The following is a 144,179-nucleotide window of genomic DNA, read 5'->3' as shown; positions in this document are numbered from 1 at the left end:
CTGGCACAATAACATCACCAGTGATGGGAAAACCAAGATCCCATTTGCTATGCAGCGTAGTCAGCAACTTCTTGGTGAAGTATTGTGCCTACATCAATTTTTCTGCCCTTGACGATAGAATGTATCAGACACATTTTGTCAAGTGTGAATATGGTGGCTTGAGCCTACAGTAAACAAAATGAAACCAAATTTTGCCTTGTAGCGTCAAGAAGTGACGGTGCATCGTATAGTTCTTTTAATGGGAACGCATCCAGACTGCTCCCTCGACACACAAGTTTTTTCACCAATAGGTCTCACTTTTCATCTGCGATGTCCTCGATAAACTCTAAGTGTCTTGGTGTTGTACAGCTCATTGATTTTTTCAGCTTCCCATGGTATTAAACCTTCTCAAAAAAAATAAACTCTAGCTCATGATCATAAAGGTTAGCATAAAACTCGCATACCACTAAAAGAGAGTAGCTTCCAGGATCATTGCAAAAAGTTTCCCACTTTAACTTCAAGATGGTTTTGTAGACTTACTAACCTAAGTCTTGTTGTGGTGAAAAGGACATACCCTGTTCAGGATGGAAGTTTTCAACAGATTCTCATCAAATCATACATTTGCTGCTTTATTCAAAAAGATTACTAGCTCCTTTGTCTGCACCGGCCTGGGGGATTTTGATTCACAAACTACGGTAGCAGAGGACGCATGTTCTTCAGCAGATTTGGTGGCTCTCTTGACCGAGCCTCTTGTTTTTGCCATCTTTTGTGGAGGGAAAACAGTTTAAAGTTAAAAAGATATGATCTTGAGAAGAGAAAAGAAATAAAAATGGTTGCTTGAATGTATTACAATCAGTACAGTAGGTGAGAATTTATAGTGAGTGAAAGAGGAAGATGGAGAGGCTTGTTGTTTTGAAGAGAGATATAAGGCTGGTTGGAAGAGCTGTGTCCAATAGAAATTGTGCCCACTCTAAAGGATCAAACGGCTAAGTGATTTTTGATCCAATGGTGGAATCTAAATTTCCCTGAATTCTAATGAGTTATAAATGGTAGTATAGACTTATAGAATGTGTTGAAAGCAAAATTTCAATGCGTCGACAATGGTACCTAATTATTCTACAAAAAGGAAGGAAAACAAACTTTACCAAAACATAAATAAAATAAACTAAAATCAATAAGTACCAATTAAAAATTAAAACTTTTCGACCAATTTAATGGTCTCTACCTGCTTTTGATCAATGTTGCCAAAATAGTGTTTCAGCCTCTGTCTATTTATTTTGAACTGGTGCCCATCACGTAAATCTTGAATTGTGACTACATCGTGAGGAAATAAGTTGACAACTTCAAAAGTTCCAAACCAATGTGAAAGCAATTTACCTGGGTACAATTTGAGTTGAGAATTGAATAATAAAACCTGTTGACCCACGATAAATTGTCGTAGTAAAATAATCTTGTCATGCCATCCTTTGGTCTTTTCCTTATAAATTGTAGTGTTTTCATAAGCATTTCTCCTAATCTCCTCTAGTTCAGTGATATCCAACAGTCTTTTCTTTCTAGTCACTTCAAATTCCATGTTCACTTACTTAATTGCCTACATTGCTTTGTGTTCCAGTTCAATTAGCAAGTGGCATGGTTTCCCAAAAACCAATTGATATGGTGACATCTCTATTGGAGTTTTGTATGTTGTCTACAATGCCCATAAAGCATCATCCAATCGAAAAGACCAATCTTTCCTCAAAGGGTTCAACCTTCTCAAGAATGTTCTTAATTTGTCTATTTGATACTTCGACTTGTTCATTGGTTTGCAGATGATAAGTAGTATCCATTCTATGATTAACTCCAAATCTCTTCAGTACAGTTGCCACTTGGTTGCAATGAAAGTGTATATCAATCCTTTTGGTCTGCCAAAGTGGGTGAGTATATGCTTGTGAAAAAAATTTAGCACTGTCTTTGCATCATCTTTTAGGACTGCAACAGCTTCAACCCACTTCGAGACATAATTAGCAACTACTAATATATAAAGATTTCCAAATGAACTCGGAAATGGTCCCATGAATCCATACCCCAAACATCGAATAATTCAACCTCCATAATTGGCTGCTGCAACATTTCATTGCATTGGGATATAGAACTAGTGCGCTAACACCTATCGCATTGATTCACAAAATTTTGGGCATCTTTCAATAATGTCAGCCACTAGAATCCTAATTGGAGAACTATAGTGGCAGTTCTCATACCACCGAAATGACTTCCATAAAGAGCATCATGACAATGCTTCAGGATTGAAAGCATCTCCTCTTCCAGAACACAACGTCGAATGATGTTGTCATTACATACCTTGAATAAATACGGCTCACTCCACTGATACTTCACTACATCACGAAGATGTAACACCCCCGGCCTGGATGTTATGGCTGAATCTGGCGATGTCACATTGAAGTATTTTTCGTAAAGCAAGATATCATTTGCAAAGCCCAATCTAGATTATGCCCCTTTGTGTGATCTAAAGGGTAATTTAAAACTGGCGTCACCATCAAAAGTATTTACTTTAAAACGTTATTAATTTTCAAAATCTTTTTTGTAGCGGAAGCTTTTTAAAACGATTACGTTCTAGTGTTTACTTGTAAAACATTGTTTTCTTGCTGTAGCTCTTAAAAACGTTTACGTAATAGTGGTATTTTTGAAAATCATTTATCTTTTTGAAAACTCACGTGTTTTTCCTATTGCTAGCAGTATTAAAGCAAAACAAATATAAATCCCCAAATTAAATTAAAATCCGGAGAGGCCTTATTACATAAAAATACCAAATTAAACTACTTATAATTTAAAAGATAAATACAGAAGCGTAAGTTGTTGTGTGGCCACCTTCAAGGCCCTCGCAGCACCGATCCGCTTAAAGATTACCTGCGTAGATAAATAGAAGGGTGAGTTTACGAAAACTCAGTGTGTAATCCATTATTAACAACAGTCAAACATACAGTGAGCGAATACATTCTGGGCCTAAGCCCATATCAGTAACAGAGACAATATCAGTTAGGGCCTTAGCCCTTTACAGTAACAGTAGCAGTCTGGGCCTGAGCCCATTTCAGTAACAATACCAGTGGGGCCTAAGCCCATTACAGAATCAGTACAGTATGCAATCAAAAAATCCTACCCAATCCAGCCTCTACACACCATCTCCGTACCAACCTTACACACCATGTGGAGATAAAATCAACCCACCCATCCCCATACACCAAGTAGCATCGGTTGCAGCACTAAAACAGTATTTGCAACAAAGCTGCTAGTAATGGGCTTATAGCCTTTCAGTACACTTCCTCCAAGATCATATATCTCTCCCCATGCAATGCAACATAATATAAATGTATATAAAGTAAAAATGGCATGCTCAAACAGTCACACATCACATAGGGGTATAACAGTCATTTACCTCATAAGGGTATAACGGTCATTTCAACAAATTTAAGGTCTAGTTATACTTACCGACCCGTCAGTAGGTCCACAGTCGTCTCAAGCGACCCTGCAACCTTAACAATCAAACAGTGAAAAAGGGTCCAAAGCCCATAGTATGGCCTATATGGGCCCACACGCTTGTATGGCCCACATAGCCCAGAAATGGCCTTAGCCGTGTGAATTACACATCCTGGCCCAATAATCTCCATGTGTGGTTTTTACCTGTGTGGGGCCCATGAGCTCGTGGGGCCCATATGGCCTATTTCGGCCTAAAAACGGCCTAAGCCCATGAAATCGCTCATGGTAGTCTTTACGGTCGAACACCCATGTTTTGGTGCATTCGGTTCACCACACGAGGAAGCGTACGCTCATGTGGTGACACTAGCCATATTTTTCGACTTTTTCTGAATTACGATTAAGGTAGTGTGACTACACACCTGATAGGATTCTAAGTTCGCAACCCCTCTTGAGATGAACTGCACCTACAACCAATTATCATTCATATCCAATGTTAGTTATGTTCGGCACCAATCCCATAAACAATCGACTTACATTCATTGATTACCTCACTGCTCCCAACTACAAGATGTAACCTACAGCTCCAAAGAAAGTCCCCAAACGTTATGATTAGTAACTGCCTGTAACACCCCAAACCCAGCCTAGACGTTATGGTCGAATCTAGCGTGTCATATCGAAGTGTTTTTTGAAAATTGATCTTTTAGGTAAAAATCTGTTACTAAATTTAAACCCTTTTATTATTTTTTAACAAAAGTTCTCGCCAAAATGTTCACCTTATTAACCATCAGTGTTATATTAAATTGATTTAAAGACGTGGAAGCTTTTCAAGTCGATGAAGTTTAGAACGCATGTTTTAGAAAACAATAATTGTTTTAAAAACTCGTCTTTACCTAGACTAGCAGTTTAAGAATATATATAAACCAAATCCCAATTAAAAATTAAAACCTACAAATGGCCTTATTACAAAATTAAAAACCCAAAAGTGAAATTTAAATTAAATAAATTCAAATGCAAGGCACAGCAGTCATGTGGCCACCTCCAAGTCCCTCGCAGCACCAAATCATCTAAGGCTGGGGATTACCTGTATAGTTAAAAAGAAAGGGTGAGTTTACGAAAACTCAGGGTGAAGCCCCCTATCAGTCAAACAGTAAACAGTGCATACAGTAACAGTCTGGGCCTGAGCCCTATTCAGTATCAGTACAGTCTGGGCCTTAGCCCTATACAGTAACAGTGTGGCCTTAAGCCCAATACAGTATCAGTAAGTGTAATGTAATTATGCATCCCACCCAAATCCGGCCAGCATACCACCCGTACCAACCTACACACCACGTGGAGATATAAATCGACCCACCCAGCCTGCACAGCAATATCGCAGCAAAACTGCCAGTAAAAATAATGCAGTATAGTTGCTAGAAATAGTAAATATGGCAAAGCCACCAGTAACAGTGAATGTGACATAGTCACCAGTACAGTACTTCTTCTATATCAAAATCCCAACCCCATGCAGTATGTCATGTCATAAATATTACATGTATGCAAAGTCATACTCAGTACAATCATATATGTAAATCATAAGCACATCAGTCATACGGAACATAAGGGCATAATCATCATTTTACCATATAGGGGTATTACGATCATTTTACCCTATAGGGGCATTACGGTCATTTTACCCCATAGGGGTTTCAGCTCAGATAATGACCTCTCCAAAGTTCCACAGTCGCCTCGAGCGACACTGATAACCTAAATGATCATAACGGAGTAAATGGGCCCAAGGCCCATTACTCAGCCCAAGTGGGCCCACACGCTCGTGTGGCCCATTTAGCCCAAATTCAGTTACGGCTATGTGACCTACATAGCCCAGTCCAATATTTATCACTTACTGTGGATTTAATCTATGTAGGGCCCACGAGTTCATTGGGCCCACATGGCCCATTTTGGCCCAATAGGCCCAAACGACCCAAGTCCACGGAAACGCTCGTGGTGGCCTTTATCGTCTATCGCCCATGATTTGTAGGCTCTATTTACCCCACGAGCGATCGTATGCTCGTAAGGCCTCAAATGCCGAAGTTTCGGCACTTTGACTTTTCGGTTCCTATAGATTTACAGTCCAATCAGTTTGGAATACACACCTGTTTGCGCAAGCTGGGCTAAGATCCACAAGCTTCGAACCCTGATTCAGTTAAGATAACCATAAGTCTCCTAACAACAAAATTTTAACACTCCCTCTCTATCCCACTTAACGAAGAGGTTTTAATCACCTACCTTGGTTGATCGCCTGCAAATCTCACACTTAATCCTTTACAAGAGATAGTCTACAGACCCCCTTTAGAGATATCCTGCAATACAACTGAGACTTTAACAACCGAATCCATTTACTGACCAATCAAAGGTTTGCACCAACTGTATAACACTTATCGAAATGTTGACCAAAAGTGAAGAGATACCACTAACCGGCCTACCAGAGTATGCCCTAACACCAAAGCACAAAAAGGAACACCCACCCCTGATATGGAAGATTCGACTACTCCCAAAAGTGAAAAGAGAAAAGAAACCTAAAAAGAAAGAGAGTTAGGGAAATAATATTCACCCTAGATACTTAAAGAAAGAGATGATAATAGAAAGAATAGAAATTAAACAACTTACCAATTGACCAAAGATCAATTGTAAAAATCGAAAGCAGAAGTATGGAGAGAGCAATGCGGTAACGGCTCGAATATTAATGGTGAAAGGATGACAAAAAGAGAGGAGATGATAAAGGTTATTCGACAAGAGATAAAAATAAAAGAGAAGTAGTTTGAGGCCTAACAGAGAGGTGAAGTATGGGTAATCAAAAACTAAAAGCAAAAATGGAGAAAAAGAAAGACAAAAAAAGGAGAAAATGGCATAATCAGCTAGAGGGAGAACAACCGAAAATGTTGATGGTAACAAAGAAACCAAAAAGTAGTGAAAAGAGCACAAAACAAAAAAAATACCCAAAATCAACACTACATTTTGCTTCAGAACAAAGAGTAGCCAAAAACCCGAAATAAAGAGTCACACTCCCACTACTAAGTCGAATTCTTGAGTGGTTGATGTCCACCAACGTCCACAACTCTTCCCCTCATCAAAAATCCCTTAATTTTCCCCCCTATCCCTCCTAAAAATTCTCCTTAATCTTCTCCTTGATTTACTCCACCATCTACTCTTTGACCAATTCAAATTCCACCTTGTAGAGTTCCAGTCCACTTCTCCTTCTCATATGGCAAGAGTAGCAAAATAAGTACTCTTTTTACCTTGCCAAGACTTGAACCTTAGACCTCAAGCAACTACCACACGCCACTTACCACAGGATCACAAGCTTATTTGAGACAATTTTTAACCACAATTAAATATAAGGCTCACCTGCTAACACCAGAATTCATTTAAGAGGAAAACTAAAAATTTTGCTAAAAACTAGATGTGAAACCAAGACTTCTAAAACACTCCCAACTACTCCTAAATTACTTAACCAATAGAGCAAACATTTTATTTGTGCTATTTCTTGCACACATAAACTTTTATGTGTAGTCTCTTAGCAGCTCCCATGCACAAGGCCCAACACTTCTAGGCCCAAAAATTCGGGGAGTTACACTGCCAATCCATCATTTGATAGAACTAAATGTTAGAAACTTAGAAATTTAATAGACAACAGTACTTCAAACGTTTGAGGCAAAAACAAACTCCACTCTTACCAAAAGCTTACCACCTTGAAGCAATTCGCGTTGGGCAGAACCAACAGCTTGAGAAAAGAAAATCAGTAGGTGAGGACAGATTGATCTGAAGTAGTAAACAGGGGTAACAATAAGGAATATGAGAAGAGAGGAGATGGTGCCCAAAAGGTGAAAACCGAAGGGAGAAAAAAGTATGAGATATTTGGCTTGGGAAGAAATTGAGAGATAAAAGGAGGAAGAATAAAAAGAAGGGAAGGGGAGAGTATCCAGTCAAAGAACCTCAACCAAATGGGGGAGGGAGAAGATGAGGTAGACGGTCAAGAAAGGTCACCACACGAACAAGAAAACCGAGAGAGCACTTGTCTAAACCAAAAAAGTTAAAAATAAAAGGGAGTGAGAGTTTGGCCAACAATAAGATGCAAAAGAGAAAGCTTGATGGTCTCAAAAGGAATGAGAGGTGGAGAAGGAAAACATTCAGCTTGAGAGGAGTGCAAAACCGACATCAACAAAAGAAAATAAAGGTATTACCTACCTCCCTTCACACTATTCAGCCTCTAGAGAACAAAAAGAAAAGAACCCCAAAATGCCCACCAAAACTGAAATAGAGTCTTCCAACTCACAAAAGCCGAATTTCCAAAGTGCCCAATGTTCCCAGTCGGCACACTCCTCCCTCTCACCACACTTTCCTTGATTTTCTCCTAAAATCTCTCCTCATATCTCTCCTCAACTCCCTCCTACAATCCCTCAATGACCAATTCAAACTCCACTCCACTCAACAGTGTTTCAGTCATCCTCTACTACCCATACGGCCAGTACAGCAAAATAAAACACTCCACTGCTCAAACTAGGATTCGAACCTCAGACCTCAAGTAACCATAGCATGCCACTTATCCCTTAGACCAGCAGGCCCTTTCTATCATGCTTTACCCATTTCTATTTAAAAGTCTACTGCCTAGAGATAGTGCTTATTTCTTAAAAATAATACTTTTTGCACTTGCTCAGGCTTGAACCCAAGACTTCTCAAACACTTCCTAAGGCACTTAACCACTGAAGCAGACAAATTTTTGTGTCACTTTCTTGTACAACCAAACATTTATGTGCAGTCTCCTAACTATTCCCATGCTTAAAATTTAATACTTCTAGGCCCAAAATTCGGGGCGTTACAGAAGAAATCTTTCTTTTTTATGGCTTGTGACACCCAATGGGAGTTTTCCACACACTAAATAGTTAACAAAATCTGTATATCAAGGAGTTGTATCTACAACAAATAACATCTCATCTGGGAATGAATCAACAGTTTGAAGTATGTTCTGTCTTCGCTGCTATCTTTCAATCGAGACATATGGTCTGCAACTTGATTCTCTAAACCCTTACAGTCTTTTATCTTCATGTCAAATTCTTGAAGGAGCAATATCCAGTGTATCAATCTTGGTTTGGCATCCTTTTTTGCAAAAAGATATCTCAACACTGAGTGATCAGTGAACACAGAAACCTTTGCACTGACAAGATAGGAACGAAACTTGTCGAAAGCAAAGACTACATCCAGTAATTCTTTCTCTATGATGGTATAATTGAATTGAGCTTCTGTAAGAGTTTTTCTAGCATAATAAATGGTGTGAAATATTTTTCCCTTTCTTTGTCCTAGAATCGCACCCACAACAAAGTTGTTTGCATCGCACATAACTTCAAATGGTTGAGACCAACGAGTGCAATGACAATGGGTGGATTCACTAGCTTCTTTTTTGACTGAATAAAGGCATCAAAACATGCATCATCAAAGAAGAATTTTTTATTATGTTCCAGCAATAAAAATAAGGCCTTCACAATTTTAAAAAAATCTCTAATAAACCTTCAGTAAAACCCCGTATGTCTAAGAAAATTGCAGATACCTTTCACGTTTGTTGGTGGAGGTAATTTCTCAATGATTTCCACCTTAGATTTGTCTACTTAAATGCCTTGAATAGAGATGCGATATCTTAACACAATGCCTTAAGTTGCCATGAAATGACATTTTTCCCAATTTAGGACCAGATGTGTGTCCTCACATCACTTCAGTACTTTATCCAAATTGTCAGCGCAATAATCAAAATCATTCCCATAGACTGAGAAATCATTCATAAACACCCCTAAAGATTTTTCGATCATATCTAAAAATGGCCAGTGCATTGGAAAGGCTGAAAGGCATACGGTGAAAAATAAAAGTACCAAAGGGGCAGGTTATTTGTTCCTGATCCTCTAGTGCAATAGCAATTTGATTGTACCCAGAATAGCCATCTAAAAAGAAATAATAGGCCTTTCCAGCAAGCCGATCTAGCATTTGGTCAATGAAAGGAAGCGGGAAGTGATCCTTCTTTATGGTCGTATTCAATTTGCGATAATCCATACAAACTCACCATCCCGTGGGAATGCATGTATGAATTAATTTGTCCTTATCGTTACGAAAACCAGTGGTGCTACTCTTTTTAGGCACATATTGCACTGGACTTACCCAATTGCTATCAAAAATCGAGTAAATAATTCTAGCATCAAGCCTTTTTATGATTTCCTTCTTGACAACTTCCTTCATCTTCTCGTTTAATCTTCTTTTCTATTCAATCAATTGCTTGCCTTCATTTTCCAACTTGATCTTGTGTATGCAAAAAGAAGGACTAATACATTGACTATCAGTAGTACTCCAAGCAATAGCTCGTTTATGTTGCTTGAGAATATGGACCAATTTCTCTTCTTGAGTTACATCCAGTGTTGCTGGAACGACGAAAATGTGCAAGTGTACACAATCGCAACAAGTAATAAAGTGACAAGTAAATGTCGAGTTATCGTACCCACAGGGACTATGAAAAGAATTATTTATGAATGCTATTTAAAACACTTCGGTGAAGAAAAATATTTTGTTTGAAGAGGGTGATTAAGAAATAAGATTTTAAACAAAGTAAACTAAATAAATAAATCTCAAATGCACGATTTCAAAATATGATTTTAATTAAGATGATATAATTGTGTTAGATTAATTACATTTCGTTAACTTAGAATTTTTAAACTCATGTTTATATTGTTACGAATAAATTCATGGCAACTCAATAATTTGCTAACTTATGAACATACTCACCTACCAAAATCCATTCATCTCTTGGACATATCTCTATGTCAATTCAATCGATTAAACAAATCTAAATAGGCAAATATGTTATAGCATATACAAACTTATAAAGTGAAATAATCTCTTAAACATATTCCTATGTCAATTCAAACAATTAACTCGATTTAATAAGCACATAAAAGACTATGTAAGGTAACAAAATATCCTTACCTTGAAATAGTTTAATCACAATAATCTTGCAAGTTATTCAAGGCAATTGTATCGTCAGATACTGTTGCTAATTTAACCCTCAACTACCTTAGATGATTAAACATGCACTGACTAAGTACTGTGTCCATTAATTACAATTCCAATCCATTTAAACTAATTAATTCATTAGTTCCCTCACAATTATAATGCAAGAATAACTTAGGCATGATTTTACTTAATCAAGCATTTTACCGAGGCCTATAACAACATAAACATAATTTTAACAATTTAAGTGGACGAAATGCAATCAGCCCAACACGAATTAAATTCAAGCTAAGATGATTAAATTAACCATTCCAACAACATAAATATTCATAGATATGTTCATCATAAAAACAACAAAAATTAAGGAGATAGGGAACAAGAATCAAATCTGATGTTTTTTCATGGCTTGACTAGGTTGCTCTGTTCTTTCTTTTTTGTTGTCCTCGCTGATCAAAGATGCTATGAACACTCAATTGGTGCTCCAAAATGGCTGAAGAAAATCCCTTTCTGAAGAGGAGAAATCGGCAAAAGAGCAAGGAACTTTGAATGGGAAAATGAGAGAAAAAGTGAAAAGGAGAAAAGAATTGTGAGAGAAGAGATGTGTTGAATGATCAGCCAAGGGAGGTTTTATAGTTGAATGTGGCAGCTAAAATTTCCTAAAAATAGCAGCCAAAGAGCCACCCTTGGCCGACCTCCCATGTGGCAAAGTTGATGGCTTCAACTTTGCTAAAAATGGCTTGGGGCAAATCTACAAAGCCACCAATTGTGGAAGGTTTTAATTGCAATTTGAACAATTCTTCAAGGGCATCTTTGCAAGCTTAAACATTCAACTAATGAGCTGAATTGGGTCAGCACTTGGACGATTTTGGGTTGTCCTTTCTTTGCCGGTTTGATTCACTCGGTTCGATTCAATCAGACCACTTTTTCATAATTAATTAATAATAATTTATTAACCCAAATTAACTTGGATATAAATTAAAATTAATTATATTATGAATTGATACACATAATTTTGGACCATCTTAAGCTGGAAATTAATTTGCCTTGGTACTTTAAATTGCTTCTCGGTTTTTTGCTTCTAGTAGTGTCTGTCGAGCCATTTTTTGCCCTTTGTGCAATTTTGTCAAAAATAACCAAAATTAATCAAAATTAATTATAAAAATAATTACAATTCAACATGTTTATAATTTAAGCACAATTTAATTGTTTTATAATAATTAATTATTATTCGACAAGAATTTAACTGGATTCGTATATATTTAAGTTAAAAAGTGTATGAAAAAGTGTGTAAATTTTTGTGTTTCCGATTGCAAAGACAATAACTAGGAGAGTATTATGATCACCTAGAAAGACATATTTAAGATGGGGAGGTAGTGGTTTCAATTCTAGGGTAGAAGCTTCTTCAATAGATGGTTTGAAAATTTGGGTTATTCTGTTGGCTAGCTCTAAGGATTCAATCTGTCATCCATGCTTGAGTTCAAGATTATTAGCTTCAACCATGCTGTCACAATTAGATGCCACTACAAACTCTTCAGAAAGTACTGTGCTTTGGTCATTGAATTCTTCCTCAATTAGACCATCTAGCACATCGACGGTATGGCATTCTTCTTTGTCCTTGTATTGAATAGATTCAAAAACACTGAAGGTGACTTGTTCATCATTAAGTATGATGGTTGTCCTAAGTTACAAGAACCTCTTTGTTTACCTTGCAGTCAAGTATGATAAAATCTGCGGAAAAAAAATTTATCCACACAAACTAAGACATCTTTAATTTGGCCTTCAGGTTGAGCCAAGGATCGATCAGCTAGTTGTAATGTCACTACAGTGGATTTCATGTGACCAACTCCCAACTTTCTAAAAGTAGATGTGGCATTAGGTTAACGCTAGCTCCCAAATCGCATAAAGCTTTGCCTAAATAATGATTGCCAATTGAACATGGGATAGTAAAGCTCCCAGGATTTTTCAATTTAGGGGGCAACTTGTTTGTCAAAACAGCACTACAACCTTCTGTGAATGCAATAGTTTCAAAAATGGCATCAAAAAGCCTTGTGGAAGAGTGGCTAAGTGATGCCACTTAGAGTGTAGGGAGGTGGCATCAGTGGCTAGCAATGAGTTCCAAGGTTTGAATCCTAGTGTAGCATTTTTAGAAGTTTAATTTTGGCCAGAATGATGGAAGTGGCTTGAAGATAGACTCCAAGGGGAGTGATCAGAAGAGAAATTTGAGGAAAGGATCAAGGGGTTATAAGAGAGAAAAATGAGGGGATGAGAAGTGAGGAGCAAGTGGAGTCGAAATGGGAACTTGGGTTTGAGGAGTTCGGCCATAAGGGCTGTAAATAGGTGCCGAATGCAAGGGTATGAGGCTAATGCCAAAATCTTTTTCTCACCTTGTTGCCAGAAACCATCTTCTCTAAAAGTCGAAAACTCTTTTGTTTTCTTCCTTTTCTTTCTGTCGATTTCTCCAGAAGTCGAAAACCCTTGTTCTCCTTTTTATTTTCCTCGTGCCAACTTTTTTTTCACTTTTGGGTTTAGCCGATTCTTCTTTCTCTCTCTCTTGGTGCCAAATAAGCAATTGTTGCCATTCAAATCTCTAGGGCCGAATACTCTTTGACCGAATCTAGTGTAAGTGTTACTCTTCCAATCGATTTTCTTTGCTAATATCGAATATTGTCCCTTACTCTTTCTAATCAACTGTGGTAGGGAATTAGTATCGGATCTCGGATCTTAGCTCATTACCGAATTGCTCCTTAGGTGTTGCGGTATTGGTAAGTATACCTCTCCTATTGGCTAGGGTGGTCGAATGTTCATAGTTAAGGTAAGGGGACTTGTGTTGGATACGAGTCATCTATTATTTTGGTTTTAATAAGTAAGATCAATGCAGATCTAGGGAGTACGTGATCAAGGAAAGCTATTAAGGATTGGTGTTCAAGGTAAGATTAAAGTGAGGTTTTGATTTTTGGGTAGAATATGGATTAAACATACGATTAATGGAAGGGTGATATCATTGTAGGTTGGTTAGTAAGGGAATCGCGGCATGCTTGCTTACCAGGTGTGTACATACACTACACACAAAAAAAATCGGCAGAGGCCGAAATGCCGAAAAGCAAAAAAGCTAAAATGTCGAAAAGCTGAAAGTTGGGCTACGGTGGTCTTGTGAGTGCGCGAACACTCATGAGGAGAAAACTGATAGGATGCCTGAGGCCCACGGGTGATTTCGTGGACTTAGGTTGCGAATTGGCCAAATGGGCCAGAATGAGCTAAATAGGCCCGATGGGCTATTGGGCCCAAAATAGGCAAAAGGTGAAAATTGATGCTATGCGATAGAGAATTTTATGTGAGCATGAATATGCATGTGATTTGGGCCTAATGGGCCATATGAATATGAATTGGGCCTGATGGGCCATATAAATGAGATTGGGCCAAGTGGGCCATATGCATATATGTAGGGGTTTTGGGCCTAGTATAGGATAACGACATAAAACTTAATTAATATATTGTGATCGTGGACAAGTCATAGGGTTAGGGTGTGGCAACGGGTATACACATCTCTAGGATTGGATTTAGGGAGAGCTTGGTACTTAAGCAGTCTTAATGACTCACCTCCTCTTCGCTGGAATCCTACCTGGTGCATAGTATTCGTTCATCTTAGCTCACGGTATTTGTTAACGGGCCGAGGTAAGTGAAAACTGTCTTAAAGGGAAAAATTATTGAAATTCCCCTAAGGGTGGAAATGACCAAAATACCCCTAGGTGTTATATATAAGTTTTATGGATGTGACATGCATACATATGATATTCTGCTTAGGTTTCATATGGGTTGGGAATTATGGAATGGAGGAAGTACATGAGGATCTCATGGTCGCTTGACAATCGTGGATCCGCCGACGGCTTTTAAAGCCCAATGTGTAAATAAAGGTAGTTCTGCAATCGGGCTACCATTGATGTATCGGTTGGCTGGGTCGATATTTGTATTCCCACATGGTGTGACAACGGACAGAGCTGGTGTGTAGCGGATGGATTATTGGGATGGGATTGCATTGCATGTTTGTTGTATGATGATTTTTCGAATGCTTGTTTTTCGACGAGGGTTGTATACACTAAGTTTACGAAAACTCACCCCCTCTTTTATTTTATTTTTCAGGTGATGCTCAGTAGAAGGTTCGATGTTCAGAGGGACTTTGGGTGGCCAGCTAGCAAGATAATTTGGACTTGTTTTTTTTTAAAAAAACATATAAGTTTCTATTTTATTAAGTACTATTTAAATCAGGTTGTAATAGGGCTTCCATTTTGTTATTATTTGGATTATTACTTCTATGTGATGTAATTATAAGAAGTTAAACATGGTTTCTTAAACTATAGTATGTCTTTTTCTACGTTTCTGCAACTAAATTTTTAAGGGACATGTTTTCATCAAATCCTATGCTTCAAACAAGTGATTGAAAGGAGTTTATTTTTAATATGTTCTTTTATTTTAGGAAGGGTTTTCAATGAAAACATGATTTTTACTAAAACACTTCAATATGAAACGCCAAGTTCGACCATAACGTCTGGGCCAGGTTTGGGGTGTTACATTTAGTGGTATCAGAACCCAGGTTTCAAAACGCGGGCTGTGAAGTGGGCCTTATTACTTGATTTCTTTTTGTGTTTAAAAAAATTAGAAAAGGGGTAGTCTTACTGAGTGGCGCACCGAGCCTCCGACATCGAACCAAGTAAGTACTTTTATTCTTAAATTCGTTTAAATTGTTATACAGTAGATAGTTAGAGGGCTGCTTTAGATGATTTTATTAGAGTGGAACTGAAGCCCGTAGGATCCTGAAACTGTAGAGGATTTTCGAAAACAATATTCTCTCTAAATACTTTCATAAAACATCAGGTTAAATATTGAAACTAACTAAAACTTCATAAAATTTTTAATCCAGATAATACGTGAATCAAAAATGAGTGCTAGAAGAGGTGCGAGAGGTCGTGGCCGAGGTCGCGGAAGTGTTAGGGCTGAGTCATCAGTGTGAGGCCATGTGCCCAATGTTGGAGTAAAAGAGGCTCCGGCCTCACCCGTGGTTGAGAATGGACAGTACGATCAGGCCACGGGGGCTGATGCATTGTCGCAGGTAATGCTAAGGATTTTGGAGAGGGTCGTTGGGCCCAACAATGGCATTAGAAATTGGGGGTCTATTCCGGAGCGACTTCAATCGAACGCGGCTGAGATCTTTAAGGGCGTAGCTGGTGTGGCTCCTAACGTGGCAGAATATTAGTTGGAGGCCACTGAAATGATAATGGAGGACTTGGACTGCTCACCTAAACAAAAGTTGAAAGGGGCAGTGTCACTGCTTAGGGAAGAAGCCTATCAGTGGTGGTTGACAGTGAAAGAGGGCACCCAATCGGAGCGGGTCACTTGGGAGTTTTTCAAAGCTACATTCCAAGGAAAGTATGTAGGTCTGAGCTACGTGGATGCTAGAAGGAAGGAGTTTCTGAACTTGACCCAAGGAAACAAATCGGTGGCGGAGTATGAGGCAGAGTTTCTATGCCTTAGTAGGTATGCAAGAGTAATGGTGGCAACGGACTATGAACATTACGTTAGGTTTGAGGATGGACTTAGAGATAGCCTCAGGGTGTTGATAGCTCCACAAAGGGAACGAATTTTCTCAGAATTGGTGGAGAAAGTAAAGATAGTGGAGGAGGTAAAGCGCACTGAGCTTCTAAACAGGGAGAAAGAAAGGGGTAAGAATAAGAGGGAGGCTGAGACTCCTGGTGTGGGACAAAGGCCTAGGGCTAGGGCTAGAAATAATGGGCCAGTTAGAGCAAGGCCCCCTACTGCTAATCCAAGGGTGCCACCTTGCTGATTGCGGGAGAAGACATGGAGGCTAGTGTTAGAAGAGAATGGGAGCTTGTTTCGCTTGTGGGTCTATAGATCATAGGATCAAGAATTGCCCCCGAATGCTAGGACGAGAGCCAGTAGTGGGCCAAGGGGGTGCTCAGCCACCAAGGGGTGGTCAGTTGCTGCCAAGGGGTCGTGGGTAGGCCAGGGGCGGTAACGGCAATGGACGTGGACGTGGAGAACCAAGTGAAAATGCAAGTTATGCTGAGGCGAGGCAGCCAGCTCTGGTTTATGCTGTTCATCACCGAGAAGACGGGGATGCCCAAGATGTGATAACGGGTATGTTCTTTATATATGAGTTACCTTACACAGCACTGATTGATATTGGATCAACACATTCATATGTTGTATACAATAAGACTGAGTCTTTGGGTGATATATTTGAGATTATTGCGAATGAAATGACTGTGGTAAGTCTATTAGGGCAATCTGTAGGAGTAAATAAGATGTTTAGGGAGGTACCCATAGTAGTCCAAGGGGTTACCTTTTTAGCAGATTTGATGAAGCTGCCGTTTAGTGAGTTTTACTTAATCTTGGGTATCGATTGGCTGGTGAAAGCCACCTGGATTGTGTTGCAAAGTGAATGGTGTTAAGAACGGCGGAGGATAAGGAAGTAGTGGTGATTGGTGAACACAGGAACTATCTGTCGAACGTGATTTCAGTGTTAAGGGCTGAGAAGTTAGTACGAAAGGGATGCAAAGCCTTTTTGGCTTATATTAGTGATACTAAGGCTAAGAGTCCTACTGTTAAGGAGTTGAGAACAGTTAGGGAATTTTCGGATATTTTTCCCGAGGAGCTGCATTGGTTGCCACCCAACAGAGAAGTAGAATTTGGAATCAAGTTGTTACCTGGAACGGCTCCAGTGTCTATCGCCCCTTATCGGATGGCACCGAAGGAGTTGGTGGAACTGAAGGCACAGATTCAGGAATTGTTGGATCAAGGATTCATCCGACCAAGTGTGTCTCCGTGAGGAGCACCAGCGTTATTCGTAAAGAAAAATGATAGGACGTTGCAAATGTGCATCAACTACCGGCAGTTAAACAAGTTAACTGTTAAAAACAAGTACCCTCTACTAAGAATCGATGATATTTTCGATCAGTTTAGGGGAGCGTCCATTTTCTCAAAGATTGACTTGCATTCGGGGTATCACCAATTGAGGGTTAAGGAGACGGATATTCATAAGACAGCTTTTAGAACTTGTTATGGGCACTACGAGTTCCTGGTGATGCCATTCGGGCAGACAAACGCACCTACCGCTTTCATGGATCTCATGAATCGGGTCTTCCAACCCTACTTGGATCGGTTCGTGGTAGTCTTTATAGATGACATTTTGGTGTACTCAAAAGATGAGGATGAGCATGATGCACACTTAAGGATTGTGTTGCAAACTTTGAGGGAGAAACAGCTGTATGCCAAATTCAGTAAGTGTGAATTTTGGCTAAAGGAGGTTACTTTTCTAGGACATGTGGTGTCAGCCGAGGGGATTAAGGTGGATCCCCGGAAAATTGAAGCGGTGTTAGACTGGAAAACACCCAAGTCAGTTTTGAAAATTCAAAGTTTTTTGGGCTTGGTAGGATACTATAGGCGGTTTGTTAAGGGCTTTTCATTAATTGCTACACCCTTAACTAAGTTGTTGAGGAAGGGGGTACCGTTTGTTTGGATGGACAAGCAGCAGGAGAGTTTTGGAAAACTTAAGAAAGTTTTAACTGAGGCCCTTGTGTTGGTTCAGCCAGTGCTTGGGAAGGAATTTACGGTTTATAGTGACGTGTCGCATGTGGGCTTAGGATGTGTCTTGATGCAAGAAGGAAAGGTGGTTACATATGCGACATGGCCACTTAAGACTCACGAGGTGAATTACCCAACCCATGATTTGGAGCTAGCTGCGGTGGTTTTTACACTAAAGATATGGAGGCATTACTTATACGGGGAGAAGTGTATAATTTATTTGGACTAGAAGAACTTGAAGTACCTCCTTTTCCAAAAATAGCTCAACCTTAGGCAGCGTAGGTGGGTGGAATTATTGAAGGATTATGATTGCACGATTGAATACCACCCTGGCAATGCAAATGTGGTAGCTGACGCATTGAGTCGTAGAGTTAAGTTAGACTTGAGGCCTATGCTCTCCCATTTAAGTTTGTTGGATGATGGTAGCTTGTTAGCTGAGCTTCAAGTAAAGCCGGTGTGGGTCGAGTAGATAAGGAGTAAGCAATTAGTGGGTGAGACTTTGAGTGCTCATTTTAAAAAAGTGGAGAGTGAGGAGACATCAGACTTTGGGATGACCAGTGAGGGAGTGTTATTTTTCCGTGGGAGAATGTGTATACCTAAGGACAATGATCTAAGACAGTTTATTCTGCGAGAAGCACATAGCGGCCTCTATGCTATGCATCCTAACGGGAACAAGATGTATCAGAATTTGCGGAAGCTTTATTGGTGGCCTGGACTTAAGCGCGAAGTTATGGAATTCGTAAGTAAGTGCTTAGTTTGTCAAAAGGTGAAGACGGAGCATCAGTTGCCTTCAGGATTGCTTCAGCTAGTAAAGATTCCACTTTGGAAGTGGGAAGGGATCACTATGGACTTTGTTAGTGGGCTACCCTTGACGCCTACTAAGAAAGATTCGGTATGGGTTATAGTGGATCGGTTAACCAAGTCTACCCATTTTGTACCAGTTCGCACCGACTAATCATTACAAAAGCTGGCTAGGTTGTATGTGGCAGAGATTGTAAGGTTGCATGGAGTGCTAGTGTCCATAATATCTGATAGGGACCCACGTTTCACTTTGCAATTTTGGAAGAAGCTGCATGAGGTGTTAGGTACTAGGTTGAACTTCAGTACGGCATACCACCCTCAAACTGATGGACAGTCGGAAAGGGTGATCCAAGTATTGTAAGATATGTTGAGGGGATGTGTGATTGAGTTACGAGGTAGTTAGGAGGACTATTTACCGTTAGTCGAATTCGCATACAATAATAGTTACCAAGCAAGCATTGGGATGGCTCCATACGAAGCACTGTATGGGCGAAGGTGTCGAACTCCAACATGTTGGACGGAGTTGGGCAAACGAAGAGTTTTGGGCCCTGAGTTACTAGCAAATACCGAGGATAAGGTGAAGTTGATTCGAGATCAGTTGAAGGAGGCCTCAGATAGGCAGAAATCGTATGTTGACCTTAAGCATCGTGAGATAGAGTATGCAGTGGGGGACTTAGTTTCCCTTAAGGTCTCTCTGTGGAAGAAGGTATTAAGGTTTGGACGAAAGGGGAAGCTAAACCCAAGGTTCATTGGGCCATATCGGGTTGTAAGGGGATTGGGCCAGTTGCTTACCAGCTGGAGTTACCTTCTGAACTAAGCCAGATCCACGACGTGTTTCATGTTTCCATGCTAAGGCGATATCGCTCGGATCCTTCACATGTCGTGGCGGCTAAAGAAATTGAGGTCAGGCCAGACCTAACTTTCAAGGAAGAGTCCATACAAATAATTGATCAAGATGTCAAAGAGCTGAGAAGGAAGTCCATTCCATTAGTCAAAGTGCTTTGGAGGAATCACAAGGCTGAGGAGGCTACTTGGGAACCTAAGAAAGTGATGCGACATCAATATCCTCAACAATTTGAATCAGGTAAAATTTCGAGGACGAAATTTCTTTTAGGGGGTAGAGTTGTAACGCCCCAAAAATCCTGAAACCCAAAAAGATCTCGGAATCCCAAACTTTCTTTGTTTTCAGTTTTGATAAAACTTTTGTTTTATATTCCTAGTAGAGTGATAATTATAGTATGTCTTAATTAAGGTTTGAGTTCGAACCTAGGGGTAAATGAAATTATAGTTTAATTATTAAAAGGACCTTGTTGGCAAGTAGTTAGGCTTTTAAATAAACATAGGGAAAAAATAGCATCAAAAAGCTTTGTGGAAGAGTGGCTAAGTGACGCCACTTAGAGTGTAGGGAGGTGCTGTTAGTGGCTAGCAATGAGATCCAAGGTTCGAATCCTAGTGTAGTATTTTTACAAGTTTACTTTTGGCCTTCTAGAAGGATGGAAGTGGTGTGAAGATGGGCTCTAAGGGGAGTGATCAGAAGAGAAATTTGAGGAAAGGATCAAGGGGTTATCAGGGAGAAAAACGATGGGGATTAGAAGTGAGGAGCAAGAGGATCCGAAATGGGAACTTGGGCTTGAGGAGTTCGGCCATAAGGGTTATAAATAGGTGCCGAATGCAAGGGTATGAGGCTAATGCTGAAATCTTTTTCTCACCTTGTTGCCAGAAACCCTCTTCCCTAAAAGCCAAAAACCCTTTTGTTTTCTTCCTTTTCTTTCTGCCGATTTCTCCAAAAGCCGAAAACCCTTGTTCTCCTTTTTATTTTCCTTGTGCTAATTTTTTTGTTTCACTTTTGGGTTTAGCCGATTCTTCTTTCTCTCTCCCTTGGTGCCGAATAAGCAATTGTTGCCATTCAAATCTCTAGAGCCGAATACTCTTTGACCGAATCTAGTGTAAGTGTTACTCTTCCAATCGATTTTCTTTGCTAAGTATCGAATATTATCCCTTACTCTTTCTAATCAATTGTGGTAGGGAATTAGTATCGGATCTCGGATCTTAGCTCATTGTCAAATTGCTCCTTAGGTGTTGCGGTATTGGTAAGTATTCCTCTCCCATTGGCTAGGGTGGTCAAATGTTCATAGTTAAGGTAAGAGGACTTGTGCTGATACAAGTCATCTATTATTTTGGTTTTAATGAGTAAGATTAATGCAGATCTAGGGAGTATGTTATCAAGGAAAGTTATTAAGGATTGGTGTTCAAGGTAAGGTTAAGGTGAGGTTTCAGTTTTTGAGTAGAATGTGGATTAAACATACGATTAATGGAAGGGTGATATCATTGTAGGTTGGTGACTAAGGGAATCGCGGCATGCTTGCTTACCAGGTGTGTACATACATTACACACACACAAAGAATCGGAAAAAGCTAAAATGCCGAAAAGCCGAAATGCTGAAAAGGCAAAAGTTGGGCTACGGTGGTCTTGCGAGTTCGCGAACACTCATGAGGAGGGAACCGATAGGATGCCTGAGGCCCACAGGCAAGTTCGTGGACTTGGGTTGCGAATTGGTCAAAAGGGCCAGAATGGGCTAAATAGGCCTAATGGGCTATTGGGCCCATAATAGGCAAAAGGTGAAAATTGATGCTATGTGATAGAGAATTTTATGTGAGCATGAATATGCATCTGATTTGGGCCTAATGGGCCATATGAATATGAATTGGGCCTGATGGGCCATATGAATGTGAATTGGGCCTGATGCGCCTTATAAATGAGATTGGGCCAAGTGGGTCATATGCATGTATGTAGGAGTTTTGGGCCTAGTATAGGATAACTACATAAAACTTAATTAATATATTGCGACGGTGGACAAGACATAGGGTTAAGGTGTGGCAACGGGTATACGCATGTCTAGGATTGGATCTAGTGAGAGCTTGGTACTTAAGCGGTCTTAATGACTCACCTCCTCTTCTCTGGAATCCTACCTGGTGTGTAGTATTCGTTCATCTTAGCTCACAGTATCTGTTAACAGGCCGAGGTAAGTGAAAATCGTATTAAAGGGAAAAATTACCGAAATGCCCCTAAGGGCGAAAATGACCAAAATACCCTTAGGTGTTAAATGTAAGTTTTATGGATGTGACATGCATATATATGATATTCTATTTAGGTTTCATATGGGTCGGGAATCATGGAATGGAGGAAGTACATGAGGATCGCATGGTCGCTTGAAAATCGTGGATCCGCCAACGGCTTTTAAAGCCCAATGTGTAAATGAAGGTTGTTCCGCAACCGGGCTACCATTGATGTGTCGGTTGGGTGGGTTGATATTTATATCCCCACATGGTGTAACAGGGGACAAAGTTGGTGTGTAGCAGATGGATTATTGGGATGGGATTGCATTGCATGTTTGTTGTATGATGATTTTTCGAATGCTTGTTTTTCGACGAGGGTTGTATACACTGAGTTTGCGAAAACTCACCCCCTCTTTTGTTTTATTTTTCATGTGATGCTCAGTAGAAGGTTCGATGTTCGGAGGGACTCTGGATGGCCAACTAGCAAGATAATTTGGACTTGTTTTTTTTTAAAAAAAACATATAAGTTTCTATTTTATTAAGTACTATTCAAATCAGGTTGTAATAGGGCTTCTATTTTGTTATCAGGGTTGTATACACTGATTTCTTCAGATTATTCTCTCTGGACATGTGACTGCTACAATAGGTTTACCCCTACTACTAGTCATACACTAACCTAGAAAGAAAAGATTAGTAGTAATAATTAAAATAAAATTGTATCTATAACTTAAAATTTTCCTAATTATTATTTTACGTGTAAAAATTAAAAAATAAACTAGTGACGTTGCCTCCCCGATAATGGCACCAACAACTTGACCGCCTCTGAACGTACTAAGGTCCACAGTGTGGATACTGCAATAATATATAGAAATATGAGGTAGTATCTACAAGTCTATGGGTTGAGTTGTAATATAGTTTTTACAACAAAGTAGGTGAGTACTCCGAGGAACATCCCCAAGGAGGCGAGTGCTAGGTCAATTCTAATCTAAATGCTAAAAGAATCTAATTAGTACTTTAAATTAGTTATAGTACGAAAACATAAAACAAAGGATTTTTAGGGTTTTTATAATAATAAAATAAAATATCATAAAAGAAATAAACTTCAAGAGATAGAAAAGGAGAATAACTCAAATATTCATTATGGGTGATTAGTTCGCTTTGGTAATCCCCATCATCTGTCGTTTCAAGTTCCTTGCCAATCAACTAGTCACTACCTTAACAGAATCTTTTGATCTTCCACTAACATAACGAGTCAGCAATGACTACTTATCTGCTGACCTCATAGTCCAGACTGGCTTGGGGTGAAGGTGTTCACGAATAGGTTATACCAATTTTGGGTTAATTCCTACCTTGATGACTTCACGGGGTTGTCAGGCTTAGAGTTTGTTTCACGTTCTTCCTTTCCCAAATAGTTGATCTATTTAGTAACCCTACAAAATAGTTAATACGTCATACCTCCACTCGTTAATCCCCCATAGAGGGATTAGTTCCTCATGGTTTTCATAGACAATATAGAATCAATATAAAGAGAAAGCATGCTAATTAAACTGATAGTATAGATCATATGAAAGAGCCTAATTGTATTGAGATTAATCACGAATCCAAAAAGTTTGAATGCTTTCCACAATTCAGATCTCTTGAGAACAATGAAGAAAAATTGAAATAAATTCTAAAACCTAAAAACGAAAGAAAAACTAAACTAAACTTACTAAAGAAAATCTAGGCTAAGTGAAAAGTGTCCATCACATGTGCTAAAGGAGCCTATTTATAGAATCTTAGTGGTCGTCATCCTTAACCCTAGGTTAGCTAACGTTCTCGAGCTTTAAGTTTGATTGTGTAGACCAACACGACTCTACTTCATGTTTAATTTCCATCATAGAGTTAATGTCGCGACACACCAGCACCTGTGTCGCGACATGGTATTCAGTATACTCTTCTTGGGCTATCTTCAGGGGTATGTTGTGACACCCTCAATATGTGTCGCGACATCGAAGGCAGTCTTGAGCTTTCTCTATTCTTCTCCCTATGTTGCGACATCAAACATCCCGTGTTGTGACATAGTGACCAGTATTTGTTTAGTACGCCTTCTAAAGGTCCCCTGCACACTCACAAAGTGAGTTAGCTCTTCCTTAGGCCTCATTCGACCCCTAAGGTCAACAAAATACTCAACTTGCACATTTTATTGAATGTAAATAAAACTAAGAAAACTTAACTAAAACATAATGAAAATTCTTGTATTCAAGCTACTTAAACATGAAAACTAGTTTAATCTACTACACTAAATTATGATAGATCACTAACCTATTAGATGGGCAAGGTAAGCATACACACCAATTCAGAAAGAATGGATTACCCATCAAAATTAAAATCAAAATGTTAATAGTTAAGTGATGTCCATCTTGGAGCGTTCAACAAAATAAAAGTATGAAGAGAATCTAAATATTTAAGTGTATCTAACACTAAAAGGGTCAAATACCTACCCAAGAGTCAGCATCGATGACTTGGAAAGTGTAGAAGGGATCCACAAATTGGGCAAAGTAAGAATAACATGGTTATACATAATAATAATATAAAAGAAGCAAGCCAAAGAATTAGTAAGAATAAAAAAGAAGAATTTCTCTAAGTCTACCTCCAAAACCAGTGTGGAAGTAAATTTTGAGGGTGAAATTTTTTTATGGTGGAAGAGTTGTCACATTTGATTTCCTTCAAAACCAGAAATTAGGAACATTTAGGGATTAAATTGAAAAAGACCCTAAAATAGTGGTCTCTACTGAAAAAAATATATGAGGCTAGTTGAACATAGTTGAGTTTCAAATCCGATTCAGTTATATTAGAACCTGCAAGTCCTTCAGTGGGGGATAAAATAATTACAAATAAGTAGGTATTATATGATTAGAAAACATGGGAAAGAGCTACAAATAAGTAGGTGGATTCCTCTCAATTTTGTTTTATTCTCTCTTCTTCATCATCTTTCTTGGTTAATCTGAGGAAGTGATGCTTATGGAAAGCTTTGTGTGGAGGGATGATCGTGAAGAACTAGTCGTAAAAGTAGGAAACTAGAGGAGTTGGTAAGTTTCTAAGTCCTTCAGTGTACGTAAGATTTAGGAAACAAGGTTAAGGGTCTTTAGAACCATTTTAGGGGCTTTGTATGCTTCTGAATATCTGAATTTAAAATTAAAATACTAAGTTTAACTTATGATTTTTGGATTTTCCATTCTTAGCTACCAAAAGTGTGGAGGCTTTAACATTCAAAAAATTTAAGCGGAGGAGGAGGCAAAGAAACATTAGGTGAGTTTCTATACCCTATTTTTGGAATATTGTATGAATGGCATGAATTAGGGTTGAGTTGTAAATGATGCAGGTATCAGTTGGTGTGTTCCATGTTACTCTGCTAACATGATTATATGTATGTGCTTATGTGTTATAATTGTGAGACATGACAGGAAATATTGAAAGGTTAGACGAATTTAGGAATAAGAAAAAAGGGTGTTTCTACTAGACATTTCCATACGGTATTGCTGAGTGCAAATTGTGATGTGTGAAGCTTCGGGCCTTGTGGAGAGGACTGTAGTGTTCAAACATTGAGGTTAGGAATAGTGAAATGAAAGAATGGATGGAAGGCAATAAGAAAAGTAAATAAGAAAGATCATGGCTAGATAATAGGTCTAATTGTTAGCTATACCCCTAAAATGAGTAAGACCATAGCTGTAAGACACTGACATAATATGAAATCATGCTAGAATGATAAATAGGACTAAGACCATAGCTGAAAGATGCTATGGCATCTTTTGGTAGTTTGTCGGGACAATAAACATATGATTATATTATTTAATACCAAAGTTGGAATAAGCTATGACATCATAGAGAGTCTGTATGGAAAATAAACATGGGGTAGTCTATTGAAACACTAAACATAGAATAGTCCATGCGGATAGTAAACACGAGGATTATAAGGTGTAAAACCATAGGTTGACTATGGCAACCAACAGAGTCCGCCAGGACACTAAACACGAAACCCGATGAGCAAGACCATAACTCAGCTATGATAGTTTATGGAGTCTGTCGAGACACTAAACACGAGGTAGTCTACCGAAATAATAAACACAGGTGGTCAGCCAGGATAGAAATCATGGGAGAATCTTGCGAATAAGGGAAAAGGGATTAAAAATGAGAGTGGAGGTATGAGGTGAAATGGTTAGCAAACGGGTAGAAGGAATATGTCGATGAATTAGGGACGAGATGAAAGTTAGAAAGCACAGCTAGAGTAGTAGTTGTGAAAGACAATAGGGCATAAGGAGGGTAACCTAGCATGAAATAGTAATGGGAATTGATGCACTAGTGGTACCTAGTATGCAAGATAATGAAAGAGGGTTTTCCCGTGGATCGTAGATAAAGATTCGCCAGAAGGCACTCAGACAAACCCTGTAAGTTAGAAAGGTGAGCAAATTACGTAGATTGGTTAACAAGAAAAGAGGGGTTAATAGGAACCCATTAACTAAGAAAGATATATTGGGTGACGCATATGCCTATCAAGACTATTCCTCTTCAAAATGAAAACCATTGGGGAAGTACCAGTCAAATGGATAGTTTTATAGGGAACCAACATAAGGGAGAAATCGTGAACCCGAATGATCACTCCGATGATAGTTGTGGGGTACTGAAGGCTAAAGTGGCCCACAATAGACGGATATGTCACACTTTTAAGCATGGTATCTCAAATAATATGGATTACAAGGAAGTAATTCAACCGCTATTTGTCCTAAGAGGGACTTAATCCTCTAGAGTGATGGGGTATTCACTAATTATCCCAAAGGATGGGATGACAGTAAGTCATTCAAAACTAGGGTAAGAGAAGAAGTCTACCATGGACTAAATAAATTTTGAATGATTACCGAATGGGAGAGACCCAAGGGTATTTAGAAGGGTAGACAGCAGGACTACCTTATAAAGACATGGTGGAAAGAAGAAATTAAGTAAAGGAAAGACAGAATTCCTAGAAATGGTGAAACATTTGAAGAAATCTGACAAGACTAATCATAGGTCGATATGATTGCCCAAAATAATTCATTTAACAAACTATCAGCAAATGAATAAGATTGGGAATAATTCAAAGCCGTTATGGGTTTAAGAGAATTCACTCGCACTATCAAGAAGAAACTCGCAATGATCATCTGAACTTATAGGGGTTTGATCTATGGATACAAGAACTACGAATTAAGGAACTTGAGGAGGGAGCAAGCTAGACCGTGTTGGATCAAGGAATGCCACAGTGTTGTGTCATGCACATAGGAAAGGGAATACCTTTAGAAAATTTGCCATGTAGGTGATTGTATTGTATTTATGAAGTTCCCTTAAAGTCCATGTTGAGATAGCAAACTTTATTTTAAAATTTTGACTCTGATGTAATTTTATATTATAAATAAGTAATATAGTTTGATTGTAGAATAATGTGTTTGAATCTTTTACATGAAACTGGTTCAGTTGTGATGCCCTATACCTGAATTCGACGAACTAGTCATGTAAGGGTGTTACAACTAGACTTGTGAAAGATGGCACTTTAGGCTCACTTAAAGAAGTTGATCTTTCATAATATGAATCTTAATTTAAAGGTAATATGACTAAGTGATCTTTTAATGAAAAAGGAACGAGGGTCGTGAAAGCTTAAAATTTGTGTAAACTAACGTTTGTGGCCTCATGAATGTTAGTTCAAGAGGTGGATATTATTACATAACTTTTATTAATGATTTTTCCAAATATGGGTATGTGAACCTAATACACTGCAAAAGTGAAACCTCTGATAAATTCAAAAAGTTTCGTGTGAAAGTGGAAAAAAAACTAAGTTTACCCATAAAGAAACTTTGGTCTGATCGGGGTGGGGAATATTTATCGGATGAGTTCTTAGGGTGGCTCATAGAGAAAGGGATATTATCCCAATTAACTGCATCAGCAACTTCATAACAGAATGGCATGGAAGAAATAAGAAATCAAACTTTGTTAAACATGGTTTGATCGATGTTAAGTTATTTGGAGCTGCCAATTTCCTTTTAAGGATATGCCCTGTAAATGGCTTATTATATTCTAAATAATGTTCCAGCTAAAGCTGTATTTAAACTACATATGAATTGTGGCACAGCAGGAAGCCAAGTCTAAATCATTTAAGGATTTGGGGATGCCCAGTCCATGTATTGGATAAATATGTGAGGAATTTGGATGAACAAAGGGTTGTTTGTTTTATAACCCCAAAAGAGCAAACAGCGATAGTGTCCACTCATGCTACCTTTCTTGAAGAAAGTTACATGAACGAATTTAAACCTAGAAGTAAAGAAGTACTTGAGGAACTTTTGAAAAACACACAAAGCCCTACACTAACAGTTCCCGAACTAACTCCTAATAGTAGACCTACAAACGATCAGTAGCATAGGGAGTTTTATCTTAGTGGAAGGGTCTCTCATAGGACTAAGTTCTTCCAATCTAGAGGAAGCGTTCTAAACATTGAGTTTTCCAAACAGGAAGATAATGACCCACTCACATTTGATGAAGAGATGCGGAGTGTTGATTTCAAGCTTTCTCTTAGTCTAGCACTGGCTTGATCATTACCATGTGCCCTGAACTCATCTCAATTTTCACCCTCAACGGATTGTTCTTTACTACTAATCTAATCTTCAACACCATTTCTTGATTCATCAGACATTTTCAAGCTAAAAACACAACCAAAAATAATTCAACATCCAATTCTCAACTTAAAGTCGACTTGACTTTGATATGTACTCTAAACTCAATATAAGACTTGATTTAATTCGAGAATCGACTAAACCTGTAGGCCTAATACCACTAAATGTAACACCTTACACTTGAGCGATCATCAAATTCAAGATGTGAGACATCACATTCGTTGCTGAAGCAACTACGATCTCATTTCAACATCTAAAAGAAGAATCATATGAACAAATTAAGTTTAATCATGAGTTCAAATAAGTAAATGAGATTTTAAACTTTTAAAAGCATTATTAATTCAAATTCGATTTATAAGTAACCTTATGAAAGCTCTCATGAATCGTCGATAACAAATAAGGGATCAAAATGCAAAAATGGCTAAAGTAGGGATCGTGTTGCGACATTAAAGAATGCATATCATGACACTAAATACAATTAAACTTTGTTATTGTGACTTTACCAAGGAATGTCACAACCTTGGAAACAATAGCTTGATGCTGTGACTTTAACAGGGAAATGTCATGCCCATGGAGTCAATTTGCTCAAGATTACATCATTTCTTACAAGATTACCAAGCATCATTTCCATTTGGTCCAAAGTGACCCAAAAACTCATCCCATCACATTATGGGCATTTTACAAAAATTCCAAATAGCATCCTTGGCATATCTAAACATCTATAAATACATTATCACAAGAATATACATATTCATGCTAAATTCATGCATCATACTCATTTACTAGGCATGCAAGCAATATCTTAATCATAGCATAAAATAACCAAAATGAGAAAGCATGCCATCTTATCACTAGATTAATACAGATACATACCACCAAAAGTATATGGTCACATTAAAAATGTAAACTTTTCCTACAAAAAGAACCAAAATAACAAGATGTGTAACACCCCTTACCTATGTCAAACGCCGGGACAAGGTACAAGACATTACCAGGCTTAAACATTCACATACATGCAAAAATCAGGCCATAAAATTTCTTTTTAATTCAAAATTTTTCATATGCATGCATAATGTCTTATACACGGGCTTACGATGCCCTAAACATGCATTGAAACTAGTTAGGGACTAAACTGAGAACCTTAGAAAGTTTTGAGAAAACTTAGAAAATTTATTTCCATGAAACAGGGTCAAACGCCTGTGTAGGCACAGGGACACGCCTGTGTCCTCAAGCCGTGTAACTCTCTGACTATAACATCAGCAAACAAAATTTAATCAAGTGGCCAAACCACACACCCGTGTGCTAGGCCGTGTCATCCACACGGCTAAGACACACGGCCGTGTCTCTGGCCGTGTGGCTAACACTTGGCTATTTTCCAAGCCTTTTGTTACCATTAATCCCTCACATCTTTACACACGTCAAAGTTATACATCATGGCATCATTTTAATGATTTAGCAAACTTCACTAAGGTGTATTCTTAACTTTAACATGCTATCGTTCACAAGTTTCACATACTCATATAATATCAAGTCTAGACACATTAATCCATATTCATTGACCTTGTCAAGTGACCTTATTTAAACATTAAGCATTCATGTTCAATCATCACCATCTTATTTCTATACCATACAATTACTTCACGGCTATAACCATTTTGATTGGTCATGAAGAATTTATGATACGCACATGTCTTAACACCAATCATACATGTCCCATAAGCATAAAAACATCATCGCATCGCAAGCATTAGAACTTATCATGAATAACTAGGCTTACAAGCCACAATCATTATAAGCCACATCTCATGTCTATATACAATTAATCAATATAGGCCAATACATTTGGCTAATCACAACATCTATCATAAAAACTAAGTCCCTATACATGCCACTCACTTGAAGGTGCTTAACACACATATGTCAATACTCCAAAAGTGATGGCTTGATAGTGTGATGCTGCCTCCGACGATCTCCAACCCTGAGCTAACCTGACAACACTAAAGAAATGGAAAGGAGAGGGTAAGCTTTATAGCTTAGTAAGATCGTATGAAAATAATAAGCAATTTATCAACTTGCTTCTCAAGATAATACAACCCTATTTGCATTTTTACTTATGTTCTAGTCGAGTTGTTTTCTAGAGTCATGGTCACTAAATTATTTATATATAGAGTTACAGAACTCCAAATTAATATCTATTAATTTTTCCTAAAAATAGACTCACATATCTTCTTACCATAAAATTTTCAGAATTTTTGGTCTAGCCAATAAGTACAGTTTATTCCTTAAAGTTACCCCTTTTTTGCTGTCTGATAGTTCCGACCCTTCTTCACTAAAAATTAATTATCTCATAATACGGGACTCAAATAATGTTCCTGTCTATTTTTATCGAAAATATACTCATTGATAATTCTTAACATATAAATTATAACCTATAAATATTTTTGTACAATTTCCAATGATTTTTTAAAATCAGAACAGGGGATTTTGAAATTATTCTGACTCTATCTCACAACAACTAAAATATTTCATAGTATAAAACTCCTTTGCTTACACCGTTTCTTATATGTGAAACTATACTCATTAAGCTTTAATTTCATATTTTATTTATCCTCTAACTCAATTTCTACAATTTTTGGTAGATTTTCAAAGTTGGACTGCTGCTTTTGTCTAAAACTGTTTTAGTGTAAATTTATGATACTAAGTTTATCACCCTTATTAATTCATTTTCACCGCATTGGTAAAAATACCTGTTTATACATCATAAGTATAGACCTATAATCACAAGGTCATCACAAAATCATTCTCATAGGCATGACTTACCTATTTACATCCTCACCAAATGTACATCATAAACCAAAATCATTTCTCATGAGTTTGGCATACATACCTGAGTTACTCAACATGCTCATATACTTACTCATATTCATTCCTTATTAATCATACAACATGATCTCATCAATTTCATGTAAGTACCTATACCACTCACAACATGGTCATAAGTTCTCTCATTTTGATATATACCATAAATCTCCCGAACCATTTGGAATACTATAGGATATTCAATAGCCCCAAACATTGGATAAGATGCCGACGCCATGTCCCGGACATGGTCTTACACTGGCAAGCACATCAAAGTCGATGTCATGTCCCAAACAAGTCTGGCACTGACTTTCATATATCGAGGCCGATGTCGTGTCCTAGACAGGTCTTACACTGGCCCTCAACTATCGGTGTCGATGCTATGTCCCAAACAGGTCTTACACTAGCTTGTATATCTCGAGGCTGATGCATGTCCCAAACATGTCTTACACTAGCTCTCGTCTCAATGCCGATGCATGTCCCATACATGTCTTACATTGGCTCTCATAATATGGCCGATGCATATCCCAGGCATGTCTTACACTAGCACACATATCACCCAATGTCATGGCACGAATATCACAATCTATTCCTAAGGTTCAACTGGGAGTTATTGCTACGTAAATTCCCAAAATTTACATTCACAACGCAAGTTAACAATTCAGACCATACTAATCGTACAATACATGGTAACGTTATATTTTCATTACTTACATACAACTTACTCGTTTCAATGGAATATCATACTCCATCAAATTTATAATGTATTATATCATCACATAAGTGTTATTAAGTTTTGGCATCACTTTCTCATACATAACTCCATCAACATATAATTCAATACAATTATAACAAAATAGATTTCAAGTATATTAACAATAATATGGATAACATGCTTATTTAGTCACACGGACTTACCTTGAATGCAATTTCGGCTAATTACTCCATTTTAGTCCATAACCTCGTACTTTCCGATTCAAGCCCAAATCTCAATTTTCTTGATCTAACATGATGAAATTCACTCATTTAATCATTAAATTAATTAAAACATTCTAAAATTTACAATTTGGTAAAATGACCGTTTGCCCTTAGACTTTACAAAAATTATGATTTTGTCCTTAGGCTTGTAAATCGATTTTTATCGAATTTCATCCTTTACCAAGCCGAGCCGAATTCTTTTTATAACTATAGCAACTCAAAATTTCAATTATTTCACACATTTACAACTTATTTTACAACTTTACAAATAGCCCTTTTTAGGTGTTTTCATGTAAACTTCTTTCACAAAAGTTGTTTATTACACAACCAAGACTCATTTTCTTCCATAAAAATTAAGCAAAAAACATAAATGCTCTCATGGAAAAACCCTATACTTTCAACCATTTTGTAAAATAGTCCCCCCATTAGCTAGCTCATGCTACAAGGGTCCCAAAAGTGTAAAAATAATCAAGAAAAGTCATCAAAATCACTTACTTGCAAGAGAACTAAGTGGCTGAAAGCTTAAGCTCTTAAAACCCCCTTATTTTCTGCCATTTTCAGTGGGGAAGAAGAAAGATAAAAAGATGATACCTTTTGTTTTGTTTTATTTTGTTCTATTTCTAGTCAAAATTAAGTCACCAACCATACCAAATTTTAACTTTTCTACTTTCTTTCTCTCTATGGCCGGCCAAGCACCTTTTTTATGGTCTATTTGCACTTTAAACACCCCAAATTTTTGTTCTCTAGCTATTTAACATATTTAGCTAGCAAAACGAAACTTTTGCCCTTTATGCGATTTAGTCCTTTTTTCGCAATTAAGCATGGAATCGCTAAAATTATTTCACCAAAATTTTCATGCACTCATATAATCATACTATAACATATAAAATAACATTAGAAATAATTCCCCTAGCCCCGAAATAGTGGTTCCAAAACCATTGTTCCGACTAGGCCCAAAATCAGGCTGTTACAAGATGAACATAAAGACCAATACATGACACTAGGTACATGTCACTTGCTACAAGCATATCAAAAACTTTACAAACTTTGCTAGGTCAATAACTGAGTCTTGGATGCTGTCATACACCTCGAGTCCTCAAGATCGAACGTTACCTATGCATGAAAATAAACAAAACCGTACACTAAGCAATAATGCTCAATGGTGTTAACATGATTTAAAATAACAACCAAATATAAGCAAAATACCAAATAAATTTAATATGAAATCCAACTACTATTATATCCAACATGCTTTATGCTATTTAACATTTCATATACTAACATTTAATCTCTTTACCATTATATCTCAATTACATGTATATTAAAGCATATCAGAAGAACCATTTCACTTTCTTGTTACATTCTCTAATCTACTGATTTGTTTTATAACCATATCGGTCCTTAGGGCTCCTATTTATTGAATCGCATGGTCTATCACATGCTATCTTTCTTTACTTCAACTTTAATAAACAATTTTAGAATTTACCTTTAACATTCAATATCTAATGTCAATAAGCAATGTTTCATATTCCCTATTAATCAGACATAGACTCAAGATGAATACACGAATCATTGAACCATCACACCAATATATTCGACACTTAGTGCCTCATCGATACGTGTGAAGTATAATGCACTCCACACCTCATCAGTATAAACCGATGTAAATATATAAATGTTCCTAGCACCTCATCGGTACGCCCGAAGTATGATATGTGCTTCGTGCCTCATCGGTATAAATCGAAGTACAATCTCGTACACTAATCCTATGGCATGCCAACTATACTCGACTATATCCAAGACTTTTAATAGGGTATCACCTAACAAATTCACATCATGCTCAAATAATTTTCATGTCATTTCATATCATCTTATGATATTAACATGTTTTCTTTTATTATTCATCATATCCATATCATCATATTTAGTATCATCACATTTTTCACAAGTTACCGACTATTTTATACTTACCTATTAACCAGACAAGTATGATCATTAACTTAAGCATGATAGTTGTAACAAGTCATACATATATATATTAAACTCAAATCATGAAGCACAAGCCAAAATAGGCTACTCGTATACGACCTTCACCTTTCCTTTATCTCAAAATGAACCGACGGCATCCTTAACTACATACAATAAATTCAAAATAGAAATAATATCAATTTCACATAAACATATGAAAACACAACAATTTAACATAATGTAGTTTTAGTCCATATATCTGAAATACTCATATTTTTTTATATTTAGTATCAAATAAAAATCTAATTTCATATTCTTTCATTAGAGACCCAAACTTTCAATTATGACATTGTTTTCTAAAGCTTTCACTTTATTGAAATTAGTCCCAATATAAAAAATTAACTACATAACTAAAACTTTAAAACTAAACTACTTTGACTATCTTCTGATATAATTTTAACAAAATCTAAACTGAACATTTAAACATCCATCATTTTCAAGCTTTAAACTTAACAACTCTTTAATGGTAATTTAGATTTAACGTAACAATTTGAAATTTTAACACAGGGGTACAACATGCTAGGTTGACAAAATCATAAATTCACAAAAGTTAAATGAAAATTTACATTTTTACCTTGAGAATTTTGGACGAAAATGGCTATGGAATAAGCATTTTCTTTCTTTCTTTTCTTCCTAATGAGGACGGCAAAGATGGAGAATATTAGAACATCTTTTCTCTCCACTAACGTTGTCTATTTAAACATATATATTATATTTTTTTATATATTTTAGAAAATTTTAATGAATAATACTTTTTTGAGTTTTTGCATGTTTAAATATGTTAGGATTTCGACCCGATTAAGCAGCGAACAAGTAAAATAGCAGAATAAATTGAGAAATTGAAAACACAAATTTAACGTGGAAAAACCCCTCCAAAGAGGATAAAAAACCACGAGCAAAGATAATTTTACTATAATGGTAAAAGAACGAAGAGTACAAAAGATGGAGATAAAAACTAAACCCCGAAAACCCGAAAATAAAAAACCCACAAAACGTAAACACAAAATTATCTAAATGTGTTATGAGTTCTAATCTCTAATGGGAGTGTATTTCTACGGTTGTAAAAGAGCCTATTTATAGGCTAAATTCATAGGTCAAATAATAATAAAATAATCTAAACTAATCAGTGTTTGATTGAAACAAGTAAATAGAGTTTAACTGAAAGATTATTTCTCAAATTTGACTAAAAATAGGAGTCATATTTAACAAATCTCCACCTTGACTCATATTTCCACAATGCCATCTTTGCCAAAGCCCGCCACGAGCCTATCTTGAACTATGCAGGGAATTAACTGAGTCGAATTTGTGCTTAGAAACTAGAAGACTTCTAGCCTTCGACTTGTACACTGCCAAATCAAAACTAACCTGGGTCTGATTTTCACGAACACAGTGCCCTAACTTTTCAAAACCTGCATCCAAAAGAGAACCTCTCTTCAATGAAATAGTCATACCTTTTTCCCTCCTATGACCAAGTTATCTCCGCTCCAAACAAGTTAACTTCAACTCCGTAACAGACGAGGGACGTCCGATTTCACCGGTCACTGTATAACCTTCCAGAATATAAAGACTGCAGGTTCTTTTACCTTTTAACTAAACGAGAACTCCACGAGATACTTTAATGTCGCTCGACTCGATGTTGATTTTGCATCCTTTCAAGTCTAAAATACTTAAGGAGATGAGATTCTTTCGTAAATCAGGTACATACCTGACATCTGAGAGTGTCCTAATCGTCCCATCATGCATCTTAATTTTAACAATACCAATACCAATTACCTTACTAGATGAATCGTTTCCCATGCGCACAACTCTACCTTCAATCGAACTGTATGTGGAGAACCATTCTCTATTGGGACACATATGGAAAGAACATCCTGAATCTAGGATCCACTCGGACGTAAGCTTGGTGTTATCGCTTGTTAACACTAACAAGAAATCATCACCATTTTCATCGGCCAAATTAGCACCAGCTACATCTTCCTCGTTACTCTCAGCAGCTTTTTTATTTCACAGTTTATAACAATCTGCTTTAACGTGACCTAACTTTTTACAATAGCGACACCTTTTATCTCATTTCTTTGATGCTACCAAAACGGAAGTGTAAAACCCCGAACCCGAAACCGACACCGGAGTCGAACACGAGGTGTTAACTGACTTTAACCCCTTATAAAATTTATTTTCCAGACACTGCCCAATCTGTGTACTAGTCGTTTTAAAAATCATATCTTGAGTTTCGTAACTCGAAAATCAGTTTCGTAATTTTTCCCAGAAACTAGACTCATGTGCCCATCTATGTATTTTTTTCTAGAATTTTTGGTCGGGCCAATTAGTACAGTTTATTAGTCAAAGTCTCCCATGTTGCAGGGGTCGACTACACTGACCTTTGCCCATTACGACTTGGATATCTCCCTGCACGGGACTTCAATACTGATGCCGTTTGTTTCTATGAAAACTAGACTCAGAGAGAAATCTATACATATATGGTACGACCCCTAATTATCTCTGGTTAATTTATAATGAATTTCCAAAGTCGGAGCAAGGAATCCAGAAACCGTTCTGGCCCTGTCCCACAAAAATCTGATTATCTCTTAATATACTGCCCATATGATCTTTTCGTTACTTCCTCATGAAAACAGACTCATCGAGCTTCGATTACATAATTTATTCATCAATTAATTCCACTCCTACTATTTTTAGTGATTTTTCAATCTCATGACACTGCTGCTGCCAGCATCTGTTACGAAAGTAACTAGGTCCATTTCATGCCTACCCTTGATCCAACTCAATCGAACATTCGTGCCATTTTCGCATGGCTTAAAGTTTACATGCCAAAGTTCAAACACAACGTAATAGCTTATACATGCCAAAATGTTCTTCTAAGCCAACTAAGAAGAAAGTACCAAAACTTGCTATCCGGTGTGATGACTTCGATGACGGCCCGATCTCGCAAAAAGAGATGTGTCCAAGAAACCTAGAATAGGTGACAAGGAAACACCGAGTGAGTTTATAACTCAGTAAGTCATAAGCTATGCACTACCATCCATCAATAACATTATCACAAGAGAAAACAAAATGGAACGAGGCTAATTACTCCATCCATTCCGAACCATACCATAGTTCCTCCAACCTATCGATTCAATTTCATATCAATTCATGCATTCACATTCCATATACTCATCAATAGGACATTGAAGCATTTTCATAAATCAATTTATTTTCGTTACAATCAAACGACTAAATGGCCTTTCACCCATCCTACGATAAATTTTATGTACGTGACTTCAAGTATAGTTGTCACATAGGTTCAAACTTACCGAGCTCAACACCAAGTATAAGCATAGCACCTATTAGCCATGTACTCAAGACACTTACCCGATCCGCTGTCCGCGATCGACTCAATAGTGTCGCACACATAGTGTCCATAATGATTCACGAATGTATATTGAGTCCGCACACTCAGTGCTATATAATCAACTCGCACACTTAGTGCTACGTATTCAAATCGCACACTTAGTGCTACATAGTCAAACTCGCACACTTAGTGCCGCATGGTCAATTCGCACACTTAGTGCATCATATCCATTTCGCACACTTAGTGCAACATAGTCAAATCACACACTTAGTGCTGTACAATTTAATCCCGCGCACTTAGCGCCAATCTCATGGTCATAAATGGTTATACCCGCACGTTTAGTGCCGAGATCAACAACTCAGTACATCTTACCTCTTTTCTTTTCATTCAACAATTTCATCATCACATACGTACATGCATATATATATATGTATATTTATTCATTCCATTCAGCATTAATACATAAACATTATGACCATTTGAAATAATACCAACTACATGCTTAATGACTTACCTTGTGTTGGGTAAGACGGTTCCAACTCGACTACTCAGTGATCTTTTCTTTGCCTTTATCGGATCTAGTTCCCTTTTGCTCTTGAGCTTAGTCTAGCAAACCACCATAGCCGATTTTCTCAAGCTCTTCCCCTTCCTTTCTTTCCTCTATTCGGCCAAAGGTGTTCAAGAATGAACACATTTTTTTTTGTTTTCTTTCCTCAACTCACGGCAACAAGGGGGGTATGGATGAGACCATTTTTTTTCATCACCCTTCCTTTTCATTGTTTAATTACCATGCTCTTTATTTTATTTTTCTTAGCATACATCACTAGCATAACATGTTGGTGACATGTTTCCACCCATAGCATGGCCAGCCACTATGCTTTAATTTGGCTAATTTGACATGCAAGGACAAACACTTTCCCACATATATTAATGGCCCACTTGAACACTTGCCTAGCATATTTCTAAATTGTCTCACATAAGTCCCTACTAATAAATTCCACATACACTGACCAAATTAAAGTATGGAACTATCACACAAGCATTTACGCACATCATAAACACAGAATATAATCTTTAATTATTTATAAGACTCGGTTTTGTGGTCCCGAAACCACTTCCCGACTAGGGTCAATTTTGGGCTGTCACAACTCTCCCCCACTTAAGAAATTTTCGTCCCCGAAAATCTTACCGGTAAATAGGTTTGGATATTGTTCTTTCATCGAGCTCTCGGTTTCCCAAGTAGCTTCCTCGATCCCGTGTTTGAGCCATAACACCTTTACTAGCGGAACTCTTTTGTTTCGTAACTCCTTCACTTCACGAGCTAGGATACGCATCGGTTCTTCTTCATAACTCATATCGGCTTGAATTTCAACCTCTGATGGGCTAATTATGTGCGATGGATCAGATCTATAGCGTCGAAGCATCGAAACATGAAAGACGTCATGGATCTTTTCAAGCTCAGGGGGCAAAATCAATCTATACGCAACTGGCCCCACTCGTTCGGAGATTTCGTACGGCCCAATGAATCTCGGGCTCAACTTGCCCTTACGGCCAAACCTAAGTACCTTTTTCCAAGGCGAAACTTTAAGAAACACTTTATCTCCCACCTGATATTCAATGTCTTTTCGTTTCAAATCCGCATACGATTTCTGACGATCTGTGGCTGCTTTCAGACTTTCACGGATTACCTTTACTTTCTGTTCGGCATCTTTAATCAAATCAACTCCGATAATTTTACTTTCACCGAGCTCGGTCCAAAACAATGGTGTACGGCATTTACGACCGTACAAAGCCTCGTAAGGTGCCATCTTAATACTTGATTGAAAACTATTGTTGTAAGCGAATTCAATCAAAGGTACATACCGTTCCCATGAACCACTAAACTCAAGGATGCAGCATCTCAGCATATCCTCAAGTATCTGAATTATCCGCTCGGATTGACCATCGGTTTGGGGATGAAAAGCGGTGCTAAAATGCAGCTTGGTACCCAAAGCTTCTTGCAATTTCTTCCAAAATCGCGAGGTGAATCTCGGATCTCTATCCGACACGATAGAAATAGGTACTCCATGTAATCTCACAATCTGAGAAACATACAATTCGGCTAGTTTATCCAATGAAAAATCCGTACGCACGGGGATAAAGTGAGCCGACTTAGTCAGCCTATCAACAACAACCCAAATCGCATCCTTCTTACTTGCGGACAATGGCAGTCCGGACACAAAGTCCATTGTGACTCGGTCCCATTTCCACTCGGGTATCATGATCGGCTGAAGTAACCCTGAAGGCACTTGATGTTCCGCTTTCACTTGTTGACATATTAAACATCTCGAAACAAAGTTGGAGATGTCTCGTTTCATACCATGCCACCAAAACCGACGTTTCAAGTCGTTGTACATTTTCGTGCTCCCCGGGTGAATTGACATTCGGCTACAATGGGCTTCGTTCAGAATCATCGGAATGAGTTCCGAATTCCTTGGAACACACAAACGACTTCTAAACCTCAAACAACCATCATCATCAATCTGAAACTCCGATTCCTTGTTCGGAACACACTCAGCTCGTTTTGCAACCAATTCATCATCGACTTCCTGAGCTTCAAGAATTTGATGAGTCAATAATGGTTTGGCTTTTAATTCAGCTACTAACACATTGTCAGGTAGAACAGACAAGTGTACATTCATCGCTCGCAAAGCAAACAGTGATTTCCGGCTTAAGGCGTCCGCAACCACATTAGCCTTTCCCGGGTGGTAATCAATGACAAGCTCGTAATCTTTCAACAACTCAAGCCAACGTCTTTGTCGCAGATTCAAGTCTCGTTGAGTCATCAAATATTTGAGACTTTTGTGATCCGAAAACACATGGCACTTCTCACCAAACAAATAATGTCGCCATATTTTCAATGCAAACACAATGGCGGCTAGTTCGAGATCATGGGTCGGATAATTTCTCTCGTGTGGCTTCAATTGTCTTGACGCATAGGCCACAACTCGACCTTCTTGCATCAATACGCAACCCAACCCAAGTAGGGATGCGTCACTATAAATGACAAACTCTTTACCCGATTCGGGTTGCACCAAAATTGGAGCTTCAGTCAAATGAGTTTTCAGTTGATCGAAGCTTTTCTGACATTTCTCCGTCCATTCGAACTTAACATCCTTTTGAAGTAGCTTCGTCATTGGTGTGGCTATCATCGAGAAACCTTTGACAAATCGTCGGTAATAACCGGCGAGCCCTAGAAAGCTCCGGACTTCGGTAACATTTCTCGGAGGCTTCCAGTTAAGTATGGCTGAAATTTTGCTCGGGTCAACTCGAATACCCGATGCGGATACCACATGACCCAAGAAGCTAACCTCTCTTAACCAGAACTCACACTTACTGAACTTAGCATATAACTGCTTATCCCGCAAAATTTGCAACACTTGCCTCAGATGCTCAGCATGTTCGGTCTCATCTCTTGAATAGACCAAGATGTCATCAATAAACACAACTACGAACCGATCCAAATACGGCCTGAAGATCCGATTCATCAAATCCATAAACACCGCAGGGGCATTAGTGAGCCTGAACGGCATCACTAAGAACTCGTAGTGACCGTACCTCGTTCTGAAAGCAGTTTTGGGTACGTCCGAATCTCGAATCCGCAACTGATAATAACCCGATCTCAAATCTATCTTTGAAAACACCGATGCTCCCTTTAATTGATCGAACAGATCATCAATACGCGGTAACGGATACTTATTCTTTATCGTCACTTTATTCAGTTGACGATAGTCAATGCACAACCTCATGGTTCCGTCCTTCTTTTTCACGAACAATACTGGTGCACCCCAAGGTGAGAAACTCGGTCGAGCGAAACCTCTATCCGTCAATTCTTGCAACTGAGCTTTCAACTCTTTTAACTCGGTTAGTGCCATACGATACGGAGCGATCGAAATTGGCGTAGTTCCAGGTACAAGCTCAACACCAAACTCTACCTCCCGAACAGGTGGCAAACCCGGTAACTCTTCAGGAAAAACATCCGGGTATTCACAAACCACCGGCACCGATTCGGGTTTCTTTTCTAACTCCTTGTCATCAAGTACATACGCGAGGTATGCTTCGCACCCTTTCCTTACATATTTTTGGGCCAACATTGCTGATATTACTGCTGGCAACCCCCTTAAGTCCGCAGACTCAACTCGGATTATTTCGTTATTTGCGCACCTCAAATCGATAGTCTTGCTTTTGCAATTCACAACCGCATCATGCGCGGTTAACCAATCCAAACCAAGAATAACATCAAACTCGTCGAACGGCAAAAGCATCAAATCGGCCGGAAAACAGGATTCTCGGATTATTAGAGGGCATCTCTTACACACTTTATCAACAAGTACGCATTGACCCAAAGGGTTTGATACTCGAATTACGAGCTCAGTAGACTCAACAGGTAGAGTCTTACTGGTTGCTAAGGTTTCGCATACATATGAATGAGTAGAACCAGGGTCAATCAATGCAATCACATTAGTATCAAAGAGAGTGAAGGTACCAGTGATGACGTCGGGGGAGGATGCCTCCTCTCGTGCGCGAATGGCATATGCTCTAGCAGGAGTACGGTTCTCGGCTCGATCGGCCGTATCAGAGGCCCCCTCTGACTACCACCCCTGCCTCCTAAAATTCTCGGTGGTCTACCTCTAGATGTCACTCCACTAGGTCTTGCACCTTGAATCTTATTCTTCTCATCCAGCTCCGTGCAATCTCTAATGAAGTGGTCCTTCGAACCGCATCCGTAACAGGCCCTGCTAGTAGACTTGCCCCAACATTCACCTAGGTGTCGTCTTCCACATTGGGGACATTCAAGTTTCTCGTGACGATTATTGCCCACACTAGCTACCGAAGTAGCTCGGGAGCCCATCGATGGTCTTGCCCTGATGGAAATTCCCGCAGTCGCCCTCGACTTATTAATGTCCTCCCTGAACTTCTTTACAGGTGAGAACGGAGCTTTACCCGTCGATCTTTTACGATAATCTCTAGCTTCAAATTCAGCCTTCCTCTTCTCCTTTCCAAGTTCTTCCGCCTTGCAGGCTCGTTTGACTAGTGTTACGAATTCTTTTATTTCCAAAATACCCATTAGTAGCTTTAAATCTTCATTCAATCCTTCCTCGAATCTTTTGCACATAGCAACCTCATCAGCTACACACTCCCGGGCATACCTACTGAGTCTTACGAATTCATGTTCGTATTCAGATACAGTCATACGGCCTTGCTTGAGTTCCAAGAACTCCTTACGCTTCTGATCAATGAACCGTTGGCTAATAAATTTCTTTCGGAATTCCGTTTGAAAGAAGTCCCAAGTTACTCGCTCGTTCGGGACTATGGAAATTAAGGTCCTCCACCAATAGTAGGCTGAGTCTCGCAACAAAGATACAGCACATTTTAGACATTCGTCAGGTGTGCATGACAATTCATCGAACACCCGAATGGTGTTATCAAGCCAGAACTCGGCCCTTTCGGCATCATCAGTTACTATGGCCTTGAACTCCTCGGCCCCACGCTTCCTAATCAAGTCTACAGGTGGCTTACTCAGCCTCACAGGATCAGCGACTGATGGCATTACAGGCTCTTGGGGTGGATTATTCAAATTTGGGAATTGTTGGACAGCCGGGTTGGTTCGGGCATATTGCGCGACCCACTCATTCATCATGGTAAAGAAGGCTTGTTTAGCCCCCTCACCTTGATTATTCGCAGATGACTGAGGTTCAACAGGCGGCGTCCCTTGTGCAGGAGCAGCCGCTACACTCTCAACGTCATCCGCTAGGGTTCTTTCTACACCGGGATCCATTTACTAATCAAAACAAAAACATTTCAACCGTCAGAAGTCATCACCCTTTTAAACATTAACATTAAGGCATGTATAGCTAGACTCATACGTGCTATGGTAGTCCTAGAACCGACTAAACCATAGCTCTGATACCAATCAAATGTAACACCCCGAACCCGAAACCGACACCGGAGTCGAACACGAGGTGTTAACTGACTTTAACCCCTTATAAAATTTATTTTCCAGACACTACCCAATCTGTGTACTAGTCGTTTTAAAAATCATATCTTGAGTTTCGTAACTCGAAAATCAGTTTCGTAATTTTTCCCAGAAACTAGACTCATGTGCCCATCTATGTATTTTTTTCTAGAATTTTTGGTCGGGCCAATTAGTACAGTTTATTAGTCAAAGTCTCCCATGTTGCAGGGGTCGACTACACTGACCTTTGCCCATTACGACTTGGATATCTCCCTGCACGGGGCTTCAATACTGATGCCGTTTGTTTCTATGAAAACTAGACTCAGAGAGGAATCTATACATATATGGTACGACCCCTAATTATCTCTGGTTAATTTATAATGAATTTCCAAAGTCGGAGCAGGGAATCCAGAAACAGTTCTGGCCCTGTCCCACAAAAATCTGATTATCTCTTAATATACTGCTCATATGATCTTTTCGTTACTTCCTCATGAAAACAGACTCATCGAGCTTCGATTACATAATTTATTCATCAATTAATTCCACTCCTACTATTTTTAGTGATTTTTCAATCTCATGACACTGCTGCTGCCAGCATCTGTTACGAAAGTAACTAGGTCCATTTCATGCCTACCCTTGATCCAACTCAATCGAACATTCGTGCCATTTTCGCATGGCTTAAAGTTTACATGCCAAAGTTCAAACACAACGTAATAGCTTATACATGCCAAAATGTTCTTCTAAGCCAACTAAGAAGAAAGTACCAAAACTTGCTATCCGGTGTGATGACTTCGATGACGGCCCGATCACGCAAAAAGAGATGTGTCCAAGAAACCTAGAATAGGTGACAAGGAAACACCGAGTGAGTTTATAACTCAGTAAGTCATAAGCTATGCACTACCATCCATCAATAACATTATCACAAGAGAAAACAAAATGGAACGAGGCTAATTACTCCATCCATTCCGAACCATACCATAGTTCCTCCAACCTATCGATTCAATTTCATATCAATTCATGCATTCACATTCCATATACTCATCAATAGGACATTGAAGCATTTTCATAAATCAATTTATTTTTGTTACAATCAAACGACTAAACGGCCTTTCACCCATCCTACGATAAATTTTATGTACGTGACTTCAAGTATAGTTGTCACATAGGTTCAAACTTACCGAGCTCAACACCAAGTATAAGCATAGCACCTATTAGCCATGTACTCAAGACACTTACCCGATCAGCTGTCCGCGATCGACTCAATAGTGTCGCACACATAGTGTCCATAATGATTCACGAATGTATATTGAGTCCGCACACTCAGTGCTATATAATCAACTCGCACACTTAGTGCTACGTAATCAAATCGCACACTTAGTGCTACATAGTCAAACTCGCACACTTAGTGCCGCATGGTCAATTCGCACACTTAGTGCATCATATCCATTTCGCACACTTAGTGCAACATAGTCAAATCGCACACTTAGTGCTGTACAATTTAATCCCGCGCACTTAGCGCCAATCTCATGGTCATAAATGGTTATACCCGCACGTTTAGTGCCGAGATCAACAACTCAGTACATCTTACCTCTTTTCTTTTCATTCAACAATTTCATCATCACATACGTACATGCATATATATATATGTATATTTATTCATTCCATTCAGCATCAATACATAAACATTATGACCATTTGAAATAATACCAACTACATGCTTAATGACTTACCTTGTGTTGGGTAAGACGGTTCCAACTCGACTACTCAGTGATCTTTTCTTTGCCTTTATCGGATCTAGTTCCCTTTTGCTCTTGAGCTTAGTCTAGCAAACCACCATAGCCGATTTTCTCAAGCTCTTCCCCTTCCTTTCTTTCCTCTATTCGGCCAAAGGTGTTCAAGAATGAACACATTTTTTTTTTGTTTTCTTTCCTCAACTCACGGCAACAAGGGGGGGTATGGATGAGACCATTTTTTTTTCATCACCCTTCCTTTTCATTGTTTAATTACCATGCTCTTTATTTTATTTTTCTTAGCATACATCACTAGCATAACATGTTGGTGACATGTTTCCACCCATAGCATGGCCAGCCACTATGCTTTAATTTGGCTAATTTGACATGCAAGGACAAACACTTTCCCACATATATTAATGGCCCACTTGAACACTTGCCTAGCATATTTCTAAATTGTCTCACATAAGTCCCTACTAATAAATTCCACATACACTGACCAAATTAAAGTATGGAACTATCACACAAGCATTTACGCACATCATAAACACAGAATATAATCTTTAATTATTTATAAGACTCGGTTTTGTGGTCCCGAAACCACTTCCCGACTAGGGTCAATTTTGGGTTGTCACAGGAAGCTTGCCTATTTGTCTTGCTATCCAAATGAAGCTCATTTTCGAGTTTGTCTCTACTCAACAAATGACCTTCACATCTTCGAACGAGAGTTTGTCTCTGCCATAAATCAGGGTCTCCCTGAAAGACTTGTATGAAGGGGGTAAAGAGCACAATAATAGTATAGCCTGATCTTCATCGTCAATATGAACCTCAACATTCTTTAAATCATTTAAAAGAGTAATAAATTGACTAATGTGATCTCTAAGAAGCTCACCTTCATTCATACGAAACGTAAATAGACGTTGTTTCAACACTAAACGATTAGCCAGAGACTTAGTCACAGAAAGAGTTTCTAACCTTTTGCACAAGGCGGATGAGGTTTTCTCCATCAATACCTCCTGCAATACCATATTCACGAGGCACAACTGGATTGCAGACAAAGCATTTTCATCAAGCTCTTCCCATTCTGTTTTATTTAGATTCTCAGGATTTTTCCCGGTAATAACCTCTTTCAAGCCTGATTGAACTAGAATTGCCATCATCCGAACTTGCCACAGATTGAAATTTGTCTCACCATCGAACTTCTCAATTTCAAACCTTGTTGTTGCCATCTCTGAACGGGCTGATCTATGAAAATTGAACTAGCTCTGATACCACTTGTTAGGATTTCGACCCGATTAAGCAACGAACAAGTAAAATAGTGGAATAAATTGATAAATTGAACACACAAATTTAACGTGGAAAAATCCCTCCAAAGAGGATAAAAAACCAGGGGCAAAGATAATTTTATTATAATGGCAAAAGAACGAATAGTACAAAAGATGGAGATAAAAATTAAACCCCGAAAACACGAAAACAAAAAATCCACAAAACGTAAACACAAAATTATCTAAATGTGTTATGAGTTCTAATCTCTAATGGGAGTGTATTTCTAAGGTTGTAAAAGAGCCTATTTATAGGCTAAATTCATAGGTCAAATAATAATAAAATAATCTAAACTAATCAGTGTTTGATTGAAACAAGTAAATAGAGTTTAACTGAAAAATTATTTCTCAAATTTGACTGAAAATAGGAGTCATATTTAACAAAATATTTTATACATATTTTAGAATTTTTTATAATTTTCAATAATTTTTTATAATTTTTTAAAAAAATTTATTCATCCAAAATTAATCTGAACAATGCTGTTCAAATTTATTTGTATGTACATTTTAAAAAATTATTTTTACTCGCACGAGATAATTTTTAGTAATTTCTATTAATCATGTGAAGAAAATTAACTATCAAATCAATCAACTTATAATTTTTATTAATTAATAAAACTAATTAATATTTTTTAATCATTAAAAACTCAATTGAATCAACCTTCTTTATAACAGTCAATTAATTTTATTTTTTAAAATTTATATATTATAGATGTTTACTGAGGCGAGTCAAAGTTTGGGTTCACAAGTCAAATCTAACGAGTTCTGACACATCAAGGCTACGACCGAAACATATATTCATGGTGAGACACCTTTAAAACCCCTTATTAGCCTCTACTCTCACAGCTGCTTCAACACAAAAACCAAGAAAAAAAAATAAGAACATGCCAGCCCAGGATGACGAGGAGCAGGGCCAGGTATTCGTTGATGAATCCGACATAATCCACGAAGTTGATGTCGACGAAGAAGGTTTCGGTCTCTCTGTCTAAATTTACGTTTCCTTAGTAACTATATTCTTTTAATATTATTTTTATTTTTCTTTCTGTGCGTGGGTTTATTCAGATCTTCCTGATGCTGACGATGAGGATGATACTGAAAATATTAAGGATACAGATGATTCCATTCACATATTCACTGGCCATACGGGTATTAACAATTTCTTTTTTTAGTTGTTGTTTTGTGTTTTCATGTTCAAACCTGGGATTAGATTTCGTGGTAGCTTCAAACGGCTGAATTTTATTGTTCAGGCCTTGATTTATCTGGATTTTAAGTTTAATTTGAGATTCGATATTAGTTCCTGGAAATAATCAGTGATGTTTGTTGAATTTTAATTTTCCATACTATTGTTCTTGAGAGAAACTTGCTTTGATTACCAGCTCAACTGTCAAAACTAATATGTATTTCCTTAAAGGGGAAAACAGATCTTAAAATTGTTTACGAAATTATTCCATCAATATAGAAATGGGAACTAGAATATTTAGAAGGGGTTGTCCCATCAGATTATTGTAATGTTTATTCTATCTCAATTTACTCTTTACTACTAGCTTCCTTCATGAAGGCTATTTTTCACAATAGATGAACATCAAGCATCATTACGAAAGTTTGTAAGAAAAACAAAATCATTATGAAAGTCATCCTCTATGCGACTAAAAGAATTTAGAGTGAAAACTCACCAGAATTTGTACAGAATCTTAATGCGATGAATGTTTTTCCAGGTGAACTTTATGCAGTTGCCTGTAGCCCAACAGATCCAGTGTTAGTGGCTACTGGGGGTGGAGATGATAAGGGGTTCCTTTGGAAGATAGGTCATGCTGATTGGGCTTCTGAGCTCCGAGGTATGGCCATGATACAATACAACATCTAGACAGTTCACTCTCTTTTTGCAGTACAAGTTTTTCCCTGCAGTGATTTATTGAAGCCAATATTACTTTTGCATTTTGCCAAAGTGGATGTGTGTGCCTTTGACTTTTCTAACATTCTTCATTTCTTATGCTTCTATTAAACCTCTTGTAAATGCAATGCCTGTGCAGGCCATACCGATTCAGTCTCTAGTTTAGCCTTTAGCAGTGATGGACAACTACTTGCATCTGGAGGTTTTGACGGACTTGTTAAAGTTTGGGATACCTTTGGAAATTACAAACGCACACTTGAGGGTCCTGGAGGTGGCATTGAGGTAAAACTAAATAATACTTGGATGCTAACTACTCTTAATATTATATGTTTTCTTTGGAACTTAATTAATGATGGACTTCTTGCCTGATAGTGGATTAGGTGGCACCCAAAAGGTCATCTAATCTTAGCCGGATCTGAGGATTGCACTGCTTGGATGTGGAATGCTGATAATGGGAAGTGTCTTAATGTATTCTCAGGCCATGGTGCCATTGTGACCTGTGGTGATTTTGCCCCTGATGGTACTAACTTTTCATTCTCTACTGTTAGATCATTTGTTTTGCTCTTCTTTTTCTGTTTTTGCATCTTGCTTTCTGTTTGAGCAAATCTGATAAGTATATATGTGATTTAACTAGGCAAAACAATATGTTCTGGTTCTGAAGATGCTACATTGAGGATCTGGAATCCAAGAAGTGGTGAAAGCATTCATGTTGTAAGAGGTATTCAACTGAAATCGTATTTTAGATGTCCTAATTGATATTTCAGACCTAACCTGATTATAAGGTTATATAAAAGACCATGAACTTAATTGATTTGAGAAAATACTATTGAAATCAAGGAGCTAAAGAGATATGCAGTTTGACCGCAAATATAGTAGCATTGGAATCTTCAGCTGTCACAGCTAGCTAATGTAGTGAACATGTTCACAAAAAAATATCATTTTATTTGTAAAAGAGTTCATATTATTTATTTGCTCTCGTTTTCACAGTCCTCTTTTAAATTGTTGGTAGTTATTTTTTTCTCGGTAGGTCATCCATATCATACAGAAGGACTGACGTGCTTGTCTATAAGTTCTGATTCAACTTTAGCTATTACTGGTTCTAAGGATGGCTCTGTTCACATTGTGAATATCACAACTGGGAAGGTATGGCTTCTACAAGAGATCGATTAGTTCTTAGTTCGAAGGATGGCTCTCTTCACATTGTGAATATCTCTAACTTGCAAATATCGCCATCAATGCAGGTTGTTAGTTCTTGCTCTTCTCAGACAGGTTCAACTGATGGCAATCCGGAGTCAATTGAATGTGTTTCGTTTGCACCAAAGTGTGTATATGATGCTGTCTCTCTCTCACAGCTAATCCAATACTTGTTTCACCAGTTTGAATGTAGTTGCCATTTTTCATCAGATAATTATTTCTCTTAAGAGTTTTGGTGAATCCATGATATTATAACAACGACAATATCAAATCAGTTTGATCAATGCCCTAAACCTACTTGAGTGTTTTGGTTTCCAACTTGAGAAATATTTCCCATAAGATTTTAAGTAAACTGACAAAGCTCATTGTTGAAATAAAAGATTTCTTCTAAAATGAGTTCAGCAAGGCCACTCAAGGGAGTGCACCCTAAAGTTTGCCTAGTGGGGTTTAGAACCTTGGGGATACCTATGATCATATTACCATAGAAGACTGCATTTCTGGCTTTGTTTTTGTATGACTGATTTGATCTTATGTTCAAATTATATGCGACAGCTTTCTTTGGGCTGTTTTTGGTGGCATGGATCAAAACCTTACAATTTGGGATCTACAAAACTCATCACCACGTTTCATATGTAACCACGAGGTTTTGGAATCATTTCAACCTGTCTAATATTTTACTCATTATAACTGGTCAACATAAGTTAGCTTCATGGTTAAAGCTACCGTGGTTAATTTGGTTAAGTTTAATTTGTAGTGATGTGGTCAAACAAACTTTGCAGGAAGGAGTGACTTGCTTAGCTTGGCTTGGAGCATCTAAATTCTTGGCTACAGGGTGTTGTGATGGGAGAATACGCATATGGAATTGTCTCTCCGGGGAATGCATCGAAACCTTCAAAGGGCATGAACATGCCATCTAATCTCTCGCTGTCTCTTCCAATCTGGAGTTCCTTGTTTCTGTTTCCATGGACGGCACTGCTCGTGTATTTGAAATCCGAGATTTCTATTAGTTCCGAGACCCTCATGCGGTGACTTGTTGTATAGTTGCTTAGAAGCATGTATACCCAAATACTTGTTTTGCTGTAATTTCTCTTTAAGTTCAGACAGTAAACATTTACAAAGAATTATCCCCTAAATTTATTGCATTTATGGCTGCATCTTTTCCATCCGACTGAATATTTTTAACTTTTTTCATGTACCGCTCCCGATGATTTTGTAATATTAATATGGATGAAGTGAAATCCAAACTTTTCACTGGGGTTAATTCACAATCGACTATCTGTCGTGTACGGCTTTGAACAAGCATTTTGCTGGTAAAAATTTGATTTAAATTACAAAAGTATTTATAAAATTTATGATAAATTACATTGACGGTTACTCAATTATTGATAATTTTGTTTGTTGCTCAATTATGAAAATTATAAATGGTTGCCTATGTTTTAAATTATCATTTTTAGTCACCCAATCATGAACCATTAATGAGAATATGGCGTTGACTATTTTTTAACCGGCATAATAAAAAAATTAGTTTTTAACAATAATGCATTATGTCAATTTTATTCTAATTCTAAAAATATTTAGCTCTGAATCTACATATATTATGCCAATTGGATCTTGAATTTCATGGTAGTAGGTACCGTACTGGTACCGGTCGCATTGGTCGATACGTACCATTTCAATCCTAAACTGATACATTTCGATATGTTTCAACTTATTTCGATCAATTTTGGCTTATATCGGTGACCGCAACCAGACGTGTGAACGTCTGGACTGAAAATACTGCAACAAAAAGATATATAATAAAGCAGCAGTGTCGCAAGTATATGGGTCAAATTTTAATATAGTAAAGTGTTACAACGAAAGACTTTGGGAAGTATTCCGAGGATTATAACCAAAGGATTGTGGATTGGAGAAATTTATTATTAAATTAATTTCCGAATATAATTATTAATATAATTGAGTCACGAATCAATAATGTTGTTGCAGAATTAAAATATTAATTAACTTAAAATAACTAATAAAATTTCTTATTCCTAGTGTCAACGATGCGAGTTCTCGGCCTATAATCGATTAAATCTCTAATTATAAATCACCCTCAATTAAGATATTTACCATCCTTAACTAAAAATACCCTTTTGGTCTCATCTTCACTAATGGTTACCACCTAAGTCACATTTTCAATATCTTCCTAGGTGTACAAATATCCTTTCAATCTCACTGCTTGGCACAAGTTATACTCGACAGGATACCATCTCGGTCTCACCTATCTAGATATTCTACTAGGGGCGTCACTCCCAAATATACTAAGTACTCTTAACACCCAATTTTAAATAAATAATTACTTAATCAATAAATCAGTTCGATTCTAAATATACAAGATGTAACACCCCTCACCCGTATTCACCGTCAGAATAGGGTTACAGAGCATTACTGGACTTACAACACCTTTAAACATACATTTCATATACAATTTATCAATTTGAACTATATAACATATAATTCATGAAAACAACAAACCTTCCATATGCTTAATCATATGCTTAAATGAAAATTCATAACTTCTTCTACTTGAATCTCATACTTTACATATACATACCTGTACAATTTCGTAACTAACTCATACCTTTTCGGAACACTGTCGAATACTCGATATCTCATACACTAAGTGCTAATACATAGCCGAAGCTATTATAATTTCACACACTAAGTGCCTTACATAGCCGAAACTATCTCGGTCTCCACACTAAGTGTCATATATAGCTGAAGCTATTCTGAATCGCACAGTAAGTGTCATATATAGCCGAAGCTTTCTTGAATCACACACTAAGTGCCATATATATATATATGAATTGTCGTCAAACATGACTATAGTTTCATAAACACAATTTATATAATATCAAAACATTTAAAGCATAATTGTAACAATGCTTATCACATACGAACTTACCTCAGATGTGAAAACAGCGAATTGAGTCGATTAGTCGATAACTTTATCTTTTCCCCGATCCAAATCTGTATTTTGCTTTTCTTGATCTAAATATATTCAAAATTAACTTATTTAATTATCTATTCATTCAATTTATTCCAGAACACTCTTTAAGGCACATTTATACTTTTGCCTCTAAATTTTCACATTTTTCACAATTTAGTCCTTATCACTTAAAATTGCAAATTCATGAAATTTAGTACAAACCCATACTTAGCTGAATTTAATACATGTTACTAGCAGCCCATATTTTCAATTTATTCACACTTTTAACCACCACATTTCACATTTTCTCAATTTAATCCCTTTTTGACATTTTTGTCAAAAATCACTTTACAAAAACTATTAATCTAATATTAAACCTACTAAATATATCATAAATCATCAAATTACTCAAGCATTAAACAATGGAAACATGAAAAATCTTTAACAATTTCAAAATTTAAGGTACGAGCTAGCTAGAATACGAATCAACGATCTCAAAAACATATAAATCATTAAAAACTGAGTCAAAATGACTTACCAATTTAGCTTTCAAATGACCGAACCCTAGATGAAATAATATGGATTCTTTTCTTATTCTAATTTTGGCTAAGAAGATGAATGCCACCAAATTTTGTGTTTTTTTTAATAAAAAATAACCTTTACTAATCAAAAACCAAAATTAACCTTTAAATTAATTCAAAACTTCATTTATGTCATGCCATTATCATCCACTATAATAATAATGGTATAATTTCTATTTAAGGACCTTAAATTTAAGGTTCTATAGCTATTTGACACTTTTAGCTAATAGAACACAAGTTTTACACTTTACGCGATTTAGTCCTTTTTACCAAATTAACCATTTAAACAATAAAATTTCTTCATGAAATTTTCACATAATCACATTATCATGCTGTAAATATTAAAATAATAATAAAATAAATATTTTGACGTTGAATTTGTGGTTCTGAAACCACTGTTCCAATTTGACTAAAAACGGGCTGTTACACTAGATATAAGATACACACAAGAATTTATCCCAATATTCATACGATCGTTAGTTGATCAAGTTAACAAAATATAAATAAAGGAATAAAATATTAAAGGAAAAGAGAATGCTTATTAATAAATGATTGAAGCACATTGTTGGAACAATCTCTGTCCGTAATCGTCTTCATATCGGAATAGAACGATTCCGATTAAGCGAACATAAGAAAATAAAAAACTAAAAATAAAAGATTGTTTGACGGCTCCCTAGGGCGAATCCCTAGGTCGGCTCCCCTCCCAATGAGGTTATAAGGTTGTTTATATAGACAAAAAACTAAGTAAAAATTCAAAAGACTAAAGTGCCCATTTAATTATAATGTCAATTAGGGTTTTAGGCTGAAAAAAGACCATTAATTGTCCTAAAAATCATAATTGTTAGGCACAGGAATTTTTGGCTACGCAAAAGCTGATGTCATGACATTGTGTTCCGGTGTTGCAACACCTAGCAGGTGTCGCGCGACACCCAATTCTAGTGTCCCAACACCGATTTTAACACCCTCACCCGACCCAATTGTCGAATCCGGGTATAGAGTTTCAAATAAACCTGATTTGAACTAAGGACCAAAGTATTAACCAAATAAATTTTAAGTGAATTTTATTAAATAATATATATGTATCCCAACATAATGCTTAAATGAAAGTTTACTAATTTAAATTTTGGACTCAAGGGTAACTATTTAATTACATTACATTCGTCCCCTAGGCGAAGTCTCTACTGTTTCCCCCTTCCCATGTGCATGGCGCTTGCCAACGAAGTTTTTTGGTCCAACATGATCTGACTGGATGCCTCTCCAAGTTCCTTAATCTACAAATCCTACAACCACAAGTCAAACCTTTGTAAGTTCAAAAGAACTTAATGAGTCTCTATAATATGCTAAAATAGGCCCCCCACCGTGCAAGGGTTTAAATATAAAAAATCTAAACACGATTAACTCCAAGCTCAATTTTTATAGGTCTTTCTCTACCCGAAGTGGCAGGTTCTGATTTATTTTCAAATTTATTCATTGGAAGATAGATTATTAAGTAATATTTTCTTAGAAAATCCTACCAACCCTTGGTAGTCTCAACGATTCTTCAAATTTTTCGCTATATTCCAGGATTATGTCATTCATTTACTTGCATTCTTTGATCTAATGATTCCCATTATGACATCTTCCATCCACCATATCCTATTTTAATAGCCTTTTGGCCTATTCTTCTAAAGGCCCCTGGGTACATCCCCTTTGGCAATCATTCCACATTTATTTAGTCTATAGCGAACTCTTTTCCTTATTATAATCCTGTATAACCTACTCACATTTCATCGGTTGGCATGACTAATAAGGTCCCACGCCACTCTGGTGGACTGAATCTCGCTTAGTTTAAATAGTGATTGGATTACTTCTTTACGATCTACTTTAGTCACATTACCTTACCCTTAAGTGTAGCACACCCCTTCTACTACAAACCACTATGGCCTATAGTACTCAACCAGCTGTCACTGAGTGGCCATCTGGGTTCACGAATTCTCTTTCATACTGCATCCTACATAACTAGCCATTCAGCTGATACTTCCTCAATGATTTCCCCTTAAAGAAGATTAGTCTTGATAGACATATCTGTCATGCGGTGTGTCCTTTTTTTTTCAATGGGTTCTAACTAACTCCCATTTTCCTTGTAGACTAACTAGCGTACTTTATGTTAAATCTCTAGTTTACAGGGTTTCTTTGAGTACCCTCTGGTTTGTGATTAATGACGTATCTTTATCTGTGATCCTCGGATAAACCTTTTTTTGTTTGCCTATACACCAGACACCTATTAGCATGTCATTTTCCATGATCGTTTAATGTTGAGTTACCACCCTTTTGCTATACTGGCTTTTATGATTACTGTTCAGGCGGATTGTCTCCCCTTTCTACTACCTTTACCTTGTTTGGAAGATTCCTCAAGCCCACTCGCCAATTTACATTTTCCTTTTCCTTATATGTGACTATCCATAATTACCATCTTAGTGTTCTACCCTCTTTTTATTATCTCGGCAGACTCTATTGGTTGTTATCTCCTAACTAGGGTCTTACTTCCTTTCACCCAGTGTTTATTGTCCCAATAGACTACCTTGTGTTTAGTGTCCTAGCAGACTATCCCGTGTTTATTATCCTGGTAGATCTTCTATGCTGTCATATTTGAGCTATGGTCTTATATAGTATATCCCACGTTTAACGTCCTGGCGAACTCCATTGGTTACCATAGTTGAGCTATGGTCTTACGCCTCGTGATTCACGTGTTTACTATCCTGGTAGACTCTACTAGTTTTTATAGCCCAGTTATGGTCTTATACCTTAAACCTCTTGGAGGTATTGCCTTGAAAAACCTTATCGACATTGCGGTGTCGCCCCATAGATGAAATTGAAGATGGAAGATGAAATATAAATAATTGAATAGACACCCTAAAAAGATTTTGAAACAAGAGATCCAACAACTCCCTTCAATTAGTTCTAATCTCCCCTCCAAGAAAGAACTCTTGGCAAGTTGAAGCTTGAAGACAATCCCCAACAATCTACGAAGATTATGTTGAACAACTTCCAAAATAAGTAAGAAACAAATATTGTAAAAAGAAACTGAAAGAATATTTTTTTTATTAATAAAAAATTCACAATATGTCCTAAAGATGGTGCATAACACTCCTTTTTATACTACAAGGAAGTTAGATAAAAGAAACAAATCCCTAAAATTATGGAAGACAAATGCCTACAATTTAGGCAAACAAATCCCTAAAATTGTGGAAGACAACTTGACTTGATTAAGCTTATTAATTGGGCCATTAATAGATTGGGCCAAACTAAAACTGAAAAATAAACAAGTCCTAAACTGATTCCAATAAACTCTAGTTGAAACTTCAAGATGGGCTTATAGATGTCCTTATGGACTAATTTTGCATACTAGATCCATTCATTGCAAGATTGGGCTCGTTTAAGCTCGTCATAGTGGTCCATTTCGTTCCAACTCCAAAATATGGTTTCTTAGACCAAGATTCAGAATCTTGTTTTCTTTGAACTATTAGATTTTCATATGTTATGGAATTGGGCCAATAAATTGAATATTGATCTCATTTTTCCTTTAAATAAGCTTGTAGGGACTTCATCACAAACTCTTAGATTACTACATTCAATCTGGACTTGATTTGCTTAGCTTTCGATCTAGTATTAGGGCCCTGAGGTATAGTTAGCCCATCATGTCGATGCTCCCTTGATTGGGCCTTGATGCTTGCATCATTTTGGGACACAATTTCAAAAAGTGATTCAATATTTTATTATTTATTTATTATTTATCAGGTTAGTACAGAGTCGTATTAAAATTTGGCTAGGAAATTTTAACGTTTAGATAGTTAATTAAGTGAAAAGGACTAAATAATAAAAGTTGCAAAAGTTAATCGCTATAGGTTTATTTGTATTGAATGGATGAAAAACCATGAATTAAGGGTCTTGTATGGTATATTTACCTAACTAAAGCATAGTGGACGGTTTTTAGTGTTGAATTATAGGAAAATGTGATTAATTTAAAATGGGTAAACTTGTAATTTGATAATAAAATATAATTAAAACAAAACTAAAAGATGAAACAACCATCATCTTCATTTTTTTCACCTTAGAACTGAAATCACCATTATTATCTTAGGGAGCTTTCAGCCAAGCTTCATTTGGTGTGCATGATACATATTCTGAGTCTGTTTTCAGATATTTTTTATGTTGTTGAGATCGTTGTAGCTTAATCTAGCTAACCCGTGGACTTATTTGCAAATTGTTAAATGTTTTAGATTATTCCATTGATGAGTTTATGGTGTTTTTCAAGTTTGATGGTAGATTCATGAACTTGTTAGCAAAATAGGAACATTTTGTAAAGTGACTTTAATCAATTTTGAATTTAAGGACTTAATTATTATAATTTTGAAATAGACATGGTTTAATTGTAAATATTTAGTTGTTAAGGGCTGTAGAGAGACTACAATGAATTCTTTTGATAACATGTTAAATTTGCATGATTTTTCGTGTTTAAATCCGTTAATTCTTGAATTGATCCCTGCTAAATTAGTGATTTTATGTTTTAATCCTGTTAGGAATGCAATTGGGATGCTATGAGTAAAAAACGAGCAGAAAATGATTACTTTGCAGCACAATCAATAAAGTGGGGCCAAAGCAAAAACTTAGAAATAGTCAAGGACTTATCAAATTTCTTTTAACCTTGTAAAAGCTAAAAGTAGAAGAAAATCTTATTTTATTTTTATTTAATTCTAATTTTGTGTAGTGGGTAGTTAGGCCAAATTTAGTAAATCAGTTTTATATAAATAGGGCATTTGTGGTAGCTTGAAGGCACACTTGAATTTGCTTAAGCAATTAAATTAAACCATTTTTTCCCTTCCAATTTCATGCGTGTAGATACTGCCATTCCATTTCCATTTGCTTGTTTCTTTGCAAATTAGTTTAACTGTTTTCCAAATCCCTTCTATTTCGAACTTTCACCATTTTTCATTCAAATCCACTCCATAACCAATCAAGCATGATTAATTCCATGATTCACTAAATTCTAACTTAGCTTTAGGCCGGTATTCTTTCTGGTCAACAATCGTAAAATATGTAACCGTACTAAAAATCCTTCTAATCGGTATTCACTATTTTTCCTAAATATCAAGATTGACAAATTCATCCCTTAAAGTTAACTCGATTTTGACAAATTTATCCCTTAAAGTTAACTCGATTTCAAATCAAAAAGCGCATTAGGTTAAAGTCGTATTTGCGGATAGTTGGGGAAACAAATCGGTTGTGTTGTATTTGGATCTCTAAGAACTAATTAAAGGAGATACTGATCGAGTTTAAATGTCCCACGCGATTGAGGCTGTTAATCCTAGTTGGGTTCTTCAGAGTGCAAGGATGTCGAAATCTTGAATCAGGAACGTGTGTAGCTTGGTTAGATAATTGGTAAGGGTTGGTTTGCAAGTCATACTGGGACCAACTACGAGAGGAAGAATTGGCGATTAAGACATTTTTAGCCGCTATAACCAGCTTATTGTTTTGGAGAGAAGACTAATTTCAAGGATCAGTTCAGAGATCGGAATTCACAGAGTCTAAGACTAAGGCTTATTTTTTCTTTTATCAAAACCCAAATTCATTTTCTAATTTAATTGTACTTTCAATCTCTTTTATTGCTTCTTTCTACTATCTTAATTATTTAAGTTCTGGACATTGCCAACTCCCCTAATTTATTTTATTTATTTTTGAGTAGGTCTATTTGAGTTGTGGGCACGACTATTGCCACGATTATCGGCTCAACCGAAATTCTATTCATGAGAAAGATACGGGAGTTGATCATAATTTTCAATCCTTATAGACTCGACCCTACTACTCTTTACTATTGTTTAGATTCATTTTATTGTAGGAATTATTTTTGGTGGTTTTGACACCCATCATCTTCTTAGGAGTTATTAGGTTAATTGTGGAAACTTTGCAAGTTTTAATATAGGGACTAAATTGCATAAAGGGTGAAAATTTTAGGGTAAAATCATAAAATGATAATAAAAAGGTTTATCTACATAAGTTTAATTGTTTAAGTGGTTTTAAATGGTTAATTGAATTAAAACTATTATTTGGATAAAAAACGAATCAATCAGACAATAATCGTGGAAAAAGGAAGTTAGCAGAATAGTCGTCGGCATCGCATTCGTAACCGTTTTTTATTAGGTAAGTTCGTATGTTTATTAATCTAGTTAATTTCTTTTTTATGATTATTTACTATTATACATGTTGTGAATGAGTTAATTGATTGATATATGGTAATTAGTGAATTAGACTAAATTATCGTATTAGTTAAATTGATAATTATGTATGAAAAGTGTGAATTATATGGATGTGTACTTGTAATGGCTTAAAAATGAATAAAGTTTAACTGAATTAAATGTGTAATGTCGTCCGTATGAACCTCGTGAATACTTAGGATACAAATGACATGTCATTAGAGGTATTTACCGTTTCGGGTGCTGGTCTTGAATGTCCTACCGATGGCTGAGGTCTTGTATTTGTTGCAGATTCTCCACAACTCATGTGAGCAGCATCGTGTAGCCTAACATCTTGACCCACAACTCATGTAAGCAGACCTATATTACAGCTTGTGTGAGCATACATAGTTACAGCTAGTGTGAACATCGCTCCTGCGTATCTGACATTATTTCATTTGGTTCATCAGGTGATAAATGTGTAAATTGAAATGGATATATGAAATGGCTATATGAAATTAGTCATGTGAATGGATAATTTTGATATGAATAATTGAAGTGAAATGTATTATGTTAAATGAACATAGGATGAATGAATTGAGTTTAATATACATTTTCTTATAAAGGTATCATGTCATGGTAATGTTATATGTTGTATTTATAAATTCACTAGCCTTATGAGGTTTGTGGTGTGTATAGGAAATGAGTGAGCTTATGAGATAATTAATGAAATTATGCATGAATTATTTAAGTTGATTCCTAATTGGTAAATTTATGTTTAAGTTTTATGCAAACTTACTAAGTATTGATTTTCTTACGTCTGTTGTATTCTTTCTTTGTAGATAATCGGAAGTCACGATCGGTTAGAAGTTTAAGTCAGAGCTCACACTAAGTTCATTGACTTGGTAGAAGTTTTGATCATTGGTTTTGGGTTATGAATGGCATGCACTAGGAGTTTCTAAGTTCAATTGCTTATAATGATGTTGTTTAAAACTTTGGTTATGTAAAGTTTGTGGATGTGTACATAGTTGGTGCTTTTGGCTTACTTATGTCTATATATATGCACATGAGCAAGTTGATTCATGCTTTGAAAGATTAGTTTGAATTATGGTAAGGTGTTATGACTTGAATGTTAGGTACTTGATGGTGAATGTGATTGATGAATGTGTATGGTTTAATACTTGAATTGTGGTGCCAATAAGGGCATATTGGCTAGGCACTTAGGTTGAATGTTTTTAATATATTTTGACATGTTTCAATGTGTTTTGAATAGGTAAAAAATGGATGGAAATGGTATGGCTTGTAACCGAAGAAATGGTAATTGAAATGGCTTGGTTTTGAAGTTATTTTAGGTGCACACAACCTAGGACATGATTTACCACATGGCCGTGTGCCATACACGGTCACTCCACCAACCATGTTGCCTATTTGATTTTTGGTGCAGGATTGTCCACACAGTCTTATGTTACACGGTGTGACGACATGGTCATGTGACCCTTAATTACATGGGCTTAGGTTGTGACATAGTTTGACCACACGACCATGTTTTTAAGCCACAAGGTCTAGGCTCTGTCACATGATCATGTGACCCTTATTTTCAGTTTTTTCCTTATTTTTTATTTTTTATTTCAAATTAGTTCCTATTTGTTTCTAAACTGGTTTTAGGGTTTCGAATGCTCGATTTAAGTCTCATTTTAGTATTTATTCTATGAATAGTGAGTGATTATTAGTTTTTTATGCTTAATTAAATACTTTGAATTATGTTAATGTATTATCGTCTTGTTAACTGTTGTAATATCCAGTAACCTTAATCCGACAACGGAGACAGGTTAAGGATGTTACAATTCTAATGTGATAAATTACAAAGCAAACAAATCAAAGAATCTCAAGCATAGTTATCCATCAAAACAAATACACTAATATACATTTATGCTAAAAGAAAAATATAAGTGGTAAGAATTTTCAAAACCCAGTTCAATTTTCATCCATGCAGTGTATCACATAGGTCATATAGGACATTTTGTCTTGTAACATTCTGCAGCCTAGGTTGGTTCAAATTTCAAGAATAGGCTCGACAAAACAGGTTAAGCACGAAAATAATTTGACACATTATATTGTTCCCAATACTCCCCCAATGTCCCAATTAAGCTCACAACCTTATATCCAATTCTCTCACCTTCCTTTTCTCTCCATTTCCTAAGACACGGTATAATATTAACGAGTACAATCATCTAGTCTTTTGTGCTAAAAATGAGTATTTTCTTCTTCTTCTTTTTTCTTTCTTTTTTTTTTCACTTTGCTTTTATCCATTCAAGATTTTCTTGCTTGCCTTTTAGCCTTTATGAAGCTTTTCTTCCAATCCATTTTTTTCACTAAAGCACAAGCTTGCAAGAATCTTATACTCATTATACTACATTGTTCCTTAGTTTTCACTCTCAATATTTTTTCTTTATTTTGAAACTTCTGTAATGTATCTACCTAACCCTTAATATCAATTGTCTAACATTTAAGTTTGTGTTGAGACCACAAAAATGGATAAATAAAATATGAAATAAGCTCATGGTTTCAATTATAGTTCCTTAAGAAAATTTAGTTAGGCTTAAAATAAGGTATTAGGGGATTCATGCATCGGGTCGACCTTTTTAAAGTTTTAATGTGTCTACCAAACAATGCCTTAGGTCATCCATAGATATTTCAATACATGGATTCAATTAACCAAGTTTATAAATTTTTATAACCTATATGTTCAATAAGGACTAGTTATCAATGCAATTTGAAAAACCATTTCACTCCCATGAAAGTTGAGAAAAACCTTCAGTAGGAAAAGTTGAGTGGTAAAAGAATTTACTGAGTGAGTGCAACTTTAAGTCTGCAATAATGATAAATTAGAGGGTGTACTGTAACACCCCAAACCCGGCCTAGACGTTACGGCCGAATTCAGCGTGTCACATGGGGAATGTTACTAAAGAAGTCATGTTTTATCCAAAAATCTTTCTTAGGGTTTGAAGAATGTTTTGTTTTAAGTTAAAGTGAACGGAAGCTGTGCACCAGGTAGGAAGCCAGAAAAGAGGAGGTGAGTCTGTTGGACTGCTTAAGTACCAAGCTCTTCACGAATCCAATCCTAGACATGCACACATCCATTGCCACACTTTAAGCCTGTTACTAGTCCACGAATAATTAATTAAGTTTAAGTCTATTTAAAATATTCATTTCCTTTGAAAACGTTTACATTGAGGAAGCTTTGCTCGGTTACCGTAATAATTTGAAAATAGGAAACTTTTATAAAGTGCGCCCTAAAGCTAACCAATTTAAATACCCAAAATAAATAAAATAATAAGAAGAGCGGCCTTATTACAACTTAAACCAGAAACAAAGAAATCAAAATAATAATTACGAAACTTAAAAAACAGAAATTAATCTTCGTGGCCACTCTGAATCCCGTCCAGCTCCAAGTCCACCAACTAGGGCTCACCTGCAAGGATGGAAGGGAAAGGGGTGAGTTTGGAAACTCGGTGTGTAAGGAAAGCCCATTCAAAGCCCAAGTCAGCTCAAGCCCATTGGGCCTAAGCCCATTCAGATAACAGTGTATATTGGGCCAAAGCCCTTTTCAGAATAAACTGGACCTTAGCCCAATTTTAAGATAACAGTATGGCCCAGAGGCCCATTCCAGAATAGATCAGACATATTTGTGTATGCAAGCCCAACCCAGCCTATAACCAACCGCTACACTCCACCCGTACCAGCCCTACACTCCATGTGGGGAATAGCTCAACCCACTCAGCCCTACACTCCACAGTTGCAGCATTGCTGCTCAGTTATTAGTAAGTTGAGGCAAAGCCTCCAATACGTGGACAAGCCACTTTCAGTACTTCCTCCATCAGTATCCCAGTCCTATGCATGAGATAATAATAACATGGCATGCAGTAAATAATAACAGTCAAACATGCATTCAGGTCAACCTTAACCCTTAGGGTATATCAGTAATTTTACTCCTAGGGGTAAATCTATAAATTTTCCACCTATAAAGGTGTTTCAGTAATTTTATCAGTTTTAAGGGTTTTCATGCATATTTCCACCTTTCGCGTACTAACAGAAACACTTACCTAGAGTTCTTACCGAATTGAGCCCGTTGGCCCACTATCCCAATTTTGACCTATAAAGCCCAAAAATATCGAAGGCACAGAAATCATGCACTCTGCAGTCTAAACATTGTAGTTTAGCAAAAACGTTACTCGATTTACCTCACGAGCATTCGCACACTCGCAAGTCCATAAAATACCGATTTTTCGGCATTTCGGCTTTTCAGCTTTTGCCGATCTAGACTATGAAAGCGTGTCAGTTACACACCTGTCTGGATGATATGCTAACGAGATCCACACACATGAACTACCTACAATTGGATTACTAACACGTTAATCTAACTATAAAAAACGAACTACGTATTAACCCCCTAACAATATTAGGCTAAAAGCACCTTAGGCGCTAGCGATCCTACCTTTGCCGAAATTAGCGACTAGGTTTAGATCCAGTCGTTCCACTTGTCCAAGCCTTCGATTAGCAGCCTCTAGATCACTCTATTATCAAAATAAAACAATTATAACATCCCTTAGAGCTACAAGCCCAAATCGACAGCCTCCCTAACCTTTAAGGACTTCGGTTTTTTCTAACTTGAAAGAAATAAGACTAGATCTGAAGTAATGAGCAGTTACCACTTATTCCTTCTTGATTTCTACGCAGATCTGATGTAGATCTATCCTCTAAATGATGGCAGAACCCGAATCCAAGAGATCTGAAGTTTCGGCTATAAGCCCCTAAGTCTTATGGTATTTCGGCTTTTTAAGTGGTGAAGAAGATGATGATTCGAGGCTATAACCTTGGAATAATGCTGCCGACCGGTACCAAGGGTTTAGAGAAGATGAATGTTAATCAAGAGGAACAAAAATACTGAAGGGTTTTGGCTTTGGAAAAATCGGCACAAGTAGTGAGTTTCGAGATTCGGCTTTTATGGCAAACGGCTATGAAGGTTTTGTGGAGGATGGGATCGACAGAGAAGGTGAGTAGGGTGATCAGAAGGTTTCGGCTAACAGAAGAAGCATAAGGGAAGAAAGAAAATGGAGAAAAATGGAGGGAGAAAATTCAGCATCAAGAAGAGGAACTTGCGTTTTCGGCTTTTGTGAGAACTCAGAATGAATGAATGAAAACTTTTAGGTGGCTAACCCTAATCCTCCAAGACAGAAAAGAAAAGAACCTAACCCTAATATCAACTAAAGCAATCGGCCCAACCTCCCTAAGGCCCTTGCTGAAATTCTCTTGAGTGATCATGTGCCCAGCACATGTCCAAAATTAAAAAGTAACTACATGCCTACCTTGCGACTCGAACCTTGGACCTTCAATTCCTTCCCATGCGCCATTTTTTTAGGAATCTAGGGGCGCAACCTTGCCACTTTACCAAAGTCTTATTTGTGTCATGACTTACGAAGTTCTTCTTAAAGCCCACTTAACCCAGTCTCCTATTCACTTAAAATCCGACCTTGATATTTTACCATATTTAACCTAGGCTTGGGCCTTCTAAAGACCTATTAACACATTTAAACACCATTCCAATATTCAGAACACCAAAATTTCAAAATTTACCAAAAATCATAGAAACCCGAAAAAATCCCGAAAATCAAGGCGTTACTACTCTACCCACCTTAAAGAAATTTTGGCCTCGAAATTTACCTGATCTAAATAGTTGAGGGTATTGTTGACGCATAGTGTCTTCTGACTCCCAAGTAGCCTATTCCCTTCCATGATTACGCCACAGTACTTTTACCAATGGAACCGACTTCCTTCTTAAAACTTTAACCTATCGATCTAAAATTTGTACGGATTCTTCTTCAAAGGTCGAATCAGTCTTTACTTCAATCTCCTCCACTGGCACGACATGTGAAAGATCCGATCGATATCGTCTCAACATAGACACATGAAAGACGTCATGGATTCTGTCCAACTCCCATAGTAATTCCAACTGATACGCTACTGGCCCTACTCATTTAAGAACCAGATAAGGCCCTATAAACCGCGGACTCAATTTGCCTTTCTTACCGAACCTCAAGATCTTCTTCCAAGGTGAAACCTTCAAGAAAACCATATCCCCAACAGCGAACTCAATCCCTTTACGCTTTAGATCCGCATACGACTTCTGTCTATCAGATGCCTCCTTTAATCGATCTCTTATCAACTTAACCTTACTTTAAGTATCTGCCACTAACTCCGGTCCAAGCACTTGTCGTTCACCCAACTCTGTCCAACACATAGGCGTACGACATCTTCGCCCATAAAGTGCCTCATAAGGAGCCATCTGAATACTTGTTTGGTAGCTGTTGTTGTATGCGAACTCCGCCAATGGCAAGTAGTCCTCCCAACTACCATGAAAATCGATGATACAACCTCTTAACATATCCTCCAAAATTTGAATAACCCTTTCCGACTGTCCATCCGTCTGAGGATGAAAAGCAATAATGAAATCCAATCGTGTACTCAATGCCTCCTGTAACTTTTGCCAGAACCGAGATGTAAACCTAGGGTCTCGATCAGAAATAATCGACACTGGCACTCCATGCAGTCGCACTATCTCTGCCACATACAACCTGGCCAATTTTTGCAGTGAGTAATCAATACGAACTGGTATGAAATGTGCAGATTTTGTTAACTTATCCACAATACCCACACAGAATCTTTTCTGGTGGGTGTCAAAGGTAGCCCACTCACGAAGTCCATAGTTACCCTCTCCCACTTTCATAGTGGAATTTTCACCGGTTGCAGTAATCCAGAAGGTAATTGGTGCTCGGCCTTAACTTGCTGGCACGTCAGACATTTCCTAACAAATTTAGTCACCTCTCGTTTCAGTCCAGGCCACCAGTACACCTCTCGCAGATCTCGATATAACTATTCCCTCCAAGATGCATGGCACAAGGCCCACCATGAGCCTCCTTTAAAATTAACCGACTCAATTCAGGGTCTTTCGAAATACAAAATCTTCCACGAAAGCATAGAACTCCGTTAGCGTTCAGTCTAAAATCCTCATTCCCACCATTCTCAACTTGCCGAAACAGAAGAACTAACGAATCATCCTTCAACTATTTTTCTTTAATCTGTTCAGTCCAAGTAGGCATCACTTGCAATTCTGCCAACAGACTTCCATCGTCAAACAGACTTAAACGTGCAAACAAAGCTCTCAAATCAGTAACAACACTTCGACTCAACGCATCAGCCACCACGTTAGCCTTACCTGGGTGGTACTCAATCGAACAGTCATAATCCTTAAGCAACTCTACCCATCTTCGTTGCCTAAGGTTTAACTCATTCTGAGTCAACAGATACTTTAGGCTCTTATGGTCTGTGTATATAATACACTTTTCTCCATATAAGTAATGTCTTCAGATTTTCAACGCGAAGATCACTACTGGTAGATCTAAATCGTGCGTAGGGTAGTTCACTTCATGAGGTTTAAGCTGTCGCGAAGCATAAGCGACCACTTTACCCTCTTGCATCAGTATATATCCTAACCCCACATGCAACGCATCACTGTACATAGTGAAGTCCTTCCCAAACTCTGGTTGAATCAACACTGGCGCTTCAGTCAATACCTTTTTCAAATGGTCAAAAGCTTTTTGTTGTTTCTCAGTCCAGACAAATTCTACCCCTTTCCTTAACAGTTTCGTTAATGGTGCGGCAATCAGAGAAAATCCCTCTACGAACCTTCGGTAATAGCCTGCGGAACCCAGAAAACTCTGAATTTCCGATACTGACTTCGGTAGTTTCCATCCCAGAACTACCTCAATTTTCCGAGGATCCACTCTAATTCCTTCAGCAGAAACCACATAACCTAGAAAAGCCACTTCTCGCAACCAGAATTCACACTTACTAAACTTCGCGTACAGTTGCTTCTCTCCCAGCACTTACAGCACAATACGTAGATGCTCCTTATGTTTCTCCTTGGTTTCTGAATATACCAGAATATCATTGATGAAAACTACCACGAATCGGTCCAAGTAAGGTTAGAATATCCGATTCATCAAATCCATGAAAGCGGCAGGTGCGTTCATCAACCCAAACAGCATAACCAGGAACTCGTAATGACCATATCGAGTTCTGAATGTTGTCTTATGAATATCCACTTCCTTTACCCTTAGCTGATGGTATCCAGATCGAAGGTCAATCTTGGAAAATACTGAAGCTCCTTTAAGTTGGTCAAATAAGTCATCAATTCTTGGCAGTGGGTATTTGTTCTTTATCGTCAGTTTGTTCAACTAGCGATAATCAATGCACATGCGCATCGTCCCATCCTTTTTCTTCACAAACAGGACCGATGCTCCCCATGGAGACACACTAGGTCTACTGAAGCCTCTATCCAACAACTTTTGGATTTGAGCTTTCAGTTCCACTAACTCTTTCGGTGCCATCCTATAGGGTGCAATGGATACTGGAGCTGTTCCAGGCAGCAAATCGATTCCAAACTCAACCTCCCGATTTGGAGGTAATCTAGGAAGCTCTTATAGGAAAACATCTCGGAATTCCCTAACAGTTCTGACGGTCTCCGCAGTCAGATCCTCAGTTTCAACTTGGCTTACAAAATCCAAATATGCCTTGCATCCCTTGCGCATCAGTTTCTCAGCCCTCAAAGCCGATACTACATTGGACAAGTAATCTCTTCGTTCTCCAATAATCATTACCTCTTCATCATCAATAGTCCTTAACACCATCCTCTTAGCTACACAATCCAGCGTTGCCCTATGCTTGGTCAACCAATCCATCCCTAGGATCAAATCGAATTCTCCGAACGGTAACTCCATCAAGTCTCCACAGAAAATCCTACATTGAGTCTCTAAAGGCACCTCCCTAAAGAGTTTCTCTACTTTAACCGAGTGACCTAAAGGACTTATCACAGTTACCCCACACACAGTCTCCTCAAAGTGAACACCTAATGCCCCAGAAATGTCACATGCAATATACGAATGAGTTGACCCCACATCTATCAGAGTAGTATAAGGTACGCCAGAGATCAAAAACGTACCAGTTATGACATCAGGTGCGTCACCCTCCTCGCGGCGACGAGCAGCATATACCAAAGTTGGCTGACGAGTATCAGCATTAACAGTACCCTTGCCAGGTGCCCCACGTCCACGGCCATTGCCACCACAACCTTGGCCTTGACCTCTCGGCGGCGGCGGTCCACCTTGCGCTGGTTGGACAGGTTGCACAGCCCCTTGAGTCTAAACTAGCCTCCTAGGACAGTCCCTGATCCTATGTTCCTTTGATCCATAACGAAGACAAGCCCCAGAACGCTTCCAGCATTCCCTCAGATGCATTCTACCACAATCTCCACAAGCTTGTGGTCTAACCGTGTTCACCGGAACCGTTCGAACTGGTTCCTCCGTCCTAGCTCTATTAACATTTCAGTTTGCAGTACCAGCTGGTCCAGCATCCCTCCTGAACCGGTTTCGATCCCTGTCGCGGTTCTTTCGTTTGGCTTGCTTCACCTCTTCGGTTATCTTAGCCTTCTCTACCAGTGCAGCAAAATCGCGCTCTCTCTATGGAGCTATGAGCACCCTTAGCTCATCCCTAAGGCCATCCTCAAAACGAACACTGCGCTCAAATTCGGTGGAGACAATGCCACTAGCGTACCGCCTCAATCGCAGAATCTCTGTCTCATATTCAGCAACGGTCTTACTACTCTGGTTTAGGTTCAGGAATTCCTTTCTTCGTGCATCCACATAGCTAGCTCTGACATATTTCGCCTTGAAAGATTGCTTGAACAACTCCCAAGTTACCCTCTCAGCTGGGGTACCCTCTCTCACAGTGATCCACCACTGATACGCCTCGTCTCGCAGTAATGACACCGCCCCTTTTAACTTCTACTCCACTAAGCAGTCCAGGTCATCCATAATCTGCTCTGTGGCTTCCAGCCAGTACTCAGCCACATTTGGGGCTACTCCAGATATATCCTTAAAAACAACAGCTCTGTTGGCCCGGAGTCGCTCAGAAATGGACCCCCTATTCATGGGCCCGACATTAGCTCCGGCCACCATTTCCAAAACTCTCAACATGGCCTGGGACAGAGCGTCGTCCCCCGCGGCCCGATCATACGACCCATTTTCATCCACCGGTGGTGGTCGTACCTTGCCAGCTAGTATGTGTTCAGATGACGAAGATCCAACTTGAGTACTAACTCGGCCTCGACCATGGCCTCTTCCCCGAGTAGCTCTCGTACTCATATCGATTTATCTGTTTACGAATTTTATGTCGTTAGTTTATTGTTTCCACTGTTTATTACAGAATATCTTATGAACAGATAAAGTTTCAAAGTTATTCTCGCACGACTGCAGTTTAGCTACTGTCTCAGTTCCCTAGGGCTTAGTTTACCCTATAGTCTCAATTTTGTAGCCTTAATGCTACATTATCTATAGTACTATCTCTAAGGCTCAGTATTATCTACAGTACAATTCAGTATATAGAACAGAAAGATACTTACAGACTTGGTAAAGATACTTACAGACTTGGTGTCGGGGATTCAGTGTGCCACCTCATCAGTTTTCAGACAAACTCAAAAGATTTAGGCCCTTTTGAAATCCATTTCTCACACTTTTGGTTTAAAGAAAACAGGTTTGGAAATTATCTCCTTTCAACAAAAATTTGGTTTCAAAAATCAGATTTTTTCAAAAATACCCTCTTTGGGCTCAAAGTTTTGAAAACCTTTTTTGGACCCGATCCACAGTCGAGTTGTTGCAACCAGGCTCTGATACCACTAAATGTAACACCCCAAACTCGGCCTAGACGTTACGACCGAATTCAGCGTGTCACATGAGGAATGTTCTTTAGTCATGTTTTATCCAAAAATCTTTCTTAGGGTTTGAAGAATGTTTTGTTTTAAGTTAAAGTGAACGGAAGCTGTGCACCAGGTAGGAAGCCAGAAAAGAGAAGGTGAGTCTGTTGGACTGTTTAAGTACCAAGCTCTTCACGATCCAATCCTAGACATGCGCACATCCATTGCCACATTTTAAGCCTGTTACTAGTCCACGAATAATTAATTAAGTTTAAGTCTATTTAAAATACTCATTTTCTTTGAAAATGTTTACATTACGGAAGCTTTGCTCGGTTATTGTGATATTTTGAAAATAGGAAACTTTTATAAAACGCGCCCTAAAGCTAACCAATTTAAATACCCAAAATAAATAAAATAATAAGAAGGGCGGCCTTATTACAACTTAAACCAGAAACAAAATAATCAAAATAATAATTGCGAAACTTAAAAAAATAGAAATTAATCTTCGTGGCCACTCTGAATCCCGCCCAGCTCCAAGTCCACCAACTAGGGCTCACCTGCAAGGATGGAAGGGAAAGGGGTGAGTTTGGAAACTCGGTGTGTAAGGAAAGCCTATTCAAAGCCCAAGTCAGCTCAAGTCCATTGGGCCTAAGCCCATTCAGATAACAGTGTGTATTGGGCCGAAGCCCTTTTTAGAATAAACTGGACCTTAGCCCCATTTTAAGATAACAGTATGGCCTAGAGGCCCATTCTAGAACAGATCAGACATATTCGTGTATGCAAGCCCAACCCAGCCTATAACCAACTACTACACTCCACCCGTACCAGCCCTACACTCCATGTGGGGAATAGCTCAACCCACCCAGCCCTACACTCCACAGTTGCAGCATTGCTGCTCAGTTATTAGTAAGTTGAGGCAAAGCCTCCAGTACGTAGACAAGCCACTTTCAGTACTTCCTCTATCAGTATCCCAGTCCCATGCATCAGATAATAATAACATGGCATGCAGTAAATAATAACAGTCACACATGCATTCAGGTCAACCTTAACCCTAGGGGTATATTAGTAATATTACTCCTAGGGGTAAATCTGTAAATTTTCCACCTATAAAGCTGTTTCAGTAATTTTATCAGTTTTAAGGGTTTTCATGCATATTTCCACCTTTTGCGTACTAACAGAAACACTTACCGAGAGTTCTTACCAAATTGAGCCCGTTGGCCCACTATCCCAATTTTGGCCCATAAAGCCCAAAAATATCAAAAGCACAAAAATCATGCACTCTGCAGCCTAAACATTATAGTTTACTGAAAACGTTACTCGATTTACCTCACGAGCATTCGCACACTCGCAAGTCCACAAAATACCAGTTTTTCGGCATTTCGGCATTTCGGCTTTTACCGATCTGGACTATGAAAGGGTGTCAGTTACACACCTGTTTAGACGATATGCTGACGAGATCCACACACACGAACTGCCTACAATTGGATTACTAACACATTAATCTAACTATAAAAAAGGAACTACGTATTAACCCCCTTACCATATTCGGCCAAAAGCACTTTAGGCGCTAGCGATCCTACCTTTGCCAAAATTAGCGACTAGGTTTAGATCCAGTCCTTCCACTTGTCCAAGCCTTCGACCAGCAGCCTCTAGATCACACTATTATCAAAATAAAACAGTTATAACATCCCTTAGAGCTACAAGCCCAAATCGACAGCCTCCCTAACCTTTAAGGACTTCGGTTTTTTCTAACTTGAAAGAAATAAGACTAGATCTGAAGTAATGAGCACTTACCACTTATTCCTTCTTGATTTCTACGCAGATCTGATGTAGATCTATCCTCTAAATGATGGCAGAACCCGAATCCAAGAGATCTGAAGTTTCGGCTATAAGCCCCTAAGTCTTATGGTATTTTGGCTTTTTAAGTAGTGAAGAAGATGATGATTTGAGGCTATAACCTTGGAATAATGCTGCCGACCGGTACCAAGGGTTTAGAGAAGATGAATGTTGATCAAGAGGAACAAAAATACCGAAGGATTTTGGCTTTGGAAAAATCGACACAAGTAGTGAGTTTCGGGATTCGGCTTTTATGGCAAATGGCTAGGAGGTTTTGTGGAGGATGGGATCGACAGAGGAGATGAGTAGGGTGATCAAAAGGTTTCGCCTAACAGAAGAAGTATAAGGGAAGAAAGAAAATAGAGAAAAAGAGAGAGAGAAAATTCGGCATCAAGAAGAGGAACTTGCGTTTTCGGCTTTTGTGAGAACTCAGAATGAATTAATGAAAACTTTCAGGTGGCTAACCCTAATCCTCCAAGACAGAAAAAGAAAAGAACCTATCCCTAATATCAACTAAAGCAATCGGCCCAACCTCCCTAAAGCCCTTGCCGAAATTCTCTTGAGTGATCATGTGCCTAGCACATGTCCAAAATTAAAAAGTAACTACATGCCTACCTTGCGACTCGAACCTTGGACCTTCAATTCCTTCTCATGCGCCATTTTTTTAGGAATCTAGTGGCGCCACCTTGCCACTTTACCAAAGCCTTATTTGTGTCATGACTTACGAAGTTCTTCTTAAAGCCCACTTAACCCAGTCTCCTATTCACTTAAAATCCAACCTTGATATTTTACCATGTTTAACCTAGGCTTGGGCCTTCTAAATACCTATTAACACATTTAAACACCATTCCAATATTCATAACACCAAAATTTCAAAATTTACCAAAAATCACAGAAACCCGAAAAAATCCCGAAAATCAGGGCGTTACATGTACTATGAAAAAGAATCATTCTCTAAGCAAGCCCTCATAGATGTATGTAGACATTAATGGCATTCCTGTAGTAGCATTTTTTACTTGTTGCTCTTTGTTAAACACATTATTCTAGCAACCCCAGTAACATCTTGTTACATTGGTTGTTAACAGACACATTTACACTATATAACAATATTGCTATTGTAACACCCCTTAACCCGTGTCCGTCGCCGAAACAGGGTTACGGAGCATTATCGAAAACTTTTGAAACACTTTCAGATAATTCATGTAAATTACTTTTCATTAACTGAGATCATTTAAAACTTCCCTTAATTGGACCCTCGAGGCCTAATACGAGCATTAGAATCGAGTCGGGACTTAATCGGGAACTCTAAGAATTTTTCGTGAGATTTCAAAAATTTTCCAAGTTACAGGGCTCACACTCCTGTATGGTCCATGGGGCACGCCCGTGTGACCCTGGGACACGCCCGTGCTACAGGCTGTGTTCGACCCCGTGTAACTCTCTGACTTGCACACATGGCAATGCCACATGTCCATGTGCTAGGCCATGTGGTCAATTAATTCACTTTGAAACTAGGTGCAGGTTTCATATGGCCAAGACACACGCTCGTGTTCTAAGCCGTGTAGCACACACGGCTGAGACACACGCCCGTGTCTCTGCCCGTGTGCTCAATTCTAAGCATTCTTTTTCTCAAAATTTAGGTGCAGGGGACACACGACCTAACCACATACCCATGTACTAGGCTGTGTGTCACACACGGTCTAGACACACGCCCGTGTGTCTGTCCGTGTGGACGAAATAAAGCCATTTCTAGCTTCATTTCTCACCCAAAATCACACCAATGACCTGCACTAAAACTCACATCTATAAACCAATCAATTCTAGCATTCAAATTAAGCAAATTCTATCTTTCAACATGGCATACCATTACATGCATACATGTTCATAATCTTGCCTTAGTTTAGTCCATATGTTAGACAAAGTTTGGTCAACTACTTAACACATATGTTGCTATCATAGTATGACATTACAAATATATCAAAACAAACCATTACTAGCCATTCCAATCGCTAGATTACAAGCATCATTTACATTTACATGTCAATATGGCCAATATAACCTATACATGCCATTACAACCATAATTGATTTACCATAATATACCGACATGGCCGATAGATAGTGTGAGTGATCTTCGTCGAGCTTCTAATCCAATGAGCTTCTGATTTACTCTAAAACAGGGAAATAAAACTAAGTAGGCATAAAATGCTTAATAAGTTCGTATAACATGGTTCTTAACTTACCATTCATTCTATTTTGAGGTAACTATGTAAGGCTTAATCAATCAATTTGCCTTGAAGCCCTACACACATTCTCATTGCCTTTGTTAGTCATATATTCCATAATAACATCAAATCATGTATGGGCTTAACAACAATCAAGTTTCCAAGAAGATATGCTTTCCACAACATGTATTCATTCAACATGCATAATTCATCTCATTATTTCAAGTATAATTTCATAATAGTTCATTTTGAGGTTAGATCATTTCATATCCAAAATTTACCCATATTACTCAGAATATTAAGGCCACGATTAGCACACTCAATGTGTACAAGTCTATAATCAAGAATGAAAATATATTCATCAAATAAAGTCCATGTACAAATATCATCATCTCGTGTTTTCATATATCATTTTTCATGTATCATCATTTACTTGTATTTCAGACAGATACATGTAATAACTCATTTTATCATTCATAACTTCTCATGTCTGGAATTCTCACCCGTTGAATTTATTCAAAATATCAATGGATACGCAGGTAATACACTCGAGGTGTACGAATTAGGATCCGTCAATTCATGTCCAATGGTACCCATAAGGTACTATATTGAAGAGTACACTCTCGAGCTACACATGTATACAACAGGATTACCAGTCCAGGCTAAATCCTTTTTTATGTCATATGCTCTAAAGAGCTCGATCTGGATTACACATCCGGGATAAATCCTTTCTGTAATGAGGTCAATAGGATTACTCATCCGAGTTAAATCCCATTGGCAACAAATGCAAGACCTCATTTATTTCGGGAAATCACATATCCATCGATTTTCCATTTATTCAACCGGGATTTAAACATTTTTCTCAAGCATTATCGGCATGTGATTATTTTATACATCCACAACATTCATGTAATTCAAATAAGCCACATTCATTTCAAGCATATAAGTAACATTCTCATTGTTTATCCTTTATCATCTATCGAGCATTATCATTTAATTTAACCATTTTTATTTATCGGGCTTGATCGGATATGTAATCATTTCACATATTTATGATATCTATAACATTTACATAAACATAATCAATGCAAGCATGTAAATAAACGCAGTTTAGTTACACGAACTTACCTCGACAATGTTCGTGTATGTAAAATCTACTAATCCGACATTTTCCTCTTTCCTCTTTCTAGCTCCGAATTTGGTCTATCCGGATCTATACGAGTAAATTTAACATCAATTTATCATATTTCATATCTATCCTAGGAAAAATTACCATTTTGTCCCTAACTTTTCCATAAATTCCCATTTTGTCCCTAGGCTCGGAATATAAAATTTGTGCAATTTACTCCCTATTCCAAGCCTAAGCAAAATCCCATTAAAAAATTTACAGCACATGTATTCATAAAAATTCAGCATTTTTCATCAAATTTCACAACTTTACATTTTAGTCCTTAAATCATGTCTTCATAAAAAATCACTTTGTAAAAGTTGTTTATTTATCAACAATCTTTCATTTTCTACTAAAAATTTCTAATTTTCAGCATATCATGACCCATTTTTCATACTTTGATAACTTCTCAAATTGATCCCCCCAAATAGATAGATTAGACTATCTCGGTTTCAAAAATATAAAAATTACTAAAAACAGGGCTTGATTACTTACCCAAATAAGCTTGATAAGTCTTATTCATCTTTCCTAGGGTTTCCATGGAAATATTTGGGGAAGATTATATGATTTTTTTTTCTTTTTCATTTAATTAAATTGTAATTTAATAACTTTTCATCTTTTCAATTTAGTCCTTAGCCTTTTTTATTTTTCCGTGGATGAGTCATAACAAAATATCTACATACTTTCTTTAATGGTCTAATTACCATATAAGGACATTAATTTTTGAATTCCATAGCTATTTGATCCTTCTAGCTATTAGAATCCAACTTTTGCATTTTATGCGATTTAGTCCTTCTCGTAATTAGGCACATAATCAGTAAAATTTTCTTATCAAAATTTTCACATGACATGTCTATCATAATATAAACCATATAATAAAATAAAAATAAATTTTATTTTTCGGCTCGAATTTGTAGTCTCGAGACCACTGTTCCGATTTTACCGAAATTGGGCTGTTACAGCTATAGAGCTCAAATTTTAACATAAGAAGCTGGAATATTTTAAATATAACCAAGATTTGGCATTATGGCTAGAAGCTAACCTCAATCATGACATACATATCAAATTTTTTTTGTGTCAAGTCCAATACCCACATAGAAAGCAATACATTGACAGTCATTCAGGTACATTGTAACATACACTTGTAGGGCAATTTTTTAACACTATAATAGTAGAATAATTGGCAAGTATGGGATTAAAGCTTTATCCATATGAGGATATTGTCAAAGACTATATGTAACAACAAATAGATTTCCGAGAGAAAAAAAAATCTAGACCAGAGCTTTGCCTTCCAATCATTAAGTAGTTGAGGTTGTGCCTTGAGCAATGTAAAGAAGAAGTCACTAGAATGGTTTAGGTGGAAAAAAATGTTAATGTAATAGGTCCAGTCAGCAATTCGTTAATGGTTTAATGTTTGAGTGACCATTTTGAACAATTTCTCTAACAACAGTGACTAAATTGACAAAAAAAAATTAGAGTAACCAAAATAGGAATGACGTTATTTTAAAGTGATCTGCGATGTAGTTTGCCCTTTTATTATTAGCATATAGTTATAATTATGGTTGGTCATGCAATAACTTTTTATGAATTATTATAATTATGATTTGTAAATTTATTTCAATATCATATATTTACCTATCAATATATAAATGGTAATAAAAAGTAGAATTGTAATAATTAATCATTATTTTATGAAAATTGAGACTAAAAAAATTTAAATGAACTAAACCTATTAAAAACATTTTCTATAACAAGAATAATTTAGTAAAAATATACTTGTAGAAGAAAATTTCACATTCTGTCAACCAAACACTTAAATTTTACATTCTAAGCAAATGAATCAAACAATGTAACGTAACATACAACTTACTAATCTTATTACAAAATCATAATATTATATTCTTTGCCCTCTAAGGTTTTGATTTTAAATTTCCAAAATTCCTACAATCAAAAGGTGTTTTAAATAAAAGACCAGTGTATCTGAAATTCATAGTCTTAACATAAAATAGAATTTTGAAATACTATGAAAACTTCAAGAGCTTATTTCCATCACTTTTCATCGAATGAATATAGTAAAGGTTAGAAGATAAGGTTAGATTTGAACACAATTTTTTTTCCTGCCAAAAATATTTTTGTCTACTCAAATAGGTGAACTTTCATTTATCTCATTTAGATTCATGATGCGAGTTATTTAAATTTAAATTATTTTTTTTGGTAATCCAACAGTTTTTATTTTACAGAAAATAAATTATTAATTTAATTATTTCAATGCCTAAAAACTTTTAATACACTACATGAAATAAAATTAGAAAAGTAATTAGAAATTCGTTTCAATAATTAATTGAGTGAACAACAACACACGGGGAACAAAATGGAGAAAGGAACAGAAATAGAAATCCTATTCGACTGAGGAGTTGAAAATAGAGAGACAGAGAGAGAGAGAGAGAGAGATCTGACTTCTGAAGGAATGGAAGGTATATTCTTTCTTCTTTTCTCTTTCTTCCTCCAAATTTAAACCCTAAATTCTCTCTTTGCTGTCTCCATTCCTCGCTTTTGACTCTGTTTACTTCCACCTCCACGTTTTTTACTCCCTCTTTTTTTTTTCTCTTTCATTAATTGTTTATTTATTTATGTATATATGTTTTTAATTTTCTGCTTGTTTCCCTTAACATATACTGCTTTCTTGTTATCTTAATTATATTGAAATTTGCTTTCTTTTAAAACAGAACTTTTTAAAATTTTGGTTAAAACCTTTTTAATCGTGGAAAGGAAAATTGGGGAAAGATAAGTAACTAAGTATAACAAAAATTGAGGTGTATTCTTTGACCTTCAGTTCTTAATTTTTTGTATCTAAGTTGATTATCGATCCATTTGATATAGTTTAGCCTTTTTAAGACAAATACAGTAGATGTCCATGGTCTGTCTGGAACTGCTCTGTGGCATTAGCATCATCAGCCAAGAAGGTGATATCGATAGCTGTAACTTCTGTTTTGCCGCATTTGTCTGTGCCTTGCAATGGACTTTTTAATACAATGGCTTCTCTTACTGTATAGAGTTTCCTTAATCCAACAATAACAGCCTTATTTTGTGCTAGGTTGTTTCTGTGTGCAATTAGATTCCACATAGGGGTTTCTCGTGTTTAGCTTTTTTTAAGGTAACATGGTAATGTGATTTTACCTCATTATGTAACTATATTAGCGTTTCAATGCATTAGTTTCCCTTTGAAAAATGAGCTAGAGGACTATATTTGCCATACAAGACTACACATGATGCATCTGTTGCCCTAAAACTGTCTCGCAAATACAGTGCAGAAGGCTATATAATCTCAGTGTCACATTTTGTTTCTGTTTTATGGAAGATTTTTTTACTGTTCATGTTCCTTTTGTTCCTTCTCTTGAACACCATTTTTTTGGTTTCTGTGAATGTTTGAAGCCATTACATTGGTTAAACTTAGAATTTTCGCAGTATAAAGAGATCTGAGCTAAAATTTAAAACATGATGTAAGAAAAAAAGTGAAGTTACAATCCTGAGTGATGGTGGACTTTATTCGTAGTGTGATCAATTCTTCATACCCATCACTTCAAAATCTGGAATTTTTAGTCATAGATCAATGAGATAGAATCCTTCTTGAAGGTAGACATCATTTTTGTTTCCATTTTTCTAATTATTATAATAATAAATATGTAGGCTAGAATGAGATTTTTTCTTTCTTGAATATAGTTGTACCTGGTTCATTTGTGCATTAAGTTACAACCATAAGAATGGCTTTTGCTTTGTGTACTTCTATATGCTTTTATTTAAAGTGGTCAGCTTGAGAGGGTATGATTTAGTGCAAGTATTCCAAATTCAAAGCACTCAAAATGTTATCTGAATTCTCAATCAAAAAGTCTAAATCAATAACCAAAATTTTAAAAATCCAATAAAATATCAGTATCTCAAACACATCATATTCCAAGCCTATGCATGATTAAGATAACAATAGGTATTTATAACTAAACCCTGGTAGAAATGCAAAATATAACACTTAACCCTTCATACTTGGTAAATAAAGAAAATTAATATAAACCAACCTACTAGTCTAGATAACTTAATTCCTCAACTAGCATGTTTCCATCATTAGGAAATCTTGTGGTATTTTCTACATATGAGTTGTATAATCATTGTTTGGTAGCCATTTTTTCTGAAGTTGTGCTTTTGCATTGCCATGTTCTTGCCATACAAAACATCTTTCTTTCAAGATTCTGTTAATTAATATAATTGAAATGGATTTTTGTTGGTGATGTTACTAGGTTTATTGTAAACCTATGGCTTAGGTATTTACAAGAACTTTCTGAAGCATCTTACTCTTCTTCCCTGATAAATGAGAGAATAAACTAATATGTATATGAATAAATAGAATAGTGAAAGCAGATAATGACTTTCATAAGCTCCCGTAATGCACATTTATTACATTAATACCGTGTTTTTATTATTCTACAACATCCTGACTGTCTATCTTGGATTAAACTCTATATCAATAGATTAACGTGACATGTTTTAAGTGAAGCAAAAATTACTGGAACTGTAATAAAGCATCTTTACAAAATATTAACAGGCAGAAAGTGGAACATTGATTGCCTTTGACTTTCTTTTTCTTTTTCATTCTTTTCTTATTTATTTATTTTATTTTCCATATAAATTCATCTAACTTAGCAGTTGAACCATTGTCTTGGAGGAGTACTCCTTTTGATGGTTATTAGAGGAAATGATCTTTTATTTCTGGACTTATATTATTATTTATGATATGGACTTTCTATGATATATTTGGGCTTAATTTTTATGTGAAGCTCATTTAAATGGATAACTTTTCAGACATTTGGTTAGCTTTCAATAGTTGAGATAATGAGTTTTAAGAAATGAATTTTGCGTTTTGACAATTTAAATTTCAAATAATGTCTGAAGTCTTTCTTTTAAGATTATGCGGGGAGTGGTGCTACTTGCTCCAAAATTTTGTTACAACTTTTTATTCCACCTGATGCGCCAAATGTTTGTTGGACAACATCAAAGGTGACAGAAACATCTACCAAAGTGGATTAACTATTAATAATGCATGTTAAAAGTTGAAACAACAGATTTTTGCCACATCAAGTGGGGCAAATGGCTGGGATAAATTATTGGGAGGCATAATAAATCTTATTTTCCTCATTAGGGCTACATCAAATGGATAACCTGTAACATGGTATTTTTTTTTTTAAATTTTTATTACGGACTTTCTGGTCTGGTATTGGTTGATTTCTAGAGTTTGTATCATATCATCATCTTTACCTCAGCATGAAGTGATTTGGTTTCTCTGTGTGTATTCTGTTTATGGAGTTAGTAACTTTTTAACTAAGGGTTGAATGCAAAAGATTCTGAACTGTTAACTGCACTGTATTATATCTGTAATATAAGTCTTATTCTCTTTGGTTTAAACTATTTTGGTGCCTGGTATTGTAATTTTCTTAATTGTCAGCTTATCTCAAATGCACATGATATTTGACAGGTGGGTCCCCAGACCAAGAATCAGTTGGGTCTGGTACAAAAAGGTCCAGTGTGTCCTCTGGCAGTAAATCTCGTAATCACAAGGAATTTTTATACAGACTTGTAGATTGTGAAACTTTTACTGCAAATCTTGAAGACTGGTTTCAATCATTATATGAGAAGTCAGCACAGATGAAGCCTGTCTTTGATGTACCTTTTGAGTTAATAGATCTTCAAAAATTTGACTATGCTTTGGAAGGAGTTTCGTTCCAACAGCTTATTCGGATGCCAAATGCTGTTTATGCTTCAACATCTGATTCTGCAGAAGCAACTGCATATCTTGCTGTTGAAGATTTTTTACATGCAACTGTGAAAGGCTTGTGGGAGGCATTTTGGAGTCAAGATGAGCCAATGCCTTTCTCTGTTGCCTGTCTTTACAAAGAAAATTTAAAATTTTACCAGGCAGAGAACGCGATAGCTAGTGGGAGACTTGGAAGTCTCTGCGCTTCTGGTGTATTGCTTAAGAACCCAAGACATCCTCATGGAAAGTGGGACAATCTTCTTGAACTGGCTCTTTTGAGGCCTGGTATTCAAAGCCTTGTTGGGGAAAGCGAACAACAGCCTTCTCTGCATGTCCTAGGCGAGGCTCTTTTCTATGCCTTGCGCATGCTGATATCAAGGCGTTTAAGCAGGCAGAATCTTCCTCTGAGTTCAAATTCTGCCTTTGTTCTTCTTGTTGATTCTCAATATGGTGGAGTTGTTAAAGTTGAAGGAGATGTAAATAAAATGGATTTTGATGTGAATAATGTCTATAAGTGTGCTGCTGAGTGGATACAAAGGCATGCCAGAATTGCTGTATCTCCAGTTGATAGGATCTGGAACAAGCTTGGGAATGCCAATTGGGGAGATATTGGTGCTTTGCAGGTAACTTTTGCAACATTTTACTGTATTATGCAGTTTGCTGGTCTGCCTAAGCACTCCATTGAAGATTTAGCTGCTGACCATGGTTGTCGCCTCCAAACAAGGAGACTGGAGAGGCAGTTGGGGGATACCAGAGTGAATGGAAGTGGTTTATTTAGGTTCCAGCAGCATGGTGTCTCTCCCGAAATTGTTGAAGTTCAGGATGAATCTGTCAAGCTTGAGTCTGAGTCGCTGAAGCAGGAAGTAGGATCTGTATTATGGTTGGAGGATTCAAACTGGGAAAGAGGTTACCATATTAACCAAATCAGGAGTAATGGTGAGCTTCCTTATTACATTGCTTCACCAGTTGAAGACCCAGGAAAGTCCCTCTTTCTCTACGTGGGTTCTCATCCTTCTCAGCTGGAACCAGCATGGGAAGATATGAATTTGTGGTATCTGGTTCAGAGACAAACCAAGGTATTGACTATTATGAAACAGAAAGGCCTATCTGGCAAATATCTACCTCAATTGAGTGCATCTGGAAGGATTATTCATCCTGGTCAGTGTCGGAGACCCAGTTCAGGTGGAAACTGTGATCACCCTTGGTGTGGCACCCCGATTCTTGTGACCAGCCCAGTTGGTGAAACCGTTGCTGATATGGTTAGTGAAGGTCATTTTGGTGTGGATGAGGCTATCAGGTGTTGTCATGACTGTTTATCTGCTCTTTCTACCGCCTCATCAGAAGGCATTAGGCATGGAGACATTCGACCAGAAAATGTGATCTGTGTAAGATCTGGTGAAAGTCGTCCATATTTTGTCCTTATTGGTTGGGGACATGCTATTTTAGAAGATAGGGACCGCCCTGCAATGAACCTTCATTTTTCATCTACTTTTGCTTTACAGGAGGGAAAGTTGTGCTCAGCATCAGATGCTGAGAGCCTGGTTTACATGCTTTATTTTGCATGTGGAGGTGCTTTCCCTGATCTTGATTCTGTTGAAGGGGAACTACAGTGGAGAGAGACGTCATGGTCTAGGAGGTTGATTCAGCAGAAATTGGGTGATGTCTCTACTGTATTGAAAGCATTTGCCGATTATGTTGACAGCTTGTGCGGAACGCCTTATCCTATGGATTATGATATATGGTTAAGAAGGTTTAAGAGGAGTATTCGTGAGGAGGATCATGGAAAGGAAATTGATGCATCTGTCTAGAATCATGTTTTAAAAGCCATTCTGGCCTGGATTAGCCAACTCTTGCAATCTTGCTGATTATTGCTTGCTAAGTATGACGATTTTTCTGGAAATCTCTGATTCTTGAAGGCCATTGTTGGAACTCCTGCGATGCTTGGACATTTATCTTCTGGGAATGGACTATTCAAAACTTTGGCAATGGCTGCAGTTCTCCCTTGACCAGGAGTTATATATTCAGTTCTGTATGGAAGTTTTTGGTTTCTGAAAAATGAGGCCTTCTGATGAGCCGTTATCCAAATTATCTTGTGTGCTCATGTACCTGGGTTTGGAGGATTTATCTGGATTTTGTTTGGATGGGGTTACGACGTGCTGTAGAGGAAATGGAGTATTATTTCTTGGCTTTTTGTTTTTACTTATTTTTATTTCCCTTTGTAAAGATACAAGCAATGTGGAGCCATTTCTTTTGGCCTTGTCACAGGTCTAATGTTGAAGATGATGATGATTGGAAAGTATTAAGGGGCATCTGTAAATGAACCGTGAGGTAGTTGCTGCTTTGGCGGTTTCTGACTTCGATTGTCGTAAGTATTTCTGTGTAACTCAATTTTTTACACTCCTTGGCCTATCCATCCATATTTATTACAAAATTTATGACTACTGGGATCTTGAGCGATGCAAATCACCTCGTTTTCCTTCATATTTCGCTACTCAAGACCACCCTTCTTTTTGAATTTACATATATAATATAATTTATGAACAGGAGGGAAAAACAAACCAGAAGATTTAGATTTTTAGTCTGAGCTACCCACCAAAGAGAATTCCAAAAATACTGCTGCTTTATTAGGGTTAGTCCTAGTCCTTGACTTCTTTACTTCTATTTCATTTTCAATAACTCTCAATTTTAAATTTGAGCTCAACCCTAAATAATAAAAAGTTCCAATAATATCACCTTCGCCTCAAATTGGAGAGCTTTTAGGTAAGCTTTAATCAATTTAATAGATTATAATAAAATATCATCATTTGGTATTTTTTTTTCTTAGTCCAACCTAATACATGTATTTGATAAAAATTATATATTTTGGTACTTAAAGATATGTTTAGCTCAGGTCTTATGGTTGATTTGATAAAAGATAATTGCTAATATTATCAAGTTTGAATTTTTCATCATTTTGCTAATAAAATAAATTTAGTGTTGTGAACATATTTAATTTTACCTTTAATTTATCAAATACAATTTGATGGATATGATTTAATTTGAATTTTAGAATTGATTTGTTGAAAGTTAATTACTAATATTATTAATTAATTATAAATTTTCATCAAATTATCTCTAAAATTTGAATTAAGCACTAAAAAAATAACATCCTTACTTTTGAGTACTTTATCAAATATAAGTACTAGAGTAGATAAAAAAATAACAGAAAAAAAATGTCAAACTTTATTAAATTATGTATTAAACCTATTTTTTTAACATTTAACAAAATATACAATATATCTAAAGACATGTAAAATATTTGTTAAAGCTTTGATAAATATATATGTGTATATATATATATAAAGCTAATAATAAAGTATTTTTGGAAATAACGAACTTCCTTAAAATAAGCGTAATATATTTTATTACAATAAAAATTTTTAAATAAAATATCTTCCCGTAAGATATTTTGTAAAGTTAGTAACAATTTTTTTTATGAAATAACAACTTATGCTACATTTAAACTACACCGTAGTAATCCGATTATTAATAAGTTTTATTTTGTCACTTAATTATGATCATAAAATTGTTATCAATTGTTTGATTTTTTTTTTTAGTCATCAAATTATTTTTAAAAAAAATTTGGTCATCTGCTATTAAATTATTAATGGAAAGATAATTTAGTCGTTTTTAAAACTTGTATAATAATTTTAATCATCAACATTTATACATTGTGTCAATTTAGTCTTGATTTAAAAAAGTTAACTCTCAACATTTACATATCGTGTAATTCGGGGGGTGTGTGTGTTTTTTTTTGCAGTTTTATTTTTATTTTTTATATTGAGGGTTAATTGTAAAAGAATGAGAAAAGATGAAAACTATTATCTTTAATCTCTGAGTGTTTCTATTTTTGGTATATTTTTGATCAATTTTAGTTGATTTTTTGTTTTTTTTTAACTTTTTTTGGTGGAATAGTCACAAAGAAAAGCAAAATTGAAAAAGAAAAAAAAGACGAAATTACACAATGTGTAAATGTTGAAAATTAAATTTTTAGAATCAAAACTAAATTGAGACAATTTATAAATGTTAACGGTTAAAGTTGATATTATGTCAATTTTAAAAATTATCATGTCACATTTCCATTAGTCATTTAACGGCTAGTGACCAAAAAAAGAAAAAAGAAATTGAATAGTTAATAAATCATTTTATAGCTTTTCATAGTTGGGTAATCAAAAAAGAAACTTATGAATAATTAGGTAACTACAAATGTAATTTATCCTATTTTATAAGTTAATAATAAAATACCTTACAAAATAACAAAATTTCTTAGAACAAACATAAGATATTTTGTTGTAACCGAATTTTGTTTTTCATAACAAAATACTTTCCTCATTACCAAATATTTTATAATATTTTATAAGAATGTGTAAGATATTTTGCTAATCTAATTACAAAATATTTTACTCAATTACAAAATTTCTTACCACCAACTTAATATATTTTATTATACCAAATTTTAGTGGTTTTTTAAGCCAAATATCTTGCCTCTATCAAATATTTTATAATGTTACTCAACTATAAAATTTATTACCACCAATGTATTATATAGTGGCGTATCTAGGAGCTCGCAGGGGCTCGCCTTAAAATAGAAAATTGTCATTTTAGGTCAATTAGAAATTTTAAAATTTTAATTTAGTAAAGTTAAATTTGTACTTTAGTCATCCTTAAAAATGATAAAAAATTAATTTAATTTTTTAAAAATTATAAAGATTTTAAATTGTTGTTTTGGATCAAGTAACTTATATAATATTACAAATTTAAATTTTAAGATTTCTTTAGAGTTTAATTTGGATTGAAGTAATAGAAGGGAAATAAATTTTTTCCCCTAGTGTGATTAACATTTTTTTTTTTAGTTAAAGGAAAACTATGGATCCTTTATTTTCCTTCAAAATGTTAATATCTAAATTACCCCAAATCGAAAGGAAAGTTGAGGAATGGAAAGTAAACAGATTTTAGATATGTAAAATACCATTTTTACCCTCTTTACTTTATACATAATTATATTATAAAAAAAAGTTATGCTTATAAATAATCAATAATTAATTTTTTTTAATTTCCACCGACTAACCAAATAAAAACAATTAAATTTATTTTATTTTTCTTTCCGTTATTAATTTTAATACGTACTTAACTTTTTTATTCTTTTACAATTATTAATCCAAAGGTATTTATGAATTTAATGTTGAGTTGTTAAGTAAACAACTCATAATATTCATCCCACCCAACAAATTATTTAATGCATTAAACCAGAAATCCATTAGCGAATTAGTTAAACAAAAAAGGCAATAGCGGTCATAATAAAGATCATAAACAAACTAATAATGGAGTTCTATGTACATCTCCTTTCAATCTCAAAACTAATCTTTATGAAAAAAGAATTGTGGTAAACAAACTTTGCGCTACCTTGGACTTGCCTATGAAACGGACAAAACAATTACAATCAATAGTTATTGATAGCATTTTGATTTGATGATCTTGAGTTTGACCAACTAACTTATGAAAGAAAAATGTTTTAACACGCGAGTGTACAATCAAACTACCACAAGCAATCTATCAACAATGGTGTAAGTACCAACAATATCAATATTTTGTTACGCATAGAACATGCCTATGTTGTCAAGGACATCAAACATTACAACCTTTTAGGCGTAACAAACATTACAACCTTTTAGGCGTAAAGGCACAAAAAAAAAATGATCACCCAAGTAAATTAAGGTGCAATCATATAAATATAAATATATATTTAAAATATACATAAAAACATATGTAATTAATACATTATAAATTTTAATTTAGTTTTATTATTGTTTTTAAAAAACACTTTTGCGACAAAAGCATAAATAAATTATTATTTTTTTTAGAGAAAAAGTGTCTCAAAAAAAAATTATCCCAAAAATAATTTTTGGAGAAGCTGAAAATTTTAACAATTTTTCAGAAATGATTTTTTTTCTCAAAGTACTTTTAAAAAGTAATACTAAACTAAGCTTTTACTAAACTAAGCTTTAACTAAGATAGGCGCCAAACCCAAGTAAAGAAAGGATGTTACACTAGGAGACTTCACGAAAGGTGGAGGACTACAATTCTTCCTCAGATTATTACATATAATACGTATCTATAAGCAGCTTATCGAGGGCTTCTAGGGTGATCGAAAGGGCTTGAGCTGCTTTTGCCTTACCTTCTATTATATTCGTAAAGGGCGAAGGAGGTGCGCGTGAAGGAGCTCTTTCAGTGTATCAATTCACGAACTTTGAACCAGGATCCAGGTTCCCAATGCCTTTTTTTAGCCATACTCTTTGTCCTTTTGTTAATAAAAACTATCATACCATTGTGTACGTGTTGTATTGAACGTTTCAGTGTTCATGCTTCATAGATCAAAGGTGAATCACCGTCACTGTTTTTCATGGCTGAACTTTGCAATTTATTAAGAGGCAAGTCCTTTATTAGTACTGAATAATAATAATAATAATAATAATAATAATAATAATGTGTTCCTGACCTATCTATAATTTTAAAGCGAGCAATGGAAATACTAGGCTCTCTTCGTTTACAAGGATTACCTCCCTTGCTTGTTATTTAGTGAACTGGAATTCCAAAGTAATGAGCTTACACACGAACAACCTTCGCTTTGTAAAGGATTACCAACATGTCCTTTCTGTGAAACTCGACTACAAATTATATCTGGACCACTCACATGGTGCTACTGCTTCCCCAGAGCTAAGGCTGCTGTTTCTTGACTCAACTGCCTTTCAGCTTCTCCAATGTGAGGATATGATCGTCCAGTCCCTTGTATAAGATCTTTAATGGTCGTTTTTAACTCTTTATCCTTTATCAAGGACTCCATTGTTACATGAACACCTGAGTTAGCAGCAGGATAAAGTATTTAAGTGTACTACTTTCAAGTAAAGCATCATTATCAAAATCAAAACATGGATGCTACTTGAATGAAATAATGCAGAGAAATATCAGACCACTTTAGGGGAGAGCAAGAGTTACATACGGTATCTCCAATAGTGCTTTGGATTTGTTGGGTCATTTATCGTTTCCTCTGTAGCAGGGCGAGTCATGTACTCTTCCTTAAGAGCTAACAAATCCTGATCATCAAACCCACTGTTTCAAACACTAGTGTAATAGATATTGTAAGGCTTACATGAAAAAGGCCACCAGCCAACAGCAGTTCCAAGACAAAATCATTGTGTTTAAGTTGATATTGCTACCAAGTTTAATCACGAACCTGAAGGGGGAAAATTGCCCACATTGATGGGGATTCTATATGTTGCCTTATGATCAAATGTGCCAACTCTGGGACACATTGACTCGGTGGTAGATCATCTGACCCAATCACAGACTTGGAAAACCGGTGTCGTCTCTCTTCATCTTCTTCCCACCAGGCACGCAGGGTGGAGCAGTCATGACATGATGGAGCACACACCTGAAACATATTGTTATAGCCAACTCCTCAATTAAGTTATTTCTTTTTATGGGAGCAACTCTAGTTAACAGTTCAGTGAAAGCTATGGATCAGGAAAACTGAGGAACAAAAACTCCATTTAATTGCCAAAGACATTACATGATTTTGGGGAAAAAAACATTACCCATCCTTCCCACAGAAAAGAAGAAAATTTTGTAACTTCTGATGCGCACTGTTTAGCCAGGAATACTAAAACAACATACATCTCAGAGTAACAAGGACATTTATATGCTCAATGACAAGCCACACATTCAATAAACAGACAATGCCCTAGTGTCCAATGTCAAGTATTTTATGGTAAAGGCACACTGACTTTCTAATCAATGGCCAGAAACGACTTTTCAGATTAGGACAAGAAGTTTTCATTTCCACAGAAGAATCTCTGACAATGTTCAGTGATACTAATTAAAATATATCAAAATTATATAAATAAATTGTCCTAGTATCTTCACCTACTACATGATGAAGCAAAAATGAAGCTGATTGAAAAATGATATGTGCAATTGAAATCAATGTGATATTGGCTCTTACTGTCATGTAGCTGTACTGAGAAGGAATACCAAATTCAAGATCTGGTTCACTGGGCATACGTTGAATCCGCAAGCCAATTAGACCAAGTTCTTGCATAACCTGCATATTCAGATGAAAGGAACAATTATGGATCATACAATATATGCTAATTGTAAGAAGAGAGGGAAGGTCAATCAGGTTTGGGAAGCTTCAAATAAACATACAGGATGAACACAAGCCGGAATAAGACCTAGATCCTCCCCACAAGCTAGCATATCTGAGGAGTTTAAGAGCGCAGGGAGCGTCTTCAAAGCATTTTGCCGCCACAACTTGTCTTGCCGGTGGAAATAGTAATCATAGTACAATCTTTTCAGGACATTTTTGCTACATTATGCAACAAACATTTAGAGATCCATCAATTGTTGTGTTTCAAAATCAAAAGAAGGCTATAAACTGAATGTTATGATTTTGAATTTGACATAGAATAAGAGTTAAAATTATCACACTACCTGTGATCATCCAGATCTCTAAAACTGGAAGTATCTTCCAGATTAAAACGGGGATAGAAACTTTTGTCATGTTCTAGATCTCTGATAAGAACTATGTTCTGCATAGCATGTTAAGGCAATGAAGTCTAACATTAGGGCTATGACATATTGAACGATCAAAAAAGAAGGAAAAGCACTCAAGTTTCCACATGCTTTTTATAAGATGACTATGAATGAATCTTTCTGACATATTAGCTTTTTACTTTAACATGCAATTTGCACGTGAACCATGATGTTTCATCTTAATTATTTAAATAAATAATAAAACTTGAAGAATCAAGATTAAAATTAGGATACAAAGTTTTTGCATGCTTTGGATCTCTTGATAACAAGCACATTGAGCATTAAGAATTGATAGGACCATGAAGTCAAAGATCAGGACTGTAAAATATTGAACATTAAAAAAAATTGAAAAGAAAAAAGCTATATCAATGAATCCAACATGCTAGCTCCTACTTGGCATGCAATTTGCACATCGACCATGATGTATTATCTTTATTATTCAAAGAAATAATATAATATACAAGTTATTCTAGTCAAATAAGCATTTTATTGACTTCAAATTTCAATAATTGTTTTCAACTAAAATTTTGTAACTAATTATTCTATAAATCTTTCTCCAAGTTAATTCCTTTTAACCAATTAGTTTTACTAAGTTTTAGTATTTATCAGTTTGTTCAAGGTTGTTTGTTAATAAAGATTATAGAGATTACTTCTATAAATAACAAAATGACATGACTGGACTTTGATCAAAAGTAAAAGGGCAATAGTTTCACATCCTTTAAGCCACATTTATGTATAACATGGGTATAGATTATCTACCTTTAGAAGATCAAATAGATCACAACGTATCTTGTCTTCGCTCTCTGGTAGCAAGGACTTCTCTGCACATGAGTGCACCTTGGCAGCAATTTTTTTCTCCGTGTTGCACTCCTCCTTGAACTAGAATTTCAGGGAAGAAGCAATGAAATGATTCAGTGTTAATTCTAGAATACCTGATCTTTGCTTTATAATACAGTAATGCTAACAACCCATAAAAAACAAATGGTGAAAAAAACAACTAAATTAAGGATGCCGATTCATGATTCTTTCTAGTGATAGAAATTGATGTTTCATAGCCAGAAGGAAAGAAACAGCTAAAAGCATTGGTTAATAACAATAAGAATCCAAGGGCAAACATACATAAATTTTCCGATTAAAATTAAGAGGACAAGATAGAGGTTTTTACATAAAAATAAGCTCACATTATATTTGTCTCTTTTATATTTAAATTTTTTAAAGATCTTTTACAGGATATACACCATAGATTAATAGTACCGTAGAAATTAAATTTTATTAAGTTCATTTAAAGAATGTGAAGAGAGAAAAGGTTAAGAGAACGTATTTTTTATTTCCCGATTTTCTGCTTAACCTGCTGCTACACAGTTGATGAAGACAAAATGGGGAGACAGAATCAGCGGTCACCAGATTCTCCTTAATCTTCTCCCTTAAACCCAGAAACTTAATTTTCAATTTAATTCTTGATTTTATTATATGAATTTTTGGGATTTGGAGATCCCCTACTATTCATAATAACAACACGCCTTCTCAAGCTGGGCTGTAAATGTTGCCAAGCTTGGAACTGAGAATCTTGAATGTGATTCTTGGAAGCGTCTTTGTTAAGATATCAGCAACCTGAGCTGATGTAGGCACATAGAGTAATTTGATTGACCTTTCTTTTATTTTCTCTTTTATAAAATAATGATTGACATCAACGTGCTTGGTCTTGTCATGTTGTAAAGGATTATTTTGCGATGTTTTATGGATGATAGATTGTCACAAAGCATCTTCATAGGACAGCTGATTTCAACCTCTAGCCCCTTTAGTACCCTTTCAAGCCATATTCCTTCACATATACTCTGTGTCATTGATCTATATTCTGCCTCGGCACTATTTCTGGAGAGCACAACATGCTTTTTGCTTCTCTAGGTGACAAAATTCCCTCATATTTAAGTACAATATCCAAAAGTTGATTATTGATCTTTTAGTGAGCCTGCCCAGTCCACATCAATGAAACTTCAATACATCAGCTGGTATTCCTCTTGACGTAGAGACCTTTTCCAGGAGTCATCTTTAATTATCTTAGAATTCTATAGATTGCTTTACCGTGTTTTCACGGAACATTCATGAATTAGCTCACACCACAACTGAGAAAGCAATTACAGGCCTCGTGTGAGACAACTATATCAAATTTCAAACAAGCCTCTGATATTTGCCTTTGTCAACTAGATTGCTTTCATTAGACTGCAATTTTTGACTTGTATCCACTGGTGTACTTGAGAGTTTACATCCAAGCATCCCTAATTCTTTTAACAGATCAGCAACATACATTCTTTGAGAAACATAGATTGCATTCCTTGAATGCGCTATTTCCATCTCTAGAAAATATCTTAGTTGTCCAAGGTCCTTGATCTCAAATTCTTTTATCAATAACTTGTTTAGACTATTCATCAGCACGATATCATTCCCTGTTATGATTATATCATCTACAAGCACAATAAGAACAAAGAGTTTTCTTTCTAACATATGTTTAATGAATAACGTATGGTCCATTCGACTCTGAATGTATCCTTTCAATTTTAACAAGTAGATTGCTTGAGCCCATATAGAGCTCTTCTCAATTTGCATACCTTGTTTTTTGTGGAATGTTCATGTACCCTTCTCCCACTAAACTTCAATTCAAAAAAAGAATTTTAACACCAAGTTGATGTAAGTGTCACGGGGCTAGATCTTTTGTCTCGCAATCCGTACGGCCTTAGGTGATTCGTTTGTCCAAATTGCCTAAATCAGCCTTTACTCGAATGAGGATTCCTTTAGAATTCCTTCAAGGCACCAATTTATATAGCGAAAGCGATTTATGTCAAAAGAATTAACAAAAGAACAACAAAAAAAAACGTACACAAGGTGTTTGAATAAATGCTCTCAATAGTCTCTTATTCACAAAGAATAACGAAACAATGAATGAAGTCAGTACAAATGAGAGGACTCCCTATTTATAGTTGAGCTCTCCTAAAACCGACGGTCAAGATACATTCACATCGAGGAACGAGATTAACTATATCCGATTTACAAGATATGTCATATCAAATCTAATATAATTTTTACAAGATATGATTCTATCAATCTTCTAAGATTAGTTACTAAAATAGCCTAAGTTATCATATCTTCATTATTGGACCAACCAGGCTTCAATCTGACAAGCTTCTCCAACAAGTTACCGAATCGTGCCAGTTCTTGCGGGCCAAATGATCCCCATCAACACAATAGACCTCCATTGGATGCATTTGGTGCGATGGTCACTGGCTTTGAACTGCGACCCGTGACATAAGGGCCAACAAGGTTTGTTGCTAAGGAGAGGAAAATATTTATCTTTCTATTTATTGTATATATCTTGTAAATATCTTATTCCTAAAATTTTAGGGATTAGATTATTGATTTTTAGGTAGATTTTATTTCCTTTTTCTCACTCTTAGGGCCCTTTTGGATGGGCAATGCGTTTACCGGTGGTTAGTGTAAAAATAGTGGTGGCGATGAGATTAGATATTTTAGCGATACTGTAACATGAAACAAAAAAAAAGCTAAACGCACTGCACTGAAGGTAAACGCCCATCCAAAGGAGCCCTAAGTCTATAAAACAGATGCGTAACTAAGGGAACATACAAGACAGAATTACAGTTTTACAACTTGGTCTCAGCCTAATCAATGTTCCTAAATTTTTTTATTCTTCCTTCAAAATCCACTGCTGTGGCATCTTGCTTGAGGCCTTAATTACCACACCTTTTCCTTATTCCATCAATTTTTTTCCTTGCGACAATAACTTTAAAGTGGCCTTCATTACCACAAACCTTTTCTTTGGCAACCAACAACAAACTGAAGGAAAAGAAGAGAGATCCAATGCTTCTTCTATTGTGGTCCGCATAAACGGCGGGACTACCCACAACGATTCAAGTTCACCGCAAACAACAAAAAAGAGGTAACGGAGCTTAAGGAGGGTAGACTATTGAAGCTTGGGTCAATGTTACCCAATTATGCTAAAGCGAGGAAGTATTGCAAGCAGAAAGAGTTAATGCTTGTTGACATCAAAATCACAAGCCAAAAGAGGAATGCTCTTGTTGATACAGGAGCATCTGATTTGTTTATATCAGAGAAAGTCGCAGATAAACTTGATCTCTTAGTTAGCAAATCGACTAAAAAGATCAAAATTGTAAATTCTAAATAGATCCCAACAGTGGGAGTAACACAAGAAGTTAAGCTACAAAATAGTGAGTGGAAAGATAATTTATTTAGATAATTACAAACTCGTGCTTAATTCGAAATTCTTTGATCGGATTAATGCTCTATTGGAATTTATTTAGATAATTACAAACTTAATCTCTTCTGCCGATTATCTATGTATTTTGGATGCTCATCAATGACAATGAGTTGTTTTGGTAAGTCGTGATAAGAAAAATAGAACCAAAGTATTGTCAACAATCTAACTAACTAATGATGTTTATTGTGGAAAAAACATTGACTTGGTAGATTAAAGTGATACGAAGAACCCCTTGGAAATGCTAAAGGTGTAGCAAACCGATATTAAGTCTGTTGAATTATCAGTAAGGCTACCACCTATGAGAGGAGTTTGTGCATCAAACTTAGTGGGGGAAAATGATTATGCAAACTGAACAATCAAGAAAAGTAAATGCTTCGAGTGACGCAAATCTCAAACATTTTCCTAGTGTTTTACATTATGACTTACCATTGATTTGGTAAAGAAATAGAGATCCTTTTAGAGTTCTGAAGTGGGTAAACCAAAAAGTTTACAAACTAGAGTTGGAAGCAACACTCGAGGTTAATCCAATGTTCAATGTTGGTATGCCTAAGCCTGTTTGTGTGGATCAAAAGGATTTCAATTGAAACAAGTCAGAATGAGGGCAAGTAAGAGCAGAGGGAGGGCTATTGTGAAAAGATGTACAAAAGAGAGAAAGAGTTCAAGTTAGGCGATGGTGGAGGCATAATGCAAGGCAAATGTTTCAAAGGGGTAAAACTAACCGATAGAGAAATTAGTTGGAAATTGGCCAATGCATTGAAACTGTTTCGAAATGAAGCAAAACAATGTCATTTCAAGGACGCGACGAAAGTATCGCGAGAATGGAGGGGAGAATATCACGGGTCGCGAATCAAAACCCATGACGAATTCTAATAAAGCGTCCCATGGAGGTCAATTGACTTCATAACTCATTTGATCCACTTAAACTAATTTAGTCCATAGAATATGTGGAGAAACCAACTACTAAAAGCATTGATGACCCAGCGAAACATTCAATAAGATTAGAGTTACCAGGGTAAATATGTAAAATAATCTTAGAAGATTTTGTAATCTTAGGGTTCCTGAAAAATCCCTTAATCTAAATTTATAAATTAGTTTTAATCTCAATCGTTGATGTAATTTAAACGGTAACGTTCGATCTAGGGGAGCTCAACTATAAATAGAGGTATTTGCTCTCATTTGTAATTATCACATTCTTAAGTAACAGAATACTTTTAGGAACAATTGCTCAAACACTTGATCTGCTATTACTTTCTTGAGTTTACTTACACTTTATTTCGATGTGTTGGAAAATTTTCTATGAGAATTCTCACTTTTTGAGAGTTAGGCTGATTTAAGCAAATTTAAAGAAAAAAAATCACCTAAAGCCGTGCAATTTGTCAAACTAAAGTTCTAGTCTCGTGACATTTGGGTATGGATCATAATTAACTCCTATATTAGCTGGATGTAAAACAATACTTGAATGGAGAATTAAAACAAGTGTTCATGAGCTTAACACCCAAGTTCAAACAAAAGTTTAGAAAAGAAAAGTTGTCCAAATTAAACATGTCTTTTATTGACTTAAGCCACCTCCTTAAGCTTACATGAACATTTTGGACAAGCTATAAGGAATCATAGCTATTCTTAGAGTCAAGCAAATCACATTGTAATTTATAAACACTAGAGGGAAATAAAGTTGCTAATCTAATTATTTATATGTATGACATAATTTTTACAAGTGATGACAATACAGGTTTCAAAGCACCTAACTTGAAACCAAAAGCTTGGGCTTAGTGAAAAAGTTCCTTAGGATGGAGTTCACTAGGTTTAAGGAAGGTATATTTGTCAATCAACGCAAGCATACACCTGACTTACTTGGTGAAACAAATATGCTTGGTCACAAGGCAATTGAAACATATAGAAAAAAGACACAATAAACAAGGAAAAAATATCAAAGGCTTGTTTGGAAATTGATATATTTATATCGTGCATGCCAGAACATACCATTTGCAATGAGCCAGGTAAGTTAGTTCATGCACAAATTGGGAAGATACCACTTTGATATTGTATATCAAATCTTGGGAAGATATATAAAGGAGACTCCCAAAAAGGGATAGTTAATTTTTTTTCCTTCTTTTTTGATAAAAGACTGTTTAATTTTTTTTTCTTCTTTTTTGATAAAAGACTGTTATTTAAAAGGTCTAGACATCTACAAATTGGGGCTTACACAAATGTTGACTAGGCTAGAAGTATAATCGATAGGTCAACTTCGGATTACAACACCTTCTTTGGTGGAAATATAGTTACTTGGTGTAGCAAGGAGCAATGCAAAGGCTAAATTTAATCCCTTACTCAGGATCTATGAGGTAATGAGGCTAAAAGACTATTTGAATATTTGAAGCTATTAAATTCTTTACCCATAAAGCTTTATTGTGACAACAAGCAGTTATTTCTATGGCACACAATCCAATTTTACATGATAGAATAAAACATGTACAAGTAAACAAGAATTTTATTAAGGGAAAACTCGATAGAAGACAGATTTGCACTCATGAATTCCTACGACTACTAACATTGTTGATATACTTACAAAGGGACTTCATAAGAAGCAGTTTGATGGCCTAATTAGCAAGTTTTCTATGGAAGATATCTTCCATCCAAGTTGAAAATAGATACCTTGAATGTAGGGGAATTTAATTCACTGATTTATGCTTGTAACTAGGGATTAGATTTGGGGAAATTTTAAGAGAATTTATTGTTATGTAAATATTTTGTTTCTTTAATTAGCCTAGGTTGTAACCTTTAAACATGTACTATTTTCACTCATTAGAAATATACAAAAGACTTTTCTCCTTTTAGCTTTTAGTTTTCTCCTTTCAGCTTTTCTCACAAGAGATATACAATTCAGCTTTTCTCACAAGAGATATACAACGAGTAATTAAATCTCATGCAGGAAAATCAAACTAACTGTGCATTAAATAATTAGGGCCCCTTTGAATGTGCGTTTACCACTAGTGCAGTGCGTTTAATTTTCTTTTTGTCTCACGCTACAATATCTAATCCACCGTTGTTTTTACACAAACCGCAGGTAAACGCACCGCCCATCCAAAGTTAGTATTTTGGAATACACCAAAGAAAATGCAGGTTCTAGCTACATTTCTATGCATCATTAACAAGCCTTCCATGATAAGATTTCCAAAGACAAGTTAATTGAATAGGTTACATTAATAATCTCATTTCCTTAGATCCTAATGAATTCCTCCTTCGCATTCATTTGAAAATTACTCCAAATGTATCTAGATAAATGACTCCACAACATAAAGTTACAAGTCAGTTCAATAGTAGTATTTGTTAATTAGTTGAATTAGCATAGCCATCCAACATTTAAAATTGGCAAGAATTCACTAAACAGAAACTTCAGGAGTGGAATGAAATGGAAAACAAACTATAGAAATGAAGTATGACCATCACCTCATAACGGTCTAGATATTCCTTAAAAAAATTTGCCGCAATCAAAATCCAAGAATCTCCAAAATTTTCCTGAAATATGACAAGAAAAAAACAAAGGTAAAATATGCATGAGAAAGTAATATCCAATATAGCTAGAAGGAACTTGAGTCTTAAGGGAACTTACAAATGTTAAATATTCATTTTGGAATCCAATATTTACCAAATTATCCAGGAGTTAACTATCCATTTGAGGAAAATTGATGAAAAAGTTGCTGATTACCATTAACAGAACCAACTGATTCATATCCATATATGTTGGTTACCTTCATGTGGCTACTATTAGTTGCATTAATAATAATAATCACCTATTATTCATCAATTTTTCTTTAATAGGTAGAATTGAAAAGGTAGCATACTAATTTCAAAGAACAGTAGATTTTTTGAAATGAAAATTTTGATAAACATTAAATCTTAAAGCAAATATTTAGCAGTTAGATTCAAATAAGTCGATACTCTTCATGAGAAACCAGTAAATGACTTTCCCCCACCTGTAAAAACTCCTTTCGAACATATGGGCGAGTCAAGCGGTCAAAGTCCCAAATACCCTCTCTTTCAAGTTCTTCCTGAAATCAAAGCATTATTCAGTTACATCAAGAGCAAATTTTCATCCCCTTGATGTTATATACCAGCATATCCCTTGCATATTTCAAGGAATTTTATTTTCTATACCTGGCTTAGAGGGATAGAGGGTCGGAATTTTCCAATCAGACCCGTCATAGCATTGTCTGGTAGTTCCCAAATTCTAAAGAAGCCTAATATATGGTCTATTCTATAAGCCGTAAAGTACTTCCCCATCTGCATTAAAAGCAAAGAACATTAACAAATTTTAGAACTGAAAGGACCATGGTTTTCCTTCAAAACAGCTTATTACATATAGGATGAGAATTTAAAAGAAATCCGTATAAGAAAGAATAAAATAGAAAAACCTGTGTTAGGCGAGCACGCCACCAACCATAGTTATCTTTAGACATTTCCTCCCAATTATAAGTAGGAAATCCCCAATTCTGGCCATTTTTAGCAAAATAATCTGGAGGTGCTCCAGTAGAGGTGTTCATGCGGAACAAAGTTGGATAGACCCAAGTATCAACGCTGTTCCTGTCAACGCCAATAGGTAGGTCTCCTTTCAAAACCACCCCTTTAGCTCTTGCATATTCTGCAGCTTCTGATAACTGTCCAATAAATTACCCGGAAATAAGCACCAAGAGACCAATTTGTTCAACAGCAAGAAAAATCATGCATCAACAGGCAGAGAGAATGAGCTACACAACATTTCGGAAATCAACTAATTTTTAATTACCTGCAAATGTAAGTGGAACTGGATGTAATAATGAAAGCAAATTGTATCATAGTGTAAAGCATCTTTAGAGACAAGTTTCTCAAGCTGTAAGAAAAGGAGAGTGAACATTTTTGTTAAGACGAAGAAGCTTATCTATGCAGTGAAACCTAGGGCAAAACAGATATATAAAAGATAGGACAAAATAACTATATTCAACAACCTGACTCAACTTGGAGGTTCAAGCAAAAGTAGGAAGGATCAGTACCTTGTCCTTAGAATAATTAGAAAAACAACCCCACTGACTATGATCGGATGTTTCAAAAAAGTCCCGCAAAAAACAGAAAGCAGCATATGGTTTTAACCAGTCCTTTTAACAATTAAAAGTACTGTCAGAAAAGTAGTCATGTATCGTAAAACAAAATATTAGAAAGAGATATGGATATTTAACCATTATATGGAAGGAATGAAAATTTTAGAAGACCTCATTCTCAGAAAAAAATTTGTGGAAGGAACTTGAGTTAAGTATTAAATCCTTTTCTTGCATGAAGACTTTCTTGGCAATTGAAAGTTTGGTAGCCATTGTAGCCTCATAATCAACATCCTGGACATACCAAAAACATGTCATTATAACCCTTATAATCATAAATATTAAGATAGGATACAAGAAATGCATATGCTAAAACTTACATCATCACTGAAGATATTGACTTTATGTACTTAAAGTTCTTTTCTCATTTTCTTCCTTTCAATGTCTAGAGTTGGGTTTTCATAAAACTAATAAGTTTAGTCTTAAGGCACTTTCTATTAGTCTTGGCACTCTAATCTCATTATAATTTTCTAAAACAATGACGAGGACCAATCCTACTACTACTGTAATTTGCTTAACCAACAAATCCTGAAACCAAAAGGTATTCATATGCAAGTAGTGACAGTTATTATATCTAAAGGAGACAAAAACATCCTAATTAAGAGATTAAATTCTATTTTGAAAAATTAAGTTATATGTGTTGACAAAAACAGAATCTGACAGCCAAATTAGTGATTTGGCAATGTTAACTGAATGCCTTCTTTTGTCCTACAAAACCAAAGCCCTCATTTCATTGTCTTCCCTAGTTAGTCTTCTTATCCTCTTCCTTTTCGGGTTTTTGGGTGCACATGTTTTTTTCATAACCACACACCAGGAAACAATAAACTTCTTCCCAAAGCCATTAAATGTATCTTTTTGGGGTACTCTCAGCATCAAAAGAGGTACAAATGCTATGATCCTTGCACTTAAAAATATTTTGTTTCTGCAGAAGTCACTTTTTTCCTAGAGCTTGGTTTGGACGATTCAGTGTTGTTATTCAACAATTTGGAATGAAACGGAGTGAAACGAATCACTCAATCTTTTATCGTCATAACAACCATGACAAGTGTGTGTATCTGATTGTCTATGTGGATGACATTGCTATCACCGGAGATGATCATGAGGGGATAGTGCAACTCAAGCAACATATTTTCAGTCTTTCAAATAAAGACTTGGGAAAACTGAAATATTTTTTGGGCATTGAGGTGGCACAGTCAAATACAGGCATTGTCATTTTTCAAAGGAAGTATGTGTTGGATATCTTGAAAGAAACAGGGATGCTGGATCGTAAACCTATCGATACGCCTATGAACCCTAATGTTAAACTTGTTCCAGGACAAGGGGAGTCGTTAAGAGATCCTAGTCAATATCAAAGGTTGGCTGGAAAATTAATCTTCCTATCACCCGATCGGACATCTATTTTCCAGTGAGTGTAGTAAGTCAATTTCTTCAAACTCCTTGTGACAATCATTGGGATGCAGTAACGCATATCCTTCAATACATTAAGGGTACACCTGAACAAGGTCTGTTATACGAAGATAAAGGCAATACACAGATTGTTGGATGTTCTGATGCTGGTTGGGCAGGATCTCCTTCAGATAGAAGATTTCAGGATATTGCGTTTTCTTTGGAGGGAATCTAATATCATGGAAAAATAAAAGGCAAGATGTTGTAGCAAGGTCAAGCACAGAAGCAGAATATCGAGCCATGGCCTTAGTCACTTGCAAACTTATCTGGTTGAAACAACTTCTTTAGGAATTAAAGAGTGAGATTGACAGTCCAATGCAATTGATATGTGATAATCAAGAAGTCTTACATATTGCAACAATCCGATGTTCCATGAGAGGACGAAACATATAGAGATTGATTGTCAGTTTGTTAGACAGAAGATTGAGGCAAAGTGTATTGCAACTAGATTTATTAATTCTAATGATCAGTTAGCAGATATCCTCACTAAAGCTCTCAGGAAACCTCGGATTGGATATAAATATACAAGCTAGGAGCATATGATCTATACACTCTAGCTTGAGGGGGAGTGTCAAGATATGTATAAATCTTACACAATAATTTAGGGGATCACAATAGGCTGAAATTTAGGAAATTAGAAAATTATCTTTCCTTTTTATGTATAGTTTCACTTGTATATATTTTCCCTATGTTTAATGATAATGAGAGGCACACACATTCAAATATTTTCTCTTTTTTCTCCCTCTTTTTTTCTCACAGCAGCAGCCACCTATGTTCTACCATTTCTTTCTTCTCAAATTAACAAAGAAAATATGTAGGTTTTCCACAATTCAAAAATGGGTATCAATAACAATAGAATGAGGAAAGGTCACATGATTGATGTCGTAAGAATAACTCAATAGCTGCAAAATGATCTTTTTGAGTTTGACATTAGTTCGCACTAACTATTACCATTGAGACTAACTATTACCATTGAGACGGCTAATGACCCCTAACATCCATCATCCTATTTCCATAATTCTTTTTCCAGCAATCTAATTGTACAATTAATGCAACCAATATATCAACAAAAATATCTTACTAGCAATAAAACATTAGAAAATAGGAGAATCTACCTTTCCATCTAGGCGTTCTTTGGCATTTCTAATCTCACTCTGAAAGGAAAAAGGATTAACAAGATGATTAAAAAAAATTTTAAAAAGGCCTATCAGAAACATGAAACCAAAAAATAAGTAAAATTTAAGGTTGAACAGGCTGTCAACCTACCTTGACATCCTCTGGCAAATTTTTCGAAAGGGCTTGCACTCTCAGGTATAGTGGATGCAATGCAAATACGGACAATGAGCTGCCAAAAATAAGAGAGCACTATTAAAATTCAGCATTACAACTTTAAGTTTATGCATGTTGTATTCAATAATAAGCACTCTTAAAGAGGAATCTTAATGGTGTCAAATATTAGATAGCATAATTCCTTCTATTAGATAGTAAACAAAATCAGAAAAAAAACTGTAACATAAAAATGCAGACGTGCTGCAGCCAACAAGAGCTCTTGAAGGGGGAAAAACAAACAGCAGTCCATTAGTTCAAAATTGAAAACATCAGCTCCACCTTCCATAGAGTGAAGACAAACAGGTGGGGATAACTTTTAATGATGACATAATTAGAGCCATTTTATCTACTATCTTATTTATAGGCATTACCTGTACGGATATGAATCCCACCACATCCTATGTACAGATGTATCATTGATTGGTAGAAGCTGAACTAAATGGAATCCAGACTCCACAGCCCAATCTACAAGTAGCTTTAGGTCAAGGAATTCACCAACACCAATATCATCTTCCGATCGCACAGAGAACATGGCAACAGCAACACCACAACCTCGCCAGGGCATTTCCTACAAACCCAGTTGACATATTAGCACCATGATCACTACACATAATGCACATTATACTATTCACTTAACTATTAAGAAATTTTCACTGTTGTACCCTCAACATGCCATCTGAAAGGAAAATATATTGCGATTGACTTTTAGAGGAATTGACAGAGAGCTCCCTTGTTGAACCAACTTCCAAAGAGAAACATCCATTCTTGCCACATTTACAGTACTTATATGTGAAACAATTGTTAAGGAAGAGGAAAGAGATAGATAGCAATGAAAAAAACAAACTCCAGATGAAGAAGTATATTTTTGAATTACAGAAACATATATAAGAAAGGATATCTTATTGGAAAATCACCCCTTGGAATTACACAGTATGCTTCCCAGATATATTTACCAGTATAATGTAGCTTAAGTCCATCCTGAACCTTCCAATTCCCCAACTTCGTAGAGCTACCAATCACATACACCTGCGTTGGTCAAACATCATAAATAGATGGAACATCCAGCGAACTTCTAAAATACCAATTAATGCACCGTAAAAGTCCTTTGGTATAGGGAAGCATACCGATGTGCCTTCTTGTACATTTGGACAACAGATTTTGAAAAGTACAAGGATTGACCCTGTATCAATTCAAATTTCATGAACAGTAATTAATTAGCTAAACTTTTTTTTTTTTAAAGGACAAATGGTGAAATTACCTTGCTGAACCAATTCATCATGAAGGATTGCTTCAGGCCTATCAATGTTAAAGGTAGAATTTTTGCAAAATATGACATCTTTAAAGGCACTTCGGAAAAGAAGAGCATCAGCACCAGTCTGGATTTTAACAAAAAAATTTAGGTTCAGTTTCAAATGTCAATGTCAAGAAACTAGCACGTTTCACAAAGGCCAAATATCACTCAACCACCAATCCAGCATCAATCACAAAGCTGAAAAAGCATCCATTTAAGAAAAACAGTTCTTTAAAGAATACCAACATTTTTCTAGAAACACCTTGAAGAATTTTGTTAACCGCAGATTTGGTGAGCCTGACACCCTAACTGAACCCTTTTGATACCTAACATTAGGATGAAGAAAGTAGAACCTGGAGGACAGGTAGGCTGATAGAAATATCAGAAGATGTGAAAGTTGATTCGTGAAAGTAGTTCAGCCAGGATGCTATAAAGCAGTATCTATTTGCAAAATGTGCCTACATTACTTCTGAGAAATAACGTTAGCAATGGTTTGCCAGGCAGCTAGGAAATGCCATATGATCAAGAATTATGAAAACAAACAAGTAATTATAACTGGTCATTGCCAAATAGATTTTGTAATAAGTTTCATCTAACCTATGAGTCTATCGCAGTTGTCTCAGAACTAATATGTCCATAGGAATTTGAAACATTAAAATCTTAAAGAATTTAAGCAGATTTGCTCATTTTAACCCTTGCCAACAACAGTCAGAGACTAGTGTTGATAACCCCAACCCCTTTCCAGAAAGAATCTAAAGAATAGGTGGATAAAATGAATGCTTTGTGGCTTAAATTTTCAGTATTCAAATTCAGGGGAGAAAATCAATAATTTTCATCTGGAATGGATAAAAGATGCAAGGCTGTCAATTATGTAGGTAGATGATGGAAAAAAAATACAGACTTGCCCAAGAAATACTGCATGAAAGAGAATAGTTTTACTATTAGTTCCACAAGAAAGTCAAGAGTAAGTTGCAATTTTTTTTTTGGCAAAAGCATCAACAAAAAGAACTCCACTCTGATTACTACAAGTTGTATCATTTAATTGTTCCCAGTTACCATATTCATTTCACAATATACAGAGAAGTGCATGTTAATTGTAGAAGGAAAGGTTAATGCAGACTACTTTTTTCTCGTCTTAGATCCATTGATAAATAGCCATCAATGAAGATATTAGAAGTCAATCACAGCAAACAGAGTAAAAATGTAGAATTATGGAATAAAATACCATTGACCTTAGTTAAAATATATATATCATTCACTTGAATAATTAACACAGTCCAATTCATAAGGAACTTGGAGCTGTCAATTAGTGATTTGGAGCTAGTTTAATAAGATTTTTTTTTTTTTGTTATGTAAAATTTAATGAAGAGATCCCTTGAATCAAGGACCTATCAATTAAGGGAATTTCATACCATATTTAGTGGAATGCTTTCTCTATAAATTATATTGAATTTACAGAATGTAGTATGCAGAAAATTAGTCTTTTGTTCTAAGTTTTTGCTTAGTTTTGCAAGAAGCAGCAAAGCAAATTGGAGACTAACAGGAAAGTTGCCATTGGAATTAACTTCTCATGTCAAATTACATATTAATTATTTGCTTCCTCAAGACTTCCAGACACGCACAAGTGCAGAACAGAAGACAACTTAGTACAGTATAAACGTAAAAGGTCATATCAATCTGCACTAGAAGAACGAGAATAAGCTTATCTGTCTATTGCTCAGCAGATCTAGAACTCAACAACAATAATATGAACAACAATAATAATATATTATTCATATAGATACGGTAATATACGTACTTCCACAACAATGGGAGCAAAAACCGTGCTTAAGAAGAATATTGATCTGAAAAGCAATTGAATGAACGAAAAGAAAAGGATGGATGAATCAAATGAAAGCAGCACCTGCCAAAGATCACGAAGCTCGAGAGTATGACCCTCCGAAAGCAGGTGAGGTATTGACAACCGACGCTCGTTTCCCATCTCCCATCTCAGTACATTTTTGGCATCATCCACCACATAATAACGGTAGCCGCAACTGAATTGACATGGCACTGAAATGGTTGCAGTCCATATGAGTTGATCATCTTGATGAACAGGGCTCAGCAACAACCCTTTCTTAACGTTCCATGAACCAAGCGTTGGTTCGGAGCCGCATACCAGCAAGCTTTGGCCCCATTCCGTGTAATACGGTATTCTAAACTTGAGTTTCACAGATTTCATAGACTTCGCCGCTGAGAACAATCCCTGACTCGCCATTTCTTACTAAAATAGATTACAACCAGAATCCAAAATCAGACGTTATTTCTGAAATTTAGGAATTGAAGAAATTCAACAACACGGGTTAAACTGAGACGTGGCCAATTGCAAATTCACACAATTGGGGCCAAACAGAGAAAGAGAGTCACCTTTACTTAGATTGAAAGTAGAAAGCTATCTATCCGTCCAGTATCCTCTTAAAGGAACGGTGAAGTTGTGTGTGTATATATAAATTTTATTTTATTAAAGAGAAACAAACAAAAGAAGGCTGCGAAAGGAGTGGGTCTGTCCGCATCTATCGTCACCATGTGTAGAAAAAATCTATTTTATCATTTTCTATAGATATTTTTATTTCGAACCAGAAGAAATAAAATCTAAAAAGACGGGTGTTATCTTTTTAGTATTTTTCATTTCTATAGACTTTTTGTTTAAAAACAATATATGTTTTTCTCTTTTTGCAAATATGAAAGTGTTGTCGGAAAGAATGTGATGCAAACCTGAAAACTTCAAATCACGTTCATTCACGAGCGACGCCGCAACCACAGCCGCACAGCTGGCTTGAAAGTTGAAAGCTGTCCTCTTAAAAGGAACGGTGAAGTTGTTAATATATATTTATTTCATAAAGGAGAAACAAAACAAAAGAAAGCTTACCGATGATTTTTGAAAATTCCATTTCTTAATTGTTTATCCATAAATGCCTGCACCGACTGTACCATCGCTTATTTCAATTATTTTGTTAGCATTTTTGCTTGGATGTAGTAGTCCTTATTCAATGCGCTAATCATAAACAATTGTTTGGTGTGTAATAACAATTTAGAAATTTAGGAACTGAATTAGCTATTCAATATTATCTCTAGTTACATTTTTTTCCTTTTTTGACTTCTCAACTATATTGTTTTCACTCTTCACTTCAAATTATTTCATTCTTTTTTTCTCCAAAGTGAACCCTAAAAATTAGCTTATTAATCAACGACAAATCAAGCATTCACTCGCCATCTTCATCTTACTTCCAATTGAACCTCATTACTATTCTTTTGTTTCTTTTGTTTCCATTTTCTTAAGCTCCACCCTAAATTTGTTTGTCTCAACAAAATCTCTCTTTTTCCTTTTTACTTCTTATAGAGTTTTATTTTATTTATTTTTCCTTAAATTATATTTTGTTGAGATCACATATCCTTTAGTTTATTAACAACAATGAATCTTTGATTAATAAATAACAGAAGAAGCAAAAAGGACGAAAATGATTAAAAAAACCTCTGATATGAAGAAAAGAGACGATTATATAAGTAGAGTTAGTAGCTATAGATGAGAAAGCATCTTTGAAAATACGTTTGGTATATATCCAATCGTACTACAACTCTTGTGTATGAACACCAATTCTTGTTTTGAAAGCTTGATTGTGTGCTTTGAAGATATAATTTTGTTCTGTAATTTCTATAAGTTTATCATCTGGACATGTTGCATTCTTGTGGTTTGTAATTTGTGCAAGGATTTTTGCTTATTCTTTTTAACTTTGCATTGTGTGCTTTGAAGATATAATTTTGCTCTATGTTATGGTCAGTCTTGTTATAAAGATTGGATATTGTAATGAATTCTAGGGTAGTTAAGGGTATTTGGTTAGAGTAAGAGAGTGATTAAAACCGCGTTTAAGAGTTGCTTAAAAATGATGTTCAACACAATTCTAGGGATTTTATTGCTCATTATGTTATGATATTGAATAGGACAAGTTACTAATCAAATATATGCATCACATTCTTGTGTTGTTTATTTCTTTTCCTTTATGGTTAGTTAACTATATGGTTACATTTTTCCTTCTTTTATAATTTTGGTAATGACTAATGAGAACTTATGCATCCTGAAGAATTCTTCTGTCAAGTCTAGATGTCATCTTGCCTTACCTATATTAACTATTGCTTTATAAATGAATATGTAGGTTTTGATTGGGGGTGTTTTCAAGGTAATGAGCATGCCATTTGTATTTCACATGGAAATTAATTTGATTATAAATTATTAAGTTATTTGAACTAAGAAAACAGGATCATTTTTAGGTGATACATGTTTTATGTTTTGTGAGCTCGAAATTGTTATTAATTATAATTTATTTTATACATGGTCGGTGTTTTTCTTCATTTATCTATGCCATCTATTGTATCGAAGATTTTACATCCTTTATCATATGTGTTGTAGTTTAGATGCTCCTTCAATTGTTACTGTTTGAAATAGTAATAAATTAAGTTTTGCAATCCTCATTCTTAATTACCTTATTGAAATAGTTGTTTCATGTCCAGATATATTTTCTTTGGCACACATTTTTGAATGAGATTATCAGGTTGCTTTAGCATATTTCTGAGTTGCAATTGGATTCTATTAGGGGGTATGAGAGTAAACCTAAACACCTTCCTTCTTATATAAGATCTTTGGTTAGTTTTATGTTTTTCCGTAAATTGTTTTTGGTCCACTTTTAGATTACATGCTTCAAGCTGCCAAGTAAATAAAATCCTATACTTCTTGCTGAATTTGTAATGAACCGAAAGTTACGGTATCAGAAATTGAGTCTTGAGCACTGTTTCCGTGAAATTTATTCATGAATATTTATTAGAAATATTTATGAATTATAGTTGAATGGTTATTTAGTGTTTAATTAAGTGAAGTAGCTTGAATTTAGTTTAAAGGGCTAAATTGCATAAGGAATAAAAGTTTAATTATAGATTAAAGAAGTAAAAGGGACTAATCTAGTAATTAGACCCTAAGTGTCATGTGTGTGTTAATATTGAATAACGTGTGTAATAGTTGGTATATATGTGTAATAGCTATAAGATATTTTATGTTATAGCTATTACACATGTTAGTTTTATATTTATTATAGGTTAATAATGTATAATAAGTAAAATTGATAAAATAGAAAAAGAAGATAGAAAGACTAACAGAGAGCAAACGTGAAAGAAAGAAGAAAGAAAGAAAGAAATAAAAAAGGGAAATTTCAGGATTAAGGCCCTAAAGTTTGATTGGTAAGTTGTTTTAGCTCATTTTCTTATGATTTTTATGTTTATGGATGCCTAATTCAAACTTCTACATGTATGAGGTTAAAATGAAGAAAAATAAAGAATTTTTAGATATTGATTTAGTTGAATAAATTGAGGTTTTATGGGTTAAATTGATAGAAATTGAAGTTAGAAGTGATTAGTTAAAGGAATTTCTAAGTTAGGTTTAAATAGGGACTAAGTTGAATAGAGCTCAAAATTTATGTTTTATAATGAATTTTATGAGTTAGAAATTGTTAATGAGTTGATTAAAAGAGAATATGAAGCTTAAGTTAAAGAAAAAAAGATTAGTAATGGAAAAAGGATGAAATTGGAATTTTTGTAAAAGTTTGGTAGAAAGTGAAAATGTGTTTTATGAATTAATATATTGATGATTTTTAATTGTATGATTGTTAGTAGCAAATGTAGCACCGGATACGTCATCAAAGAAGGGAAAAGAGAAAGTGAACAAAGATATCGATTAAATTCGATAAATAGTGGTTTGTATTTCTATAAACCGAGCTTAATCGTTATTGCTATATTTGATATTTATATTGTATGAAAATGTGAATGAGGTAAGTATTTTTACCATATTGAAATGAATGTGATTTTGAATACCCTATTAACAGTGTCGGGCTAGTCGGATATAGTTGACATGTCATAGGAATTGGAAGTATTGGGATATTCCGACATTGAGTCGATGAGACACTATGTGTCGACTACTGTTAAAGTTCCGGATTTGTTCCGATTAAGTACTTTGTGTACTATAATGTTAAAGTTCCGGATTTGTTCCGATGAAGCACTATGTGCTTATCCCGGAGTGTGGGTTGGATCCATGTATCCGTTAGTGTCCGAGTTATGTTAATAAGGGTAAATAAAGTAAAGATTATTAAAGTACTGATTGATATTGAATAATAGCAATAATGTGTTTGAATTACCATGTTTTAAAGTTGATTAAGCTATTGTTTATAGAAATACCACTGAGAGTATTCTCAGCGTACGGTTTGTTTCCGTGCGCAGGCTAGGTACGAAAGTATAAGGACTCAGCATACAAGCCGATCCCCGAACTCAAATTGGTGAAGTTTCTATCTTTTTGGAAAATGGCATTGTACCTAGGATGTCTTTTGGTCATTTTAAAAATATCTAAGTTGTTAAGTGATATTTTGGTATGTTTTGTAAATGTTACCAAAACCTTAAGTATGGTATGTTTTGATATGTTAGTGAAGAGTAATAAGAGGAAGTGTTGGTAAATATTGTAGAGAGAAGAAATGAAGATGTTATAAACTTAGTTATCAACATTTTATACTAAAACAGATTTGGACAGTAACAGTAGTCCAACTTTGAAAATATACCAAAAATAGTATAAAGTGAATTAGATGATGAATAAAATATGTAATTGAAGCTTAATGAATCTATTTTTATATGGAAGAAACAAAATAGGTAAAAGAGTTGTATTTTATGAGATATTTACGTTTTGGTGAAACAGGGTTAGAGAAATTTCTGGATTCCCTATTTTGATTTTAAAAATTCACCATAAATTGTGTATTAAGAATTAGGACTCAAAATTTATATATATGGATTCTTTATTGAGTCTATTTTTAATTGAAACAAATGGCATAGTCATTGGATTTTTGTACAGGAAGAAATTTGATTCGTAGTGCACAAGGGTCAGAGTAGCTGAACCCTGAAATAGGGGAGACTTTTTCTAATAAATTGTACTAAGTTGCCTGACCAAAAATTCTAGAAAAAAATTAGTAAGTAGATATATGAGTCTAGTTTCAGGGAAAATTTACAGAATTGGATTTCGAGTTTCGTAACTCGAGATATGATTTTTTTAGCGACCGTGATGCAGATGGATAGTTTACTACGAAAACTGTTTAAGTGCTAAGATAAGTTTTGTAATGTCTCCTGCTTGACTCCGGCAACGGTCTCGGGTAGGGGGACGTTACAGAATTTATATATGTTTCTTTAGATGTTCATCATTAATTTTGCGAATCCTACTTTCTCCTGTTTGGAACTTTAAACTGGATGAGAGAATAGAATCTTTTGAAGCTTTTTCTTATTTCTTTTGTTGAAGATGTCACGTTGTTTATAAATCCACATTACTTATAACTGTTCTAATTTATCTAAGAACTTCATCTTATCAAAGGCATCAATTATACTATTTTTCTCCTCTCTTCGTCTTTGGCTGATTTTTTTTTACAGAGCACCCATTTTTCTCTTTGATTGAAATGCAATAAATTTTAAACTTAGAGATTAAGACATATTGCAGTCACTACCTTTTATTTATTTGCAGTCATGGAAGTAAAAAAGAGAAAATAGGGAGCTTGCATGAATTGATGTTGGATTATACAAACATACACTAGTTATTAATTAAAAATCAGTAACTCTTTGTTGACATTTTTCTTTTTAGAGTCGAGATTATGAACTTTTGGGTATTTAAGCTACACCAACTTAATCTAGTTTTGTTCTTTTAAGGGGTCATCTTGCTCATTTTTCGTAATGTACAATAACCATTTTGTTTATTTTTCAAATAGATGGATTGTAATGCAATTTAAGATATAAGACAATGACTTGTATAATGTTTTTACCATTGGTATCATTTTACAACTAGTGAGATTAATTTATTAATAATTATATAGTAATTCTCCGAGCATGTATTTTGTGAAAGAAATATTAATTTACATTTAGCTTGTCTTTTTCTCCTTTTTATATAGTAATACATTTCTTAGTTGCTAAGTTTTAAATCTTAAATAAAAACTAAATCTTTTAATTGGCCCCAAAATCGAAGGCCATCCTTGGAGCTGATAATGAACATAACCCAATCAATTTCATGGGCTATTGGAACATTGAAAATTATAGTTTTTGATTTTAATTTTATTTATTTATTTATATTATCTTTAAATATTTTAAAGTAATTTAGTTGCTTTAAATATCATTTTTAAAACAACTATAATTTTTGTTTAAGACATTGTTATTTGCTAAATAAAAAGTCGGTTTTGTTGAATGAAATTTTATAAAGAAATCAATTTCAGGTTTTTTACTTGCAAAGATAGTTGTAATTTCTATTTTGTGCTTTGCAAAGATTCTTAATATGTATTGTTCATTTTTCTTTGTCAATGTGTTATTGCTTTATCTTCTTCTTTGGCTTGCTTGATTGCTTCTTCCACCCACACTTAAGCCTCTTGTATTCACTGAATTATTGTAAGTTCTTCTGCAATTAAATTCTTTGATTTTGTTTTATTGTTATTGAGATTAATATTGAAGAAATGTGATCATTTTCCTATGATTTGAATATATGTAACACTTTAATATCTTGCAGTAATGATTTGTTTGCCTTTAATAGTACAAAGTGAGAGGCGTAAAAGAATTGATAATACATTGACAGTATGGTTGCAAATGTGTACAGTTGCGAGTTGCTTCTTAGTTACATTAGGTGTCGTCCATAGCCTACATACGTAGAGACCAAGGATTAGATCATATATTTTAGATTTTTATGCAAAATGAGATTATGTGAAAAGACTTGTATATGCTAGTGACGAGAACAAGTTAGGATGAATAGAATTACTTTTTTAAACTATGTGAGATGTTACAGACTTGTTTATGCCTTTCGTATTGTTTATCTATTTATTTTCTATTTAATTTATTTATTTTTATATTTTTAATTACAAAGTAATAGAATTTTATTTTGAATTCATATATGTTCTTTTTGAGAAGACAATATCTAAAACTACATATAGTCTCTCTCCAACCCATAAATAGGAGAATAATGAGATTCAGCGCACTCAAACTTATGTTCTCTTATATTGCTATAAAATTAAATAAAATAAATTAATATAAACTACTTAGTTGGTTACCCAAACTTTTTAAGCGTTTTCATTTTGATCACTCAAATAAAAAAATAAAAAAAAACCTTGTAATTTAGTCACTACCCTTAGAAAATTTTCACTAATCTAACTCTTTCACCAATAAAAAAATTTTCTCTTTCTTTTTTGTCATATTTTATTATTCTTCTTCCCCAACTTTGTTTCCCTCCCATGCTTCTGCCTCCAACACCCAACTTGATCATATCACCCCACACCAACTTCTAAGAACCAAAGATGCCTTCGCTGCTTTAGAACTACCCTCTGTTGTTATATGCATCTCATAGCTATCTTGATTAGCTCTTTGAGGTTGTGTTGGTACTAGTTTAATTTCCATTTTTGGTCCCTGTTCTTGTTTGGAACTTTCATGGGAAACAACCTAATCGTATTCTCCAATCAAAACCTAAAATATAGTTCATCTGTTAATAGTTTGCAATGTTAGTAATCCCACCTTACTAACAAATATTAAATTCTTTACAATTTGGATAATTGAGTGTCTTGCCCATTAATTAAGTGGGCTTACTTATTAGATGTTATGTATAAATTTACAGGTCAAAAGGTCGATTCTTGGACTTTATGTACATATGATTATTATTTCTATTTTTGAAAAAATTATAACAATTATTTTATTTGCGTTGAGCAAATATATTTAAATACACAACTTTCAGAAAATACATTAAATTAAAAAAACATTGTTTTTTTGAAAAGTTACAATGTTAGAGAAAAACGTAACTTGTACCACAGGTTACGTAATAAGTTTCTACATGTAAAATTCAATAATGTCATTTTTACCGTTATATTTTGTTATTTTAAGACTTGTTGTGTGTCCTAGAAGCAAATTAAAGCCTGAATCACAGTTCAAATCTATTTGTTTCTTTCCTTAATTTTTCTTTCTTACTTTATAAGTTTCTTTTGCGTACCACCTTTTCTAACATCATAAGGACAACAAATTATTGTACAACACAAAGCCCCAAGAACTCAATCCAAGGTTCATCACCAAATGCTCAATGTAAATCATTTCAGTAGTGATGGTAGCCAAATACGCAAACGCCCATGAATAAGCAATCAAAGTAAAAGCGGAATCAGTAGCTACATACTGAACAGTACCACTCAAAATGATCAAAAGAGACATAAATGTGAGCTTTGAAGGACAAGGTTTGCCTCCTAATCTTTATATCAGCCAAGGCAACCCAAAAAGGGTGTCAGTGATCTAAACACTATGGAAGTATCCACATTCGCATGGTTCATGATGTAAAAATCCAAATTTGCCCAAAACCCAGACCCCTAAAGCAGAAGTTATGTAATGCAGTCAATAAACCTAGGTAACTGAATTTGGTTATAACAATAGGTATGCTTGAACAAAGTGCATAAACAACTACTAAACTGCCAGTAGCATATTGTTTTTTAGTGGATTCAAAGCTAAAAGCTAACATTTTGGAAACCCAAAAAGATTATAAATTTATTCTCAAAAAAAAAAAACAAACAGCCCAAGTTTAAAACAACAGATCTTAAACGAAATTGACAATGACAGATACAGTAATGGGAATTATAAGAGCATGTGGATAGTGAAGAAATTTATATGATTTGACAAGAAAATAAATACTTTGATTATGGCAAAAAAAGGAAAAAGAAAAAACAAATTTAAAAGTATAATGATGAAATTAAAAGAGAGATATAATAGAAACAGAGTAGTCACCGATATGAAAACAGAGATCCCAAATGAATGGCTGTGGGAAGTGCTGAAACGAGATTTTATGGAGAGATGAAAGATATGGGGATGGCCATTGAGGCGTAAAGGGTGTGTACTATAAGCAAAATCAGCGTGTTTGATTCGATAATACCGGTAAAAAGGACAGCGACAATGTTCAGAGGTTGTTTCCCCAAGTCCTACATCTCTTGCTAGGGAAGAAAAATGAAATATGACAAAAAAAAATGAAAGAAAAATTCGATTGGTGGAAAAGTTATATTATATTTGGATTTGCTGTGCCTAGACAGATGTGGGATTACTGATAGACTAAAATAAAAGTTTTTCTAATAATAATAATTAAATTATAAGTTTTTTAAATTTAAGTAATCAAAATAAAAAGTCTAAAAAATTGAATGGTTAACTAAGTAATTTACCCAATGGATTATTAAAAATTACATACTTAAATATTGAAAAATAATTAATTTAAAATTTCATTAAATTAATAAAAAAATTTATCATTTTCAATATAAATTAATAAATAATAAAGTTACATATTTAAATAAATAAAATTATTAATTTTAAAATTTTAACAATTTATGCTAACTAAATCTTAACTTGATTGACATCAACATTATTACCAACGAAGGGGGGCGTAAATTTGAACATATCAGAACACATTTATCATTCTATTTAAGAGTTGAAGAATGAATATGAGTAGAGTTCTAAATATTATATAAAAAAAAGACGATATGGATAATAAATCATATGTTTGTGTAGTGAGAGAGAGAGCTTGCTTGGAAAGATGTTCGATATCAAACCTATCCGGTAAACTAGGGCGAGTTCAAAGATAAAAACTCCCCATACACGCATAAATACACTATTATCATTGCTTCTCTTTCAGGCTGGCTGCACGTAAATTTTGCCAGCAAAGGTTTTGATATACATGAAGTCCACTTCTCTTCCAAAAAGAATTTTAAAACATAGACATAGAAAGAATACTAAATGTTTACATATTCTAAGACACCATTGAACTTCCAGAATCGGTACTCCACCAATAGCTGACTGAAAAACTTGTCGTTAATGATCTCACATAATGCCACCATTTCGGTGGGATATAAAGCATTTCACCTTCCTCTAAAATGCAGTCTATGAATTCTAAGTCACGCACCTTTGGAAACTCTACCTCATCTATGTTGTCCAGATCAACCTGCATAACATACATCTTTGGTCAGTGTTTGTCGCTAAAGCTTTTCATATTAACTGATAAAAGACGCATAACAAAATAAACAGCTCTTATAAAAAACAGCTCTATATGAAATTCATAAGTAGTTCAATGATTTCCTTTTGTCCCAACACATCAGATTTTACCGCCTAACATTTAGGAGAAATTTAATTTTTTTCTTAAGAAAAAAATAATGGAGCACACCAATGAACAAAAATCTATTAAAGCAAGTGTTTCTTTAAAATCAATACAAGACATGCTGCTCCTTGCCTAACCAAAGTCTGCTCAGCTGTAAATTAACAGAGCAAAACATATACTACAACTAGAAGAAATCTAAAAAAGTACCAACCTTGCTGAAAATGGTTATAAATCAAACTAAAAATCATGACCAAGCCCTTAAATGAAAAAGTGGTCAATCTAATGCTAGATGTGCACATTGGATTCGCCAAGACAATAGAAAAAAAGGTGTTTCCATGTCCAAGTGAGTGTCTTTTTGTTCATGTCTTAAGAGTATACATGGATGGAACACTGTAATGCAAATTTTATCATGAAAAGTATTCAGGCAAGTCATTTACTTGTCCAAGTGAGAGAATGTGCATGTCTTAAAAAGTCTCCACGGATGAAACACTACAATATCAGTTTCATCTCTTACACAAAGTTCATCAATCCAAGAGAGGGGATCAAGTAAGTGGATACCTGGCTGGAATTGTTGAGCATGGTTTCGCTGTATGGGTAAAGCTCCTCAGAATATTTAGCCGAGTAGAGTCTCACATACTTCTTACCAACAACCTAAAATAAGGAGCAGAGTATCCATTGAGTTAAATCCATGCAGAATTAAATTGGACCTGCTACCCACCAACAAGCGTTCATAGATAATGCAGCATAAGGGAAAAGAAAATTGCCTGAAAACCATTTCAAAAGCTTAAAAAAAAGTTTATACAAGAGTCATTGTAATTGAGCTGTTGAAGAGTGTAGAGCTAAAATAGCTAGTTGAACAATACTCATGAAGAGAAGCATAGGTCAACAATCATCAATGAAGAATTGATGCTCTTGAAAAACATAGCTCAAGAAATGCTACATGCTAACCTAACACTCCCTATTACCCTTTTCCTGCTAGGAGATGCTTGACTGAAGGCCCCTTATCATTGTATGTAAGAAATGTGACCCTAGAGATGATTCGGTGCTTACCAGAAAGCACATTATGTTAAAACTTTGAAATTTATTCAAAAAGAAAAGTAGATGATTTAAAAGATTAGAACATTTCAAATTTCATGCAAACCATTCCAAGAAAATGCCACAGGTTTTTATCCAATGACCCCAAATCATCTTTTAAACTAGTAGTCTGGATGTCTAATTTTGCACAAATCTGAAGCAAAAATAAAATGCATGATGACCTAAATGTATCAAAGAGCATAATGGAATATGCAACAATGTTGATTAAGATGTTCTCCCTGATTAAAGAATCCCCTTCATACAATTCATTTGAAGGAGCCCTTGCGTGCTGCTACTCATAATTTACTAAAAAAAAAAAAAGAAATTCTCTTTTGTGAACTAGTTGGATGGTAAACTACTCATTTACAAATCTAAACCAGTTGGACATATACCGATTTGGAGCCTACTTTAAACATGAGTCCATAATACTAAACTAATAGCACAAGATAGCATGTCAATAATGTATTGCAGCATGGGGAACATGAGTCAAGCTACCGCTACTATTATAATCTAAACTCCAAAACTGAAAACAAACCTACCATCTCAAGACTCATGAGCGAGTATATTATGGTGTGGATCATGGTGCAAAGGTATTTGTCTTTAGACTCATGAGATATGAAAAAAGTTTCATTGGAGACCATGATTCACCTTACCATTTGTTAGGATTAATCAATGCATGACAGTACCTGAGCAAGGATATTATGGTGTGGGTCATGGTGCAAAGGTGTAACTGTCCCAGCTGGACCAAACCATGCATTGAGAGATCTCAGCTCCCCACCACCAGCACAACAATAGTCAGGAATAGAAATGTCTTTCCGCAAATCATTTATCTGCATTATTGTAGTAGCATTAATGCAGCTTCAATACATAACAGTGAAATTAAATCTCACAAGAATAAAATAAGAGGATAATACTACCTGATCAAACAATTGGTGTTGTGCCAAATATGTAGGGGCCTTACTACTGCAGCCTGTAGATTGAACCCTCTCGAGAAACTCAGAAAATGTAACAAGCTCTTGCTTCCACTCTGAACACAAGTAGTTTTTTCCTACCTGAAAAGCATTCCAAGCTTTACCAGCTTTCAGTTTAATTATCTTCATGGTAATAACTTGCCAAAAATAAATAAAGGAAATAGAATTAAATAGCTCTCAATAATACAATCTCCATCCATAATAGGATTTCTTAGTGACAATAACTAGGTAGTTAAGTGAAGAATAACTTTACAATTTTTTAAGACTTCAGCAAATCATTTTATTTCCGCTCCTAAGTCCAAAAGTGGGTGGCTGAACCATCTAGACCAATCCTTAAGTTCTTTCAGTTAACCATTTTTAAGTATTGGGGAAGGTTAACCAATCATTTCTTACAGCAAGAATATTATGAAAAGATTCTAACTAGATTATGGCATTACCCATGATGTGGGTGGAACAAAAACTTATATATCAAATGTATTTATAAAAAATTTGATAAAAAAATAACTGAGACTTCGGTTGAAATAGTGAAGTTATTAAAGTTTGATGTTTTAGGTTCAAACCTTATTTTTTGCATTTCTCTAGATTTTACATTAAAATGACAAAAATAGTCATATTAATGTTTGTTATTTTATTAAAGGAACAGGTTTTCAGTAATTTCCCAATTGAGTTGGGACTGGTCAATGGGTGACACTGACCCATCGGCCCTTTAAATAATAGTGTATGTACAAGAATTCCTTTTTGTTTTGTTGCTGAATAAATGATGAAAGCTTGTTTAATTCACCAAACACCCAACTACAACGTTCCCTGAAAGATTCATCCGTCAAAGGAAAGATCTGAAGCTTTTTTCCATTATGATCATTAAGAATCCTATTACCTGGAGAAGGATTCCATTGCTCAACTAAATTGCCTGAGAACTACACATGATCACATAATCATTAGTCAAGCAAAACAAAGTAAGCAAAACGATATGATAACCGACGGATTAAGAAGGGTTGGGTTTAGTGGAAAGCTTAAATATTTGCAAATACCGGGTGTGAGCCCACTTGATTGTCTGATTGTAACAAGGTAAGTACATTACTCTAGATGTAGAAGGATATCTGGGTTCAATTTTGGCAATAATGGCTCCATCCGCTAAGGAATAATAATCAGTTGGGATACACTAGAAGATCAACCATTTAGTAACCTTACAATCAAGAAAACACTCAGATACGTGACTCTTTGCAAGTGCCTCAAGATTGAGTAAATTCATTACAATGCCCACAAAAGAAACTAAAGCATAAGGATCTTTAACCTAGGCAATTGCTCATTGAGCATATGAAGACACAAATTGCCTTCGGAACCAAACTAAAACTATCAGGATCTATGTAAGATACAAAAGATGAGCCACAAACCCGCATTAGATTATCAAGATCCACACAAGAATGCACCTTAGCTTAAATGCTGTGAGAAAATAATTAAGATCGGTATCAAAGAAATATTCCCAGTTAAGTGACTTAATATGTAGAAAAGATCAAATAAATATGTTTAAAAGATCAAATTATGTAGAAAAGATCAGATAAATTACTGTTTAAAAGACAAAATAGTATATATGCAGGTAGGAGAACATATGTGAGGAAAATATAATGTAGCAAATCATTTGTTACAGATTTGATCTCTACTGAATTTTCAAAAAAAAAAAAAAAAGGAAGGTTAATCACCTCAACTGGGACAGTACGATCACCAGCAATCCTTCTTAAATAATCCATATCATTCCACCTTGTCCTAGCTGGCCAGTGAGCCATACAGTCAGTAATTATAACCGGAGAACCTGAGAGGAAATATTCACATAGAAATGCCTCCAAAGATAGGGCGGACCTCTTCCCCACAATCTTGGAAGACAATGACCTTATTGGTAAAATTCGTAGTACCTATAGGATCAGAACAAAACAGAAACAGAGATTAAACTCAGATATCATGCTACCATACCAATTTCTCTTTATCAGAAATATTCAACCATCCTATTCAAAAAATAATAAATTACAGGAAAAAGGAGCTAGCCAACATGATAAAATGATGTAAAATATTATTTATGAATATAAGTATCTAAAAGAACTAAAGAAATGACAAATGGACAAGTTACCCTGTTTTTACTTTGAAGAATAAAATAATACACACAGCTACAATTTCTGAAAGTAGCATATCACAGTTATACCCTTTTTCCTTGTGAGCATGTGTCTGTATGTCATGGTTATTGTTCATTTTTAACAAAATAAAAATAAGAAACACCGTTGTTAAACTACCTGGTGGATCCTTGTACTATAATTTTAGGAGCTAATATGTAAAATTATAAACGACAGTAAGGTTATGGTGTTAAAAGATGCTGACTTGTCATGTTTAAAGTGAACAAAATTTAGTCCTTGTGGCGTTTTGAAAATGCTGAATTTTAGTTTTATATATTTTTCCAGATCACTTTAAAAAACAAGTCAGAATTTTTTTTAACATTCAAGGTTACCTCATTGTTTCAGAATTAAATAGACGAGGACCAAAAAAACAAGAGAGAGAGAGAGACCAAGACAATATTACTCAGTTTTAAAATAGAGAGCCTATTTACACTTCAATCTATAATCCAGGGACTTGTGGGGTAGTTTAACCAATAGAATCCACATAACAAGTTAGCAATAGATGGAAACCATGGTATTTATATTGTAAGCATCAAATCAAACTTAACCACAAAGAGAAGAAAAAGTAAAATTCTATTAATAATATCCTCAATGTTTTATTCATTGAAGGCACAAGCATAGATGAAGCAAGAATCAAACCATCAATACATACTCGAAAAAGAAAAATAAAATTGTTATAGATAGTATTTATTTATACTATACAGAATGTGCCTAATTGAGCTAGTGCCACTAGCTAAAAGCACAAACTCGGTAAGAAAAGTACAAAAGAAGACCAAAAATTATGTTATAATAACAAAATGGAATTAGAGGAATTTAGGTCCTCTAACTTTAAAAAAGATGTCTACTCACTCTGTTTTTATAATTATGCAACAAATCAGATGGACACTGAACTCACATAAGCATAAGAAACTCAAAGGGATTCTGCATTTGAGCATTTTCTTTTTCTTCCAATAATCTGATGAAGTAAAAGTTTGTTCTAACACATCCACAAGGGAATCAAACAACAGACACTATAATCAATTCACAGAAGAGAAAAACTAAAACTTCATATAGTTTTTGAGTTTTTATTGACATTAAATTTGTTCTGAGTTGATAAAAAGCAAAAGAAACTGGTAAAACTCATAATCTCATTCAATTAGAAAAATGAAACCCAAATTCATGTATATCTTATTATTAAATACTAAAAGATCAAAAAACTTTCATTGTCAACTATTAAAAGGTATATTCTAGCACGCATCCAAACATGCTTTTGGCTTCAACATCAAAAGCAATCTCCACACGGAAACTACAATAAACCCTAAATTTAACCAATTAACATTATAACTATGTTTATACTATCATAAACATTATTACTAATCATGATTAGTTAAGATAATATTACAACAATTGGTTTTTCATTCCAAGGAAGAAGAATATTTTCAATGCATTTTTCTATCTATAAGTACAGTCTGTCTTTAACAATCTCCAATTTCATTAGAACAACCAAAAGATTTTTTTTTTAAATGTAGAAAACGAACCTTACCTCGGACTTATCGAACTCCTGTGGAGAAACCAGCAATCGGGACCCTGCCTCTCCGTGACCTTCTTTATCATTATCAGCTACTCCGTTATGATAGTGTCTGGACTTGGCGGCCAAAACGCCTTCGATTGCGGAGTCCAAATCTTTCCTAAGCAAAGGACCGCCCATTATGATGCCCATGTCCAAAGACCTAAGGGCATCTCTGAACTCACCATTGGATAAATGGAATTTGGCCACATGTAGGCAGGCCATGGAGTAAGCGTCACGCCAGACGGGGAGAACAGAGTGCCAGGGACCGGAGTGAAGTTGCTCCCAAGCCATCTCACATGCGGCCTCGGCAGCGCGTTGGTCGCCGGCAGCGGCTAAAGTGGCCATGCGGGTAAAAGCGTAGCCTCCATGGGAGGTGATGGATTGGAGGAGGGCAGGGGACTCGGAGTCTAGAGTTGGGGTTGAAATGGCGGTGGCGATGTTGGCGGCGGGGGAGGACATGGGTGAAGGATGGCAGTTAAAGCGTTGCAGTGGTATTTTTGGGGAAGATAGTTGGTGGTGAAGGACAGGTAGGTGCGGCAAAGCCCTTTTTAATGATTAGTAAAGACTTTTGGGACTTTGGAGGAAGATATTTGATGAGATATTTACATAGTTGATTATGGAACTCAATCCTTTTTTTAATTCTACAATTTTTCCCTTTCTTTCCTTCTAGAAGCTACGGTTTCCCTTCCTAACATTGAAAACAAAATGCACTTTTTATCATGCCTACAATAATTATTATAGGTTTTGATAAGAATTTTTCACATGATAATGTGTCTTTTAATTATTTTTATGACATTAACTAAGTCATTTATTTTGTACTTTTTCTCGCTAACTTACGAATTTTTAAAAATAAAATCTCTTATTTTAAGATTCAAGAATCTTAAATTAAAATTATAAATCAATTTAACTTGCTATAGAAAAAAAAATCAATAAAAGGAATCAAAAGAACTCTAGTCCTCTATTCTTCTAAAAACCAACCTAAACTAATAAAAACAAAGAAATTGATTGTTTAAAATATGTTTGAATTCAAGAATTTAATAGAAAATCCACTTTATCGAGATGTAGTCTTGAAGATAATATCAAGTCGAGAGAAAATTAAGAGGATTTTAGAGTGTAAAAAAGAAAAAAATGTTTCATGAAAATAAGTACGAAAAACAGTTTCCTCCAACTAATCCTTCAAAATGAGAATTTTGTCAAAATAGACTTGGTCTAATTGAAAATAACCTCAAATTAAAATTATTTTTTTAATATTCACACATTAACACCACTAATTTTACTAATTTTATAATCTAGTCCATAAGTCTTAATTACTAGGCTCTCTACTCAAATCCCTAATAAATCTAATTAATGCCTACACAGTAATCAATGAATCTCCATCACCTTATTGAATACATCCTCGAAATCTTCTCAGTTTAACTTCCCAAAATGACTCAATTTAAGATATTCTGTCCAAAATCAAAATTTTTGACACCAACAAAAATTAAGTCATTACTGTTTTTCTTTATAAAGTTTCAATTCAATACTTGTATTTGTTTTTGGAATAAAGTATATTCATCGTTTGATTAATGAGCTAGAGAATAGTGGAGAAGATTTGATCAGTTGAAAACAAAGTTGAAGTTATGTGAGAGTCTAAAACCAATCTTGTAGGATTCCACTAGGTAAACTTCGAATGAACTTTTGGATATGCTCCATCTAGCTTTTGGGGTGATTTTCTAAATCTTAGAGCTTCAAGTTTTCTTTGAAATGATTTTTGAATCACTTGATTTTGTGGCTTGTAGACCATGTTATGATCATTTTCATAAAGGATTGTAATTCAATGTGGGAAGTTCAATCTTACTCTATGGGTTTTACAATGGAAACATTGACTTGACTTTTCGAGACCTTTCAACTACCTTTTTGGGCTATTCTTATGCCCAAACAATAGATCTTTGAGTCATGTTTGAAGCAATTTTTGAATCACTTGATTTCGAGGTTTGTAGCTCGTGATATGGTTGTTTACATAAAAGAATGTAGTTCCTTGTGGCTTGTTCGATTTCAATTGCAAAATAAATTATCCAAATTATTCTTTATAGTGACTTTGTTTAGTCTCCTATAATCAATATACAACCTAAATGACCTATCTTTCTTTTTCACTAATAGAACTGGTGCACCCTAAGGTGACACACTTGGCAGTATGAAACATCTATCAATCAACTCTTGCAACCATGTTTTAAGTTATTTTAATTCTATTGGTGCCATTCTGCACGGTGCAATAGATATCGGAGTAGGCCTTGGAACTAAATCAATCACGAATTCAACTTCCCATTTTGGAGATAACCCAGGCAACTCTTCTGGAAACACATCCATAAATTCATTAATATTCAGTACCTGATCAATCTTCAATCCCAATTCTTGAGTATCAAGAATGTAAGCCAAAAATGCTTCATAACCCTTTCTGATTAATTTTTGAATGGAGATTACCAATATAATATTTGTAGCACAATCAGGTTTATTAGACTCGACAATAATCTACTCACCATTCTGACATCTTAAATCAAATTGTTTCAGTCTACAGTTTGTCACAGCGTCATGTAAAGTTCACCAGTCCATACCCAAAATAACATCAAATTTGTAAAAAGGCAATAACTTCAGATCAGCAAGAAAGTCACATAATTAAATTCTTAGTGGACACTTTCTACGTATCAGATTGACTAAAACACTTTGACTTAGACGATTCGTAACTCTAACATCAAATCCTGTTGACTTAACAAGTATGTTCTTATCTGTTACTAATGCAGTGCAAATATATGAATGTGTTGGCCCAGGGTCCATTAGTGCATATATAGTAACATTAAAGAAAAAGAAGGTACTAGCAATAACATCGGGTGAAGAAGGTTCCTCTCTAGCTCGAGTAGCATATGCTCGGGTAGGCGCCCTAGGTTTAGACTTGACTACCGTGTCTTTGGTTAAACTACGATTTCCCTCAGTTGACACTGGTTTAATGTTCTAATCATTAGTAACACCAATATTCCTCGGGTAGTTTCTCAAAAAATGTTCTGTTGAACCACATCAGAAATAAACATATGTTTTAATTCTGCATTCACCGGCGTGTGATTTCCCGCAATGCTCACAAATAGGTCTAGAAACATTACAAACACTGCCAACATTGTTCGCTGGAGTAGTCTGAAATATCGAATCACTCAGCCTCGTCTTATTTTCCCCAAAAAACCTGATGGTGACGTGAGGCGACTAAAGGCTTCCCTCGATTTCTTTGGTGGTGGGGCTAAAAACAGTCTAGATACACTCCGTTTATGTAACATCTCAATTTTAAGCCCAGTCGACATAGTGGTTTCGGGACCACAAATCTGATGAGGAAAAATTTTAATTTTATTATATTTTTATGGTTTAAAATTTCACGGGATGATTTCATGAAAATTTTGTTCAAAAATTTTGACGTTTGGGCACTCAATTTAGTCAAAAGGACTAAATTGTAAAAAGTGCAAAAGTTGAGTTCCACATGTTAGAAGGGTTAAATTGTTAAGAGTTTTTAAATTAAAGGTCCTTAGATGGAAATTAGACCATTAGCTAGTGATGGACAAAAATAGACATGAAATGAGTGTAATAAAATATTTTTAAGTTAGGGGCATTTTGGTAATCTAATAATTAAAAGAATTAAAAAGGGAAAATAAGCCAAAATTGGCCATCATCTTCTCCATTCAGTTGAAACTTGCATGGAAACCATGGCTAGGGATTGGTTCAAGCTTCCAAGCTCATTTGTAAGTGATCCCGAGCCCCGTTTTTAATGTTCTTTACATTTTTTAAGTCCCGGTAATTCGATTTACCTATTTCTACCATTAATTTGAGCTAGGGTTCATGTTTAAAAATTTACCCATGTGTGATATGCATGAATTTTAATGTATAATGGTAGAAAATGAGTGTTGGGTGTTAAATAAATGACTTTTACTAAGCGATTTTCGATGAAAACGTCCGAAATGACCATTTTGTAAAAGTTGTAAAAATGGCATAAAAGGGTGTTTTGATGAGAATTGTAGTTTTCTATAGTTATGGAAATGGTTCGTCTAGGCCTATAGAGTGAGAAAATTGAATAAAAATCACTTTACGAGCCTAGGGGAAAAAGTGTAATTTTGACAAAATTTAGGGGCAAAAACGTAATTTTTCCAAAATATGATTTTTGGATCACATTAAATAATGTGACTAATAATTAGACTAAATGTGATATTATAGATTAAGGAAAACGAGGATTGGATCTAGATCGGGTAAAAAATAGAAAATCGACTGTTAGGTTCTTTTTTACTATTTTGGTTCCGAGGTAAGTTCGCGTGTCAATAAAATTTGCAATGCTATATTTGAATTGAAAATTCTATATTATTATTGCACGAATGACATGATTTAATATATTGAAAAGTGATGAAAAAATGATATATAGAATTGATAAGAACAATGATATATGACTAGTAGCACATGAAATGTTGGATGGTTCAATCATTGATGGCTTGCTATATAATAGCTGAATATATTGAGAATTTGATATAAAATGATGTTTTATTAAGTTGGATAACTTGTGAAAGAGTAAAAAGTAAAGTAAGTCCATTTGCAAGTAAATACAATGTGTGAGGTATATTGATTGCTTAAATGATGATTATATGATAAATGTACGCTCTTGAAAAGGATATGATTTGAATGCTCAATGTATGAAAATTTATGAAACATTGACATGATTGATAATAAGATGAAGAAAAATCTCTGTTGAATGAAATAGGATATTCAATGGATTCTTAAAAATGAATTGATGGTAGAAAGGATCTAACCCGGACGGGTGATCCAATCCTTATATAGCCCTCCCGAAGAATATGGGTGAATGGGTTTAGCCCGGACGGGTAATCCAAATTAGGTTCTGAATTTAGCCTGGACTTGTAATTCAGATTCGATCTTATTTGAGTATATGTCGTTGTAGGGGATTTAACTTGGACTGGTAATTCCGACAATACTTTATGAGTTTATATTATAAGGGATTTAGCCTGGACTGGTAATCTCGTTGTAAGAAAGGAGGTTTGCGGGAGTGTGATTTTTAGGAAGGGAAAATGCGAATTCACAGACATGAACTTGTAAAGTGATCTATGTAACAGCCCTAAATTGACCCTAGTCGGAAAGTGGTTTCGGGACCACAAGACCGAGTCATAAAAATAATTAACCATTATATTTGATGCTTATTATATGTATATAGGCATGTGTGAAAATTTCATGTTTGAATTTTGTTAATTGTAAGTGAATTTTGCTAAATAGGACTTGTGTGAGAAAATTTAGAAATGTGCTAGGCAAATGTTAAAGTGGCCTATTGATGCATGCTAGAAAATGTTGTCCTTGCATGTCAAAATACCCAAAACTTGGGATGGTGGCCGGCCATGCTATGGGTAAAAAGGTATTATAAACATGCTATGTTAGTGTTTCATGGGAGGAATGATAAAATAAGGAGCATGGTAATAAAATAATGAAAGGAAAATGATGAAGAAAAACAAAAGAAAAAGTTCTCATGTTGTTCAACTTGGCCGAATAGAAGAAAGAAAAAGAAGGGAAAGAGCTTGGAGAAAATCGGCTATGGTGGTTCACTAGACTAAGGTATGTTGATGTTGTTCCATGTGATTCATGCATATTTTTAGTTGTTAGCTTGAGTTCTACCTAGCCCATGGTTTAAATCTTTGCTATGGGATGGAGATGATATTCGGCCATGGGTGTTGTCTTCTTGGTTGGTGTTTGATGTTGTGGTGATGAGGCATGAAGATGAGTTAAGTTTCGGCTAAGGTGGACTTGTGTTGATGTCATTTGCATGCTAAGTGTGAAGCTTTGTAATGATACATGTGATGGTGATTGATGACTCTTGGATTTCTTTTTAGCATTTTTGAGTTAGACATTAAGTTCTTTGTTTAACCCATGACCAAAATTGAAATGGTATGGTGTCTTGATGCATTCGGCCATGGTAGGAAGTAGATGAGAATTGGTAGTAAGGTGAAGTGCAAATGTTAGTATTTGATTACTAGTGTATATATGTGTATTAGCCGAGTTTTGAACTTGAAACAAAATGGTATGTAGTCAATACAAGTAACCATATTTGTAGGAAGTATTAAGCATATAATCGGCCTCAACATAGACATGCATATTCGGCCACATGAGGTAGATTGGTGTTGCATGTATTCGGTTAGAGGCAAGCATATTGATGCTTTTATCTTGGCTTAGATAATCGGCTAAAAGAGAGTGTGGGCTAATATGTTGAGTTGATTCATGATTTCCTATGTAACACCCCGTACCCGAGACCGTTGCCGGAGTCGAACACGAGGTGCTAACAGACATAATACATTTATTTTCACAGTCCATTTGAAAATTTTCCAGACAAGCTGGTTACTGCATCACTGTCGCCTTAAAAATCATATCTTGAGTTTTAAAACTCAAAAACCAGTTTTGTAAATTTTTCCTGAAACTAGACTCATATGTTCATCTACAAATTTTTTTCTAGAATTTTTGGTCGAGCCAATTAGTACAGTTTATTAGTTAAAGTCCCCCCTGTTTCAGGGTTCGACTACACTGACCTTTGCGCATTACGACTTGGATATCTCCCTGTACAGGGATTTAATACTGATTCCGTTTGTTTCTAATGAAACTAGACTCAACAAGGAATATATACATGTAAGTAATGACTTCTAATTATCTCTGGTTAATTTATAATGAATTTCCAAAGTCGGAACAGGGAATCCAGAAACTGTTCTGGCCCTGTTTCACGAAAACTTTAACATCTCATAATATACTGTTCATATGACCGTTCCGTTACTTTCCTATGAAAATAGATTCATCAAGGTTCGATTACATAATTTATTCACTATTTAATTCCATTCCTACTATATTTAGTGATTTTTCACATCCACATCACTGCTGCTGCCAACATCAGCCTTTAGGGTAAACTTTACCTATTACATAGTTTCCATGATTCAACTAGCCCTTTAGCATATATAGCACAAAATATGATCATGATTAACCATTCCAATGGCTAATCGTTCCCAAACATTTCCTTACCTCTTAATGAACATCATACAAGACGATTATAATATTAAGCTCAAAGTGTATATAAGCCATTTTCGCATGGCTATCCAAATTTATACAAAACCAAAGGGTCCATGACCAACAACAAAAAGGGTAGTCCTATACATGCCATTTCAAAGTTCAACCAAAAGTGTACCAAAAAGGGGCTTTGATAGTGTGGGAGACTTCGACTTCAACAATCCCGAGTCCGATAGCTCACGAACCCAAAATCTATAAAACAGAGAATCAAAGAAACGGAGTAAGCATTTAATGCTTAGTAAGTTTGAGCCATGAAATTAGACACAACCAAAGTATAACAATCATATGGCTAAACGGATAATCTCATATGCACAAATTCTCAATATCATACTTACTTCACATTACCAACCCTTATATTCATACACAAAATATCAACTTAGCCAAGACCGGAAGCTCATTAATTTACTGAGCGAATATTATTTAAACAGAATCACCACCCTAATGCATATACGAAACGTACCTCATCGTTGGGTTTTACGAGCGTATCAATTTAAATTATTACAGCAATATCACTCGTTCCCAAACCAAGTACCTTCGGAGTTTAGCCGGATATAGCCACTAGCTCAAATGCCTTCGGGACTTAGCCCGGTTATAGTAACTTGCACAAATGCCTTTGGGACTTAGCCCGGTATAATAACTTGCACAAATGCCTTCGGGACTTAGCCCGGAATTAGCCACTAGCTCAAATGCTCTCGGGACTTAGCCCGGTTATCATCCGAATATTCATGCACATATCAATAAATCATGACACATCTAATTTCATTTTCTTAATTAGAGTTCAAACAGAAGTCACGTATTAAGCATTCCCATTTCGGCTCACTAGCCACAAACAAACAGCATGGTTTAGTTTGCTTTATAACACGATCTCTATGCACATACATTATGACTTAATCAAATTATAAACTAAGTCTCATTGCTCGAAAACTTACCTCGGATGTGGTCGAACGTTTCGGCGGCTATTCGATAACTTTTTCCTTTCCCTTATCCAACTTTGGTCCTCTAAGCTCTTGAGCTAATTCAAACAAATTTAACTTATTAAAGTCTCATTATGCTAGCTTATGGCCGAATATGACAAGGAGCTTGATAGGTCATATGGCCACCTTTTAGCTCAAATACACAATGGTCATGCGCATTTTTAATCACATTAAGCAATTTAACACAATTCATTTGAACATCAAAAGAGAACCTCAAGGTACTTAGCCCATATATACATTAGGCATTAAAGTCACATATATATATGGAAATCATGAATCAAACTCAACATTTTAGCCCACACTCTCTTTTAGCCGATTATCTAAGCCAAGATAAAAGCATCAATATGCTTGCCTCTAACCGAACACATGCAACACCAACCTATCTCATGTGGCCGAATATACATGTCTAGGTTGAGGCCGAGTATATGCTTAATACTTCCTACCAATATGGTTACTTGTATTGACTACATACCATTTTGTTTCAAATTCAAAACTCGGCTAATACACATATACACACCAGTAAATCAAACACTAACATTTGCACTTCACCTTACTACCATTTCTCATCTAAATAACGTGAACAACAACCACATTTCTCTTCTACTTCCTACCATGGCCGAATGCATCACAACACCATACCATTTCAATTTTGGTCATGGTTAAACATAGAACTTAATGTCTCACTCAAAAATGCTAAAAAGAAGATTCAAGAGTCATCAATCCACCATCACATGCATCATTACAAAGCTTCACTTTTAGCATGGAAATGACATCAACAACAATCCACCTTAGCCGAATATCATCTCCATGACATAGCAAAGATTTGAACCATGGGCTAGTTAGAACTCAAGCTAACAACTAAAAACATGCATGAGTCTCATGGCACAACATCAAACATACCTTATCCTAGACACAAGTATGGCCGAACCTCCTCCTAATCCTCTTCCAAGCCAAACATGAAGCAAGAGCTCCTTCCTTTTTCCTTAGAACTTTCGGCCAAAAGAAATGAAAAAGGATGGACACTTTTTTTTCTTTGTTTTCATCATATTCCCTTTCATTATTTTATTACCATGCTCCTTATTTTATTTTTCCTAACATACATCACTAACATAACATGTTTGTGACATGTTTCCACCCATAGCATGGCCGACCACTATGCTTTAATTTGTCTAATTTGACATGCAAGGACAAGCACTTTCCCACATATATTAATAGGCCTCTTTAACACTTGCCTAGCATATTTCTAAATTGTCTCACATAAGTCCCTACTAATAAATTTCACATACACTGACCAAATTAAAGTATGGAACTATCATACAAGCATTTACGCACATCATAAACACAGAATATAACCTTTAATTATTTATAAGACTCAGTTTCGTGGTCCCGAAACCACTTTCCGACTAGGGTCAATTTAGGGCTGTCACATCATATATATGTGACTCTAATGTCTAATGTATATATGGGTTAAGTACCTTGAGTTTCTCTTTTTGATGTTCAAATGATTAAATCAATTTATTGTTAAATTAAGCTCAAGAGCAAAGGGGAACTAAATCCGATAAAGGGAAGGAAAAAGTGATCGAATAGCCGTCGAAATCGTTCGACAACATCCAAGGTAAGTTTTCGAGTAATGAAACTTAGTTTACGATTTGATTAAGTCATGACGTATAATCATAACAAATATACGGTGATATAATGATTCTACTTGAATTATATGTTGAGTTAATTAGTCTATACGTATGATGGGTAGCTGTATGTGCATAGAGATCATGTCATAAAGCAAACCAAATCATGCTATTTGTATGTGGCTATTGAGCCGAAAATGGGAATGCTTAATAGTTGACTTGTGTTTGAATTCTAGTTATGAAAATGAAATAAAGATGTGTCATGATTTACTGATATGTGCATGAATATTCAGATGATAACGGGGCTAAGTCCCGAAGGCATTTGTGCTAGTGACTAATTCCGGGCTAAGTCCCGAAGGCATTTGTGCTAGTGACTAATTTCGGGCTAAGTCCCGAAGGCATTTGTGCGAGTTACTAATTCCGGGCTAAGTCCCGAAGGCATTCGTGCGAGTTACTATATACGGGCTAAGTCCCGAAGGCATTTGTGCGAACTACTATATCCGGGCTAAGTCCCGAAGGCATTTGAGCGAGTAGCTATATCCGGTTAAATCCCGAAGGTACTTGGTTTGGGAATGACCGATCTTGCTGTAATAATTTAAATTAATATGCTCGTAAAATCCCACAATGAGGTATGTTTCGTATATGCATTGGATTAGTTGATTCCTTTTAAAAAGTATTCGCTCAGTCGATTAATGAGTTTCCGGCTTTTGGTTAAGTTGATCTCTTTTGTATGAGTATAATGGTTGGTAATGTGAAGTAGGTATGATTTTGAGAATGTGTGTATATGAAATTATCCGTTTAGTCATATGAATGCTATACTTCAATTGTGCCTAATTTCATTGCTCAAAACTTACTAAGCATTAAATGCTTATTCCGTTTCTTTGATTCTCTGTTTTATAGATTTTGGTTCGTTAGCTATCGGATTCGGGATTGTCAAAGTCGAAGTCGTCCACACTATCAAAGCCCTTGTGGTACTCTTTTAGTTGAACTCTGCTAATGGCATGTATAGGACTGCCCTTGTGTTATTAGTCAAGTACTTTGGTGTTGTATATATTTGGATAGCCATGCGAAAATGGCTTATATATTTTGAGCATAGTGTTATAATCATTTTGTATGTATATGGTTATTGAGAGGTGTGGATATGCTTGGCAATGATTGGCCATTGGAATGGTTAATCATGATCATATTTTGTGCTATATATGCTAAAGGGCTAGTTGAATCATGGAAACTATGAAATAGGTAAAGTCTACCTTAAAGGCAGATGCTGACAGCAGCAGTGTTGTAAATTTAAAAAATCACTAAAAATATTAGGAATGGAATTAAATAGTGAATAGATTATGTAATCGAACCTTGATGAATCTAATTTCATATTGAAGAAACGAAACGATCATATGAGTCGTATTTTAAGAGATATTTAAGTTTTCGTGGAACAGGGCCAGAGCGATTTCTGGATCCCCTGATCTTACTTTGGAAATTCACTATAAATTAAACAGAGATAATTATAAGTCATACCATATATGTATAGATTCCTTTTTGAGTCTAGTTTCCTTAGAAACAAACAGAATAAGTATTGAAGCCCTGTACAGGGAGATATATAAGTCGTAATGCATGAAGGTCAGAGCAGTCGAACCCTGAAACAGGGGAGACTTTAACTAATAAACTGTACTAATTGGCCTAATTAAAAATTCTAGAAAAAAAATTGTAGATGGATATATGAGTCTAGTTTTAGGGAAAATTTACAGAATTAGTTTTTGAGCTTCAGAACTCGAGATATGATTTTTGAAGTGACTGTGATGCAGTTAGCCAGCTTGTCTGGAAAAAAAAATAAACTGTGTAAGTCAATGAAATAAGTCCGTAAATACCTCGTGTTCGACTCCAGAAAAGGTCTCGGGTACGGGGTGTTACAATTTTATTGGTATCAGAGCTACGGTTTAGTCGATTCTAGGACTACTGTAATACGTTTGGGTCTAGCTATACATGCCATTTTGCGATGATTTGATAGTGTGGTGATTTCTGACAATTAAAAATGTGTTTATTTATAGTAATGGATCCCGATCCCAACCGAGCGGTAGCTGATGATCTTGAGAGTGTAGCGCCTGCTCCCGCGCAAGGGACAGCGCCGGCGGACTCTCAACCTATTGCTAGTAATCCGAACGATGAAGCTAGACAAGCTTTTTATAGCGTGATGAATGATTGGTTCAACCAATACATTCGAACTAATACGGCTGTTCCACAACCCCCATTCCCGACTAATACAACCCCCGCACCTGCAATGCCTCCGGTCATTGACCAAATAAGGTCAAATAAGCCCCCAGTTGACAGAATCCGAAAACACGGGGCTACTGAATTTAAAGCTACGGACAGTGACGACACTGAGCAAGCTGAATTTTGGTTGGATAACACTATTCGGGTACTTGATGAACTATCTTGCACACCCGATGAATGCTTAAAGTGTACAATCTCCTTGCTACGTGATTTTGCCTACTGTTGGTGGAATACGTTGATTTCTGTTGTGCCCAGAGAGCAAGTAACTTGGGAGTTTTTCCAAATCGAGTTTCGAAAGAAGTATATCAGTCAGAGATTCATTGACCAAAAACGGAAGGAATTTCTTGAACTTAAACAAGGTTCCATGTCGGTTACCGACTATGAACGAAAATTTGTGAGGCTTAGCCGGTACGCACGAGAATGCATTTCTTCAGAAGCTGTGATGTGTAAACGTTTCGAAGATGGACTGAATGATGATATAAAGTTGTATGTTGGCATTTTAGAAATCCGAGAATTGTGGTACTTGTCGAGCGAGCTTGCAAAGCCGAGGAGCTCAGTAGGGAGAAAAGGAAAGCTGATATGGGAGCAAAGGAGTTTTATAAGAGATCTTCGGGAAAGCCCTTCCAACAGTCATCGAAGAAATTTAGAGATGACTTAGGCTGGTCTAGAGACACTTCGGGTTTTTCTAGACGAGATCATGACCGACCCCCTGTGAGTACACGAGTCACTTCGGTCGCCAGTGTTGGAAACGATCGTCGAGACAGAACGTAGTGCCAGTATTGTGGTAAATGGCATTCGGGGAGTTGTAGATTCCATGACCGCTCCTGTTATAAATGCGGATCAGCTGACCATTTTATCAAGGATTGCCCGAGACTGTCTGAACAAAATGTAAATCAGAGTGGGAAACCAGGTGCTACTACTGCTTGGGGTAGATCGTCTAGAAACACGGGCAATGCTAGTGGCGGTCAGAGAGGATCTAGAGATGCTACAACCAGATCTGAGGCTCGTGCGCCTACTAGAGCTTATGCTATACGTGCACGCGAGGATGCTTCTTCGCCTGATGTTATTACCGGTACTTTCACTCTCTTTGATACTAATGTGATTGCTTTGATTGACCCTGGTTCTACTCATTCTTATATATGCGAAACCTTAGCAACCAGTAAGACTTTACCTGTTGAGTCTATTGAGTTCGTAATTCGGGTGTCAAATCCCTTGGGTCGTTATGTGCTTGTCGACAAAGTGTGTAAGAAATGTCCCTTAGAAATCAGAGGTTCCTGCTTTTCGGCCAATTTGATGCTTTTACCGTTTGATGAATTTGATGTTATCCTCGGTATGGATTGGCTAACCATTCATGATGCAGTTGTAAATTGCAAAAGAAAAACTATCGATTTGAGGTGTGCAAATAATGAGATGATTCGAGTTGAGTCTACTGACTTGAATGGGTCGCCAGCTGTAATATCATCGATGTTGGCTCAGAAATATGTAAGAAAGGGGTGCAAAGCATACCTTGCGTATGTACTTGATGACAAAGAGTTAGAAAAGAAGCCTGAATTTGTGCTGGTGGTTTGTGAATATCTGGATGTTTTTCCCGAAGAATTACCGGGTTTACCACCTGTTTGGGAGGTAGAGTTTGGTATTGAGCTTGTACCTGGGACTACACCGATTTCGATAGTTCCGTATCGTATGGCACCAACAGAATTAAAGGAATTGAAAGCTCAGTTGCAAGAGTTGACGGATAGAGGTTTCGCTCGACCAAGTTTCTCACCTTGGGGTGCACCAGTATTGTTTGTGAAAAAGAAGGACGGAACCATGAGGTTGTGCATCGACTATCGTCAGCTGAATAAGGTGACAATAAAGAATAAATATCCGATACCGCGCATTGACGATTTGTTTGATCAACTAAAGGGAGCCTCAGTGTTTTCAAAGATAGATTTGAGATCGGGTTATTATCAGTTGTGAATTCGAGATTCGGATATACCCAAAACAGCTTTCAGAACGAGATACGGTCACTAAGAGTTCTTAGTGATGCCGTTTGGGCTCACTAATGCCTCTGCGGTATTTATGGATCTGATGAATCGGGTCTTCAGACAGTATCTAGACCGGTTTGTAGTTGTGTTTATTGATGACATCTTGGTCTACTCAAGAGATGAAACCGAGCATGTTGAGCACCTGAGATTAGTGTTGCAGATTTTACGAGATAAGCAGTTATATGCTAAGGTCAGTAAGTGTGAGTTCTGGTTAAGAGAGGTGAGCTTCTTGGGTCATGTGGTATCCGCATCGGGTATTCGAGTTGATCCAAGCAAAATTTCAGCCATACTTAACTGGAAGCCTCCGAGAAATATTACTGAGGTTGGAGCTTTTTGGGACTTGCCGGTTACTACCGACGGTTTGTAAAAGGTTTCTCGATGATAGCCACACCAATGACGAAACTACTTTAGAAAGATGTTAAGTTTGAATGGACAGAAAAGTGTCAGAAAAGTTTCGATCAATTGAAAACTCATTTGACGGAAGCTCCAGTACTAGTGTAGCCCGAATCAGGCAAGGAGTTCGTCATTTACAGTGATGCATCCTTACTTGGGTTGGGTTGTGTATTGATGCAAGAAGGTCGAGTTGTAGCTTATGCGTCGAGGCAACTGAAGCCATATGAGAAAAATTATCCAACCCATGATCTCGAACTGGCTGCCATCGTATTCGCTTTGAAAATATGGCGACATTACTTATTTGGTGAGAATTGCCATGTATATTCGGATCACAAAAGTCTCAAATATTTGATGACTCAAAGGGACTTGAATCTACGACAAAGACGTTGGCTTGAGTTGTTAAAAGATTATGAGCTTGTCATTGACTATCACCCGGGAAAGGCTAATATGGTTGCGGATGCTTTGAGTCGTAAATCACTGTTTTCTTTACGAGCGATGAATGTACACTTGTCTGTTCTATCCGACAATGTGTTAGTAGCAGAATTAAAGGCTAGACCATTGTTGATTCATCAAATTCGTAAAGCTCAGAAAGTCGATGATGAATTGGTTGCAAAACGGGCAGAATGTGTTTCGGATAGGGAATCAGAGTTTCAAATTGATGACGACGATTGTTTGAGGTTCAGAAGTCGTTTGTGTGTTCCAAGAAATTTAGAACTTATTTCGATGACTCTGAACGAAGCTCATAGTAGCCGAATGTCAATTCACCCGGGGAGCACGAAAATGTACAACGATCTGAGACGTCAATTTTGGTGGCATGGTATGAGACGAGACATTTCCGATTTTGTTTCGAAGTGTTTAATATGCCAACAATTGAAAGTGGAACATCAAGTGCCGACGGGTTTACTCCAGCCGATCATGATACCTTAATGGAAATGGGATCGAGTCACGATGGATTTTGTGTCTGGGTTGCCATTGTCGACAAGTAAGAAAGATGCGATTTGGGTTGTTGTTGATAGACTGACTAAGTCGGCTCATTTTATTCCCGTACGTACGGATTATTCACTGGATAAACTAGCTGAATTGTATGTTTCTCAGATTGTGAGATTACACGGGGTACCCATTTCTATTGTGTCGGATAGAGATCCGAGATTCACCTCGCGATTTTGGAAGAAATTGCAAGAAGCTTTGGGTACCAAGTTGCATTTTAGCACCGCTTTTCATCCCCAAACTGATGGTCAATCCGAGCGGATAATTTAGATACTCGAGGATATGTTGAGATGCTGCATCCTTGAGTTTAGTGGTTCATGGGAACGGTATCTACCTTTGATTGAGTTCGCTTACAATAATAGTTTTCAGTCAAGCATTAAGATGGCGCCTTACGAGGCTTTGTACGGTCTAAAATGCCGTACACTATTGTTTTGGACCGAGCTCAGTGAAAGTAAAATTTTCGGAGTTGATTTGATTAAAGATGCTGAGCAGAAAGTAAAAATAATTCGTGAAAGTCTGAAGGCAGCATCAGATCATCAGAAGTCGTACGCGGATGTGAAACGAAAGGACATTGAGTATCAGGTAGGAGATAAAGTGTTTCTTAAAGTTTCACCTTGGAAAAAGATACTCAGATTTGGGCGTAAGGGCAAATTGAGTCCGAGGTTCATCGGGCCATATGAAATATCCGAACGAGTCGGTCCAGTTGCGTATAGATTGATTTTGCCCCTGAACTTGAAAAGATTCACGACGTCTTTCATGTTTCGATGCTTTGACGTTATAGATCTGATCCATCGCACATAATTAATCCATCAGAGGTTGAAATTCAACCTGATATGAGTTATGAAGAAGAACCGATTCGTATCCTGGCTCGTGAAGTGAAAGAGTTACGAAATGAAAAGTTTCCTTTAGTAAAAGTGTTATGGCTCAAACACGGGATGGAAGAAGCTACTTGGGAGACCGAGACTCTATGAAAGAACGATACCCAAACCTATTTACCGGTAAGATTTTCGGGGACGAAAATTTCTTAAGTGGGGGAGAGTTGTGACAGCCCTAAATTGACCCTAGTCGGAAAGTGGTTTCGGGACCACAAGACCGAGTCATAAAAATAATTAACCATTATATTTGATGCTTATTATATGTATATAGGCATGTGTGAAAATTTCATGTTTGAATTTTGTTAATTGTAAGTGAATTTTGCTAAATAGGACTTGTGTGAGAAAATTTAGAAATGTGCTAGGCAAATGTTAAAGTGGCCTATTGATGCATGCTAGAAAATGTTGTCATTGCATGTCAAAATACCCAAAACTTGGGATGGTGGCCGGCCATGCTATGGGTAAAAAGGTATTATAAACATGCTATGTTAGTGTTTCATGGGAGGAATGATAAAATAAGGAGCATGGTAATAAAATAATGAAAAGGAAAATGATGAAGAAAAAACAAAAGAAAAAGTTCTCATGTTGTTCAACTTGGCCGAATAGAAGAAAGAAAAAGAAGGGAAAGAGCTTGGAGAAAATCGGCTATGGTGGTTCACTAGACTAAGGTATGTTGATGTTGTTCCATGAGATTCATGCATATTTTTAGTTGTTAGCTTCAGTTCTACCTAGCCCATGGTTTAAATCTTTGCTATGAGATGGAGATGATATTCGGCCATGGGTGTTGTCTTCTTGGTTGGTGTTTGATGTTATGGTGATGAGGCATGAAGATGAGTTAAGTTTCGGCTAAGGTGGACTTGTGTTGATGTCATTTGCATGCTAAGTGTGAAGCTTTGTAATGATACATGTGATGGTGATTGATGACTCTTGGATTTTCTTTTTAGTATTTTTGAGTTAGACATTAAGTTCTTTGTTTAACCCATGACCAAAATTGAAATGGTATGGTGTCTTGATGCATTCGGCCATGGTAGGAAGTAGATGAGAATTGGTAGTAAGGTGAAGTGAAAATGTTAGTATTTGATTACTAGTGTATATATGTGTATTAGCTGAGTTTTGAACTTGAAACAAAATGGTATGTAGTCAATACAAGTAACCATATTTGTAGGAAGTATTAAGCATATAATCGGCCTCAACATAGACATGCATATTCGGCCACATGAGGTAGATTGGTGTTGCATGTATTCGGTTAGAGGCAAGCATATTGATGCTTTTATCTTGGCTTAGATAATCGGCTAAAAGAGAGTGTGGGCTAATATGTTGAGTTGATTCATGATTTCATATATATGTGACTCTAATGTCTAATGTATATATGGGTTAAGTACCTTGAGTTTCTCTTTTTGATGTTCAAATAATTAAATCAATTTATTGTTAAATTAAGCTCAAGAGCAAAGGGGAACTAAATCCGATAAAGGGAAGGAAAAAGTGATCGAATAGCCGTCGAAATCGATCGACAACATCCGAGGTAAGTTTTCGAGTAATGAAACTTAGTTTACGATTTGATTAAGTCATGACGTATAATCATAACAAATATACGGTGATATAATGATTCTTCTTGAATTATATGTTGAGTTAATTAGTCTATACGTATGATGGGTAGCCGTATGTGCATAGAGATCATGTCATAAAGCAAACCAAATCATGCTGTTTGTATGTGGCTATTGAGCCGAAAATGGGAATGCTTAATAGTTGACTTGTGTTTGAATTCTAGTTATGAAAATGAAATAAAGATGTGTCATGATTTACTGATATGTGCATGAATATTCGGATGATAACGGGGCTAAGTCCCGAAGGCATTTGTGCTAGTGACTAATTCCGGGCTAAGTCCCGAAGGCATTTGTGCTAGTGACTAATTCCGGGCTAAGTCCCGAAGGCATTTGTGCGAGTTACTAATTCCGGGCTAAGTCCCGAAGGCATTTGTGCGAACTACTATATCCGGGCTAAGTCCCGAAGGCATTTGAGCGAGTAGCTATATCTGGTTAAATCCCGAAGGTACTTGGTTTGGGAATGACCGATCTTGCTGTAATAATTTAAATTAATATGCTCGTAAAATCCCACGATGAGGTATGTTTCGTATATGCATTGGATTAGTTGATTCCTTTTAAAAAGTATTCGCTCAGTCGATTAATGAGTTTCTGGCTTTTGGTTAAGTTGATCTCTTATGTATGAGTATAAGGGTTGGTAATGTGAAGTAGGTATGATTTTGAGAATGTGTGTATATGAAATTATCCGTTTAGTCATATGAATGCTATACTTCAATTGTGCCTAATTTCATTGCTCAAAACTTACTAAGCATTAAATGCTTATTCCGTTTCTTTGATTCTCTGTTTTATAGATTTTGGTTCGTTAGCTATCGGACTCGGGATTGTCAAAGTCGAAGTCGTCCACACTATCAAAGCCCTTGTGGTACTCTTTTAGTTGAACTCTGCTAATGGCATGTATAGGACTGCCCTTGTGTTATTAGTCAAGTACTTTGGTGTTGTATATATTTGGATAGCCATGCGAAAATGGCTTGTATATTTTGAGCATAGTGTTATAATCATTTTGTATGTATATGGTTATTGAGAGGTGTGGATATGCTTGGCAATGATTGGCCATTGGAATGGTTAATTATGATCACATTTTGTGCTATATATGCTAAAGGGCTAGTTGAATCATGGAAACTATGAAATAGGTAAAGTCTACCTTAAAGGCAGATGCTGACAGCAGCAGTGTTGTAAATTTGAAAAATCACTAAAAATAGTAGGAATGGAATTAAATAGTGAATAAATTATGTAATCTAACCTTGATGAATCTAATTTCATATGGAAGAAACGAAACGATCATATGAGTCATATTTTAAGAGATATTTAAGTTTTCGTGGAACAGGGCCAGAGCGATTTCTGGATCCCCTGATCTGACTTTGGAAATTCACTATAAATTAACCAGAGATAATTAGAAGTCATACCATATATGTATAGATTCCTTTTTGAGTCTAGTTTCCTTAGAAACAAACGTCATAAGTATTGAATCCCTGTATAGGGAGATATTTAAGTCGAAATGCATGAAGGTCAGAGCAGTCGAACCCTAAAATAGGGGAGACTTTAACTAATAAACTGTACTAATTGCCCCGATTAAAAATTCTAGAAAACAATTTGTAGATTGATATATGAGTCTAGTTTCAGGGAAAATTTACGGAATCAGTTTTCGAGCTTTGGAACTCGAGATATGATTTTTAAAGTGACTGTGATGCAGTTAGCTAGCTTGTCTGGAAAAAAAATAAACTGTGTAAGTCAATGAAATAAGTCCGTAAATACCTCATGTTCGACTCTGGCAACGGTCTCGGGTATGGGGTGTTACAATCTAGCCTCCCGAAGAATATGTGTGCAATATGGATTTAGCTCGAATGGGTAATTCGATTAGGGTATGAATTTAGCCTGGACTAGCAATTCAGATCCGAGCTCATGAGAGTAATTGTCGTTACAAGGGATTTAGCATGGATTGGTAATCCCGACATTTACTCTATGAGTTTATACTATGAGGGTTTTAGCCTGACTGGTAATCTCGCCGTAAGATGCAAGGTTCGCGGGAGTGCGTACTTGAAATGATCACTTGTATGGTATATCCATTGAAATTTTTGAGAAAATTCAACAGGATTAATATGAGAAATGAATAAAAAAGGGTTTTTTCCATGACAAACTTATTTATGTTATAAGATACTATTATGATGAATATGATTGTCATGTTTGGATGAGTGGTGGTGCTAAGAGATAGCACAGGTACGTACTCGAAACCCACGAACATGTGTTGGACATGAGAAGTGAAATGGACTTGTGGTAAGAAAGCAAATAAATGAGTGATACATATGAGAATAATTTTTATGGTAATCTTATGATGATTATCATTTTGTTGCTCTAAAACTATTTTGACATTAGCAATAGTCCAACTTTGAAAATCCACCAAAAATTGTGGAAGTCGATTTAAAGGTTAAATTTAATATGAAATGAAATCTTATTGAGTCTTGTTTCACATAGAAGAAACGGTATAAGCAAAAGAATTTTATATTATGAGATATTCAAATTCTTGTGAGATAGAGTTAGAATGAGTTCGGAATCCCTTGTTCTGACTTTGGAAAATCATTATAAATTGTAAAAAAATAATTATGGTTTATAATTCATATGAATAATTCCTTAATGAGTTTATTTTCAAGATAATTAGACGGGAACATTATCCGAATCCCTTACTAAGGGATAAATAAATATTGGTGAAGAAAGGTCGAAGCTGTCAAACAGCGAACAGGAGAGACTTTAAAGAACAAGATGTACTTATTGGCTAGACCAAAAATTTTAAAAATTTTATGGTAAGAATGTATGTAAGTCTAGTTTTAGGGAAAATTAGTGGATCTTAATTTGGAGTTCCGTAGCTCCAAATATAAATAATTTAGTGACTATGACTTGAGAAAACAACTTAACTGGACTTTGAATAAATAAAGAGAAATTGAAAAATAGCATGTTAATACGTTTCTTATTATTTTCATACGAGCTTACTAAACGTAAAGCTTACTCCATCCTTTCTATTTCTTTTAGTGTTGTCAGGTCAGCTTGGGATTGGAGATAGTTGGAGGCAGCATCACACTATCGAGACATCATCTTTAGAGTATTGATATATATAAACTAGCGATTTCAAGTGAGTGGCGTGTATAGGGACTTGGTTTTATGATAGAATGTCATTATGATTAGCCAAATGTATTGGCTTATATTGATTCATTGTATATAGCCATGAGGTGTGGCTTATAATGGTTATGGCTTGTAAGCCTATTTATCCATGCTAAGTTCTAATGCTTATGATGTGAATATGCTCATTGAAAATACATGATTGGTGTATAACGTGTGTGTATGATGAATGTTTTATGACCAATCGAACTGGTCATTGCTATGAGAAAGTGCATGATAGGGAAATAAGATGATGTTGATTGAACTTGAATGCTTAAGGTCTAAAGAAATAAGTGATAAGTGGATAATTCTAGATTATTAGGAAAGGTGGTGCAATAGTAAGACTAATGGATATGGATGATTGCATCTAGACTTGATATTGCACGAGTATGCGAAATATGTGAATGATGACATGTTAATGTTAAAAATATATCTTAATGAAAGAGGCTAAATCATTAAAATGATACAATGATCTGTGTCCTTAATGTGTGTAATGAGTTACGGAATTAAGGGTAACACGAAGGCTTGGAGAATAGTCTAAGTGTTGGCTCCATGGGATGAGACACAACCGTGTGCCTCAACCGTGTGAGAGACACGGCCTGGTGACACGGGCGTGTGGCCTGGCCGTGTGGTTCAATTTATTTGCTAACGTCATAAACATATAGTTACACGGCCTGAGGACACGGGCGTGTTGATGGCACACGGGCGTGCCCCTGTGTCCACATGGGCGTGTGACTTTGTTTCATGAGAAAAATTTCTAAGTTTTTCTCAGAGCTTTCTAAAGTTCTCAGTTTAGTCCCGAAGCCTTTCTAAAGTATATTTTGGGCTTCGTAAACCCAAATAAGGGACTATGTGTATGTGATTGAATGTTTTAGAATATGAATGAAATTTTATGGCCCGGTTTCCATGATTGTTTGTGTTTAAGTACGGTAATACCTTGTACCCTGTCCCAGCGTAGGACACGAGTAAGAGGTGTTACAGTTTACTGGAATCCCAAAATCTCATTTCTATTTGTCACTTCTCATTACAAATTTCTTTCATCTTTTGAGCTATTTTCGATAAAACTACAAATTCTTGTAGCTCTAGTGCCCCGACTAACATTCAAATTTTGTCATTCAACCTAAATTCAAAATGAACACACATTTCACCCTCTGTCGATACGATTTCACTAGCATATTTTCTTAGCCGCACAAATTCTCGTTCATATTTGGACATGAATCGATTTCCCTGCTTCAGTTTGAGGAATTATTTCTTTTTCTTGTCTAAGTACCATTTGCTAATATATTACTTTCAATATTCAGTTCGAAAAAAGTCCCAGTTAATTCTCTCCTTCAGTACCATAGTTGTCAGTGTCGACCACCAATGATAAGCCTCATATTTTAACAGTGATACAACACATCTCAAATAATCGTCTAGTGAACATGCCATCCCGTCGAAAAATTTCTGATTGTTTTTAAGCTAATATTTAGCCCTAGTTGGATTGTCGTCTATTTTACCTCTGAACTCTTCGGCCCTACATTTTCAAATCTTGTTTATTGGAGGTCTATGAACATGTATGGGAGTTAAACTTTGAGGACCAAGAGGTGCATGAAAGAGC

General features: G+C 35.9%; 4 protein-coding genes across 16 annotated transcripts; 2 read left to right on the top strand and 2 right to left on the bottom strand.

Moving 5' to 3' along the window:
- The first annotated feature begins 47,618 nt into the window (after positions 1-47,618).
- Positions 47,619-51,106, top strand: LOC107962146 (angio-associated migratory cell protein). Of its 5 annotated transcripts, none has more exons than XM_041115555.1 (10): positions 47,619-47,827; positions 47,921-48,004; positions 48,574-48,693; positions 48,889-49,031; positions 49,122-49,269; positions 49,384-49,467; positions 49,759-49,892; positions 49,991-50,132; positions 50,496-50,586; positions 50,723-51,106. In XM_041115555.1, the coding sequence occupies exons 1-10, from the start codon at positions 47,743-47,745 to the stop codon at positions 50,730-50,732; spliced, it is 1,041 nt and encodes a 346-aa protein (XP_040971489.1). In that variant the 5' UTR covers positions 47,619-47,742; the 3' UTR covers positions 50,733-51,106. The 5 variants fall into 5 exon arrangements, with proteins under 5 accessions (XP_040971489.1, XP_040971490.1, XP_040971488.1 ...); XM_041115554.1 differs by having other exon boundaries at positions 47,623-47,827; positions 49,991-50,070; XM_016898392.2 differs by having other exon boundaries at positions 47,624-47,827; positions 49,777-49,892.
- A 26,727-nt stretch (positions 51,107-77,833) lies between these two features.
- Positions 77,834-83,930, top strand: LOC107962148 (uncharacterized). Of its 4 annotated transcripts, none has more exons than XR_005928581.1 (3): positions 78,096-78,207; positions 81,255-83,705; positions 83,799-83,930. XR_005928581.1 is itself a non-coding variant. In XM_016898394.2 (2 exons), the coding sequence occupies exons 1-2, from the start codon at positions 78,201-78,203 to the stop codon at positions 83,339-83,341; spliced, it is 2,094 nt and encodes a 697-aa protein (XP_016753883.1). In that variant the 5' UTR covers positions 77,834-78,200; the 3' UTR covers positions 83,342-83,930. The 4 variants fall into 4 exon arrangements, 2 of the variants coding, with proteins under 2 accessions (XP_016753883.1, XP_040971487.1); XR_001701525.2 differs by lacking the exon at positions 78,096-78,207 and adding an exon at positions 78,261-78,696; XM_016898394.2 differs by having other exon boundaries at positions 77,834-78,207; positions 81,255-83,930.
- Positions 83,931-87,989: 4,059 nt separating this feature from the next.
- Positions 87,990-106,944, bottom strand: LOC107962149 (4-alpha-glucanotransferase DPE2). Of its 6 annotated transcripts, none has more exons than XM_016898397.2 (24): positions 106,553-106,944; positions 106,399-106,480; positions 105,548-105,907; positions 103,612-103,729; positions 103,478-103,533; positions 103,252-103,379; positions 103,016-103,142; positions 102,725-102,921; positions 102,291-102,369; positions 102,140-102,178; positions 99,693-99,812; positions 99,477-99,578; positions 99,233-99,316; positions 98,862-99,104; positions 98,605-98,730; positions 98,424-98,498; positions 97,897-97,965; positions 90,921-91,040; positions 90,060-90,157; positions 89,775-89,934; positions 89,572-89,670; positions 88,804-89,001; positions 88,570-88,663; positions 87,990-88,427 (listed from the first exon to the last, which is right to left on the bottom strand). In XM_016898397.2, the coding sequence occupies exons 3-24, from the start codon at positions 105,899-105,901 to the stop codon at positions 88,270-88,272; spliced, it is 2,844 nt and encodes a 947-aa protein (XP_016753886.2). In that variant the 5' UTR covers positions 105,902-105,907; positions 106,399-106,480; positions 106,553-106,944; the 3' UTR covers positions 87,990-88,269. The 6 variants fall into 6 exon arrangements, with proteins under 6 accessions (XP_016753886.2, XP_016753885.2, XP_040971484.1 ...); XM_016898396.2 differs by having other exon boundaries at positions 106,399-106,473; XM_041115550.1 differs by lacking the exon at positions 99,477-99,578 and having other exon boundaries at positions 106,399-106,473.
- Positions 106,945-115,261: 8,317 nt separating this feature from the next.
- Positions 115,262-122,197, bottom strand: LOC107962150 (lysine-specific demethylase JMJ30). Its single transcript, XM_016898399.2, has 7 exons — positions 121,558-122,197; positions 119,574-119,783; positions 117,823-117,957; positions 117,592-117,735; positions 116,390-116,482; positions 115,640-115,678; positions 115,262-115,533 (listed from the first exon to the last, which is right to left on the bottom strand). Exons 1-7 carry the CDS (start codon positions 122,041-122,043, stop codon positions 115,369-115,371), a joined length of 1,272 nt encoding a protein of 423 aa, XP_016753888.1. The 5' UTR covers positions 122,044-122,197; the 3' UTR covers positions 115,262-115,368.
- Positions 122,198-144,179: the final 21,982 nt, after the last annotated feature.

This window comes from Gossypium hirsutum, chromosome A06 (assembly GCF_007990345.1).
Source record: "Gossypium hirsutum isolate 1008001.06 chromosome A06, Gossypium_hirsutum_v2.1, whole genome shotgun sequence".
NCBI classification, from domain to species: domain Eukaryota; kingdom Viridiplantae; phylum Streptophyta; class Magnoliopsida; order Malvales; family Malvaceae; genus Gossypium; species Gossypium hirsutum.
Note: the sequence above shows the minus strand (reverse complement) of the source record. Positions and strands in the feature narration are given on the sequence as shown.

Coding starts and splice junctions, on each gene's coding strand:
- LOC107962146 (XM_041115554.1), top strand. CDS start 47,743: ATGCCAGCCCAGGATGACGAGGAGCAGGGCCAGGTATTCGTTGATGAA. Junction 48,694..48,888: donor TTGGGCTTCTGAGCTCCGAG/GTATGGCCATGA, acceptor ATGCCTGTGCAG/GCCATACCGATTCAGTCTCT. Junction 49,893..49,990: donor TGAATATCACAACTGGGAAG/GTATGGCTTCTA, acceptor CCATCAATGCAG/GTTGTTAGTTCTTGCTCTTC.
- LOC107962148 (XM_041115553.1), top strand. CDS start 78,642: ATGTCCATGGTCTGTCTGGAACTGCTCTGTGGCATTAGCATCATCAGC. Junction 78,697..81,254: donor TAGCATCATCAGCCAAGAAG/GTGATATCGATA, acceptor GATATTTGACAG/GTGGGTCCCCAGACCAAGAA.
- LOC107962149 (XM_016898397.2), bottom strand. CDS start 105,901: ATGGCGAGTCAGGGATTGTTCTCAGCGGCGAAGTCTATGAAATCTGTG. Junction 103,534..103,611: donor TGATGAATTGGTTCAGCAAG/GTAATTTCACCA, acceptor GAATTGATACAG/GGTCAATCCTTGTACTTTTC. Junction 97,966..98,423: donor TTCGAAAGGAGTTTTTACAG/GTGGGGGAAAGT, acceptor GTCATATTTCAG/GAAAATTTTGGAGATTCTTG.
- LOC107962150 (XM_016898399.2), bottom strand. CDS start 122,043: ATGTCCTCCCCCGCCGCCAACATCGCCACCGCCATTTCAACCCCAACT. Junction 117,958..119,573: donor ATCGTACTGTCCCAGTTGAG/GTGATTAACCTT, acceptor AATGCTTTTCAG/GTAGGAAAAAACTACTTGTG. Junction 116,483..117,591: donor ACCATAATATCCTTGCTCAG/GTACTGTCATGC, acceptor TCCTTATTTTAG/GTTGTTGGTAAGAAGTATGT.